This window comes from Pantherophis guttatus, chromosome 1 (assembly GCF_059756535.1).
Source record: "Pantherophis guttatus breed Tessera chromosome 1, ASM5975653v1, whole genome shotgun sequence".
In the NCBI taxonomy this organism is placed as follows: domain Eukaryota; kingdom Metazoa; phylum Chordata; class Lepidosauria; order Squamata; family Colubridae; genus Pantherophis; species Pantherophis guttatus.
The window spans coordinates 325,781,510-325,892,630 of record NC_142063.1 but is presented as its reverse complement, the minus strand read 5'-3'; the positions used below and the strand labels follow the sequence as shown (position 1 = coordinate 325,892,630).

Below are 111,121 nucleotides of genomic sequence, written 5' to 3'. Positions count from 1 at the left end.
CGCAATGGAGAGCAAAATCTGGCTGCTCCCTAAAGCGGAGCTGTTTACTGCTCCGAGTCCCAAGTGGCAGGAAACGAGGGCTGCCTTGCACCACAAATATACCAAGGTGAACTGATCTGGCTTATGATTGATCTTTATAATCAAACTATTCTCCGATTATGTTACCTAGTTTGGGTAATGAAACATCTGCAAGAAAATAACAAAGCTCAAGAACACCAATGAACCTTTAAGCTATTCTTTAATTGGACTTTGTCATGGGAATTACTGAGAACATATTCCCAATTGTTTCTTCATCTAGGTGAAATTTCTTTTCTTTTCTTTTTTTAAATTTTAAAAACAAACTTTATTCGTATTTAAAAAAAACATTTAAAACAAATATAAGAAAAACATACAAGTTTCTCTTAATCAAAAACACAAATTACATATACATATACAGTACATATACAGTACTCAACTTCATCTATTAACTACTTTCTATTATTATATATACATATATACATACGCACAGTGGCTTATTTCCTTTTGTATCTCTCTGACAGTGCAGTTGTTTATTTATACTGATTTCTTCTGAATTTCATCTTTAACCATTCCCCCTCCTCTGATTTATCCACTGGTACCAGCTATTCCATATTTTAAAGTATTTTGAGTCTTCCTTATCCTGTAACTCTAGAGTTAATTTGTCCATCTCTGCGCATATATAGATTTTTTGTATTAATTCCTGATCAGTTGGGTGAAATTTCAATTGAATTAATTTGAGGAAATTTTAAGGGAACTACCAGTAATTCCCGAATAGCCTGTATTTGAGACAGACCATTCATTGTAAGTGTTTATTCATGTGGGGCTATTGTAAATTCCCATGCCTGTAAGTTGACAGGAGGACAAACTGTAACTATTTTCATAAATCTCATTATGCTTTAATGGCTAATTCCATTAATTTTAAAGACACAAATCACATACATTTCCAAAAAGGGGTTGATTGAATTTTACAATGAGGAATAAGGTGGAGAAAGTACAAGGTGTGGTCAATCCATGTATCTTCCATATATCTGAAAGAATTATCTGCTTTTAGGCCCAGTAGTTTCTCCTTCATCTGAGAAAAAGAATGAGCAGCCGCTATTTATTTATTTAAACAATTTATAGTATAAGACATATGTTGCTTGTATAACTCTGAGTGGCTCACAATACATTAAAACTACACAATGTTGTTCCCTCAAAGTATAATAAAAGTCCACACTTCCATTCAAACAATGCCAGAGGGATATTTTCAAGTTTACATGACAAGGGAAAAAACCAAGAATTAGATATAAACTACTGCAAGACGCTAAGGAAAAAGAGGTTGAGATTTACCAGATTTGAAACTGTATTTTGATGCTTCTTGTTTGGTCTGGCTAAAAGAGTGGGTGAACCTCTGGAACAAGATGCCACTTGATTTAGAAGGTCATGAATTATGGCTTGGATGGCAAAGTGGTATGACAAAGTTAAAGTAAATGTTGATTTTAAGAACCATTTTGTTAGCAGTGCCATGCCAAGAGTTTGGAATAAATACAAAACAAGATTTTCTACGAAGATGCCTCCTTGGGTGTCCTCCCAGGAAGCCTTTTTCAGAAAAGAAATGGTGGCGAAGCCGGACCAGTGGACTTATGGTAAAATAATATATTTTAATTTTGGTGACCCCACCCTCAAGTCTAAGGAAGAGTTAGAATCAGAAGGTTGTGTCTGCCATTGGTTTACATACTTACAATTGAAAGAAATATTTACATTACATAAAAAGAGTTATGCATTTGACTTTGTTAAAAATGAATTGGAAACCTTACTGTTTGGTAGTGATGAACATATCATTGCTAAAATTTATAAAACGTTTGTCAAGTTTCCGAAAGATGCCCTAATTAATTCATGAGCCATGATCCAAACTTCAAAGGTTCAAACTGCAAAGCTTTCAAGTTGCCAACGTTATTGAAATTGAATTTGGAAAATGAACATGTAAAGTATGGTATGATTCAGTGGGCAAGGAATTTTGGATATAATGTGATGCTTGACTAATGAGAGAATATGTGGACAAAAGGTTTTAAATTTACATTAAAATATAATTTAAAAGAAAATTTCTAAAAGATGATGTATTGCTGGTATTTAACCAGCGATACATCATCCAAACAATTTATCCAGAATGTATAATAGTATTTCAAATGAATGTTGGAAATGTAAATGTAAAGAAGGGACTTTTACCGTTTATGGTGGGCATGTGATAAGGGTGGAAAAGAATGAAACTTTGATTTGGGGTTTTACTGTTTAGATAGATATCTTGTTATAGAAATAGCTAGCTTATACTATTATGAAAAAGTAAAAAGTTGAGGTTTGATGTTAATGCATTATTCTACTGCATCAGAGGGAGTTGTTTTTCTATACTTCTCTCTTCCCCTTTCCCTCCCTTTTGTTTCCTACTATTTGCTCCTTTTATTTTTGTATTTTTTATTATATCCTAATAAAAACTGCAATACAGAACAAAAGTCCACCCCTGTTATCATGCAATTATTCAACTCAGCTACTTAACATTGTGATTAAACATTTAAAAGAATGTCTAGGTCCTTATGTCACACATAATTCTTTACATCAATATTTGTTATCTATATTAAATATTTAAAGTATATACAGATGATATGCAGTGTCTCTTAGGATACCACATACAGGTATACCTGTGTTACAGGTATACATGTGTATGTTGCACCTTCCACCGCAAATTAAAAACATGGCTGTTCACGGCACCTAGCCTGGACTGAGGGGGCTTTCAATTATTTTAACGGGTTTTAATATTTGTTTATGTATGTATTTTATGTTTTTATTGGCTTGTTTAATTGTTGTGAGCCGCCCTGAGTCCTATGGAGATAGGGCGGCATATAAGTTATATTAAATAAATAAATAAATAAGTATACAGGTAGTCTCAACTTTTGACCAGTCTCTTAGACCCCAAAGCTCCTTATGACCCAAATCCAAAATTTCAACATCTGGTCCACCCCGAGGTCATGTTTTTGCTGGAAACTGGCATTTACTTTCAGCTTCTGGTACAAAAGCCCCATAGAGAACAATGACTTTGTTTAATGACCTCCGTGTTTGTGGCGGTCATTGCACTGCAAACAAGGTATAAAATCAGCTCTGGTCATGTGGGGATTTGCTTTATAACCATCACAACCTATAATCGTAATTGTGGGATTCAGTAACAGTTGTAACTCGAGGATCTGTATGATAGAGGAGACTTGAAGTAACTTTAATTAAATAACTTTAATCATACTTCAATACATTACCTCAGTGATGAGTAACCTTTTTGCCGTCGCGTGCCAAAAGCAGGGGGAGTGGGGGGGTTGCGGGTGCGTGTGCCCACGTCCAGAATTCAATGCGCCCCACCCTCCCGTGCATGCGCACGTGACACCCCCCACACTTCCCCCTGCTTTTGGCACGCGATGGCATGGTGGGCACGGTAGGCCCATTTTTCCCCCTCCCCAGGCTCCAGAGGCTTTCTAGGAGCCTGGGGAGGGCAAAAACAGCCTTCCCCATCCTCCCGATGGCCTTCCGGAGGCTGGAAACAGCCAGTTTCCCGACTTCCGGTGGGACCGGAAGGCTTGAAAATCAGTTGGCCGGTGCGTGCATGCACGTTGGAGCTGAGCTAGGGCAACACTCGCGTGCCCACCAATATGGCTCCGCGTGCCACCTGTGGCACCCGTGCCATAGGTTCGCCATCACGGCGTTACCTTAAAAGTTTACTTTTGAAGCAGGATGAACTAAGAACGCAGCCTCTAAATCATTCCACCCACATTTTATAATAAAATCAGAGCTTTCTGTGGTTTGTGATTTCCTATTACTGAGGTTTAAAATAGGATTATTTTTCTCCATATTACACAGAGGCTGAAGACCTCACAGTGAGTTCATGATAATATTGAGATATGAAGAACGGATTTCCTGATTTGTCAGAAAAGGGCTTCAGACTTACCCAAAAACTCCAAGAAAAATCAGATGACTCTGTTGTCCCTGTCCCCAAATATCCCAAAATCTGGTATTACAGCTGCAAGAATAAACACTTACCTGGCTTCAATGTCCTGGGAAGAGGTAGAGCTTTTTGGTCAAGGTGGTTCTCTCCTTTGAGGGCATATTACGTGGGTCGCTTGCAAAATGGTCCATCACCTGTAATATGGAAGGTACAGAATGCTCACTTTACTAATGAAACATTGTAGAAGAATCGGATTATACAGTAGCCCAGATCAGAAAGAATCTATTGACAACTTTTAAGACTAATGGTTTTATCTCAAGGCATAGCATATTATAGTTATTGATAGGTGTTTGTAATCTATACAACATAGAACCTTCATCTGCATAACCACCTTTCTTTGGCCTACATCTCATCCAATTTATTTAAATTCCACATCAATCAGTTGACTCCATGGGACCTGATAAAGTGAGTTGAAGTTCACAAAAGCTTATAGCTTAAAATAAAGTTTAGTTTTAAAAGGTCTTACAGGACTCTTACGATGGGATGCTTAATAGACCTTGAAACACAGAGGAAGCAGGAAGATCTTAAGGCAGGAAATGGGTCTGTTACAAAATACATTTTTGAATGGGAGGGAAGCATGAGAAACAGACTCAGAGTAACTCCATGTTGTGGCCCATCAGCAGCCTGTGCAGTTAGTAGCTGATTCCGACAGCGAGGAGGCTGGTGTGGTGCTGCGCCAGCAGCCTGTGCAGCTGGCGTTCGAGTCAGACAATGAGGAGGCTGGAGAAGATGTGGTGCCAGAGGCGGGGATTCAGCCAGGGCCCTCAGAACCTCCAGAAACTCCCATAAGTGAAGAGGAAGAAGAGGAGGAACCTCTTCTTGATGCATGAGCGCACAGAGTTGTTAAAAGGCAGGAGTGGCTCCTCAGGAGGTCTCCTTAAGAGTAAGGCTTGGGGCTAATTGGCCACTCCCCTAGCCTATTTAAGGAAGGATGACGACTGATGCAATTTGCAGGAAACAACTTCGTTCATATTCCTTCACGTCTTGATTCCAGAAACGTTTGATTCGGCTCTTGTTTCTCTCGTCAGTTTTCCTGCAAATTGCTTCTGGGCATTTTGCCAACCACAGTAAGATTACAGTTATCTGAAGTACTGTGCCTCAGAATTGAGTTATTATTCTTTGGATTCTTGTCGGCTGTTAATGAAGTTAAATTAACAGCCCTTGTTCAGAAAAGATTTAAACTGTACTTGTGTTCAAACAACAACTAAGAAAGCTCATTAGTAGTCCTTAATTAGTAAACTAAGGTTTGTACGGACTTTGTATGTGCTGCGTTCTTTGGGGTCCATAGCTGGGGCAGAACACTCCATCTAGTATGGAGTGTAGTATGGCTGTATCACTATTATCCTTGTTAACTGTTCCACTTCCTCATTATTGTGATTATTATTACAGGTAGTCCTTGACTTTAGTGACTATTCAAAGTGACAATGGAACTGAAAGTGACTCATGACCATTTTTCACACTTACATCCTTTGTAGCATCCCCATGATCATGTGATCAAAATTCAAAAGCTTGGCAACTGATTTAGTTATGACAGCTGCTGTGTCCGAAGGTCACGTGATCACCTTTCGCAACATTTTGACAAGAAAAATCAATGGGGAAAGTAGATTCACTTAACAACCGTGTTACTTACTTATCAACTGCAGTTCTTCACTTAACAACTGTGGCAAGAAAGGTCATAAAATAGGGCAAAATTCACTTAACAAATGTCTCCCTTAATAATAGGACTACCTATACTTTGTTATTATGATTATTATTACTTTGTTGTTTTGCATGTACACTGAGAGCTTCAGGGGTGATATTCACTTACCTTTGCTACCGGTTCGCAAATGTGAGCGCGCGCCTCCTCTACGAATGCGCAGAGCCTTCTGCGCATGTGCAGAGTGTCAAAAACAGGACATGATGATGTCCGGGCGGGTGGGCAAAGCCTCCCGCCACCAGCGCTACCAGATCGCGTGATCCGGATAGAACTGGTTGAATTTCACCACTGGTGAGCTTATGCACCAGAGACAAATTCCTTGTGTGTCTAATCACACTTGGCCAAATAAAGTATTCTATTCTTTCTCTTTCTCTTTCTCTCTATTCTGTTCTGTTCTGTTCTATTCCACACTAGATATAAATAAATTGTATAGGGAAAAACCTTTGTTAGGTTTTCACAATTCTGTTACATTATTCCACTAGCAAAAAAAGATCTTCCCAGAAATCCACATGGTTCTTGTTTCCTGAACTTGCTAACCATATGGGGTTTGACGGTGGGGAAATCAGACAGAGAAGCTATATAGCCAGGTTTACTATTATAATCCAAAGACTGTATATAGATAAAGAAGGGATGCAAAAGCTTGAAGGACAGTTCAGAATCACCAGAGAATTAAAGTACCTTGGACTTTATTCTCAAAGGATTATTTTTATTTGCACGGGGTAGCAATAAGCTTGATGTCTGGGTATTTCTAAAGTAGAATACGATGGATAATTTTGATCAGTTCTAATTATAAAATTGATGACATGATGGCAGCTCTTTGTTAGCTTTCCTCCAATTGGATGGCTTGCTGGCAAGAATTATGGGAGTTGAAATTTTTTCCAGATTTTTGAAGGTGGGGGATGAAGGGAGTTGATACAAAAAAAAAAAAAAAAGGCTCTTGTTCCTTTTTTGGCTACCAAAATTTTTTGCCCACCAATCAATTTTATTTTATTTTACCTTCATCATAATTACAAAAAGAAAATATTCAAACACAATCTACATGATAAATCTGTGCAATATTCTTGCAACAGGATTGTTAAATGATAGAAGTTTGCAGAATCTGCTTATGTTCTTCAATTCCGTTATGGACTCTTAAGTTTTTGAACATGAGATTTAATTACTAAAGCCGGAAAAAAGAAACGGGAAGTTAAAAAATACATGATTTAGGGCCGTTAACAGCAATAGCAGTTAGACTTACAGTATATACCACTTCATAGTGCTTTACAGCCTTTGCTAAGCGGTTTACAGAATTAGCATATTGGCCTCAACAATCAGGGTCCTCATTTTACTGACCTCTAAAGGATGGAAAGCTGAGTGAACCTTGAGCCAGTGAGAATCAAACTCTTGGCAGTGGGCAGAGTTAGCCTGCAATACTGCATTCTAATCACTGCGCCATCACGGCTCCTAATGCCATTCCAAAGTGGGTCTTTAACAAAAAAACTTCATTCCAAACATGACAGCCTTGTGTAGAAAGACCTGAGCAGACCTACCTTCCGGAAGATCTCTTCCAAATTGCAATTCCAGGCATGTTTCTTGATAGTATCTATTAGCTGGATGATGAAGAATGATCCCGTTTGAGTGTGTCTCCAGGATAAATTATCTAAACAGACAAGAATGATTAAGCAATAATGATTCTTCACGATGTCAGACTTCATGCTCTACCTAACAAACTTTAAACCTATACAAATTGTCTTCGACCTATCACAGTAATGGAGCCTGCCCATTTCCTTTGCAAGTGGTGATGGCCATTGAGGGAGATGGCCTCACTTAACAATCATCATCCTTGCTTTCCCTGATGCAGTCATATCAACATATGAATCGTTAAACTGAGAAGAGCTTCAGGGGTGGGGAAGGCCTTGAGAAATCTAATGCAGATCCCAGCCCACCTGCCTTCAGCTTTCCAAGACCTCCCCCGAATCCCTAAGAAACCTTACACTCCATTCCTGCTCCTTCTCATCCCTACATCCCTTGGGCCTATTTCCGCCCTCCACCAGGTACCCACAGATTTTCTCTCGGGTCCCTCACAGGGCTTGGCCTCCTGTGCTGAAAATGGCAGCTATTTCCCAGAGGCAGCCAAGCAGCCCAGCAAGGGACCCAGGAGAACAGGCCTGCCCTCCTTTCCCAATATGAGGTCTGGAGACCTTCAAAAGGGTACAATAGGTATGAGTAGGTGGCTAGCAGGCCCAAGGCCTATGGGGACTTAGCAGGGTGGGCTGGATAGCTTACGGTTCACTTACTAAACAACGAGCTTAGTTCATACACATAATCATCTTTGTTCGTGCTGATTAGATTTCTGGTAGCTTAACTTATTAGGGAGACTCAATCTCTTTGGGTGGGATTTGGTTCAATAAATTGACAAATCCCTGAATATATCTACCTCACAGGGTTGTTGTGGTGGTGGTGAAAAAGAAGAGGAGGAAGGAGTATTACTATGATCTTCATGAGTTACTTACAAAATAATAAAAGGCGGGATAAAAATCTTATAAATGAATGACTAGGCTTTTTGCAGTGAGCATGCCGGTGAATTTCTGATACTTAGCAAAGAGGTCCAGATCAGGTTTTCTTAACTGATTAGTTGCCAATCTTGGACAGACAGCTTTGTGAACTAAATGCCTGTATCGCTAAGGCAGCAGCTCTTTTCATTTCTGTCCTGCTTTGGACCCCTACTTAGCAATTTTCTTTTAACAGTCTCTTACTAGGGGTGGTGGAATATAGGCAGATGAAGTCACTCTCCACATGTACTCTCTGAATGGCATCAACTTGCCATTGCATGGGGTTGTGTGAATCAAGCTGGAGAGAGGCAGCAGCCGATGCAGCTGAGTCTTCCACGTTTTCCACCCTGTACCCTCGTTGCTCTGGAGAAACAAAATGGGGGAATCAACAATCATTAACAAAAGCCTCTGACAGATCAGAGGTTATTCATACAAGGCTTTATGATCATCATAAAAGTACAGCATAGCCTTTTGTTCCTAACAGGTTTCAAACTCCCAAGGTTTAAGACAAGGTTCAAAATTAATTTTTCCCTTCCCAACAATCTATTGCCATTTATGGAAAGTCATTATTCCAACACACCTGAAGACCACAGATCTTCTGGAGATAAATACAATCAGCAGTAAATATCTACAAATCAGTTTGCCAAGAGCAGAAGTAGAGAACTATGGCCCCTTTATGACTTGTGGACTTCAAGTCCCAGAATTCCTGAGGCAGCATCGATGACTCAGGAATTCTGGGAGCTAAAGTGCACAAGTCATAAAAGGGCCATAATTCCCGACCCCTGATCTAGAAGTTGCTTGATCTAGTTAAGACTATGTGCAAGAGACTATATGTTCCTGCTAAATACTCATCTGCCTTCTCCCCTCCCAGATCTCAACTTCAGCTACTTACCACCACGACCTGCTTGAATAATGACCACCTTGGGCTTTCCCCTCAAAGCTGGGCAATTTATGTTGTTGAAGATGGAGAAGACAGTTTTGATGGGGAAGATGTCAGAGTGTTGGTTTCCTGAATGGACTCCACAAAGGATGTCCTGAAAGCCATGAGACATCAGTACCACAAACATCCCATCTGAAGTCTTATGCTCTTCCCGAGCTGCAAACTTCTGCAAGCAAGTGTTTATATCCTGAAAGCAATGAAAAAGGAAGGTGGGTCAGGAGTGGAAATGGAGTTTCTAACTAACTCTGCACTCATCATTAGAGTTGAGAAGAATGGGGGTAGCCTTCTTGCAATTGCACTAGATTTCAATTATTATTCAAGCATAGCAAAAATTCAGTGCATAAACAATTAATAGCTTTTTCTCTCTAGATTTGAATGGGAGGGCTGTGCAGCAAATCTCCATATCTGAGATGTGTGAACACCATCACAAATCTCCAATATGGCGAGGGGTCTGTGTGACAAGGGGAGTATTATCTTCACAGCTGAATGGAAGGCTGACCTCATCATGCTCTCCAGAAGGAAAAAACCAAACATCCTGGCCAGTATAGTAGTATATTCTCTCTGGAAAGCTAGCCTCCCCAACTGTTTTTTTGGAGAAACAATTATGGGAGATGAAAAAGAAAGCAATATCCCAATAGTTGAAATTAAAAAGGATTAGACCAGGAGAGAAGTTCAATTACCATTTCAAGCACATTTTTCTTATACTAAAATTAGATATAAACAACTTGATAATCTACAGTTTTTTGGAATTGAGGTCCCATCAACTCCAATCAGCATGGCCATGAGCCAGGGCTTGCTGGATTTATAATTTAAAACATCCATATTTTCTACATTTGTGCTAAATATTATTGTATAGGTAGTTTAACAAGATTGCCACACTTTATTCAATTTTGAAGCTGCCTAGGTCCAACTAACTATGGGTGGCTAGAATTAATACATGTATTAAAGGGCAAAATCAAAACTTCCACACCCATTCCTTGAATGTTTAGGTTTCACTAGACTTTTTTCTTGAGTAACAAATTACTAAACTTTTTTTTACCTGTGAGCTTAAATTGGTCTTTGTTTCCACATTGTATCCCAGATCTTCTAGGAGAAGTGTCATCTGTTCCAAGTCTATCTCAACCCCGTATCTATAACCCAAGTAATCAAATTTGATATTGCAGATTATCAAGGCCAGGCGCGTACGAGTCTTGGGATCCTTGATAGGGTAGATCTGCATGGGGAAAGAAAAGTGGTTCTTATCCTGAACTATAATTATGCCAAGCACCCATCTAGTTTAGGGCTCTCCCAATTCTTATCAATCTTAGCCAGTGGTGGGGGATCCTGGAAACTAGTTCGGTAATATTTGAATGATTTTGATGGTGTTGCAAAATCTACAAACAAGGCTAACAGATAACTATGGTTTTGCTATTACTCAGAATTTAGTGTTCAGAGATTATTTGAATCTGAAGATTTGTTCCACTTAACCATAAAAATAAAATTGGTAAATCAGACCCAAAATAGTCTAACTTCCTGTTTGCCATAGTGGGTGGCTAGGCACTTGAGGAAACCCACAAGCCTGATTTGAAGGCAAGACTTCCTTTTCCTTCCCTTTCATGTAACCAGAAGCAAATATTAAGAGAGCATGGCAATTCTGTGAAAGCATAAAGTCCATGAGTTCAATCTCTCAGGGCCTCCAGGTATTTAAGTGTGCAGAGATTAACAGAGTTGGAAGGAACCTTGTAGGTCATCTAGTCCAACCCCCCATCCAAGCAGGAGACTCTACACCATTTCTGACAGATGGCAGTCCAGTTACATCTTGAAAGCTTCCAGTGATGAAGCTCCCACAACTTCTGAAGGCAAGCTGTTCCATTGGTTGTCTACTTTAAAGCCAATGAAGGTATTGTGGTCACATTATATTTAAACCTCCCTTAATTTCATGTTGTCTGTTTTATTTGTGTTAGATATGGAACAATAGAAGATCCCCAGGTTTTTTTTTTTTTGCTTTAGAAATAAAACAAGGTAATATTTCTAAAAGCCAAGTTGAGGAGAATTTAAGATATATTCAAAATTTCTGCTACAAAAGTTGAATTTTCAGTTCACATCTGTGGCTACCTTTACAGCAGCTGCTGCATGCAATAAAGTGCAGTATTTAAGCTCAAGTCTTGGATAGATCTAACTAGGTCTGCCAACTCACCTCGGTGCCTTCATTAGTCTGTATTTGCTGAAATATATTCTGAGGACAAAGCCTGATCCCGTTTTTAGATTCTAGGAACTGGACCTCTTCCTCTGAGATGTTACCTTTTATTGGCTGGCTAACTGGAGATGGAAGAAAGTTGAACACCATATTCAGCTTTTTTATCACAGTGAATTATTAAATATCACATGAGACAGTCGGACCTTTTAAATTGCTAAACTACAGTGCCTAGCAGCCCGTCAGAAGGGCATTGGGAATTGTAGCACATCACTGGGACACTTGTTTTCTTGTCAGCTCCAACAGAAACAAAAATCAGTTAGCAATTAGCAAGTCTGGGCCCTCAGAAAGAGCATGTCCTCCAGCTTATTGACTCCACTGCCATAGCAGATCTAAAAAACATGCAGAAAATTAAGCAACATGAACAGAGCTGCTGACAAAGGATAGCTTTGAAAACCTTAGCCTTTCCTCCACATTGCTGGTCTCCTAGAAAGCCTACAACATACTAACTAGAAACCTAGTTGATAGCCTACAAATCTTTCTGATTCTTGTGGCCTAACCTTCGACCTATCCCTTCAAATTATTTCTTCATTTAAGAAAATATATATGGCTGCCCTACTCAGTCTCAGTTGAAGTGAGCAATTGAGAAAAAAAAGCAGATGTTTTTAGTCCATACTACTGTCTAGTCTGGTGATAGCAAATTTATGACATGTGTCACAAGTGACACACCCCTGTCATTTTTGGTGACACGCCTAGGGGTCGCATGAGAATGTTATGTACTCTTGCACTACCTCTGGATCTTCTGGAAGTTGCTTGAGAGAGCCTGCTCTCATGCAATCTCTGGATCTCCCTGAAAATCATGTGGGAATGTTCTTGCCCAATTTTTGGAGGCTCCAGAGGCCTTGAAAGACTAAGACCCTCTCACATGACTTCCAGTGGGTTCAGAAGCTGAGGAAGAGGCCACCACAATCTCATGTGGCCTCTGCAGCCTCCAAAAGGCATGGATAGTTCTCACATGGTTTCTAGAGGCTCCAGACACCGCACAAGAATCTGATATGCTCTCACGCAGCCTCTGGAGCCTCAAAAAAGGGTGCAAGAATGGGACATGCTTTCCTGTTCTTTTCAGAGCAGGCCAAGCAAGAGCATTCTCCAAAGTTTTCAGGCCTCATACAACCTCAGATAGAGAAAAAGGCAAATCAGAAAACGTTTGCAATTTTGTTTTTATTTCGCTTATTACATTTATATGTGCCCATCTTACTCTCCCAAACAAGTTTTTGTTAAGAATTGTTTCTCCTTTGTCTGATGGGGATGGCGTGACACACCAGCAGTCAAGTTAGGCTTTTTCTGAATTTTTGACACGCCGAGCCCAAAAGGTTCGCCATCACTGTCCTAGTCCAAGAAAAAAAAAATAAGGGACAGTTTTTATAAGATACAATGAAGCTGATTAAAAACTGGAAGGCACCCAAATTTCATGTACCTATATCTTAGTATATAGAAACATTCTTTAGAATGTGCTCCTAAAAAAACAGGGGAATATCAATTTATGGTAAAGTTTCCTTTCAAAATGACTTATTACACCAATATGGCCAAATCTAACCAGCCCAAACAGTTTGGGGGCACAACACAAAGCTTTTGCATGATTCTGGGCCACAGTAACTAAATTAGGGAGAGAGATCAGTAATTTTGGCCCAAAGCTAGATGATATGCTGTAACATCAGAAGTACCAGCAGGAAAGGTTTGGAGATCCAGCTGTCCAGCTAAGTAAGCATTTCGGGCCAGGAGGAAGTCAATAAAGAGGCGGCTAGCTTCAGGCCCCTTTTTTCTCACATTATCGATCATAATTCTTGCTTGATCTTGCGTCTTATCGTACACATTCACTCCTTCCACCTCTTCATCATCCATGATATCCTTACTGAGCAGATCATCTAAGAGTTGCCTGATTATAGATTTGTTAACACGCTTTATAAACTCTGCACGCACTTCTTTCAACTTCTTGTCTGTAAGGAAAACAAGTGCATTTTTTTAAATTTATCACTCTGACTTGAACAATTACAATTTTACTGAGATACAGGTAGGCCTTGACTTAGTCAGTTCAAAGTTACAACAACCTTCTAAATTTATGACACTAATTTGAAGAATTACAATTTTACTGAGATACAGGTAGGCTTTGACTTATAATCTTTTCATGTCAGTTCAAAATAACAACAATCTAATCTAAATTTATCACACTGATTTGAAGAATTACAATTTTACTGAGATATACTGTAGATAGTCCTTGACTTATATTCTTTTCATGTCAGTTCAAAGTTACCATGTCCTTGGAACAAGTGGTTTATGACCTGCAGTTTAGGATTGTTGAACAACCTCTGCACTCATGCGATTGCAGTTTGGGCAATTGGCAACCTGCTTGTATTTACAATTAGTTGTAGCATCCTGCAGTCAAGTGGTAGTAATTTGGTACCATTTTCCCCCTAACTTCTGGCAAAGAAATGCCCATTGAGGAAGCTGGATTACTTAGCTCGTTTTTCTGCCCAGAGAATCCTTAAGTGGTTAAGTCTGACCAATGACTGGATTTTATTTATTATTAAATTAGCATAGGATTCTGCAGAAAGTGAAAAAAGTCTAATCACAATCCCTTATATACACACACATGCTCAGATATTGTTCCTACAACAATTAAATACCACCAGTAGCTGATTTGTGCCACATACTAAGCTTTTCTAACATTAATCTGAGTTTGCTTTTTTAGTTTAGGATGTAAAAGCTATACATTTTGGTTACTTTATGGTTTTTTTTACATAAGCAGAGAAAACGGATTAATTGAGGAACCCAATAAACATATTGTATGAAAAGGGCTCCATTTTTTCTTTCCCTACTGCATATCCAAATACTTTGATAGATATTACTGACAAAATATGGGAAAAATGACCCCAGGAAACTGAAATTTGTTTGCGGGAGAGAAGGGAAATGTAGATATCCGTTCCTTATCACTTAAAGATATTCAATGAAAGTGTAGAATAAGTCCCATCTTAATTTGAGTTGTCCTCTACATTTGGCTGCTACTGTAGGTCCTGAAAAAATAAGGAATATTTTCCCTTTATGGTCAATCAGACTTGGCTAATGTTGAAGTGGAAAGCCATGACTCAAGTGAGAGAGAATAGTGAGGTAAATGAACATCAGGTGTGGAGGGTAACCTCTTCCCTGAAAAGCAACAGGTAGGATCTGTATATGAAGTTACTTTATACTGAGTCAATTCATTTGTCCAATGTATTGCTCCAAACTACATTGTCTCTGCTAGGAATCCCCAATCTTTGGGTTGGAATGAACATTTGAAATCTTTAGAGCATGTTATAGAGCAGTGTTTCTCATCCTTGGCACCTTTAAGATTCTCAATCTTGGCAGCTTCAACTCCCAGAATCTCCAAGTCAGCAAGTTAGGGAAACACTGCTGTAGACACCAACAAATCATGGAGGAAGGTTTGCCCAATTGCAAATAGTTTACATTAATGGGCAATCACTACCACCGTTTATTTGAAGGCAAACTGGTGAATCCCTAAAATGTAGGCTCACTACCGGACCAAACACTGAGTTGCAGTCACCTCCACATTTTGATTTTCTAAGAACATGTACCAGGCCCGGAGTATCCGTCCATTAATTCATCCACCTATGCAGTCATTCATTCAAAAGAAGCAGAATAAAAAAAGCAGATGGAGCCAAGAGCCTTGTGAATGCCAAAACATTAAGTTAGCAGGCAAGTAAGTCTTGCAGGCCCTGCATTATTAATTTAAGATCTGTTCATTCTGAGATATCTCGTAGGTACTGTATGGGGATTCTTTTTTTCTAGTATACTAATACTAAAGGCAGTAGGAAAGGTCTTGACTTCCAATTACTGCATCACAAGTTTTTGTGATATTATACAGGACATATCATCCTGTTTGAATTTTGCTCTTAGATATTTTCCTTTTGGGCCTCTCATTCTTGGCCCTCATATCCTTGTCCTAAAATTCCTGGAAAGCTACAGAAATAGCCACATCAAGGAACTCATACCAGGCCAGCAATTGGTTCAGGGTTAATTCCCCTTGTTGCAGATAAATTAACTAGAAAGTTTTGAACCAAGAGTTATCAGTTAGGGACAGGATGATGAGAGCTGTAATATTATAGTAATGAACCCAACTTCTGGGAGGGCCATTTTCTACCAGGAGTTGTGAATAAAGATAATCCTTGAATTACAAGTTGGTTTAGTGACCTCTTGAAGTTACAACGGCACCAAGAAAAGTGACTTATGACCATTTTTCACACTTATGACCACTGCAGCTTCTTCATGATCACATGATTTAAATTCAGATGCTTGACAACTGGTTCATCTTTATGACGGTTGCAGTGTCCCAGGGTCATGTGATAATCTTTTGCAACCTTTTGACAAGCAAAGTCAATGGGGAAGTCCGATTCACTTAACAACCGGGTTACTAATTTAACAACTGCAGAGATTCACTTAACAAATGTGGCAAGAAAAGTTGTAAAATGGGACAAAATTCACTTAACTGTCTTGCTTAGCAACCGAAATATTGGGCTCAATTGTGATCATAAGTCGAGGACTATCTGTGCTTTGTTGATTGTTGAGTATTGCTTGCTAATGATTAGTGTCCCTTTGTTTTCTGAAAGGGTATAAAAACTATGCTAATTTGTGTATGTATCTCGATTTGTGATGTAATCCAGAGGGCACAATTCTTTGCGTTCCACTTGAATCGTGCAAGTGAATCCAACTGAATACCATGTAGAGGAAGAATTATATTATATATTTTATCTGAGGAAGCAATTTTGTTTGCCTACTCATACACTATTGATTGATTGATTGATTTGTATGACCTGTCAATTTAAGCAACTCTGGGAGGTTTACAACGGCAATAAAACCAGTAACTATGAAACAATCTCAAAACAATGAAACAAAACTCCTGCTCCTTAATCGATGCCTTGCAACCACTCCAGTTGCTCTCCTCCGGTACTTTCTATCTATAAACGATCCTTCCAGCGTCTTGATTTAAAATCCTGATCTTTTTTTCTTATAGACGGGAAGGCAGCCAAAGCAACCCGCTTTAGGAATAAAGTTATTTTTTTTTTGCACGTTGCAAGATCCAGAGTGGGTGGAAAAAGGAAGAGGCCCTCCTCGCATAGTACGTGTAAAAAATGCAGCGCAAACTGCCGCTCCCGCTCTTTCAGGTTTTAAGGTTTTAAGAAGAAAAAAAAAAGCTGGGGGGGGGTGTAGAGAGGTATCTATGATCTTACCTGCCATGCTCCCTCAGCTGATACTGGGCAGCGATGACGGGGAAGGGAAAAGCTGAAGACACAGCAGCAGTTCCAGCTTCGGAGGCAATTCTGAAAGTGAAAGAACTCACACCCATTGTTTCCTTTTCCCGCCCATGAATTGAACAGGCGGAAAAAGTTGGCCCCAACCGCCGTGGGAGTATCCTGGAAACCATTTGGCGGAAAAACTAATTTGCCTTTTTTCGTGAGCCCCTGACTCTTTACATTATATAAAGTTTTTGGTCTCAGTTGCTCTCCTTGTTATTTTCATCAAATAAGAGGGGAAGGACAAAACTGGATTAAAAGTTGCTCCAAATACAGGCAGAGGGCGCAATCGTGCCTTTCATATTCAGCCACGTCGACAGGCAAAGTATCTTTTGCCCTTCAGAATAATGGATTGCTTTGAAAGTTTATGTGCCATCAAAACGTTTTCCCACTCTTAACGAACACGTCGATAAGAATTTCTCCAAGATGAACGTTTATTAAAAATGGTTCAGTCTCCTGTTTTCTGCGTTTGAAATGTTCAGCTCAGTGCATTCCTTATTCGGTAGCATTTGTCCTGCCAAGTTGCAGGAAAGAAAAGCATTTGAGGCATTCCCGGGCACTGTTGAAAAATCTGGCTTGGTCCCCAGCGCTTTTCCGATTTCTGTGTCAGCTGACATCAGAAGAATCCCTTCCTCTCAGCCAGAACTGAAGGTGTGTGGTCTCCATCCCTTGTTTCCCCCCCCTCCTTTTATGCTCTTCTTTATTTAGGTTGCAAACCAATCAGGTAGATATAAAAATTTTCATACAAAACAACAGAACTGAAGTAGCTTCTTGGATGAAATACTAAACATCTTCAAGGAAAAACAAAGAAAGTCCAGTTGCCTTTTAAAAAAGCACCTTTGGGACAACCATGAGCTGGATGACTGAGAATCTCCACAGACATTCAAGCGAAAGAATACTCTCTCAACGTGGTGAACAAATTTTTTTTTTTAAATATACAATGAATAAAACTACATATCACAGAGAAAACAGCTAGGATATTAACAGTTCTTTATTTAATTGGTTACTCAACAAATCTGTACTCTGTTACACAATGATAAAAGGTTTGTTGCAGTGGGGCCAGATGGCCTTTGGGAACATTTTATTCCACAACTGCTACATCAAAATTGTAGGAAATTAGCACCCACCCCTTTCCTAGAAAAATGAAATATTTTGGGAAATATTAAAAAGGCAGAATATTATGTTTCCCTGGATGAGAAATGGAGAAGCATGTTTTAAAGACATCTTCCTGTCCCCACCCTTTGCCAATGGGCCAGAGGCAGAAACTCAATCTTTGTCAATGGACCATCATCTGCAACACAATAGGACCCATCTAGCAACAGAAACTCACCACATAGCAACTGGGAAGATTACATCAGCCAGCAAGGCTAGCTAAGACCCCCACCCCCTGGGAGTCTGACAACCAATCAGGATACTCTTCCTGAGCCCCAGGAAGTTCAAAACCCAGAGAGAGCATAAAAACCCAGGGACTCTCAGCATCTCGGCCCTTTTCTGTTCAGGAACTTAAACCATGTGATCCTGTCCACCATTAAGCCATCTTTCCAAGCAGTCTCCATGTTTCCAGTGTCTTTTTCCCCACTTGGAGCTGAACCCAGAAGGATATTTCTTCCTACAAAAATGAAAAATATTCTTTCCTGTATCCCTCCTCCTCCTCCTCCTCAGTTGAGTAACATAGGGTTCTGATCCCAAACTTTTTAGGCCTTTTAAAATACTTAAAAATACAATGACTTTTAAAATATTTGAGTTAAATTCAGAGCAGGGTAGCAATCAGGAAAAATTCTATTTCTAGTATTTTGATATGTTCTGTGGGACTGAACTCACAGCTTGAACAGCACATCTTGAAACCCCAGTCTGCTTTGAAATCTTTGCCTGGGAGAGATTTTGCTGATGTAGTAGAACTACTTTATGTCTTGTTCCTGTGCTCAATTTTGCCATTTGTATGACCTGTGACATGAAGCTATCTTCCACAAGCTCATCTTAGTAGCAGGGTTTGGCTGTTCCTCACCCAGTTTTAAGCCTCCTACACAGCTGTTTCTGGCTGTATTTCAACCTACGTATGAAATTGATGATCATTAGTAGCTGCTTGGTGTAATTAGTTAATCTGAATACTTGACTCTTAACTCTACAAAATCCCTTACTTTGTGCAAGTGTAAGAATTGATGCTGTTTGGAAGGCAAAGGCTGGTCAGACCAAATATTGTTTTGATTTAGACTTCTCTTCTGTTCGTGTACTTTCCATTTTGTTAATTGATACAAATAATAAACTGTTAATACTTCTATTTCTTAAAGCATCCTTAATTTACAGCACTTTTGCACAACTGCCTAACACTTTTGCACAGTACTGATATTTTTAGTTTGATCGTATTTCACTAAATATTTTTAAATTGCATTTCACACTTTTCCATAGTTTTTCTAAAATAACGTACAATTTTGAGTGGTTAATATTACTCTGAATATTTAACTTTCTTTCCAATTTAAAAGTCATGTTTGGCCTTAATTTATTTTGATCTGGTATACTCATATTTTTGACCAACGCCTTGGTTTTCTGTTTGTTGACCTTAAAAACCAGCTATTTTATTAAAAATCTTTAATTTATTAATTGTTCCTTACCATGGGGGTGGGGGAGAGGGGAGGACCCACTACAACTGAATTTTGACTCAGTTAAAATTTGACTCAGTTAATTTCTATTTTAAGCATCATAGTTAAACGTTTCTGCTGTGGGAAACAAATACTAATCACACTGAATATGATTTAGACAAAAATCACATAAAATTCCCAAAATGGGTTGATGGAATGAGGAATAAAGTGGAGAACAGACAACGTGTGGTTAATCCATGTTTCTTCTATATATCTGAAAATTGTCTGCTTTTGGGTCCAGTAGTTTCTCCTTCATCTGAGAAAAAGAAGAAAAAGAATGAGCAGCAGCTATTTATTTATTTAAAAATTTACAGTATATGGCTTATGCTGCTTGTATAACTGAGTGGCACACAATACATTAAAACTATACAATAATGCCCCCCAAAGTATAATAAAAGTCCACACTTCCATTCAAACAATCCCAGAGGGATATTTTCAAGTTTACATGACAAGGGAAAAAACCAAGAATTAGATATAAACTACTGCAAGACGCTAAGGAAAAAGAGGTTGAGATTTACCAGATTTGAAACTGTATTTTGATGCTTCTTGTTTGGTCTGGCTAAAAGAGTGGGTGAACCTCTGGAACAAGATGCCACTTGATTTAGAAGGTCATGAATTATGGCTTGGATGGCAAAGTGGTATGACAAAGTTAAAGTAAATGTTGATTTTAAGAACCATTTTGTTAGCAGTGCCATGCCAAGAGTTTGGAATAAATACAAAACAAGATTTTCTACGAAGATGCCTCTTTGGGTGTCCTCCCAGGAAGCCTTTTTTCAGAAAAGAAACAGTGGCGAAGCCGGAACCGTGGACTTATGGTAAAATAATATATTTTAATTTTGGTGACCCCACCCTCAAGTCTAAGGAAGAGTTGGAATCAGAAGGTCATGTCTGCCATTGGTTTACATACTTACAATTGAAAGAAAGATTTAAATTACATAAAAAGAGTTAAGGGTTTGACGGAAAAAGACTTGGGGAAAAATGTGGAACTTTGATGTTATATATTTTTTTTTTTTTATTGAAAAGGTTTTCAAATACAAATTTTTCCCCCTTTTTCCCCCCCTCCCCCCCTCCCTAACCCCCCCTCCCCACCCTTCCCCCCCTGTGACTTCTTCGTAACAAAAAAAAACCCTAATTCATAACAGATTACTTACTCCCTCCTCAAAATACTGACCTTTACTTACTAAGAGTATTATAAATCCCCCTTTATCCATACATTTCAGAAAAGAAGAAGAGAAAAAAAAAAACAAAAAAAAAACAAACACATTATACTATAACTATTATGAAATAACTCTAATTTAGCATAATGGTGTTTTATATCTATGCATTATTGCAACAATTCAAAACCACCTTCCACTTTAAAACTATACAATAAGTCCTACTTTAATAACATTTCAAAGCGGGCTCCCCATAAAATCTAATTTAACATTTATTCCACTCTATCCATTTCCTCCACTCCCCTAAATGTATCACTTAAAAATCCCTTTTCTTAAACTAATCAATCTGTAGCTAGCTTATTCACCCACTGTCTTACAAATTTACCATACACAACAATTCTTGATATCTTTAATTCACTGCCCACACTACTTAAAAATATATATATATATATATTCCATTATATCTAAATAAAAAAAGAAAAGACAATAACTTTAAATTTATAGTCCATATAATATCTTCTTGAAGTCTTTCCACTGGATTGTTAAAACCAACATCCATAATAGGGTGACATAGCTTGCGGATGCAACAGTTTATTCAAGATCTCCAATCATATCTGCCCCCATCAGTAGTAAACATCTTCTTATATATATAAAAGTAAAAACAACCACCCGAGTGACATTATAATTGTATTCCATATAATAATAATTGTGGGTTTCATCAGGATTATTAATTTCCATCATCGTATTGGGTAACAACCCGATCTTCTGCATGTCCCAATGTGATTCTCTTGCCTTATAATTCAAGATAATTATAATATATTTATCAACACAAAAAGAAGTTTCAAAATAGATAATTCAAAACCATCAATTTGAGGCTCTTTCCATGTCCCAAAATTACGGCAATGCAGAGATCTGCCACTATCCTCAGGATGATATTGACCAATATGTCGCCTCCTCTATGTTTTCACATAATCATTCATATTTTGAAATCACTGGCTTCACTGTTGCTTGGGTTAGAAATTTCTATTTTTGTACAACCTATTTCTTTTTTTGTTTTCTTTTTGTGGGTTTGACCTCCATCCTAATTTTTTGTGTCTCGCATTTCTTTTTTATCCCTTGTATATCCTCTAATTGGTTTCCATGCTTGTCCTTGCCTTGATAAGTCATCACATTAAAATCAGATGGCACTTCTCTCAAATTTGTAGATAATCCAACTGGGGTATCCGATAAATCCAAAGGCAATTTATCTGGTACAGTCTCTGTCTTTAGTTCCAGCTCCTTCTGCTTATCCTGTATTATATCTGAAGACGTTAAATTCATTTTCAACCTATTTTGATAAAATTCTTCCGCCCTTTCAACAGTATTTAACTGGTATCTTTCTCCTTGATATCTCAATATAATACCAACTGGGACGTCCCACCGGAATTGAATATTTCTCCTTTTTAACTCAGACACCAGAAAGCCAAATTTCTTCCTTTCCATTAGTATCTTAGGTGGGAGTTCCTTGTAAATCCAAATCTTTCTTCCATACAATTGCAAATTAGAATTGAAGGAATTTTGCACAATTTTATTCCTAATTTCTTTATCTGAAAAATAGATTACCACATCTCTAGGCAATTGCCTTTGCTTGGCAGTCCAGGAGTTTATTCGATAAGCTCTATCAATCCTACAAAACACTTCCTCAGGTTGAATCTTTAAAATCCCAGCTAGAAATTCAGAAGATATTTTCCTTAAGTCATCTCTGTTAACAGAGATGATGTTATATATTTTGATGGTAGCAAGATTATTTTATATGCACAACAATGGAAGGACATTTCGATTCCCACAATGTTACGAATGGCTGCAAAAGTTGATGGAGTCAGCAGACATGCCTAATTTGACAGTTTTGATCAAAGAAAAGAATTAGTACTTTTGTTTCTACTTGAAAACTGCTTCTGGACTTAGTGCTTAATGTTATTGAAATTGAATTTGGAAAATGAGCATGTAAAGTATGGTATGTCTCAGTGGGCAAGGAATTTTGGATATAATGTGATGCTTGACTAATGGGAAAATATGTGGACAAAAGGTTTTATAATTATAACATAAAAGAAAATTTCTGTAAGATGATGTATTGCTGGTATTTAACACCAGAGAAGTTATCCAGAATGTAGAGTGGTATTTCAAATGAATGTTGGAAATGTAAATGTAAAGAAGGGACTTTTACCGTTTGTGGTGGGCATGTGATAAAGCAAAGAAATACTGGAATAGGACTTTTACTGTATTACAGAAAATTATTAAAGTGAATATAAAGATAAAACCAGAAACTTTTCTTTTGGGCTTAATAGAAAAAAAAACTTGGAAAAAAACTTGGAACTTTGATGTTATATGTGTTGTTGGTAGCAAGATTACTTTATGCACAAAAATAGAAGGACATTTTGATTCCCACAATGGACGAATGGCTGCAAAAGTTGATGGAATTAGCAGACATGGCTAATTTGACTGTTTTGATCAAAGAAAAGAATAAATACTTTTATTTTGGAAACTGTTTTTTGACTTTGTGCTTGAGGTGGAAAAGAATGAAACTTTGATTTGGGGTTTTACTGTTTAGATAGATTTGTTGTTATACAAATAGCTAATTTATACTATTATGAAAAACTAAAAAATTGAGGTTTGATATTAATGCGTTATTCTTCTGCATCTGAGGGAGTTGGAAGTCAACATCTTTCTCCCCCTTCTTTTCTATACTTTTCTCTTCCCCTTTCCCTCCCTTTTGTTTCCTACTATTTGCTCCTTTTATTTTTGTATTTTTTATTATAAGCTAATAAAAACTGTAAAACAGAACAAAAGTCCACCCCTGTTATCACGCAATTATTCAACTCGGCTACTTAACATTGTGATTAAACACTTAAAAGAATGTCTAGGTCCTTATGTCATACATACTGTAATTCCTTACATCAATATTTGTTATCTATATTAAATACTAGCTTGTACCCGGCCACGCGTTGCTGTGACCCAGTCTGGTGCTTCCGCTGGGCTAAAAGAGCGAAGCTGAAGTTCCAAACTCTCCACGAACATTTGGTGGGCGTGGCCAACTCGACATCACTCACTTTCATCAGTCACATGACAGCCCCCGAGCCACGCCTACCCAGCTGGTGATTAGGGCAGAGAACCAGTTGCTAAAAAACAATGAGAACCACAAAATCCTCCCTCTGTTTCCCCCTCTCTCTTTGTATCCCTCTGTCTCTCAACTCCCCCCCCTGTATCTGTGTTTCTCTCTCCCCCCTCTCTCTGTATCTCTGTCTCTCTTCTTCCCTGTATCTCTCTATGTGTGTGTCTCTCTCCCCCTCTCTCTGTATGTCTCTCTCCCCCCCCTCTGTATCTCTCTATGTCTCTCTCTCTCCCCTCTCTGTATCTCTCTCTCCCACCCTCTCTCTCTGTATCTCTGTATGTGTCTCTCTCCCCCCCGTCTCTCTGTATTTCTCTATGTTTCTCTCTCCCTCTCTCTCTGTTTATCTCTGTCTCTGGCACGGCCTCTTCTGCATCCCCTGCCATCGCCCTTACCTTTTCAGGCCAGGCCTTCGTAGCTCTCCGCACCACAGCAGAAACTTGGGGGCCCTCTCCATCCTCCCTACACAGATGTTCTCTGAGGGCTCGATGGGGAGACACATAGCAGGGAAGGGAAGGGAGGGAGGGAGGGGGTACGGCAGGGATTCGAGGCTGGTTTGGGGCTTCCCGCCCGAAGGAAGAAAGCGGCAAAGCCAGGAGCCACGCATACCCCACTGGACCCCTGCTGCGCAGTTCTCCCCTGCCTGCCAAGGGCAGGGGAATGATTAAATCCCCTGCTCTTCCAGGCGAAATGAAGGAGGGCCGGCCATCCTCCCTCCTGCCCGTTTCCGCCCCCCAAAGCCTCCCCGGAGCCCCTTTTCTGCCAGAGGCCGAAATTTTCGTGTAGGCTCCGTGAACTGCCAGAGCGCCCACCTGGGAATCAAAGGCGGTGCTGGTCAAAGGCGACCCCAAGGCTCCAATTGCCTCCATCTCCCGCTCACTGACCAGATTCGCATAGCAACGGTTAGCAGCTGGTCTTTCTGACCTCGGGGCCCGTGGTAGCGCTGGGCCAGGTGCGATTCGGGCCAGGCGAGGGATGGAGGGTTGCCACTCGGCGGACCCAGGCAGCCTCATTGCCAGGTGTTCTTTGGAGGGAGCCCCGAGAGCGGCTGGCAGGGATGGGCAGCAGCGGTGGGTGAAGCTAGTTCGCGGGGGAGTGGGAATGGGAGGTCAGAGCCAGGCTCGGGTGGGCCCCGCCTAGCCCTAGAAGCGCTGGCTACGAGGGCTTCCTAGCGGGGAGCCGGCTGCCCACCCGCCGAGCCTGGTGGCAGGATATGGCTCTCGGGCGTCTCTGCCTTCCAAATGCGCAGTTTCTTGGAAGCAATATGGAGAGTCTAAATATACAGAGCAGAAATCTGTTGAGCGTAATCAGGGCTGGGAGGCTGCCATGTTGGTTTTACATCCAGCAGATGGCGCTGTTTTTCAATGTTTGTCAATGTCTCTCAATGTTTTCCAAAGTTTTCCATGTTTTTACCTGTCACAGGTGTGACATGTATATAATATAGGTATATAAAAACATGCCCGTAGTTGAATGCAACGTTGTGTCAAAATTTGAAAGCAATCGGTGAAGAACTTTCAGAGATGTGCGGTTATGTACAAATGGACATTTATATTTTTATTTATATAAATTTAAAGTATATATAGATGATATGCAGTGTCTGATAGTATACCACATACAAGTATACAGGTAGTCTCAACTTTTGACCGGTCTCTTGGACCCTGAAAAAGCTCTTTATGACCCAAATCCAAAATTTCAACATCTGGGCCACCCTGAGGTCATGTTGCCAGGCACTCAGCAACCAGCCCCTGGTTGCTGGGGAATAGGGGAATATTTACTTGGGGAATGGGAGAGCCTGCATGTGGCTTGTGATGTCCTATTACTGATGTTTAAAAAAGAATTATTTTTCTCCATATTACACAGAGGGAAAGAGGCTGAAGATCTCACAGTGAGTTCATGATAATATTGAGATATGAAGAAGGGATTTCCTGATTTGTCACTAAGGGGCTTCCGATTTACCCAAAAACTCCAAAAAAAATCAGCTGACTCTGTTGTCCCTCACTCTACTGCCCCCAAATATCCCAAAATCGGATATTACAGCTACAGGAAGAAACACTTACCTGGCTTCAATGTCCCGGGAAGAGGTAGAATTTTTTGGTCAAGGTGGTTCTGTCCTTTGAGGGCATCTGACATGGGTTGCTTGCAAAATGGTCCATCACCTGTAATATGGAAGGTACAGAAAGAAAAGCTGGTGAGTGCATGTCCAAGAAAGTCAAGTAGCCCCATCTAAAAATTAGTAATATTTTATCAGCTTATACATGCTCACTTTACTAACTAGACACTGTAGAACAGGGATGTCAAACTCAAGGCCCGTGGGCTGGATCCGGTCCACGGGATGCTTAGATCTGGCCCGCAGTGCCGCTCCGGCACGGGAGAAGGACCAGCCCGCTGTGCCTCTGCCAGTGAAAACATGCCAGCCATGTGTGGCCCTCCCAGGCTCCATTTTTAGCTGTGAGAGACTCCTGCAGCACTCTGCCAGTGAAAACGAAGCTCAGGGAGGCCGCATGCAGTCCGCCCAGACTCCGTTTTTGGCCACGACAGCGTCCTGCAGCCCTCTGCCAGCAATAACAGAGCTCGAGGAGACTGTGCAAGCCGGCCATGCCCGCCTGGCTAAACACAACCCTGATGCAGCCCTCAATGAAATAGTTTGACACCCCTGTTGTAGAAGAATCAGATTAGACTACAATAACCAATTTTGTTGTATAAATGATGTACAATGACAATAAAGGCTATACTATACTAGTAGGCAAAATCAGAAAGAATCAATTGACAACTTTTAAAACTAATGATTGTATCTTATGGCATAGCATATTAGTTATTAGTTGATAGGTGTTTGACATGTAATCTTCATCTGCATAACCACCTTTCTTTTGCCCTCATCTCATCCCAATCTATTTAAATGCCACATCAATCAGGTGACTCCATGGTCCTGATGTAATGAGTTCCAGTTCACAAAAGCTTATCGCTTAAAATAAAGTTTAGTCTTAAAAGGTCTTACAGGACTCTTATGATGGAATGCTTAATAGACCTTGAAACACAGAGGAAGCAGGAAGATCTTAAAGTAGGAAATGGGTCTGTTACAAAACACATTTTTGAATGAGAGGGAAGCATGAGAAACAGACTCAGAGTAACTCCATCTTAAGTATGTCTAAGTATATTGAATCATGTAGTATGGCTGTATTGCTATTATCCTTCTCATCTGTTCCACTACCTCATTACTGTGATTATTATTACAGGTAGTCCTTGACTTACAACAGTTTGTTTAGTGACTATTCAAAGTGACAATGGCACTGAAAAAAGTAACCCATGACTATTTTTCACACTTACACCCATTGTAGCATCCCCATGATCATGTGATCAAAATTCAGATGCTTGGCAACTGATTTACTTATGACCTTTGCTGTGTCCCAAGGTCACGTGATCACCTTTTGTAACATTTTGACAGGCAAAATCAATGGGGAAGTCAGATTCACTTAATAACCGTGTTACCTACTTATCAACTGCAGTTATTCACTTAACAAGTGTGGCAAGAAAGGTCATAAACTAGTGAAAAATTCACTTAGAATGTCTCACTTAACAACAGGACTACCTAAACTTTGTTATTATGATTATTATTACTTTGCTGTTTTGCATGTACACTGAGAGCTTATACACCGGACACAAATTCCTTGTGTGTCTAATCACACTTGGCCAATAAAACTCTTCTCTTCTCTTCTCTTCTCTTCTCTTCTCTTCTCTTCTCTTCTCTTCCCTTTCTCTTTCTCTTTCTCTTTCTCTTTCTCTTCTCCCCTCCCCTCCCCTTCCACTCCACTCCATTCCACTCTAGATTTAAATATATTGTACAGGGAAAAATACTTTGTTAGGTTTTCACGATTCTGTTACATTATTCCACTAGCAAAAAAAGGTATATACACAACAAGTATATACCGCTTCATAGTGCTTTACAGCCCTTGCTAAGCAGTTTACAGAATCAACATATTGTACCCAACAATCTGGGTCCTCATTTTACTGACCTCTAAAGGATGGAAAGCTGAGTGAACCTTGAGCCTGTAAGGTTCGAACTCCTGGCAGTGGGCAGAGTTAGCCTGCAATACTGCATTCTAATCACTGCGCCATCACGGCTCCTAATGCCATTCCAAAGTGGGTCTTTAACAAAAGAACTTCATTCCAAAGATGCCGGCCTTGTGTAGAAAGACCTGAGGAGACCTACCTTCCGGAAGACCTCTTCCAAATTGCAATTCCAGGCATGTTTCTTGATAGTATCTATTAGCTGGATGATGAAGAATGATCCAGTTTTAGGGTGTCTCCAGGATACATGATCTAAACAGACAACAATGATTAAGCAATAATGATTCTTAACAATATCAGACTTCATTCTCTACCTAACAAACTTTAAACCTATACAGATAGTCTTTGACCTATGACAGTAATGGAGCCTGCCCATTTCCTTTGCAAGTGGTGATGGCCGTTGAGCGAGATGGCCTCACGTAACAACCATCATCCCCTGCTCTCCCTGATGCAGTCATATCAACATGTGGATCGTTAAACAGAGAAGAGCTTCAGGGGTGGGGAAGGCCCTCCTGTCTTTGGCCTTCCAAGACCTCCCCCATCCCTAAGAACCCTTATGCTCCATTCCTGCTCCTTGTCATCCCTACAGCCCTTGGGCCTACTTTCCCTCCTCCACCAAGGACCCACAGGTTTTCTCTCGGGTCCCTCACAGGGCTTGGCCTCCTCCCAATCTCCCATTATCCACTTACCTTTTAAAGATCTCTAAAGGTTTTCTCAGCACTGTGCAGACAATATTAGGGAAGCAGAATGGAGTGCTCCATCTGCAGAAGTGGCCACAATTTCGGTATGACTTCAAGAAATTGTGGGTGTGCCAAAAATGGCAACTATTTCCCGGAGGCAGCCAAGTGGCCCAGGGATGAGTGGCCTGCCCTCCTTCTCCAATATGAGGTCTGGAGACCTTCAAAAGTTAAGGGTACAATAGATATGAGTAGGTGGGAAGCAGGCCCAAGGCCTAAGGGGATTTAGCAGGTGGACTGGATAGCTTATGGTTCAGTTACTATACAACGAGGTTAGTTCATACTACATACTCATCTTTGTTCATGCTGATCAGATTTCTGATAATTTAACTTATTGGAGAGACGCAACCTCTTTGGGTGGGATGTGGTTCAAAATATTGTCAAATCCGCGAATCTATCTACCTCACAGGGTTGTTGTGAAAAAGAAGAGGAGGAAGGAGTATTACTATGTTCTTTGTGAGTTACTTACAAAATAATAAAGGTGAGATAAAAATCTTATAAATGAATGACTGAATGACTAGGCTTTTTGCAGTGAGCATGCCAGAGAATTTCTGATACTTAGCAAAGAGGTCCAGATCAGGTTTTCTAAGTTGATTAGTTGCCAATCTTGGACAGACAGCTTTGTGAACTAAATGCCTGTATTTCTGTCCTGCTTTGGACCCCTACTTAGCAATTTTCTTTTAACAGTCTCTTACCAGGGGTGGTGGAATATAGGCAGATCAAGTCACTCTCCACATGTACTCTCTGAACGGCATCAGCTTGCAATTGCATGGTGATGTGTGAATCAGACTGGAGAGAGGCAGCAGCAGATGCAGCTGAGTCTTCCACGTTTTCCACCTTGTACCCTCGTTGGTCTGGAGAAACAAAATGGGGGAATCAACAATCATTATCAAAACAGAAGAGAGGTTACTCGGACAAGGCTTTATGATCATCATTAAAGTACAGCGTAGCTTTTGGTTCCTGAGAGGTTTCAATGAGGTGAACTGCAAAGGTTTACGATAAGGTTCAAAATTAGCTTTTGCCATTTGTGGAAAATCATTATTCCAACACACATGAAGATCACAAGTCTTGTGGAGATAAATACAATCAGCAAATCTACAAATCAGGTTGCTGAAAGAAAATGTTGGTCTAGAGTAGAAGTAGAGAACTATGGCCCCTTTATGACTTGTGGACTTCAACTCCCAGAATTCCTGAGGCAGCATTGGTGACTCAGGAATTCTGGGAGCTGAAATCCACAAGTCATAAAAGGGCCATAGTTCCCCACCCCTGATCTAGAAGTTGCTTGGTCTAGTTAAGACTACGTGCAAGAGACTATATGTTCCTGCCAAACACTTGTCTGCCTTCTCTCCTCCCAGATCTCAACTTCAGCTACTTACCACCACGACATGCTTGAATAATGACCACCTTGGGCTTTCCCCTCAAAGCTGGGCAATTCATGTTGTTGAAGGTGGAGAAGATAGTTTTGATGGAGAAGATGTCAACATCTTTGTCTTCTGAGTGGACTCCACAAAGGCTGTCCTGATAGCCATGAGACATCAGTACCACAAACATCCCATCTGAAGCCTTGTGCTCTCTCCGTGCTGCAAAATTCTTCAAGCAAGTGGTTATACCCTGAAAGCAATGAAAAAGGAAGGTGGTCAGGAGTGGAAATGGAGTTTCTAACTAACTCTGTACTCATTAGAATTGAGAAGGCTATTCTTGCAATTGCAAGAATAGCCTTCTTGCAATTGCACTAGATTTAAATTATTATTTAAGCTTAGCAAAAATTCAGTGCATAAACAATTACTAGCTTTTTCTCTCTAGATTGAATGGGAGGGCTGTGCAGCAAATCTCCATATCTGAGAACTGTGAACACTGACACAAATCTTCAATATGGTGATGGGTCCTATCTTCACAGCTGAATGGAAGGCTGACCTCATTATGTTCTACTGAAGGAAAAAAAAACCTCCTGGCCAGTATAGTAGTATATTCTCTCTGGAAAGCTAGCCTCCCCAACTGTTTTTTTGGAGAAACAATTATGGGAGATGAAAAAGAAGCAACATGCTGGCAGTTGAAATAAAAAAAAATTAATCCAGGAGAGAAGTTCAATTATCAATTCAGGCACATTTTTCCTTATACTAAACTAGGTATAAACAACTTGATAACCTACAGTTCTTTGGAATTGAGGTCCCATCAACTCCAATCAGCATGGCCATGAGCCAGGGCTTGCTGGCTTTATAATTTAAAACATCCACATTTTCTACATCTATGCTAAATATTATTGTATAGGTAGTTTAACAAGATTGCCACACTTTATTCAATTTTGAAGCTGTCAACTAACTATGGGCGGCTAGAATTAATACACATATTAACGGGCAAAATCAAAACCTCCACACCCATTCCTTCAATGTTTAGGTTTCACTAGAATTTTTCCTTGAGTAACAAATTGAATTTTACTCTGTGAAATAAGCTTTTTTTTTTTTTTTAACCTGTGAGCTTAAATTGGTCTCTGTTTCCACATTGTATCCCAGATCTTCTAGGAGAAGCTTCATCTCTTCCAAGTCGACTTCAGCCCCCTTTCTATAACCCAAGCAATCAAATTTGATATTGCAGATTATCAAGGCCAGGCGCGTACGAGTCTTGGGATCCTTGATAGGGTAGATCTGCATGGGGAAAGAAAAGTGGTTCTTATCCTGAACTATAGTTATGCCAAGCATCCATCTAGTTTAGGGCTCTCCCAATTCTTATCAATTTTAGCCAGTGGTGGGGGATCCTAGAAACTAGTTCGATAACATTTGAATGATCTTGTTGGTGTTGCAAAATCTACAAACAAGGCTAACAGATAACTACTCAGAATTTAGTGTTCAGAGATTATTTGAATCTGAAGATTTGTTCCACTTAACTATAAAAATAAAATTGCTAAATCAGACCCTGTTTGCATAGTGGGTGGCTAGGCACTTGAGGAAACCCACAAGCCTGATTTGAAGGCAAGACTTCCCTTTCCTTCCCCTTCATGTAACCAGCAGCAAATATTCAGAGGGCATGGCAATTCTGTGAAGCCACAAAGTCCATGAGTTCAATCTCTCAGGACCTCCAGATATTTAAGTGTACAGACATAACAGATTAACAAAGTTGGAAGGAACCTTGTAGGTCATCTAGTCCAACCCCCCATCCAAGCACGAGACCTTACACCATTTCTGACAGATGGCAGTCTGGTTACATCTTGAAAGCTTCCAGTGATGAAGCTCCCACAACTTCTGAAGGCAAGCTACTCCATTGGTTGTCTACTTTAAAGCCAATGAAGGTATTGTGGTCACATTATATTTAAACCTTCCTTAATTTCATGTTATCTGTTTTATTTGTGTTAGATATGGAACAATAGAAGATTCCCAGGTCTTTTTTGTTTTGTTTTGTTTTGCTTTAGAAATAAAACAAGGTAATATTTCTAAAAGCCAAGTTGAGGAGAATTTAAGATATATTCAAAATTTCTGCTACAAAAGATGAATTTTCAGTTCACATCTGTGGCTACCTTTATAGCAACTGCTGCATGCAATAAAGTGCAGTATTTAAGCTCAAGTCTTGGATAGATCTAACTAGGTCTGCCAACTCACCTCTTTGCCTTCATTAGTCTGTATTTGCTGAAATACATTCTGAGGACAAAGCCTGATCCCGTTTTTAGATTCTAGGAACTGGACCTCTTCCTCTGAGATGTTACCTTTTATTGGCTGGCTAACTGGAGATGGAAGAAAGTTGAACACCATATTCAGCTTTTTTACCACAGTGAATTATTAAATATCACATGAGCCAGAGTAGAACCTTTTAAATTGCTAAACTACAGTCCCTAGCAGCCTGTCCAAAGGGCATTGGGAATTGGGTCCAGAAGTGGCATAAGAGCACACCACAATCTACTGTGGCCTCTGTAGCCTCCAAAAAGCATGGGAAGTTCTCACATGGTTTCCAGAGGCTCCAGACACCGCACAAGAATGTGGTATGTTCTCACATGGCCTCTGGAAATTGTGCAGCTCTGCTCTCACCCAGCTTCTGGAGCCTCAAAAAAGGGTGCAAAAATGGGACATGCTTTCCTGTTCTTTACAGAGAAGGCAAAGAGCATTCTCCAAAGTATTCAGGCCTCATGCAACCTCAGATAGGCAAAGACAAATCAGAAAATATTTGCAATTATGTGAGTTTTTATTTAGTTTATTACATTTATATGCTGCCCATCTCACTATCCCAAAGAACACTTTGTTAAGAATTGATTCTCCTTTGTCTGATGGGGAGGACGTGACACACCAGCAGAGTCAAGTTAGGCTTTTTCTGAATTTTTGACACACCGAGACCAAAAGGTTCGCCATCACTGTCCTAGTCCAAAAAAAAAAAAAAAAAAGGGGGGGGGGAGAGTTTTTATAAAATATGATGAAGCTAATTAAAAATAGGAAGGCACCCAAATTTCATGTACCTATATCTTAGTATATAGAAATATTCTTAAGAATGTGCTTCTAAAAAACAGGGGAATATCATCTTATGGTAAAGTTTCCTTTCAAAATATCTTATTACACCAATATGGCCAAATCTAACCAGCCCAAACTGTTTGGGGCACAACACAAAGCTTTTGCATGATTCTGGGCCACAGTAACTAAATTAGGGAGAGGCCAGTAATTTTGGCCCAAAGCTAGATGATATACTGTAAGATCACAAGTACCAGAAGGAAAGGTTTGGAGATCCAGTTGTTCAGCTAAGCAAGGATTTCGGGCCAGGAGGAAGTCAATAAAGAGGCGGCTAGCCTTAGGCCCCTTTTTTCTCACATTATCGATCAAAATTCTTGCTTGGTCCTGTGTCTTATCTTTCGCATTCACTCCTTCCACCTCTTCATCATCCATGATATCCTCACTGAGCAGATCATCCAAGAGTTGGCTGATGATAGATTTGTTAACACGCTGTATAAACTCTGTACGCACTTCTCCCAACTTCTTGTCTGTAAGGAAAACAAGTGCATTTTTCTAAATTTATCACTCTGACTTGAAGAATTACAACTTTACTGAGATACAGATTGTCCTTGACTTAAGTCAGTTCAAAGTCACAATATCCTTAACAGGAACAATTGGTTTATCACCTTCATGCACATTTAGGATTGTTGAACAACCTCTGCACTCATGTGATTGCAGTTCGGGCAATTGGCAACCTGCTTGTATTTACAATTGGTTTATTTTATTTATTTATTTTATAAAATTTGTGGGTTGTAGCATCCTGCAGTCAAGTGATAGTAATTTGCTACCTTTTTTTTTTTTTTGCTAACTTCTGGCAAAAAACTGCCCCCTGGGGAAGCTAGATTACTTAGCTCGTTTTTCTGCCCAGAGAACCCTTAAGTGGTTAAGCCTGACCAATGACTGGATTTTATTTATTATTAAATTAGCATAGGATTCTGCAGAAAGTGAAAAAAGTGATGCTGGACTCTATCTAATCACAATCCCTTATATACACACACATGCTCAGATATTGTTCCTATAACAGTTAAATACCACCAGTAGCTGATTTGTGCGATATGCTAAGCTTGTCTAATGTCAATGCGAGTTTGCTTTTTTAGTTTAGGATGTAATAGCTGTACATTTTGGTTAATTTATTATTCTTTAGTTAAGCACAGAAAACAGGTTAATTCAGGAACTCAGTAAACATGTTATATGAAAAGGGCTCGATTTTTTCTTTCCCTACTGTATAGCCAAATACTTTGATCGATATTACTAACAAAAGATAGGAATAAATGACTGCAGGAAAACTGAAATTTGTTTGCAGGAGAGAAAGGAAATGTAGATATCCATTCCTTATCACTTAAAGATATTCAGTGAAAGTGTAGAATAAGTCCCATCTTAATTTGAGTTGTCCTCTGCATTTGGCTGCTACTGTAGGTCCTGAAAAAATAAGGAATATTTTCCCTTTATGGTCAATCAGACTTGACTAATGTTGAAGTGGAAAGCCATGGCTCAAGTGAGAGAGAATAGTGAGGTAAATGAACATCAGGTGTGGAGGGTAACCTCTTCCCTGAAGAGCAACAGGTAGGATCTGTGTATGAAGTTACTTTATACTGAGTCAATTCATTGGTCCAATGTATTGCTCCAAACTACACTGTCTCTGCTAGGAATCCCCAATCTTTGGGTTGGAATGAACATTTGAAATCTTTAGAGCATGTTATAGAGCAGTGTTTCTCAGCCTTGCCACCTTTCAGATTCTCAACCTTGACAGCTTCAACTCCCAGAATCTCCCAGTCAGCAAGCTAGAGAAACACTGCTGTAGACGCCAACAAATCATGGAGGAAGGTTTGCCCAATTGCAAATAGTTTACATTAATGGGCAATCACTACCACCGTTTATTTGAAGGCAAACTGGTGAATCCTTAACATGCAGGCTCACTACCGGACCAAACACTGAGTTGCAGTCACCTCCACATTTTGATTTTCTAAGAACATGTACTAGGCCCAGAGCCTAGTGTCCATCCATCCACCTACCCATCCAGTCATTCATTCAAAAGAAGCAGAATAAAAAAAGCAGGTGGAGCCAAGAGCCTTGTGAATGCCAAAACATGAAGTTAGCAGGCAAGTTGGTTCTTGCAGGCCCTGCATGATTAATTTCAGATCTGTTCATTCTGAGACATCTCATAAATACTGTATGGGGATTCCTTTTTTCTAGTATACTAATACTAGAGCAGGAGTATCAAACTCGCTTCATCACGGCAGCATCACATGAGGTATCAGGACTTTCCCCCCCTTTGCTAAACTGGGCGGGAGCGTGGCCAGTACATGATGCATCTGGCCAGGTCGTGAGTTTGACACTCCTGTACTAGAGGCAGCAGGAAAGGTCTTGACTTCCAATTACTGCATCATAAGTCATTGTGATGTTATACAGGACATAGTATCCTGTTTGAATTTTGCTCTTAGATGTTTTCATTTTGGGCCTCTCATTCTTGGCCGTCACACAAGCAGACCCTGCACTTGGCTAGGAAGCAGAATATGCTAGGAAGAAGAAGATTCTTGGCTCTCACAACGGTTGTCCTAAAATTCCTGGAAAGCTACATAAATAGCCACATCAAGGAACTCATACCAAGCCAGCAGTTGGTTCAGGGTTAATTCTCCTTGTTGCAGATAAATTAACTATAAAGTTTTGACTGATTAGTTATCAGTTAGGGACAGAAGGATGAGAGTTGTAATATTATAGTAATGAACCCAACTTCTGGGAGGGCCATCTTCTACCAGGAGTTGTGAATAAAGAAAATCCTTGACGTACAACAATTGGTTTAGTGACTGTTTGAAGTTACAATGACACAAAAAAAGTGACTTATGACCATTTTTCACACTTATGACCATTGCAGCTTCCCCATGATCACGTCATTTACATTCAGATGCTTGACAACTGGTTCCTCTTTATGACAGTTGCAGTGTCCCAGGGTCATGTGATAATCTTTTGCAACCTTTTGACAAGCAAAGTCAATGGGGAAGTCCGATTCACTTAACAACCGGGTTACTAATTTAACAACTGCAGAGATTCACTTAACAAATGTGGCAAGAAAAGTTGTAAAATGGGACAAAATTCACTTAACTGTCTTGCTTAGCAACTGAAATATTGGGCCCAATTGTGATCATAAGTCGAGGACTACCTGTGCTTTGTTGCTTGTTGCCTACTGCTTGCTAATGATTAGTGTCCCTTTGTTTTCTGAAAGCGTATAAAAACTATGCTAATTTGTGTATGTATCTCGATGTGTGATGTAATTCAGAGAGCATAGTTCTTTGCGCTCCACTTGAATCATGCAAATGAACTCAGCTGAATACCATGTAGAGAAAGAATTATATTAATCATATCTGAGGAAGCAATTGTGTTTGCCTACTCATACACTATTGATTGATTGATTGATTGATTTGTATGACCGGTCAACTTAAGCAACTCTGGGAGGCTTACAATGACAATAAAACCAGTAACTATGAAATAATCTCAAAACAATGAAACAAAACTCCTGCTCCTTAATCGATGCCTTGCAACCAGCTCCAGTTGCTCTCCTCCGGTACTTTCTATCTATATACGATCCTTCCAGCGTCTTGATTTAAAATCCTGATCTTTTTTTCTTATAGACGGGAAGGCAGCCAAAGAAACCCGCTTTAGGAATAAAGTTATTTTTTTTTGCCCGTTGCAAGATCCAGAGTGGGTGGAAAAAGGAAGAGGCCCTCCTCGCATAGTACATGTAAAAAATGCAGCGCAAGAGAGAGAAAAGGAAATAGTCAAACTGCCGCTCCCGCTCTTTCAGGATTTAAGGTTTTAAGAAGAAAAAAAAAGCTGGGAGGGGTGTAGAGAGGTATCTATGATCTTACCTGCCATGATCCCTCAGCTGATACTGGGAAAAGCTGAAGACACAGCAGCAGTTCCAGCTTCGGAGGCAATTCTGAAAGTGAAAGAACTCACACCCATTGTTTCCTTTTCCCGCCCATGAATTGAACAGCAGGAAAAAGCTGGCCCCAACCGCCGTGGGAGTATCCTGGAAACACAACCATTTCGCGGAAAGCCACTGGATGCAACGAGCTCTTTACATTTCATAAAGTTTTTGGTCTCGGCTGCTTGTTATTTTCACCAAATAAGAGGGGAAGGACGTTGCAAAACTGTATTAAATAGAGGCAGAGGGCGCGATTGCCTCTTTCATATGCAGCCACGTCGACAGGCAAAGTATCTTTTGCCCTTCAGAATTCTGGATTGCTTTGAATGTTTATGTGCCATCAAAACGTTTTCCCACTCTTAATGAACACATCGATAAGATTTTCTCCAAGTTGAACATTTATTAAAAATGGTTCAGTCTCCTGTTTTCTGTGTTTGAAATGTTCAGCTCAGTGCATTCCTTATTCGGTAGCATTTCTCCTGCCAAGTTGCAGGAAAGGAAAGCTGAGGCATTCCCAGGCACTGCTGAAAAATCTGGCTTGTTCCTCAGTGCTTTTCTGATTTCTGTGTCAGCAGACATAAGAAGAATCCCTTCCTCCCGGCCAGAACCGGAGGTTTGTGGTCTCCATCCCTTGTTTCCCCCCCTCCTTTTATGCTCTTCTTTTTTTAGGTTGCAAACCAATCAGGTAGATATAAAAATCTTCAAACAAAAGAACAGAACTGAAGTAGCATCTTGGATGGGAAATTAAACTAAATTCAAAGAAAAACGAAGGGACAACCATGAGCTGAATGTCTGAGAATCTCCACATATATTCAAATAAAAGAATACTCTCTCATATACACACACACACACACACACACACACACACACACACACACACAATGAATAAAACTACATATCATAGAGAAAACAGCTAGGATATTAACAGTTGATTATTTAATTGGTTTCTCAAAGAATACTGTACTTTGTTACAACATGACAAGGACAGGAGACATCAGGAGTCATATTGTAACAATAACAATTCATAAATATCACAAATACTGTCACGTTATCAAATATTGTCAGTATCACAAAGACTGAGTATGCAAAATGCTCACAGCCTCCTTGCCATGGATTAATTTAGATATCTCCTTTTAAAATTGCTTAACGCATTGTAAGCCGCCCTGAGTCTCTGGAGAAAGGCGGCATATAAATTAAAGCCAAAAAAAAAAAATGGTATTCAATTACAAGTACAAAAATAGGCCTTAAGTAAATAATTCGTATTAAAAGCCTGCTAAATAATCCAAACAATAGCAAAAAATATATAGCTGAAACTTATCCGTTTTCTTTCTTTCACTTCAAGGACCAGCAGCAACCTAAAGAGTTGATTATGACTTGGTTGTTATTACCTTGGATCAATCAATGGGTTCGAATCTCGCCAAGGCTCAAGGTTGACTCAGCCTTCCATCCTTTCTAAGGTAGGTGAAATGAGGACCCAGTTTGTGGGGGCAATAAGCTGACTTTGTATAAATATACAAAAGGATGAAGGCTATTGCTGAGCACATTGTAAGCCGCCCTGAGTCTTCGGAGAAGGGCGGCATATAAATCAAATTTAAAAAAAAAAAAAATCACTTTTAAAGAAGAACAAGACAACCTGTGATCCCACTGGGTCATCCTTTCATCAGAGATGTTGCCATTGCAAATTCATTACGTCTTCAACAATGACAAAGCTTCTAATATTCTGTCTTCCCTGGAAAGGTTGGGATACTTTCAGAGATGTATCTGCCTTGCGAATAGTCCACATTGAACTCTATACCATGGTCAAACATCAGCACAGGAAATGTTTTATGACACATTACAGGTAGTCCTCGATGTACGTCCACAATTGAGCACAAAATTTATGTTGCTAAGCGAGATAGTTGAGCTTTGCCCCATTTTGCGACCTTTCTGGCCACAGTTGTTAAATGAACCACTGCAGTTGTTAAGTTAGTAACACGCCTGTAAAGTAAATCTGACTTCCCCATTGGCTTTACTTGTCAGAAGGTCGCAAAAGGTAATCACATGACCCCAAGACACTGCAATTGACGTAAATATGAATCAGTTGCCAAGCGTCTGAATTTTGATTGTGTGACCATGGGAATGCTGCAACGGTTGTAAGTGTGAAAAACAGTTATATAAGTCATTTTTTTCAGTGATATTGTAACTACATGGCTCAGGGCCAGGTTATCTTCGAGACCGCCTTCTACCACATAGCTCCCAGGGATCGGTAAGATCCCACAGAGTTGGTCTCCTCTGGGTCCTGTCAGCTAAACAATGCCAGCTGGCGGGCCCACGGGGGAGGGCCTTCTCTGTGGCTGCCCCAGCTCTCTGGAACCAGTTACCTCCTGAGGTCTGGACCACCCCCACCCTATTGGCCTTCCGAGAAGCGGTGAAGACCTGGCTTTTCCGGCAGGCTTGGGGCCGTTGATCTCACTGTTGCGATCTTGTGAGATCCGGCCATGAATGGTGTGAATGGGTTTTAATGTTTTAATTTTTAAATGTTTTTATAATGGTTTTTTAAAAAATGCATTGTAAGCCGCCCTGAGTCTCCGGAGAAAGGCGGCATATAAATTGAATTAATAAATAATAAATAAATAAATAACTGAACAGTTCCTAAATGGTTGTAAGTAGAGAACTACCAGCATGTTCTGAACTGGTCGATCTTTTTCCATTGTGGGTGGGTGGGTAGGTTGGTTGTTGCCAGTGTCTGGGAAATGCAGTGTACAATGATCAATGTCATCAGAGAAGCAGATAGGACTGCCTTGGGGCGGGGGGGGGCAGGTATTTGGAGTGATTATCTTAAGTTGTGCAAAACTTATGAAAAGATTTCACACAGATGCTTTATTTCCTTTTCTTCAAAAGAATGCTCTGTTCACTTTCAGAAATTTGTCAAATACATTACTTGGGGAATAGGGGAGCCTGCATGTGGCTTGTGATTTCCTATTACTGAGGTTTAAAAAAGGATTATTTTTCTCCATGTTACACAGAGGGAAAGAGGGAGAGGCTGAAGACTTCACGGTGAGTTCATGATAATGTTGAGATATGAAGAAGGGATTTCCTGATTTGTCAGAAAAGGGCTTCAGATTACTCAAAAACTCCATGAAAAATCAGTTGACTCTGTTGTCCCTCACTCTACTGCCCCAAACATTCCAAAATCTGGTATTACAGCTTTTTTACCACAGTGAATTATTAAATATCACATGAGTCAGAGTCGGACCTTTTAAATTGCTAAATTACAGTTCCTAGCAGCCTGTCAGAAGGGCATTGGGAATTATAGCACATCACAGGGACACAGCTCACTTGTTTTCTTGTCAGCTCCAACAGGAACAAAAATCAGTTAACAATTAGCAATTCTGGGCCCTGAGAAAAAACATGTCCTCCTGTTTATTGACTCCACTGCTGTCGGAGATCTAAAAAACATGCTGGCAAAGGATAGCTGTTAAGACCTTGGCCTTTCCTCCACATTGCTGGTCTCCTAGAAAGCCTACAAGATACTAACTAGAAACCTAGCGGATAGCTTAACATCCAGACTGAAGCCTACCAATCTTTCTGATTCTTGTAGCCTAACTTGTGACCTATCCCTTCAAATTATTTTTTCATTTAAGAAAATGTATATGGCTGCCCAATCCAGTCTCAGTTGAAATGAGCAATTGAGAAAAAAAAGCAGCAGACCTGTTTCTTGTCCATACTACTGTCTAGTCTGGTGATAGCGAACCTATGACAAGTGTCACAAGTGACACACCCTGTCATTTTTTGTGACATGCTTAGGGGCCGCATGAGAATATTGTGTACTTTCGCACTACCTCTGGATCTAGTGGGAGTTGTTTGATAGGGCCCTGCTCTCGTGCAAACTCTGGAGTCCCTGAAAATCATGTGAGAATGTCTAGTATGATTTTTGGAGGTTCCAGAGGCCCTGTAAGATTAGGACTCTCTCACTTGACTTCCAGTGGGTGCAGAAGCTACGTAAGAGCCCACCACAATTTCAGGTGGACTCTGCAGCCTCCAAAAAGCATGGGAAGTTCTCATATGGTTTCCAGAGGCTCCAGATACCACACAAGAATGTGGTATGTTCTCACATGGCCTCTGGAAATCGTGCAGCTTTGCTCTCACCCAGCTTCTGGAGCCTCAAAAAAAGCTGCAAGAATGGGACATGCTTTCCTGTTCTTTACAGAGAAGGCCAAGCAAGAGCATTCTCCAAATTTTCATGGAACCTCAGATAGAGAGACAAAGACAAATGGAAAAATATTTGCAATTATGTGAGTTTTTATTTAGTTTATTACATTTATACGCTGCCCATCTCACTATCCCACACAACACTTTGTTAAGAATTGTTTCTCCTTTATCCGATGGAGAGGGTGTGACACACCAGCAGATTCAAGTTAGGGTTTTTCTGAATTTTTGACACGCCGAGTCCAAAAGGTTCGCCATCACTGTCTTAGTCTGAAAAAAAATTAAAGGAGAGTTTTTTATAAGATACGATGAAGCTAATTAAAAACTGGAAAGCACCCAAATTTCATGTACCTATATATCTTAGGATATAGAAACATTCTTAAGAATGTGCTCCTAAAAAACAGGGGAATATCATCTTATGGTAAAGTTTTCTTTCAAAATAACTTATTACACCAATATGGCCAAATCTAACCAGCCCAAACAGTTTGGGGCATAACAGAAAGCTTTTGCATGATTCTGGGCCACAGTAACTAAATTAAGGAGAAAGGCCAGTAATTTTGGCCCAAAGCTAGATAGAATGTAAGATCAGAAGTACCAGCAGGAAAGTTTTGGAGACCCAGTTGTTCAGCTAAGAAAGTATTTCGGGCCACAAGGATGTAAATAAAATGCTGGCTAGCATCAGGCCCCTTTTTTCTCACATTATCGATCAAAATTCTTGCTTGGTCCTGTGTCTTATCTTTTGCATTCACTTCTTCCACCTCTTCATCATCTATGATTCTCTTATGGAGCAGAACATCCAAGAGTTGGTTGATGATAGATTTGTTAACACGCTTTATAAACTCTGCACGCACTTCTTCCAACTTCTTGTCTATAAAAAAAACAAGTGCATTTTCTTAAATTTATCACTCTGACTTAAAGAATTACAACATTTTTTGAGAAAAATGGGCCCGTTTTTCGCATAAACGGAGCGCGCAGAGGGTTTGGTAGGCCTGCAGAGTGCTCCTGGGGGCTGGGGAGGGCAAAACCTTTTTCTTTCTTGCTTACCTCTTCGAAATCGTATACACCGGTGCGGTGTGTCTTATAGTCTGAAAAATATGGTAATTACTTTCCTTTGTGAGCTACAGATAAGCTAGCAAAAAGCATAAAAGGAAGTGTAAAGGCCCTTTAGAAGGATCATAGCTATAAGTAGTAAGGAAAAAAGCTGAACGCTCATTGTTTCAGCTCCCAGGAGTAATTAAGCAGACAAAAGTTTTAAAACTGCCTAAAATGGGGAATGCAGGAATGACAGACTTGCAAGGAATGGATGGTGGAGATACTTCTACCCTTCTCGGATGTCTATACCAGAATTTTTTAACAGCCAGCGGGGAAAAAAGACAAGTCTTGTTAAAATTTTGTAAGCATATCTAGCCATAATTAAAACTCCCAAAGAATTACTTGTGGCCTTCTAAATGCACCTTTGAAAAACCAGTTAGTTATACTTGCTCTTATGACTGAATTATGGGAGTCTGGAAAATTTGAAGAACAGTAGTATGCTCAGCTGTTTTTAAATGTCAGTAGTAACATAGAGTTATTGAGCTAATGCCAGCATGTTCAGTAAAGTGGACCCCAACAAAGGACATTCTTTTCAAATGAAGTCATCTTTGAGAACATCTGCACCACATTTAAACGACTCGAGTATTTTACCAGATGCTCCCTTGGAATTTCTCCCACCATTGTATAGCCCTCCAAATGGGGCAGCCCCAATTCAAATTCAAATTGACCCACAACAGGAGGTCCCTAGATTGGGGCAGGGACCCCCGGACCACCCAGTTGTGGCCTCAAGTGTTTTAGATTCTCCACCAAACAGTGGCTCTCAAGAATACCCACATCTTGCTCATTTCCTTGAAATGGATCGAGCCACCCCTTAACTGCCTTATCAGTTTCGAAGGTGAGGGAACTCAAGGCTTTTGCCTTTGTGGGAGCAAATTGTTGTGTCACCTGCAGGTGCCCCCCAAAGGATGTTACTATATACGCCTTTTTCCACCAGTATTTTATATAATTGGAAAAATAATATTCCAGCATATAGTGAAAAATCCTACAAAAATGGCTGAATTGTTTAGAAGTATTGTTCCTACTCATAATCCTACATGGAATGACTTACAAACTATGTTTAATGTTTTTCTGACTGAGGAGGAAAAATGGATGGCTGTGGAGAAAGGTAGTTTAGAGATACCAGAGAATGTTAGAGATGCTTTGTTTCCCTTCAAGAGCCTATGTGGGATCCAAGCATCCCAGCAGATTTGAGAACTAACAGAGTAGTTGCAGCTTTACTGATTGCTATTCCAAAGAAGAAAAATTTAGGGAAAATTTATGAAACTAGACAACTTCCTAATGAGACTCCCAAGTTCATTTCTAAGTCGTTTATGTGATAATATGAGGCTGTTGGAGGAAACATCCTTCTAGGTTCTGCTCCAAGTGGGGAAACAGACACTGGAAACATGGAGACTGCTTGGAAAGATGGTTTAATGGTGGACAGGATCACATGGCTTGAGTTCCTGAACAGAAAAGGGGAGATACAGTAAATCCTCGGGTTTTTATGCTCTCTCTGGCTCTGCATTTCTTGGGGCCCCGAAAGAGTATCCTGATTGGTTGTCAGACTCCCAGGGGGTGGGGGCCTTGCTGGCTGATGGTCACATGTGCTTCCCAGGTCACATGTGGTGAGTTTCTGCTGCTATTGTGTAGAGGGCTAATCCTATCTTTGACAATTCCTACTATGGCTCTGCCTGAAGGAGGCAGATCTTTGTTATGTAGAGTAGACTGGCCCAGGCCTTAATGGCCCATTGACAAAGGGTGGGGGGCAGGAAGGTGGGAGCTGCTTTGTCTGTAAAATATGCTTCTCATATTTCTGCCTTTTTCATATTTCCTAAAATATTTCACTCTTCCAGGAAAGGGGTGGGTGCTAACTTCCTACAAGGCAATATTCTGATTTGGATCCCGATGCCCCAGAGAATCAGAGGATGTTAAACATATTGTTCATGGGAAGGTATTAGAAGAAAGTTACAGAAGTTAGAGGGACCAGTGGCTCTTCTAGTCAGCCAGCTTGTGGAAAGTGCTTATAAAGTGTTTGTGAATAGGGATAAAGAGAAAGAGAAGCAGGAAAATGTACATGCAAGAAAGAATGGTATATTCTTGGCACAGGCTTTGCAAAGCAGTGGTAGGAATAGTAATTCTCCTGGAAGAGGGGCCCAAGGAAGGACAGGAAGAGAGGATTAGGAAGACAAAGATATAATGTATTTCCAGGACAAGGAAACAGAGCACCTCTTAAGAAAAATTAATACGCTCTTTGCAGGAAAATAGAACATTGGCAGGTTGCATGCCCATTAAATGCAAAACATAAATTTGTTCCATCTGGGGATAACCAGCATGCATCTACCAGTCAAAAACTTCTTATGATGGAAGAACAAGAATGAGGCAGCTATATAGATATATAGGACTGTGTTAATCCAAGGATTTAAAAATAGTCCAACTATTTTTGGGGAAGCTCTTGGGTCTAACTTACTTAGATGGACCCCCCTATCAGGAATGAATAGCAGTGTTGCAATATATGTATGGTTTATTACTGGGAGCTCCTTTTAAGGTAGAATCTGCATTCAATGCATTCCAAGGCACGAGCCTGAAAAAGCCATATTTGACCTTCAATATAGCCATAGGATAGAAAATTTTCCTACATTGCAATCTAATAGTTTTATAAAACCTTATCAACATTTTAAAAGAGAGAAAAGTAAGTCAAATCAAAATATAAAGTAATTATGTTTAAAACACAAAGTAAAATATAGAATAACTTATTAACTAACAAATTACAAAATCCATGTCATTTGCCCCTCAATTTACAATGGCAATAAAACCAATAACTATAAAACAGTCTCAAAACAATAAAACAAACCTCCTGCTCCTTAATCATCCCCTTGCAATGCCTAGCAACAAGCTTCTGTACTTTCTATCTATGCAATCCTGTCGCCAGCGCTTTGATAAAATCCTGGTCTTTTTTGCTATAAACTAGAAGGCAGCCAAAGCAACCAACATTGCAAGACCCAGATTGGGTGCAAAAAGGAAAAAAAATGCAGTGCAAGAGAGTGAAAAGAAAACAGTAACGCTGCCACTCCAGCTCTTTCAGGATTTCAGGTTTTAAGGGGGGGGGGGAAGGGAGGGAGCGGTGGAGGAGGAGAAGCACCCTATGATCTTACCTGCCATGAGACCTCAAGATTCAGCCGATACTTGGCAGCGATGATGGGGAACAAAAAAGCTCACGACCAACAGCAGTTCCAGCTTTGGCCAACTGTGAAAGTGGCTGAGTAAGAGCACACCGCACTCTCATGTGGCCTCTGCAGCCCCCCAAAAGTATAGGAAGTTCTCACGTGGTTTCCAGGGGCTTCAGACACCAGACAAAGAATGTGGTATGCTCTCACATGGCCTCTGGACCCTCTGGAAATCATGCAAAATGGCTCTGCTTTCACAGAGCCTCTGGCACCTCAAAAAAGACTGCAAGAATGGGACATGCTTTCCTGTTCTTTACAGAGAAGGCAAAGAGCATTCTCCAAAGTATTCAGGCCTCATGCAACCTCAGATAGGCAAAGACAAATCAGAAAATATTTGCAATTATGTGAGTTTTTATTTAGTTTATTACATTTATATGCTGCCCATCTCACTATCCCAAAGAACACTTTGTTAAGAATTGATTCTCCTTTGTCTGATGGGGAGGACATGACACACCAGCAGAGTCAAGTTAGGCTTTTTCTGAATTTTTGACACGCCGAGACCAAAAGGTTCGCCATCACTGTCCTAGTCCAAAAAAAAAAAAAAAAGGGAGAGTTTTTATAAGATATGATGAAGCTAATGTAAGGTCCCAAAATACACTTGAGTCACCAGGATGCCAAAGAGAGAGACTCAAGACGAGGCTTGCAAAAAAGCAGATTTATTTATGGCCAAAAACAAAATACTGGGTGGAACTATATCCAGAACATACAGATACAATTCATGTGAGGAGATAGCCACACCTTGGGAAAGGTATGGCGTCCTTTTATACCCTCAGAGACGTCAGCTTTGTACCCAATTCTGGCCTCCTAATTTAGGTTTGTGTATTCCTTGTTTATTTATTTATTTATTTATTTATTTATTTATTTATTTATCATATTTGTATACCGCCCTACTCCCGGAGGACTCAGGGCGGTGAACAGCCAAGATAAAAATACAAGAACAAACAAAAGTTAAAAACTATTAAAAATAAATTAAATAATTTGGGCTCAAAAAACCAATTTAAGACATCCAATTTATCTAAAAACATTTAAAACCCAATTTAAAAGGGAGAGTTAGGCCAGACCAGCCTGTTGGAATAGAAACGTTTTTAGGGCGCGGCAGAAGATGCGTAGGTCTTGGATCCTCCGTATCTCCGGGGGGAGCTCGTTCCAGATGGCAGGTGCCCCCACAGAGAAGGCTCTCCCCCTGGGGGCCACCAGTCGACATTGTTTGGCCGACGGCACCCTGAGGAGCCCCTCTCTATGGGAGCGAACTGGTCGGTGAGAGGCTACTGGTGGCAGAAGTAAGTACCCTGGTCCTGAGCCATGGAGCGCTCTAAAGGTGGTAACCAAAACCTTGAAGTGCACCCGGAAGATCACTGGAAGCCAGTGCAGCTCGCGCAGGAGGGGAGTCACATGGGAGCACCACATCGCTCCCGTTACCATCCGCGCGGCCGCATTCTGGACCAGTTGGAGCCTCCGGGTGCTCCTCAAGGGGAGCCCCATGTAGAGAGCATTGCAATAGTCCAGGCGTGAGGTGACAAGGGTGTGAGTGACCGTGCATAACGAGTCCCGATCCAGAAAGGGACGCAACTGGCGAATCAGGCGAACCTGATAAAAAGTCCTCCTGGCCACGGCCGCCATATGCTCTTCTAAAGACAGCCGTGAATCCAGGAGGACGCCCAAGTTGCGAACCCCATCTGTGGGGGCCAACGACTCGCCCCCAATAGTCAGTGATGGCGCCAACTGACTATATCGGGACGTCGGAAACCACAGCCACTCGGTCTTGGATGGGTTTGAGTCTGAGTCTGTTCCACCCCATCCAGATCCGTACGGCCTCCAGGCACCGGGACATCACCTCGAGGGCATCATTGGGGTGGTCTGGGGTGGAGATGTACAGCTGGGTGTCATCAGCGTACTGATGGCACTTCACCCCAAAACCACAGATGATCTCACCCAGCGGCTTCACATAAATGTTGAACAGAAGGGGCGAGAGGACCGATCCTTGCGGCACCCCACAAACAAGGTGCCTCAAGGTCGACCTCTGCCCCCCTGTCAACACAGATTGCGACCGGTCGGAGAGAAAGGAGGAGAACCACTGTAAAACAGTGCCCCCCACCCCCAACCCTTCCAACCGGTGCAGCATGATACCATGGTCGATGGTATCAAAAGCTGCTGAGAGGTCTAATAGGACCAGGACAGAGGAGCAACCCCTGTCCCGAGCCCTCCAGAGATCATCAACCAATGCGACCAATGCCGTTTCCGTGCTGTACCCGGGCCTGAAGCCCGACTGGAACGGATCTAGATAAGTCAATTCATCCAGGTACTGAGGCAGCTGTCGTGCAACCACACTCTCAACAACCTTCGCAACAAAGCGAAGGTTGGAGACAGGACGATAATTTGCTAACACAGCCGGGTCCAGGGAGGGCTTCTTGAGCAGGGGCCTCACCACCGCTTCTTTCAGGGCAGCGGGAAAGACACCCTCACTCAAAGAAGCATTTATAATCCCCTGGAGCCAGCCTCGTGTAACCTCCCGGGAGGCCAGCACCAGCCAGGAGGGACACGGGTCCAATAAACATGTGGCCGCACTCAGTCTGCTCAGTATCCTGTCCACGCTTTTGGAAGTCACAGGATCAAACTCTTCCCATATAATATTCTCAGGACCAGCCCCTGTCATCTCCCCTGGATTTACCCAGTCAGAGTCCAGCTGTTCCCGAATCTGAGCAATTTTGTCATACAGATATTGTACAAAATCCTCAGCTCTACCCTCCAAGGGGTCCTCCCGCGCCCCCTGGTGGAGCAGGGAGCGGGTCACCCTAAACAGGGCGGCTGGGCGATTATCTGATGACACAATAAGAGCAGAAAAGTAGTTACTCTTCTCTACTCTTATCGCCACTAGGTAATTCTTAATATGAGATCTTACCAGTGTCCGGTCGGATTCAGAACGACTAGCCCTCCAACTGCTCTCTAGGCGTCTTTTCCGGCGCTTCATCTCCCTCAGCTCCTTAGTGTACCAAGGAGCCAGGTGAGACCGGCGCCGGGTCAGAGGCCGCAAAGGCACGACTCGGTCCAAAGCCCCAGCAACCGCCCTATCCCAGGCAGCTACTAAGTCCTCAGCCGAGTCGTGTGCCACAACCTCAGGAAATGGCCCAAGCTCCATCTGGAACCTATCAGGATCCATCAGGCGCCTGGGGCGGAACCACCTGGTCGGTTCTGCCTCCCTGTGGCGGGGTGTGGCAGTTCGAAGGTCCAGGCGAAGGAGGGAGTGATCTGACCATGACAAGGGTTCAATCGGTATATCCCCTATCTCAAGATCACTCAACCATTGTCCAGAGACAAAAACCAGGTCCAGTGTGTGTCCCCCCATGTGAGTAGGGCCATAAATTAACTGGGTCAAGTCCATGGCCGTCATGGAAGCCATGAACTCCCGAGCCACCTCACCGACTGTTGCCCTGCAAGGGGGAATAGAAACTTCCCAATTAGTCATCCTTAAGCATTTCTTTGTTTACTCAATTGGCCACTTTGGCCCCCTGGCTCTGGAAAGCAGGAGTTTATCCAGATCAAACATAAATTAGGGCTGAGGTGTAAATTATCCAGTGGTGGGATTCAATTTTTTTAACAACTGGTTCTGTGGGCGTGGCTTAGTTGGGGATGTGGCTTGGTGGTCATGTGACTGGATGGGCGTGGCTAGCTGGTCATGTGACTGGGTGGGCGTGGCTATCTGCATAGGGACTACAGAGGGCTGAAAAAAGTCATTTCTGACTGGTCCTCGCACTTTTGACCGGTCCTCGCACTTATAATCATCCTCACATTTATGCCCGTTGCGGCATTCTTAACAACCGTGTCACTCATTTCACAACTGCTTCTCTTCATCATGGTGACAAGATAGGGCAAAAAGGTAAAATGTGAGGATAGTCATAAGTTCAAGGACTGGTCAAAAGTGCGAGGACCAGTCAAAAATAACTTTTTCAGCCCTCTGAGTAGTCCATATGCACAAAAGGATACAGCAATAGAGAGGGATGAAGGAAGGGAAGGGAAATTAGAGTAGGAGTGAGAGGAAGAGAGGGAAGAAGAGAGGAGGAGAAGGAGAAAGGAAGAGGGAGGAGAAGAAGAGGGGGAGGAAGAGAAAGTAAGAAGGAAAGAAAAGAGAGAGGTGGTAGGTTTGAGGAGAAAGATTGCTGTACAATAAAAAAGATGAAAGAGAAGAAACAAATATAAAGATATTAAGATAAAGAATGAATTGTCAAATTTTAAAGAATAAAAGAGAACAAATATGAATAAATAACAATAATTAAAAACACACATACAAACATACAATGTATTTTCTTTGAACAGAGTATTTGGCCGGTTCACAAATTTAAACAGTGTTTAGTCATTTCAATTAAATTTACAATTTCTATATTTCCTTTTTGCCATATTTATTCTTCATCTATTTTTGTAAAAAACCAATATTACCCTTCATCCTCATCTCTAATCTTAATCAAATTCAATTTTTCCCTTCTATTCTATATTATACCCCTTCCCATTGTCATCTATTTTTATATCCATCCTCACATTGGTTAATTATATAATATTACAGTTGTTTAATATAAATTCAACATTTTAATATAAATCAATTAGTTATATAACTACCTTTTTTGTATATTAATCAATATGAACATGAATATTCAAATTATTTCCATGCAATCCAATTTCTTACAAATCAATTAATTATATTTACCAATAATAATAAACCAAATAATTTCCCCCATATATTCCTCCAAACCACAACTTAACCATTTCTGCTTTCAACACAATACACAATTAATAGTATCTCAATTATTACAATTCCCTAGTTAAATAGAGCTTTTTTTCTTTTGTGTTTTAAAATCTTGAACTCTCTTCTTCTTCCCTAAATTTCCCATTGTTTGCACCTACCTTTTTTGGTGAGGAAAAAGAAAAGAAATCTGCCTGCCTAATTTTCCAACATTGCAGCAACAGCAAAGCCAACAACCTGCTTTACTTTCAGTTTCATTTTTCAGCATAGCTAGGGGAAAAAAAATCTGCTTCAGCAAGCAGCAGAGCCCTGAGCAAAACAGCTGAGAGCAAATCAGCTGAGAGTCGGGAGCCGATCTAATCAAGGGCTAATTAGCCTATGCTGAAGCTCCGCGGGCCAATAAAATTACAAAAAAACACCGAACCGTTTGTTAAATTGCTGGCTCGCCCGCCCCTCGCCCACCGCTATTTATTGGCAATAAATAGTGGTGCGGAGGGGCGGGGCAAGGGGCGGGGCGAGCCAGCAATTTAACAAACGGTTCGGCCGAACCCCCTAGAACTGGCAGAATCCCACCACTGAAATTATCCCTTGGAGATAAGTACCATGCTCTTAGATAGCACAAGGAAAAACACAGAGAAGATTGATATGGGTTCAGGTCAAATGGCAGGGACATATGTTTGACAAATACCAGATACATTACAGAGGCCTAATAACAGAATATGTTTGTTACAGGAGATACAAATATAAAGACATAATATGTGTGATACAAATACAAAGGCATATATGTATTACAGGAACCTAATGGTTACAGAATCTAGTATACCAATATATCATATTCTAGTATTATTTATTATATCCTTATTATTGTTTCCCTTTCACTAATTAAAAAATGGAAGACACCCAAATTCCATGTACCTATATCTCAATATAGAAACATTCTTAAGAATGTGCTCCTAAAAAACAGGGGAATATCATCTTATGGTAAAATTTCCTTTCAAAATGACTTATTATACCAATATGGCCAAATCTAACAAGCCCAAAGAGTTTGGGGCACAACACAAAGCTTTTGCATGATTCTGGGCCACATAACTAAATTAGGGAGGGAGGCCAGTAATTTTGGCCCAAAGCTAGATGATATGCTATAAGATCAGAGGTACCAGCAGGAAAGTTTTGGAGATCCAGTTGTTCAGCTAAGTAAGCATTTCGGGCCAGGAGGAAGTCAATAAAGAGGCAGCTAGCTTCAGCCCCCCCCCTTTTTTAAAAAAATTGATTTATATGCCGCCCTTCTCCGGAGACTCAGGGCGGCTTACAATAGCCTTCATCCTTTTGTATATTTATACAAGATCAGCTTATTGCCCCCACAACTGGGTCCTCAATTTACCTACCTTAGAAAGGATGGAAGGCTGAGTCAACCTTGAGCCTTGGCGAGATTCGAACCTGCAGTAATTGCAGGCAGCTGGTCTTAATAACCAGCTTAATAACAGGGTGCCTTAGACCACTGTACTACCAACTCTTTTTTCTCACACTATCAATCAAAATTCTTGCTTGTTCCTGCGTCTTATTGCTCTCATTCACTCTTTCCACCTCTTCATCATCCATGATTTCCTCACGGTGCAGATCATCCAAGAGTTGGCTGATGATAGGTTTGTTAACACGCTTTATAAACACGCGCACTTCTCCCAACCTCTGATCTGTAAGGAAAACAAATGCATTTTTCACATTTAGGATTGTTGAACAACTTCTGCACTCATGTGATTGCAGTTCAGACAATTGGCAACCTGCTTGTATTTACAATTGGTTGTAGCATCCTGCAGTCAAGTGATAGTAATTTGTTACCTTTCCCCCCCTCCCTAACTTCTAGCAAAAAAAATGCCCATTAGGATTCTGCAGAAAGAGAAAAAAGTGATGCTGGACTCTTTATCTAATCACAACCCCTTATATACATACACATGTACATGCACAGATATTGTTCCTACAACAGTTAAATGCCACCAGTAGCTGATTTGTGCCACATGCTAAACTTGTCTAATGTTAATCTGAGTTTGCTTTTTTAGTTTAGGATCTAAACGCTGTGCATTTTGGTTAATTTATGATTAGGACAGATGGTATGCTTGGCTGAAAAAAAAAGAAATCTTAAGAAGAATAAAAATATTAACCTTAATGTGAACGTGAGTAAATATTTATAGGAGCATTGCATGACAGTTGAGAATTTTTTCTCCTGGATAAACTTTTCTTTCTTCTTTCTTTCTTTTGATGAGTTGGCTTAAAGGAGGTTTGTACTTTCTCTAGGCGAAAATTGACTTCCAACTACTGCATCACAAATCATTGTGATGTTATTCAGGACATAGCATTCTGTTTGAATTTTGCTCTTAGATGTTTTCCTTTTGGGTCTCTCATTCTTGGCCCTCACTTCCTTGTCCTAAAATTCTTGGAAAGCTACATAAATAGCTATATCAAGGAACTCATACCAGGCCAGCAGTTGATTCAGCATTGATTTCCTTTGTTGCAGAAAAATTAGCTACAAAGTTTTGACTGATTAGTTATCAGTTAGGCACAGAAGGGTGACATCTGTAATATTTTAGTAATGAACCCAACTTCTGGGAGGGCCATCTTCTACCAGGAATGTGAATAAAGATAATCCTTGATTTACAACAGTTGGTTTAGTGACTGTTTGAAGTTAAACATCACCAAAAAAAGTGACTTATGACCACTTTTCACACTTATGACCATTGCAGCTTCTCCATGATCACATGATTTACATTCAGATCCTTGACAACTGGTTCATATCTATGATGGTTGCAGTGTCCCGGGCGGTGGTGAAATCCAAATTGTTTTACTATCAGTTCTGTGGGCGTGGCTTGGTGGGTGTGGCTTGGTGGGCGTGGCAGGGAAAGGATACCGCAAAATCCCCATTCCCTCCCCACTCTGGGACCAGCCAGAGGTGGTATTTGCCGGTTCTCCAAACTACTCAAAATTTCTGCTACTGGTTCTCTGAACTGCTCAAAATTTCCACTACCGGTTCTCCAGAACCTGTCAGAACCTGCTGGATTTCATCCCTGGTCCCAGGGTCATGTGATCATCTTTTGCTATCTTCTGACAAGCTAAGTCAATGTGGAAGTCAGATGCACTTAACAACCATGTTACTAATTTAACAACTGCAGAGATTTGCTTAACAAACGTGGCAAGAAAAGTTGTAAAATGGGACAAAACTCACTTAACAAACATCTTGCTTAGCAACCGAAATGTTGGGCTCAATTGTGATCATAAGTCGAGGACTACCTGTGCTTTGTTGCTTGTTGCCTACTGCTTGCTAATGATCAGTGTCCGTTTTCTGAAAGGGTATAAAAACTATGTTAATTTGTGTATGTATCTCAATTTGTGACTAGTCCAGAGAGAACCCTTCTTTGTGCTCCACTTGAATTGTACAAGTGAACCCAACTTAATGCCATGTAGGGAGAGAATTACTGGTGTATAATCTATATCTGAGGAAGCAATTGTGTTTGCCTACTCACACAATATTGATTGATTAAGTTGATTGGTCAGCCTAAGCAACTCTTGGAGCCTTACAACGGCAATAAAACCAGTAACTATAAAACAATCTCAAAACAATAAAAAAAATACTCCTGCTCCTTAATCACCCACTTGTGATGCCTCGCAACCAGCTCGAGTTGCTCTCCTCTGGTACTTTCTATCTATATATGATCCTGCTAGAGTCTTGATTTAAAATCCTGATCTTTGTATATAGGAAGGCAGCCAAAGCAACCCGCTTTAGGAATAAAGTTCATGTTTGCACGTTGCAAGATCCAGAGTGGCTGTAAAAAGGAAGAGCCCTCCTTGCATAGTACATATAAAAAATGCAGTGTAAGAGAGCGAAAAGGAAACAGTAAACCTGCCACTCCCCCCCCTTTCAGGATTTAAGGTTTTAAAAAGAAAAAGGTCTGTGTGTGTGGGGGGGGGGGTGAGTAGAGAAGTATCTATGATCTTACCTGCCATGCTCCCTCAGCTGATACTGGGCAGCGATGACAGGGAAGGAAAAAGCTCAAGACACAGCAGCAGTTCCAGCTTCACCAAATAAGAGGGGAGGGACTTTGCAAAAATGTATTTCCGCCAAATACAGGCAGAGGGCGCGATCGCCTCTTTCAAGATATATGCAGCCACCTCGACAGGCAAACTATCTTTTGCCCTTCACAATTCTGGATTGCTTTGAATGTTTATGTGCCATCAAAATGTTTTCCCACTCTTAATGAACACATCGATAAGATTTTCTCCAAGCTGAACATTTATTAAAAATGGTCCAGTCTCCTGTTTTCTGTGTTTGAAATGTTCAGCTCAGTGCATTCCTTATTTGGTAGCTTTTGTTCTGCCAAGCTGCAGGAAAGGAAAGCTGAGGCATTCCCAGGCACTGCTGAAAAATCTGGCTTGGTTCCCAGCGCTTTTCCGATTTCTATGTCAGCAGACATCAGAAGAATCCCTTCCTCCCGGCCAGAACTGGATGTTTGTGGTCTCCTTCCCTTGTTTCACCCCCTCCTTTTATGCTCTTCTTTTTTTAGGTTGCAAACCAATCAGGTAGATTTAAAAATCTCCAAACAAAAGAACAGAACTGAAGAAGCTCCTTGGATGAGAGACAAAACGTCTTCAAGGAAAAACAAAGAAAGTCCAATTGCCTTTTGAAAAAGCACCTTTGGGGCAACCATGAGCTGGATGACTGAGAATCTCCACAGACATTCAAACAAAAGAATACTCTCTCAAAGTGGTGAACAAATCTTTTTTTAAAAAAAAAAATACAATGAATAAAACTACATATCGCAGAGAAAACAGCTAGGATATTAACAGTTGTTTATTTAATTGGTTGCTCAACAAATCTGTACTCTGTTACACAATGATAAAAGGTTTGTTCCAGTAGGGCCAGATGGCCTTTCGGAACATTTTATTCCACAACTGCTACATCAAAATGAAAAATATTCTTTCCTGGATCCCTCCTCCTCCTCCTTCTCTTCACTTGGGTAACATAGAGTTCTGATCCCAAACTCTTTAGGCTTTTTAAAATACTTAAAAATACAATGACTTTTAAAATATTTGAGTTACATTCAGAGCAGGGTAGCAATCAGGAAAAATTCTATTTCTAGTATTTTGATATGTCCTGTGGGACTGAACTCATCAAGTACTTCTTCAAAGAGAGTGATACTGCCTAAATAAGATGTTTATTTGTTCACCCTCTTCCCTCAAATGGAATAGGACTTTGCTTTCTTCTTGCTGAGGTCTAAAGAGATGCAAAGAATTGTGGGATTCACTTCACCAGGCAGAGGTTTTGCACCATGCCAGATTGGTGTAGGTAGTGTTGAAGGTGCTGGACTAGAAACCAGGAGATTGTGGGTCCTAAACTTCCCTTAGGCATTGAAAGCAACTGGGTGACTTTGGGTTGGTCACACTCGTCAGCCCAAGCCACCTCACAGGGTTCTTGGGGAAAATAGGTGGCAGGTATACTGTATAGGTAATCCTTGATTTATGACCATAATTGAACCCATAACTTCAGTTGTAAGTCATGGCTGCACCCAATTTTATGATCTTTTTTGAGGCAGCCATTAAGTGAATGTGGGAGTCATTAAGCAAACCCATTCTTCATTATAGTTTTTTGTTGGAAACTTGATGTAATGCAGGCTTGTGGGGAAAACATAAATTGCAGTCATGCAACCATGGAACGCTGCCAATAGTTGTAAATGCAGGCCAGCTGCCAAGTGCCCAAAATATGGTCATGTGACTGCAGGGGGCATGTCAGAATTTCAAAACCAGTTTCCATTTTTAGGGTCTCTTGTAAGTTTGAATGGTCACTAATCTAAGGCCATAAATTGAGGAGTACTTGTATTATCTACATTTGCCACGTTGAATTATATATAAAAAAGGCAGGAAAAAAATCTAGCGATAATAACATTAGTAATAATTCTGCAAAATGGATGAAACCATTTAAAGGCAGTCTTGCTGGTTGCCAAGACTGAGAAGGGAAACATTTTTTAACCTTACATTGGTTAAAATTCTACTAAAAAGGTTAGGCAATTTGCAAATTGCTGGAAAAGACTATAGAAGATGGGTACAATTGAGGACAGGAGACATCAGGAATTGTGTTGTAACAGAATACCAATTCATAAATATCACAAATACTGTCACATTATCAAATATTGTCAGTATCACAATTACTGAGTATGCAAAATGCTCAAAACCTCCTTGCCATGGATTCCTTTTAAAAGTGGTATTCAATTATAACAAGCAGAAAAATAGGCCTTAAGTAAATAACTCATATTTAAAAGCCTGCTAAATAATAAGCATAAGCATAATAGAAAAACACTGCCAAATTCTTTCTTTAAAATGACAGAGGAAATAAATTTGAAAGATATATGGAGAGTTAGAAATGGGAAGAATAGACAATACACTTTCTACTCAAACAGGCACTCATCTTGATCCAGGTTAAATATGATATGGACAACAATGGACTTGATTCCGAAAACTGAACAGGTGGAAATAGACATTAATTTATGGGCTGACCATAATCCAGTGATAGTAGCTTGGAAAGGTCAAAAAAGGAAAGCTAGATGGACTTTGAATAATACAATTTTAAAAGAAAAAGAATTTGTACAGAAAATGCAAAGAGAGCTGGAGTTTTTCTTTAAGGAGAATAAAAAGAAAGATACATTGATACAAAACCGTTGGGATACAATGAAGGCCTACGCTAGAGGTATAATAATAGATTATATAAAGAAAAGGAATGTGAAAAAAAGACAAACTTTTACAATATTAAAGAATGAATATAAGAGATTTGAAAAGAAACTCCAGAAAGATCCACATAAGAAAGATGTAAAAATAAAAATGGATATGCTAAAACATAAAATGGGTTTCCTGGAGAAAGAAGAGCTAGCCCAAAAAATAAGAAGTGCTAAACAGAATTATTTTGAAAATGCAAATAAACCAGGAAGGTGGCTAGCATATAAATTGAAAAAAGAAAGGGAATAAAAAAAAATGCAACTGATTGACGACCAAGGACAAAGTAAATTTGGAAACAAAGAGATGGGAAAAATAATACAAGAATATTATAGGCAACTTTATAAAAGAGAGCAGGTTGAAGAGGGGAAAGTTAAAAAATACCTACAGAACGCAAAACTACCTTTGATCCCCAAGGACACTGAAGAAATGCTAAATGGGCATATAACAATGATGGAACTAACAGAAGCAATTAAGAAACAAAAAAATGGAAAGACACCAGGACCAGATGGTTTGCCTGTTGAATATTATAAGACATTACAAGAATCCTTATGCCTCCCACTTTTGGACGTTATGAATGAAGTAATGATAAATAAAACAATACCCCAATCATGGATTGAGGCTTATATCACACTGATTCATAAAGAAGACACAGACCCACAGCAAGTTAAAAACTATAGGCCTATATCCCTGCTAAATTCGGACTATAAAATCTTTGCTTCAATACTGGCAGAAAGACTTAAAAGATACTTGAATAACTTTATACATCCAGATCAAAATGGATTTCTTCCAAAAAGACAAATTAGAGACAATATAAGAATAATTTTGAATACACTAGAATATTATGAAGTGCACCCTGAAAAACAAATGGCCTTGGTATTTTTAGACGCACAAAAAGCATTTGACAATGTGAATTGGCAATTTATGATGTTACAAATGGAAGAGATGGGCTTTGGAAAGAAATTTATTCAGGGAATTGAAGTTATATATACGAAGCAGACGGCAAAGGTAATGATTAATGGAGAATTGACTGATGCTATTGAAATAGAAAAAGGTACTCGACAAAGATGTCCCTTATCCCCATTGCTATTTATATTGACGTTGGAAGTGCTGAATAGAAATGTTAGAGAAGAAAAAGAGATAAAAGGAATGAAAATTAGAAAGGAAGAATATAAATTACAAGCTTTTGCTGATGACCTGGTTTTTATTATTGAAGAACCATTAACATCAATAAATAAATTGATAGAAAAAATAGGTGAATTTGGGGAGGTTGCTGGTTTGAAAATTAATAAAGAGAAGACGAAGATAATGACCAAAAATATGTTTAAAAAAAAAAGAACTGAGGGCGATCTCTAAGATGCAGGTCACAAATAAGGTAAAATACTTGGGGATTCAGTTAACAGCAAGATGTAGTTCTCTTAAAGAAAATAATTATAATAAGCTCAAGCAACAGATAGGACAGGATCTGGTGAAATCGGGAAACTTGCAGCTATCTTTGATTGGTAGAATTGCAACTATTAAGATGAATATTTTACTAGAATCTTGTATCTTTTTCAGACGATTCCTGTAAAGCTGGGTAAGGAATTTTTTGCAGACTTAAATAAAATGGTTTTGAAATGTTTGGCAGGGAAAGAAGGCAAGGATAAAAGTCAAACTGTTATAAGATGCTAAAATGAAGGGTGGTTTTGGATTACCGAATTTTGAATTATACTATCAAGCTGTTTGTTTAATGTGGATTAAAGAATGGGTAACATTGAAAAACACTAGATTATTAAATTTGGAGGGACATGATTTGCTGATGGGATGGCATGCTTTCTTATGGTATAAAGGAACTAAAATTCAGGGGTATTTTAGAAGACATCAGTTACATGAAGCTTTATTTTTGACATGGGAGAAGATTAAAAAATATCATTACTTGAAGATTCCAGTCTGGGTATCTACAATTAAAGCCTTTTCTTATCCAGTGGTATTTAGAGGGGAGCAAATTGTTAGATATAATGAACTATTGGATGAAAAGGGTGAACTTAAATTGAAACAAAACTTAGATCAGGGAATTAAAATAGATTGGTTTTTATACATGCAAATACTTTCTGGATATCGAGAAGATTTTAAACAAGAAGGTATTTATAGTATTTCGACTGGTTTAGACAAGATATTAATGGGTTCAGATGACCATGTAATTAAAAAGTTATATGGATATTTATTTGAAGTAAAATTAGAAGAACAAGTCAAAGAATCAATGATAGGATGGGGGGAAAAATTTGGTTATAGTATTGATTTATAGAAATGGCAAAAATTGTGGTTACATAATTACAAAATGACAATGTCAAGAGCATATAAAGAGAATTTATATAAGATATTTTACAGATGGCATTTACCCCCGACGAGAATAGCCAAGATGTTTAAGAATAAATCGGAGAAATGTTGGAAGTGTCATCAAACTCCAGGATCGTACTACCATATGTGGTGGACAGGCGTGGAAGCAAGGAGATTTTGAACTAAAATACATACGTGGTTAGAAAAAATGACAAAGAGACATATTGACTTTAAACCAGAAATATTTTTATTAGGAATTTTACCAGAGACATTTAATAAAGAATTACAATACTTAACTGTGTACATTTTAACAGCAGCCAGAATTGTATTTGCCAAAAACTGGAAAGGAGAGAAGATAATTACTGATGAAGAAATTATGAAAATGTTGGATTGTCCTAAAATGAGTAGATTGACATTTGAAATAAGAGAACATGAAGATAAACAATATTATTTGATATGGGAGATATTTTATCAATGGTTTGACAAAAAAGTATGGAGACGAGATAGCATATATGAAATGCTTAAATATTTATCTTCAGTTTAAGTAAAGAATAATTGTTATATGATGAGATCTGGAAAATTGTAAGCACGAAATGATTTTAACCGATTGAGACGCTGTCTATAATTGTTTGTAAGGATGATATTTTTATGTTGTTTTTATTTATTTATTTTTTATTTTAATCTAAAATAAAACTTTTTTCAAAAAAAAAAAAAAAGAATTTCAAAACCAGTTTCCATTTTTAGGGTCTCTTGTAAGTTTGAATGGTCACTAATCTAAGGCCATAAATTGAGGAGTACCTGTATTATCTACATTTGCCACGTTGAATTATATATAAAAAAGGCAGGAAAAAGATCTAGTGATAATAACATTAGTAATAATTCTGCAAAATGCATGAAGCCATTTAAAGGCAGTCTTGCTGGTTGCCAAGACTGAGAAGAGAAACATTTTTTAACCTTACATTGGTTAAAATTCTACTAAAAAAGTTGGGCAATTTGCAAATTGCTGGAAAAGACTATAGAAGATGGGTACAATTGAGGACAGGAGACATCAGGAATTGTGTTGTAACAGAATACCAATTCATAAATATCACAAATACTGTCACATTATCAAGTATTGTCAGTATCACAATTACTGAGTATGCAAAATGCTCAAAACCTCCTTGCCATGGATTCCTTTTAAATGTGGTATTCAATTACAACAAGCACAAAAATAGGCCTTAAGTAAATAACTCATATTTAAAAGCCTGCTAAATAATCCAAACAATAGCAAAAAATATATAGCTGAAACTTATCCGTTTTCTTTCTTTTATCTTCAAGGACCAGGAGCAACCTAAAGAGTTGATTATGACTGGGTTGTTATTACCTTGGATCAATCACTTTTAAAGAAGTACAAGACAACCTCTGATCCCACTGGGTCATCCTTTCATCAGAGATGTTGCCATTGCAAATTCATTACGTCTTCAACAATGACAAAGCTTCTAATATTCTGTCTTCCCTGGAAAGGTTGGGATACTTTCAGAGATGTATCTGCCTTGTGAATAGTCCACATTGAACTCTATACCATGGTCAAACATCAGCATAGGAAATGTTTTATGACATATTGTATTACAGGTAGTCCTCGACGTACATCCACAATTGAGCCCAAAATTTCTGTTGCTAAGCGAGACAGTTGAGCTTTGCCCCATTTTGCAGCCTTTCTGGCCAGAATTGTTAAATGAACCACTGCAGTTGTTAAGTTAGTAACACGCTTGTAAAGTAAATCTGACTTCCCCATTGGCTTTACTTGTCAGAAGGTTGCAAAAGGTAATCACATGACCCCGAGACACTGCAATTGATGTAAATATGAATCAGTTGCCAAGTGTCTGAATTTTGATTGTGTGACCATGGGAATGCTGCAACGGTTGTAAGTGTGAAAAACAGTTATATAAGTCACTTTTTTCAGTGGTATTGTAACTTTGAACCATCACTAAATGGTTGTAAGTAAAGGACTACCTGTATGTTCTGAACTGATTTATGATAATGTTATATTATAAATTGTTTTATAAAATTTACCACGTTTCAATTCCATGGATGTCACAGATCCTGGATTTTGGATTAAGTCTGCAAGTTAGCCCATTTCGGTTTCTTGGTTCAAAAACAGCTGCTATATGATGCATTGTTTTGCCCAGTTAAAAGCTACAGGAACGAAAGTTTTATTACTATATAGATTGTCTAAGGAAGCATGTGTCCTTGATTATATGTCTAGTGTTATCAAGAATTATGGATTGGGGGCTAGCTGAATAATTAAGAAACACTGGAGGGTGAAATCTATTTCTCATCTGGAGCAATGAATTTGTCAGCGTGGTGTTCGCCTTTTTTTAAAAGGGTCATTAAATAAATAAATAAACATATATACATACATAGACTAGAGTTACCTGTTAACCACAAGTAGATTATCTTATTTATCACATGCTATCTAGTTGAATAAATGGGTAAGATTCTGAGTGTCTCAATATCTATGTGCTCATTTAGGTCAGAAGTGGGAAACCTGAGGGCATATTCCATTAAGTGTACCTACTTGGAGTCTGCATTGAATGACTGGCAGAACTGGAACAAACGGTTAATTGAGCCAGAGCCAAAATTGAATAAGACTCCTCAGTTTTGTTTTCTGACGCTCCTTTTTTCTAACATCTCTCTTTTCTCTCATTCTCCAACTCCCACTTCTAACTCTTTCAAGCAGCAGATCACCAGGGAAAGGACTGACAATTTGACTGAAACTTTGAATGGATCACTTGCACAGAGCTTTTGAAATGAGACCATCAGCAATATACAACACTAAGTCCAAGGAGAAAACTTCCAATCTTGATAGGATAGTTTGTGTGGATCTGTTCAGAAATCCTAGAGTGGATGGAGTGCAATGAAGTCGCAAATGGTAGTGATGAATTCTTGGGGTTGATCTGCATGAACCCAGTGCCCTGCATCAGGAATATGCTGGATTTCAGCATCAGGAAAGAGCCGTTTGATCTCAGGGTAGTTATTGGAACTGCAGAAAAGTAGATACAGAAATGGGAAGAAAATAGGAAAAATTGCAAGAAGAACTTTGTGGAGTATATAAATTATATCAATCAATATAATAATAAAACAACTTGTTTGTACTACTGGTGTGTAAAATAAAGATAACTAGTTGTTTGTGAAGGAGTGAAATTAAAAGGAAGTAAAAAAAAAAAAACTCAGTGAAAAAGGACCTGATGATTTCAACTGACCCTGAAAAGCAAGGTGAAATGGTAGACCATTCTGGAAACCAAAGTTAAACAGCAAGACTATTGTAGAAACATCCACCAGATCTAAACTTCCAAATACATTTGATTTAGCTGTGCAAAATACAATTCAGATTAAATGATGCCTATGTTCAAAAACATCATCTGCAGACACTCAGCAAGACAAATTTACCGTTTGGGAGATGTAGATTACAGTCTACTGTTTACTGGAAAGTGTTTGATATGCAACGTAAAAAGACTTCAGGCTGCAACCCTGCAGATATTATTTTAAATGATGCTCCAAGTCTCTTACCTAATATAGCCAGATTTGGAACCCCCAAGAAAGAGAGTAGGCCCTAGATAAGATGTCTGGAAGACAGGAAAACTCATGAGGTCATTCAGATGCTGTGAAATGGCCTCTAGATTCACACGCCATACAAATTGGTCCTCCGCATTCATTAGGTTGGTAAGTAGAAAATAGAGGATGGTTGGCTCCTACACACACAAAAAGGTAAAAGTACTGGGATGATGACTTAAATGTGAAACATAATCCTTGCACATGTAATTGTGTGTGAGTACATCCACATAAAGCTGAATTTGGTAAACTGATTTACATTTTGTCCCTTTAGTATTTATTTTATTTTATTTTAAATTTATATACCGCCCTTCTCCCTGAGGACTCAGGGCGGTGTACAGCCAGAATTAAAAAACATGGAATACAAATATTAAAAACAATTAATATATATATAAATTTGGCCCAAAATTAAAAATACAAACCAATTAAAACATTTAAAATTTCTTCTTAAGCCAGCCCGGCTTGCTGGAAAAAGTGGGTTTTAAGGGCACGGCGGAAGGCGCTAAGGTCTTGGATTCTCCTTATCTCTGGGGGCAACTGATTCCAGAGGGTAGGTGCACCCACAGAGAAGGCCCTCCCCCTGGGGGTCACCAGCCTGCACTGATTGGCTGATGGCACCCTGAGGAGGCCCTCTCTGTGGGAGCGCACAGGACGATGGGAGGTCGTTGGTAGCAGCAGGCGGTCTCGAAGATAGCTAGGCCCGATGCCATGGAGCACTTTAAAGGTGATAACCAGCACCTTGAAGCGCACCCGGAAGACCACTGGGAGCCAGTGCAGCTCGCGCAGGAGCGGTGTTACATGGGAGCGCCATGCTGCTCCCATCACTACCCGCGCTGCTGCATTCTGGACCAGCTGGAGCCTCCGGGTGCTCTTCAAGGGGAGCCCCATGTAGAAAGCGTTGCAGTAGTCAAGGCGAGAGGTGACGAGGGCATGAGTGACTGTGCACAGGGAATCCCGATCAAGAAAGGGCCGCAACTGGTGAATCAGGCGAACCTGACAAAAGGTCCCCCTGGTTACAGCTGTCAGATGTTCCTCCAAGGACAGCTGCCTATCCAGGAGGACTCCCAGATTGCGAGCCCCCTCTGTGGGGGCCAAAGACTCTCCCCCAATAGTCAGTGATGGAGTCAACTGACTATATCGGGATGCCGGGAGCCACAGCCACTCAGTCTTGGAAGGGTTGAGCTTGAGCCTGTTCCTCCCCATGAGTATGATCAGACTGCAATACATGCCCAGCTCTGAAGAATGATATATTCTGTTTTTAAAAAATGCCACACACGCCTCACTTAGAGAGGTGAAGTAGTTTGGATCTGAAATATGTAATGTGTGCTCTTTGACAAAAACGCTTTACCTGAATAGTAGGGCGCAGTTGTTCTTCGGCCATACGGCGTGCAGTGGAACGAGGAATACCTTTAGGGATATCCACTGCTTTCATGGCAGCGATGAACTTCTGAAAGCCACTGACATCTTTTGTTTGGCTAGGACTGATGTCAACACACACTAAGCGCTCTACCACTTCCGGCTGCAAAGGAACAAATTTTTTTGGGGGGGAGGGGGAGATCATAGGAATCATTGGCTGAAAGAGCTATCACACCAGTCCCTAGCCTAGACTCTAATAAGAATTCTAAGCCAGGGGCAGATTCAGTGTATCAGACAAGAATTTTTATTCTGTTTCAGTTTCCATCACAGACATTGTAAGAAGACGACAATTGTGTTTCAGAAAAAAAGAGATTTAAAACTTTACGTTTGACTATAATCTATGTCCCCTATCCCCTCTTCCAGAGGAGAATGGGTCAACTGTGACTAACAGTTGCTGCACCTATTCTGCACTGTGTTCTTCAAACTGAGTATAGGGACTAAAAGAGTAAATGTGAAATTATACTTAAAAATTGTAAAATTGGCTACAAGTCTGTTGAGTTCACAATTGTTTCAAATTTTATATTACTGTTAACTTTACCATCCCAGAAAATTACATGTTGGCTGTCCTTGTTAATTTGAAATACAGTATGTACGTTTTGAGATACTTCAGTTCTTGTCTGTTTGTGTGTTCTGAACTTGTACAACTGTTTAAACCTGGGATTTTGTAGCTAATTTAAAAAAAAAGAATAGAGGAAATGTTTTTAAAGCACACCCACACACACACAAACACCCTGAATTGTAAAACCATAAATTATGCAAAATGAGATCATTTGATATCATTTGTCTCCAAACTGCCCCCCCAGGTTTTCCAATGGTTTCCAATGTCCCTTTCATTTTCCCTTTCTTCTCACCTTTCTCAGTATTATAGACTTGTCTAGAGAGCTAGGTCTTCAAATAGTGTTCCAAATATGATAATTTGAGCCTGCAGATTTGTGCTTTAAGTGGCAACTCCGGATCAATTTGTTCTATCATTGATTTGTTTTTATATTAGCTATCCATAGAAATTACAAATTGTTCTATTGTTGTTCACAATATTGTATTATAGGATTCCCTGACGCATCCATCCATCATCTGTTTATGATATCTATTATGTACAAATCTTTTAATTGCAATGGATGCAAACTTCCATGTTCCCCCTTCATCCCTATAAACAAATTTCTGGTAATAAAATATTTCTACGTCCTAAGCACCTACTTTTCCTCCTCTCTCAATAATCAACTCCCCTTTTGTCTAAAAGGCCTATTACTCCAATATCAACAGTAAAATACCAGAAGAAACTAGTCAGAGGTGCTTACCCATTGTAGCGCGAATACCATAGCTGTCTTGCCGCCCATGCTATGGCCAATTAAGACACACCTACTGAGATGCAGTTGGTTCAGAAAGAGATGGATGTCAGCACTCATTGCTTCGTAGGTCATGACGGGGCTGTGGGAGCTATCCCCATGGTTGCGGGCATCTACTGTTAGCACCTATCTGGGCAAGAGAAGAAGGAAGCCAGCAGGTTGGCAAAGATAAGGCCTTACTTACTTAAGAATCTCCAGAACTATATTTCAAACATAATTTCAATGAAATTATGATGATCCACCAAGGAACAGTCTAGCTGTTGAATTTTCCAGTAACCTTCTGGAGATTCTTCCAAGGTAGCCTCATTTAGTGCACAGTTGTGCAGTCTAGTAGTTTAAACATAATGTCACAATTGCACAAATGATTATTACCAGGTCTGACCACCTCAGAAATTGTTGCAATACATACATTTGAGGAAGTTGCAGAAAAGCTTAATTACTATTTCCATCCCATAGAGATTCAGGAACAGCTCTGGGTCAAAGAAGTTCTTCAAAGCTGCAAACCAGGCCTTGTAGGGGGAATTTAGCTCCTTTTAATAGGTTGATTCTCCTAGTTTGCTTTTGTTTCTCTTGCATAGTTTTTATATATTTATATTAAATACTTAATATAACTACCTGGGGCTGCCCTTGAAGACCACTCGGAAGCTTTAGCTGGTGCAGAATGCGGCTGTGCGGGTTGTAATGGGAGGATCACGATACTCCCATGTTACACCTCTCCTGCGCGACTTGCATTGGTTGCCGGTTGCCCTCCGGGTGAGATTCAAGGTGCTGGTGTTAACCTATAAAGCCCTTCATGGCTTAGGCCCAGGATATCTGTCGGACCACCTGCAACCAGCATCGACTTCCCATCGCCCGGTGTGTTCCCACAGAGAGGGCCTACTCAGAGTGCTGTTGGCTAGACAATGTCGGCTGGCGACCCCCAGGGGTAGAGCCTTCTCTGTGGCTGCGCCCACCACCCTTTGGAATCAACTTCCTGTGGGTCTTCGGCTGGCCCCCGACCTTCGTACCTTCCACCGTGAGCTTAAGACCCAACAGTTTAAACGCCCTAGCCAGGACTGATGGGGTCTACTGTTTTAAATTGGTTTTTAGTCTGTTTTAATCTGTATTTATTGGGATTGTTTCATTGATGTGAGCCGCCCTGAGTCCTTTGGAGAGAGGGCGGCATATAAATCCAATAAATAATAATAAATAATAATAACTATAATCTATAATTAATACATTTATATTAAAACTATGCAAGAGAGAGAGACAAAAACCAACTAAGATTTAAAAGAAGCGATTAATTTAGAGCTTTGGGCTTTAATTCCAGCCCAATCTGGACTCATTATGAATCATGGGAAAAGATATATCTTAGCTAAGCTTGCAGACTTCCAAAAAAAAAAGCATTGCATAAGATTTGTATTAAGGTCACCAAGTTATAAAAATCAGCAGAATAACCTGCAGATTCAGTGTTGTAAAAAGCAGAACAAATTATTTGAGAATTTTTAAAAAGTTGCATTTCTTCTGTTTTATTCATTTTTATTTATTTATTAAATATATATGCTACCCATCTTGTTATCCAGAACGATTCATTTTGATGCATTATGCACTATTGTAATCTTTCCAATATTATCTAGAAAGCTCATATTTTTGTACTTATTGTCTCAGAGCATGAAATCTAATGAGAGAAATCTAGAGGACTCTTAGTTCAGATCAGTTCAATTTTACTTTCTCATTTAGCTAATGTCTACACCTGCTTTGTGGTTCAACACCTTGTTTTTGATTAATGTTCTCCTTCTCTTATATACATGTACTTCGCTTGTTCTTGTTTGCAACACTATCTTAATCCCGTCTGAATGTTTTGAGGTTGTTTATGAGACAGTAGACAAGATGAAGCTGCAGCAAGAGACATTAGAAAGAACAAAGACTCTCCGTTGTATTGAATTTAGAGCTGCATTAAAAAACCATAAAAAAATATGGCTCACCTGAGACAGACTGAAAAATATTTTAGAATGTTTTGTTCAAGTTATACAAAATCCTGCAAAAGAACTTCTGAGTACAGTATAAACATAAAACATAAACATTAACATAAAAATGGCTAGTTTTTGGCAGCAACTGACTTGCAAACCAGTCGGAACCCTTCTCTGGATGACCATACATCTTTTACCCACCTTGCGACCAGTTTGGAGCACTAACTTTTTTGCGAGGGATGAAAAATTGGATTTGCTTCCAAACAGCCCATGCAGGAAAACAAGTGGAGGATCTGATGAGGGTCCATCAAAAATGGCATAGGATAGAGGCACTGGCCTATAAATAAAACAAAATTCATGATCAAGTTGACGGTTAGGCTAGCAGACTCGGACTGCAATTATGTGGATGACCACAAAGTGGCAGATAGTAACCGAGATATGTAGAAACCCTCCTTGCTGCCATCCCATGGCCTTAATTTTTTCAGCTAAGACTAGTAGCAAGGTTTACAAGGTTTATAAAGACAAATGAATGTAAGGACAGATTTATGAATGACTATTAGCTAAAAAGAATCTCCAGGAAGGTTCTTTAGGAAGTCACCTTCTATTGTAAAAAAAAAAAGTCATTTTACTTGTGCCCTGCTTGTGGGTTTCTTTGAAAAATCTGAAGGCTTCTATAAGGACCAGTAAGGTAGAATAAGCAAACCATAAACAAGATTTTGGTTATTGATGCTCCATCTTTCCCCTTAGGAGTCTCTGAGGCAGCTTACTATCAACATAAATTCATTTCAAAGGAATCAATAAATAGCATTTTAAAAACAGAATCGACTGAAAATATTCTGCATCTGTATGCTGCCATCTACTGGTAGTAATCTTATGGGCTTTTACAACCAAATTGGTAACTATTATGCAGGAATTTCGGACAAGAATTGCACAAATTCCAGGTGAAAGGCCACCAAATTTCATTTTAAGGAACAATCTCTAAAAGCCTCCCTAAAAATATAAGAAGACTCTAGGATGAAACAAAATCAGTTATGAAAGATGCATAACTTTCCCCGTTGACACAGATCAGACATCAACATATTGAACTTCAAACTATTATAGGTAAGAACAATAGGAGAGAATAACTGTAACTAAACACCAACCTATGTAATAACAGCAATATGGCATTGTTGGTAAATTTTAAAAACGTCGTTTAAGGAATAGATTTATGACTATTTATATTCATTTATCCACTTCCATGTCTGTAACTTTTCCTTGAGATGCCATTTGAAGCTGGCCTGCTTTAAATTTTAGGTTGATACGGAACATTATTCTTTTACAGCTGGAAACGAAAATATGCTTGACTTGTTAACTGGTGGTGGCGGCGGTGGCTTAGTTTACAGGGCACCAAAAAGTCACCCTTACAAATCACCTAACTAGGTAGCTTGGTGGCTAAGACACTCAGCTTGTCGATCAGAAAAGTCGGCAATTCGGCGGTTCGAATCCCTAGTATAGGTCTCCTACGTAAGCAGGGGGGGTTGGACTAGATGACCTCCAGGATCCCTTCCACAACTCTGTTACTGTTACATTATCCAGAAGGGGACCAGGATATGAGGGGACATGGCAACAATATGGGGTGCTCTGTTCCCCTGCAATAGGTCAGGTTTGGTCTGACTTTCATGGAGACCATTTCTGCCGCCCCATCGCAGCTGACCGCCAAAAAGGGGGAGGCTGTTGGGACGCCATCATTTTAATGTCTATCTACAGCCTGTCCTTTCCATCTCTATGATGACTACATCCGGTCCATGATCTTGACACAACCGGAAACATGGAGGCTTCATGCACCTGCCAAGCCTTTGCAGGAGGTTCGCTCTCCCCTTTCCAAGTTCTACTCCCTTCCCGAGCTCTTACATCGTGGCACGACCGGCGAAACCCCTTCTTTCCCGGGCTGTGATACTGAGGCGGCATCGGAGCGTCTGGGCTCGCGGCCAGCGAAACGGAGAAGGCGGAAAGCCAAGAGCGCGAAGCATCATTGGCCGGGCGTAGCGGTCACCAAGGTGACAAAGAGACTAAAATTAATGAAGGGACGTAGGTACAGATCTACTTCCGGGTCGGTTGCTAAGGTGTCCGATATCATCGAATGGGGTCGATTCTCGTGCTGGTTGAGGAATTCTGGGAGTTGGAGTCCACAAGTCATAAAAGGGCCGTACCGTTCCTCACCTCTGCCATAGAAGAAAGTAATACGAACGTCTTGTCCCTTCCGGCTTTGTGGGACACGCCCACTGGCGTTTCTCTGTCACCAGAGGGAGCCACGAATTCCCTTATTCGTGTTTGGTTGCTAATACTGTAAAGCCAAGTTTCGGAATTGCATAAAACACTTTTTTTTTCAACTAATACTTGTAAAATACATATAAAACATCCAGGAAAACGTTATGATGGGTAGGATTCTTAGAAGAAAAAAAAAGATTCTCCGCAAGTCAGATAGTCTGTCGGAAACTGAACTCCATCCATGCCTGTTGATTGCAGGCAAATATAGTGCTCAAAAAAATAAAGGGAACACAAGCAGAAGACATCCGAGATCTGAATGAATGAAATAGCCTGATTAAATACTTTGTTCGTTACATACAGTAGTTTATACACTGCTCAAACAACTAAAGGGAACACAAAACTACTGTCAGGGCCGGATTTTCCTATAGGCTAACTAGGCTTCAGCCTAGGGCCTCAAGATCAAGAGGGGCCTACATTCAAATTGTTAGCAAAATTAAAATTACACTTTCACTATAGGTGAAAGGGCCTCATAAGTGGAATAGCCTAGGGCCTCTTTTCATCTAAATCCGGCCCTGACTACTGTATGTAACGAACAAAGTGTTTAATAAGGCTATTTCATTCATTCAGATCTCGGATGTCTTCTGTTTGTGTTCCCTTTATTTTTTTGAGCAGTGTATATCCGCGGTGCTGAAGTGCGATGCCATTGCTCTGTTCCGCAAGATACACAACTTCCCAATCTCATGTTTATCCCCAGTATTCCTCGGAAGTCTCTCATCTGAGAAGTCACCTTTTTGAGATTAGTTTAGTTCAATCCAATCCAATCAGGAAGGCGTTCCCGAGATGTGGCCTGGGTATGCCTGGATGTCTCTGTGACCACTTTTCTTTTTTTTTAAATCAAGTTTTTTATTTTTATAAGTGTAACAAATCAATGCGTGAACAGTGTGACATCTGGGTGTCATACATTCTAATACAAATAAAACTATCAAAGTTAATCATAATTATTACATTCAATCAACTTATATATTTCTGGTAAATAATATGCATTTGTCTTAGATTGCAATCTATCATTGTTCAGTTATTCCACGTTTTCTCTTGTTATTGCTTTCATTATATAAAAATGTATACATTTATATTCCCTTTCTCTTATTTCTATCACCTATTCTAGCTTTTAATCGTATCATCCTTTATTAAAATACTTTTGCTTTCTTTCCTTTCTAACTTCTAATTATGTCATCTACCTAAAAAAAAGAGAGAAAAGAAAAGAGAGAGAGAGAGAAAGGGAGGAGCAATTCCTAGCAACAACATAAAAGAAAAGAAACCATCCATACATCGTCTCTTGCCCGCTTCGATACTTTTAATTGCTATGCTTTAAGCGAAAGAGAGGGAGAAGAAAAGGCAAATCAAAACGATTAAAATAATAATAATCATCATCTATCCATCGTCTCTTGCCTGCTTCAATGCGTTAATTGATATGCTTTTTTTTTTGACTTGCCTTCCATGCTCCTCTCTTAGATCTTGATCTTGATCTCTGTCTACATTTGTTTCTTGGATGGTTTGTGACCACTTTTCAAGTGGTCCATGAAGTCAAATAAATATTGTAAAAAAATTTAGTTTTAATTTCTAACTCAGTAAATATCAATAGGTATAATCCACATAAACCAAAGCTTTTTAGAGTCCTCAACCATTTTTAAGAATATAAAGGGTCCTGATGTCGCCTAGAAACTCAGGCAAATAGTTTATGTGGAGCTGAAGAACTATTTCCTGAATTTGAGAGAGAAAAACATGTTTACCTCTGCTAAGGTTTGTTGTTGTTTTTTGGCCACGAAAATACAAATCACCAAATAATTCAGGCAAAAAATAAAAGTATCTATGGAGGGGGGGGGTTATCTATACCTTTTTATAGGGTATAGAAACAAATGTTAACATTTGTTATGGGTGATGCGCCAGAAAGCAACAAATCAAACAGGAAGGCATTTCTTAAACATGAGAATTAAACAGTAGAAAACATTGATCCTAGAAAATATTCCTCAAATGGCAAATTTATGGGTTTTGTCATCTTCTTCCAGTCCAATTGGTATCTTTCATAATATAACATGTATTCAGTTAGTTCTCACTTAACGTTTGATGAATGCATATTGGGCGGATCAGTTTTATGACTGCTTGCGGCATGGTCATGTGAACACAATTTGTGCTGGTTTTTTTGTCAGTTTCCTGCAAAATATGCCCATTTAGATGAACTGGGTCACTTAACAACCAGCATGTTTGTTTAACAATTGCAATGTTTGCTTAATGACCACCACGTTTCCTCAACAACTGCTGCAAAAAAGTCTGGAAAATTACTTCCGGTCATGTTGACTTACAACCATAGTGACTTAACAATCTTATTCCTGGGCTGAATTACAGTTGTAAATCGAGGAGTGTCTGTATTCAAGGATCTCCAGAATATTGTTTAGTTGCTGAAAAGGTTGGTTCTTGCTATCAAAAGAAGAAATGACTTCAATTAAAAAGAAACATGTTTTCCTGAACTTCAAAAAGAAATATGGATGCCATGTTAAAATGCTAATAACACCCTTATTAAAAGGCTAATAATGAAGTCTAAAATTCCATTTAATGCTAGCACTAAGACCAAAATGTTTGAGAACCATTGTTCTAGGGAAATACCAAAAAAAAAAAAAATTAATAATAATCAAATGTGATTGTTCAAAGCTCTTCCCTTTGCCCTTTCATTCTCCATTATCTCTAAAAAAGATGTTCTAGTAAAGGAAATAATTTGAATATTGACTGTTTTATTCAGCATTGCAAGACCAATCCATATCATAAAAATGAATGTAGGCTTTACGCTGTCTGTGATGCTATTTACTGTGTGTTTATTTAATATACATAAAATATAAAAATGTTTTTACTAACTTTTAGTTCACCCAGAGGATTTTAGTTATTGACTGGATTAGTAGTATAATAAATATTAATAGCTTTCAGGCAAGCAAGAGGCCACTTTATTTTAATTATTGCCATTTCCTGCATGAGGAAAAGAATAGAAAATTCTTCCTGCTTCTGCCTTTCTATACATGAAGCTGTTGACAGTAAAATATGGAATTAAACTGACTTTCTTTCTCAAAGAAAAAAATAGCTAATAGATAGTAGCTAATGCCACTTATTTCACAAATAAAATATATTGTCAAAGAAGCAGGATTCTCTGTGTTACCATTTTTATGTAGCACTTACAGTACAAACTAGAGGTACAATCTTATACTGTTTGAGGGTGTCGTAATCCTAATTTTCATTTCTAATTCCCGCTTTTTAATTCAGAAGGGAGTTACAAACTAGATATAATAAGAGCTTGTCTCAGCAGGTGGCAGCACACATCCAATTATTGCCTGAGCTAAGCAAGATGGGGCTTGATTAGTATAAGAATTTGAGGTCACCAGAACATCTTAGACTGGGAAATCAATCTTAGAACAAGAAAAATGGAAAACTGCTTCAAAAAATGTAAAAATCATATGGATTTGTCCATCAGGAGCTGAACCTGACTTGGAATGGAACTATCTGTGCAGTGAGAATGTATTTGGAATGGTCCTGAATCATGATCATTTACAAGTTTATTGGAAGGATTTGGCTGGCTTATATACATTGTAAGGGTGGCATTAAAGTGGATAGAGGTCTGTCTAATCCAGGTATGGAGTTACCTTCCTCAGTAGTCTGAAGCTTATAAATCACATGCAGGCACCTTGGGGTTTGTTTGTTTTTTTTGCTTTATGACCTCCCATGATTGCAGCAATCAGCCATCAAAATTCAATGGTACAGATTGAACTAAACTTCTATTGCAGTGGTTCTCAACCTTCCTAATGCCGTGACCCTTTAATACAGTTCCTCATTTTGTGGTGACCCCCAACCATAAAATTATTCCTAAAACCATTGAAAATATGTGTTTTCTGATGGACTTAGGCGACCCCTGTGAAAGGGTCGTTCGACCCCCAAAGGGGTCCCGACCCACAGGTTGAGAACCACTGTTCTATTGGGTTTAATACCACTTTTTTATTTATAGGTATAGTAGAATGTCTTCTGCATTCTTCGAAGGCTGAAAATGTGAGAAAGAATAAACACGCATTTCTGTCCTATAGAATTATTATTTGCTCATTTTCATAAATCAGCTGTTTTGCTGTGCATTAAATTTTCACACATTTTACTGGCCCAATTTATATTGTGGAACTGTGGAAGCTGATTGATAGACCATGTAATACTTTTTAGTCTCTCTGTAACTTACCAGCTCCTTCCACAGCAAAACTTTAAAATTTCCTCCCTAAAACATCCTTCTGTGGAAGTCTGCCTGGTTCATACAACCTGCTAAACTAGGTTAACATTAAATTAGATAATTTAGAGTTCAGTGTTTTGTGGAAATTCAGCCACTGCCTCAGCATGTTATGTTAGCCAAGCAATCCTGCTGAACCATAATTTGTTTGCATCATGTGCCATGTGAATGCAGCACTTACGGTTTGTTAACCTGATTTTTGTGTGTGGTGTGAACCCAATTAGATAATAGTGATAATGCAGTTGCCTCTGAATATGTGAATGTGACTTCTGAAACCACATCTATTCTGTACAAGCAAGAGATTCCACAATAGTGTACATGTTTTCCCCACTTGATACACCCATTTTATTTTTACCACAGAACTTTGACATTAACAAATAATAATTGATCATAGATATCTGGAACTCCAACAACTACTATACATGATTACAGAACTATTAATCATTAATCTTCAGGCTCATTCTGTTCTTGTTTAGTTGCTATCTGATTCACAGGTCAAAAAAGAAAAGCCTCCACAACCTGGAAAATACCGGTAGCGCTTTGCTCTTTGGTATGATTAAGATCCTGTCACAAACTTCAGCAGAATATAGTGAAGAAAACATGGAAGATGGGGACCTTCCTCACCCAAGAGATCCAGAGACCTGTGTCCCTTTCCAGTCCTCACACACCATTGTTCCCTATTAGAACTGCTGCCTTTGAAGACTGGTGAAGAGTTAAACTACAGCCAGGCAGCAAGTTGGCTTGGGGCCAAGTATCTTCCATCTGTCCTGGTATCGGTCATGTGCTCCGAATGTGGCAATCACAAAACCTATCCTTTCTGCCGAAGTGAGTTGTATAGAACAGTCCTTCGTTGTCCTGGTGAGGACAGACTCCACCACTTCTAGAGTGCTTATTAAATTGCGTCTAGCTGGTTGCCTCCTTTTCTCCCATATACTCTCTCAAGTGCAATTAGCAACTGAACAGAGTTACGTGCCCCAGAACAGGTTCCTCCTGGCTCAACTGATAGCTGATCCTCCCATGTGTTGGATCTTGATAACCAGCATTTTTCACCCCCTGAAAAGCAATAAATTGGGCAACAGTGAACAGTATTAGGAATTTCGTAGGTTGTAATCCGAACGTATCTGGAAAGCATTAGGTTGGGAAAAAAGCGTTAAAGCCTCAGAGCACGTGCTACATGCTACATCTAAGCAGAAAGCGAACTCCCAAAATTACCCATCTAGTTTGTGGTGTTTTTTGAAACCACATTTTCAAAAACATTTCATGGAAAATTACCTTCTGAGAAAATTCAGCAGAGGTTAATTTACTTTACTTTTATTTGATTTATATACCGCCCTACTCCCGAAGGACTCAGGGCGGTGAACAGCCAACAATAAAAGGGGCCAATTCACGGACCCTCAGACTGTTGGGGGGCCAGGAAGGTGTGACTAGGTGGTCATGTGACTGGGTGGACATGGCCAATTTAGCAGTCCATTAAACTTCAATTTGTTATGCTCCTGGGGGTGGTAAGCAGGTTAGTGAAGGGATATGACTGCCTTGGGGTGTGTGTAAGGGACTTCTGTTTGTGTGTGTGTGTGTCTTTCTCTCCCTCTCTCCGTCTCTCTCTCTGGAGGCTGAGGAGGCCAAAACAGTTCCATTTTTGGCTTCCTTGGCCACCGTGCATCCCATTTTTGGTCTCCTCGGCCTCTAGAACCACTCTGCCACCCAAAAACGGGCCCGTTTTTGGCCTCCTGAAGCCTCTGTGCATCTCATTTTTGGCCTCCTCGGCCTTCAAAAGGCGGGTGGGGGCTGGTGGGTAGGTTGGGCAATGTGGGTGGGGCAGCCTCGTGGTCCCGCGTGGGTCGGATTAATGGCTTTGGTGGGCCATATTGGGCCCGCGGGCTGTAGTTTAAGGACCCCTGCTGTAGGTAGTCTGCAGACAGGGACAGGAGGAGGCATATTTCACAGAATATTCCCCAGGGAGCCTGGAAAATTGTATTTTTAGGGAAATTCTCAGAAAATAATTTTTGGAGGGAGGTCATCTCATTGGTATCCTAATCACAAAGTTAAATATAGCCACACTATATTTGCATGCCTCATTAAATGGGACGCAAGGTGCCAGAAACCATAGCAGGGCTCTGCTCATCCTTGCTGTTTCTTTGACATCATTTTCTCTTTTTCTGATGCATCCTCCTACCCACCCACCCCCCACCTCCCTTGGTTCCAGAAGACTCGAGAGCCAGCATTGTACCCAGGGCATTTATGCTGTGTTTCTACACATGGAAAGGTTGGGAGTTTTTGTTTTTGCTTTGTTTTGGCTCTTTAAGGAAACTCTTCGGTTGGAACCACAATTGCTGCCTTTTTTTATTGGCTTTTAATTGCTGATGTTACATGTAGATAAAACATTTTATGACGAAGGTGGGGCCTTTTAGAATGCAGGTTACAATGTTTGATATGAGGGGAAATGTAAAGTTTTATAGTAAGCAGAAGAATTTCCCCAACATTTCTCTTCCCTTTTCTGCAATTCTTGCGACCTGCCAAAGCGTTTGAAACTTTGGAAGGATGCAGATTTGGGAATCTCTTACAAACAAGGAACATCAGTATTAAATAAACCTTTGATTTGATTCTTCTGTAAAGATATTAAAAATGTAGCCAGGTTCTAGAGGTGATTCCTGGCTCTATAGTGGTAACTGTGAGAAGGGATCTTGGAATCCTAGTGGACAATCACTTAAATATGAGCCAGCAGTGTGCTGCAGCTGCCAAAAAAACCAAGGACTGCATTAACAGAGGGATAGAATCAAGATCATGTGAAGTGTTAATACCACTTTATAATGCCTTGGTAAGGCCACACTTGGAATATTGCATTCAGTTTTGGTCGCCATGATGTAAGAAAGATGTTGAGACTCTAGAAAGAGTGCAGAGAAGAGCAACAAAGATGATTCGGGAATGGAGGCTAAAACATATGAAGAACGGTTGCAGGAACTGGGTATGTCTAGTTTAATGAAGAGAAGGACTAGGGGAGACATCATAGCAGTGTACCAATATTTCAGGGGTTGCCACAAAGAAGAGGGAGTCAAGCTATTCTCCAAAGCACCTGAGGGTAGAACAAGAAGCAATGGGTGGAAACTAATCAAGGAAAGAAGCAATCTAGAACTAAGGAAAAATTTCCTGACAGAACAATTAATCAGTGGAACAACTTGCCTCCAGAACATGTGAATGCTCCAACACTGAAGGTTTTTAAGAAGAGATTGGTCAACTATTTGTCTGAAATGGTATAGGGTTTCCTGCCAGAGTAGGGGGTTGGACTAGAAGACCTCCAAGGTCCCTTCCAACTCTCTTATTCTGTATTGCTTAAAACATTCACACAGAATACACATATTAGACACAATGCTATAATCCTGTGCACAACAGAGGATAAAAGAACCAGTCAAGGAAGTCTAAAAATGAAGTGGGAATGTTCAGATGCAAATGAGCTGAGTACATGCCAAGCTCTGCTTCAAAAATTACATTAAATCAATTCTTTATGTAGTGCTAAGCATTTATTTATCATGTTTGCTGGTTGCTATCCACGAAATGGTAGATAATAAAGTGTTTAAAGTTTGGTTTAGTGCCAAAGGAAATATTGGAAGCATTTAATTAAAAGGGTGGGGGGGGGAAGACACTGCTAAAATGGTGACTGGGAATCTCAGTCCCAATACATCTGGACTGGAGCAACTGGATTTGGGAATGCTATTCCAAGATAATGGGGACAAAACAATTCCACCAATTGTGTTGGGATAAGAAAGACGTTTTGTTCTGCTTCCTTTCCTGTTGTAATCCTGCCCTCTGAAACTTCTCTATTTCTTCCCCAGCCTCTGCAGTTTGCAGTGTTTGTTTCATTCCTCATCTACAGTCGGTTAAACCAAGCCAAGCAGAAGGGTGTGGATCGTTTGTTACTCTCTCTAAACCAGGAACAAGAGAAAATAAACAGAAGCTTGCTCAATCCAATCCTGCCTGAGAAAATGCAAGTGAGAAGTGGCCGGAGATCCAAACCGTTCTCATGAGGGAATGAAAGAAAATAGGTTCGAGCCACTCTCTGCAGCTTAAGGAGAAGCCAAAGCCATGTTCACACCTGAGTTGAAAACACTGGCCGCTTGCTCTTGAGAGCGTTCTCAGCATAGGAAATGGCACATATAAAGTAACTATACATTGAAGAACGCTTTTGAACATGCAAAGGTTATAAAAAAACCACGTCTCTCCTACAGGTAGTCCTCGACTTATGATAGTTCGTGAAATGACCGTTTGAAGTTACAACGGCACTGAAAACGGTGACCTATGACCGTTTTTCACACTTATGACCTCTGCAGCATCCCCATGGTCAGGTGATCAGAATTTGAATGCTTGGCAACTGACTCATATTTATGACGGTTGCAGCGTCCCAGGGTCACGTGACCACCTTTTGCAACTTTCTGACAAGCAAAGTCAATGGGGAAACCAGATTCACTTAACAAGCGTGTAATTAACTTAACAACTGCAGTGATTCACTTAACAAACATGGCAAGAAAAGTCGTAAAAAGGGGCAAAACTCACTTAACGAATTTTTCACTTAGCAACATAAATTCTGGGCTCAATCGTGGTCATAAGCTGAGGACTACCTGTATTACATCCACCTGGTTTACCAGGATGGGGAGGCAATGTATGTTATGGGTCCCATTGATTAGGGATGTACTGTATATCTAGTGGGACAGAAAGGCCTTCTTGGTGGTGACCCCTTCTCTGTGGAACATCATCCCCTACCCCAAGGCATGATTAGCCTCCACCCTGTTTCTTTGCCAAAAGGCCCCTGAAAACATAGATTTGTTAGGAAGTTTGGGGACCACAAATGGAGAAGGAGCTGATCCAGGACTGATTTGATTATGTTCTTGCTCCCAGGTGAGGTGGGGTGAGATTTTTTTTTAATCAGTTTTTATTATGTGGTGGATTTTTAAAAAATTGTAAATCGCCCAGTGTGAAATGGGCAGTGATATAAATTTATTTAATTAATAAATAAACAACGCAAGCATCTTATAAATTGCGAGAGAAGAGATAGGTTTCCAATCCAAACATAAGAACAATTCTTATGCCTTGGAACCTTTTCTTATAAGCAATAAAGTACTTTATAGTACTGGTATCTCATAAGGTACTGTAGTTTGGATTTGTTCTGGGTTTTTTTAAATATAGTATAAGAAAGTCCTGGAATGAATACGATGTAAAACAGTGGTTCTTAAACTGGGGAATAATTATCCTGGGGGTGGGGAGGGGGTAATTCAAGCATATCCTGAGGGTAATGGAGCACTTTGTAATTGCTTATATTTGTGAGTTGAGGATCCAGTTTGTGACTGCTGCTGCAGAGATACTTGTGTAAAACAATCTGTTGAGGTTTTTTTTGAGGTCAATGATGTTGTTTGAGACCAAAAAAGGGGTAATTGGGTCAAATGGTTGAAGAGCCACTGCCTTAGAAAGGAAGGGTTATGCGTTTCTGCCCCATGTAGGTAGAACAGAAGTTCTCATTCAGAGATATCCAAACTATCAGCCCAGTGACTGTGTGTGTCTCTCTCTCTTTCTCTCTCTCGGTATGTGTGTGTGTGTGCCTGCCTGCCTACCTGTTATATTTGTCTCCCATTTTGCTTCCCTGCCTAATGTAGCCAGTTTTCCTGCTTGCTTCTGATCATGCTTCAGTAACATGGTTTGAACTGGGGTGGGGGATTCTTGTGACTCCGGTCATCCCATTGGGTGCAAAGGCCAAAGGGAGGGGTGGTGTTTCTTTGACTTGGAACTCAGATATTTGTGTGTTAAGGTCAAAGAGCTTATACACATTGTAAGAGAATAACATGAGCTGAAGCTTGTGATAAATCCAAGTGCCTTCTCCATCTACGGGCATATTAGTCTACATCAGGGGTGTCCAACCTTAGCAACTTTAAGACTTGTGGACTTCACCTCCCAGAATTTCCCACCCAACCATAATTGAACACTCCTGATCAACATTTAGGCTTCGTCAACCAAGACAACTTTAAGATAGGTGGACATCAACCCCCAGAATCCCAGGTATGCTGGCTGGGGAATTCTGGGAGTTGAAGTCTACTTTTCTTAAAATTACCAAGATTAAGAAATGCTGATCTAATTTAATATATCATTTCTGAATCTCATTAAATAACTGCTTTTAGAAGAATATATTTGGGCTGATTAGACAAAACTGGTCCCATCTAATTAAGTGTATTTAAGCACCAGAGGGCAGGACAAGAAACAATGGTTGGGAACTAATCAAAGAGAGAAGCAACCTGGAATTAAGGAGAAACTTCCTAGCAGTGAGGACAATTAATCAGTGGAGCAGCTTGCCTGCAGAAATTGTGGGCGCTCCATCACTGGAGGTTTTTAAGAAGAGTCAAGACAATCACTTATCTAAATTGGTATAGGTTCTCTTGCTTAAGCAGGGGCTGGACTAGAAGACCTCCAAGGTCCCATCCAGCTCATTCTATTCTAAATGTACTTGTGAGCTGCGCCATTATGGCTTCTTTTATTGGTGTCTGCTTCTACTGTTTTAGATAGCCAGAAGCAGTTTGCTCTGTACCTGGATTTAACCTGCAAGGACAGTGCTCACTTTTCATTCTCCATGCTTTATCAAGCCTTTGTTAAAGTCATCTTGCTGGCCATCGCTGTATCTTGTGGCAGTGGGTTCTGCAGATGAATTTACATTTTTCATGTGAAACAGACTTTCCTTGTCACTTACTGACTGAACTTAATTAACTGGCATATTAATATAATCTTATATCCAACGTTTGCACTCTATTTCTACACAACTTTTTGAAATAGGAGAAGCAAATCCCCTATGGCTGTTCTAATCCATCATCTTTACTACTTAATCTCCCCATTTTACCTTATTCATCAGTCTCTTGTGGTGTACTTTCAGTCTGGTACAAACTGATGTTATGAAAATCCATATCCAGCCGTTTGTGCAGAGACTGTACACAGATTTTTTCTCCCCACTCCAGAATGTTCAGGACCGTTGCTGTTGGCCACGTTCAGAGTTGAGCTCATATTTTTAAACAAAAACTTGGCTTCTCTCAAGCCCCCAATGGTCTCTTGACTCTTGGCAGGGTCGTGAGCATAAAACAAGCAAAGCCTTGTTTATGTTGCCGGGGTGAGTGGGGGGGGGGCAGAGAACCTTGGAGAAAAGATAATAATGACAAAACTAACTTGTGGAGCAAAGGGAACAAAATGTTCACCAGCAGAGAAAGATGGATCTCTTTGGGACTCGCTAGTACAGCTCACTTGTTCCCAGGAGAATGGAATTTGCCAACTCCCAAATAATTAAGTATGCAAGGTTTGGTTGATTTCTCAAACAGTTTTATTAGGGGGAACAAAGAAGGAAACACACTGCAACTTATTATATATACAGAATAAAAGAGGGAATCATGCTTACCCTCAACTATGTATAATAAAATCCCATCTGCCCACCCCTATAGCCCATTTCCAGCAAGTGCCCTCTCTGTATCATCTTGGAAAGGAAGATGGGGAAATGATTTCTAAGGACACAAGTGTCTAGAGATGAAACTTTATTTGGCTAGAGGGGCCACTGGCAGTTCTTTACCTCTCTCCCTTCCACCAGTTGCTGTCAACATGCAGTTCAAGGAGCAGTACCTTCATGCCTGGCTGGTTCTTTATGATGGGAAGAACAGACCTTGCTCTCATTCTAAAAAACTCAGAATGAGAAGAGGAAGAGTATAAGCCTTCTTGATTCCTCATCCACACAAATTCCCATGCTCAGATGCTCAAACGTGGCTGACAAATTTCCTCGGACAGCTGTTCCCCCCATCTCAAATACAGGACTTGTTGTTCAATGTAGGAAAGGCTTGTCGGTCGTGTCCTCCCAACACATTCACTTGAGTACTGAATTAAACCATTTCTCCAGACTCAAATATGCATCGAATCATAAATTAAGCAATTGGGTTGGGTTTCTGCAACACAATAGCCTTCCAAACTAACCATGATTCAAGCTAAGCACTCTTAGTATATTGTGTAAATGAAGATAAAACTTTAGGGAAAAAACACTCTCTGCCACTTGCCACCCATGTCTCAGGAATATTCAACAACTGTCCAGCCACCCCAAGTGCTGACGTTGTCCTCATCCCCAAGTCCAACAAATGTTCATATTTCTTCCCCCGTTGCTTGAAGGGTCCCCTTTCAGAAACCACAAGTGGTTAGAAAACACAGGTGTCCAAAGTTGGGAGTTGAGTGGCGGGGTGCGGGGTGGATGGGAATCCAACAGCAGAGAAACCATCATTCAAAGAAGCAATCCACTTGATCCTTCCAGGTTTATACTAACCGTCTGCAGTCATTTTGACCCCTGAAGGGAAGGCTGAAGGCTAAGCTTGAGCAATAGGGATGGGGTCTCACCAGCCACGTGTTCGATGAAAGTCTAAGAATGTTTTATGTCAGAGTCAAACAAAGACAAATGGGGCCAGGCAAGTTCCTTCCCCTTCTTGGGAACTCCATGAGAAGGGAGTCCTACAGACCATCGCTGTACAAATTCTCACGGAACATGAGAATAAATCTTGATGGAAGTTTTTTCTGCGTGAGCAAGCAACAGTACAAGCAAAGTAACCCATCCTTGTAGGCATGCAACACTTACAACCATGGGGATGTTCTGTCACTTCATACATAGTTCTTCTTGTCGTAGCTCATAGCAGTAGACCTGGGTGCAGAGTAGACCATGGGTGTGGGTCTGTACTTCTCCTCCTTGGGGGGGCAGGAACAGCAGAGCAAGCTTCCTCCAAAAAGAAAAAGGGCCGCTGCTGCCCAACCAATGTAGAGTGAAGGCCCTATTTCGCGTTTCAGGGGGGCTGGGACTGCTATACTGTAGAAATCGCGGACAATTTTATTGGCAGACCAGCAGACGGGGATGAGAATCAGGATGCCTGTCAGCAGGAAGATGACCCCAGAAGTGATGGTGATCTTGGCCTTCGTAGATTCATCTTCAATGCAGCGAGTGCACTGTGCTCCCATCAGGAAAATGAATATCCCCATCACCGCAAGGACAATGGCAATGATGATTAAGGCCCGAGCAGCCTGTAGGTCCGGTGCCAATGCCAGCATGGAATCGTAGACCTTGCATTGCATCTGGCCAGTACTCTGGGTCACACAGTCCATCCATAGCCCTTCCCCGGTGAACTGCGCAGTGACGATGTTGTAGCCGATGAAAGCAGTCACTTTCCACATAGGCAACCCGCAACACAAGATGGTGCCTATCAAGCCCAGGATAGATAGGGTTACACCACCAATCTCCAAACCCATCGACATGTTGGCGCCGACAAATCAGCCACTGCCTTCCCAATTGCAATGCGATCTGCTGCTTTCTAGTCGTGAGGTTCTCAGCAAAGCAGGTGAAGCACCCAAAGCTTTCAGCTGATTTATAAACTGTCCTGTCACCTGGGCGGGCTCTTTAGCTCAAGCATGGGTGGGGCGTCACCAACGGACTCTCAACCTGCCCTACCCTTGTACCATCCTCTCTTTTTTTTTCTTTGTTTGAGATGGCATTTATGAGAAATGGAAGTTTGCTGTAGAGGGCAAACGGGAAATTACCCTTGAACTGAATTCCAGCTGGTTGTTTGGCGTGACACTTGGTTTCAGAGCAGACTGGCAGGCAAAAATTGGTAGCAAAAAAGCAAAACTCCTTGTAAGGAGGCTCTTGATTCACCCGGGCTTCCTTTGTTGCATTTCAACTTTGGGTTGGGTCTCCCAAGTCCAAATCAAGCATGTCTGCTGATATTCAACAAACTGCCTTTATATCATAAACCTCAGGTGTACATCAGAATTTCTTGATATTTCATCACTTTTTGCTGATTTATTGAAGATATGCATAGTTTCGGCTAACATATAATAAGCACAGGGTGCACTTAATTAGCTAAGCTCTCCACTTCTGGGTTTTTAACAGGATCATGTTGAACCTTTTACCTCCAAACCATTTTGTGACGTTCTTTCCCACAGTTTAAGCGAAGCTATCTGAGGGACCATCTCTTGCCGGTCACATCTACCCGACCCACTAGAGTGGGGAGGCAAGGAATATTGTGGGTCCTGTGCCCTAAAGAGATATATCTGGCATGAGGGACCCAGAAGAAGGGACTTCTCCATGGTGGCTCCCTCCCTCTGGAACATCTTCCCTCTGGAAATTAGACTGGCCCCCACTCTGACACTCTTTCAGAAGCCCTGAAGATCAGGGGTGGTATTCACTTACCTTCGATACCAGTTCGCAAATGTGAGCGCGTAGAGGTCCTTCCACGCATGCACAGAGCATCAAAAACGGGACGTGATGACGTCTGGGCAGGTGGGCGGAGCCTCCCCCAGCCGCCGCTGCCGGGTTGCCCGAACCGGATAGAACTGGCTGAATACCACCACTGCTGAAGATGTGGTTTTGTCAGTGAGCCTGGGGAACCCAGGGCCGGATGGAGTCCATTAAATGGCTTTTATGAGTGTGTGTTGTCACCAGGGTGGGTGGGGGGGTATTATTTTTATTTCTTTTATATTGTGTTTTTATTTCCTGTAAGCCACCTTGAGATGCTGTGAGCGAGTAGGTGGCAATATAAATTTTCCAAATAAATAAAGTGCCATGTTATCTTTCTTTTTTTCAATAATAGGTCCACTAGTAAAATTCTTCAGCACAGTTATAAAGCCACAATCAGTCAGCTAAACTAACATTTTACACAACTAAAGCATTTATGGTCAGCCTCTTTAGCTTCTTCTGATAAGTGTCAAAGTAGGTGTTAGCAGTTATATCGATATATTTATAACTGATTCTAACATTGTTTGCATCGAGCATAAGATGGACAAATTGATTAAGATGGATTAGATCTAGCTGAAACTAATTTATGGCTCACTTGCAAAAGTCCCTTAATAGTTTGCTAATAAATTAATAGACCAGACTCTCAGGCCCTCAGGGATTCTGGGAAAATATTTAAGACTTCTAATATAGTCTCATTCTCCAGACCTAGTTAGGCAGAAGAAATGACCAGCCATTAAGATTGGTAGTTGAACTGTCTAGATCAGCATTTCTCAACTTTGACAACTTAATTGGGGAATTCAGGGAGCTGAATTCCATACATCTTCAAGTTGCCACAGTTGAGAAATTTTCCCCACAACAACAACCTTGTAAGGTGAGCTGGGCTAAGAGACAAAGTGATTGACTCAAAGTCATCCAGCTGGCTTTCATGCCTAAAGTGGGACTAGAACTCACAGTCTCCTGGCTTCTTAGACCCAATATCCCCTGAAATCCCTAGGAGCTGCTACCAGCAAAATACTTGGTTAGATGGGTACAGCCGACTCAGGGTAGAGCCACATTTCCAGTTCACTTCAGCATCTCCTGAGAGGACAACATTGGATGATGTCATTCAGAAACCAGCTCCAGCCAGCAACTAACAACACCTTGCCTGTATTTTCTGACTGTGCATCACAAATAGCTCTGACTCAAGCCATTCTCCCTGACTTCGGTGCTGCATCTTAATTCCTTGGAAACAAACCCCTCCCTCCTCTCGTTGGTATCACATCTACTCCAGCAATCAGCTCTCTTTCTCTCTCTCTCTTTCCCCCCCTCTTCCTCCCTCCCACTCCCTCTCTCCCTCCCCCTCTCTCTCCCCCCCTCCTTCTCCCTCTCTCCCTCCCTCCCTCCCTCCCTCTCTCTCTCTGTCTCTTTTACAGGTCCAGCAGTAACATGGTGAAAAACTGGGCTTTTTTCCTTTTTAAACTTCAGAGATAGAATAGTGAAACAATGTTTTTCAGATTTTAAATAAGTAGAAAGGAATCCTCCAAGGCTGATCTGTCTTTGGTTTGTCTGAGTGAAATTGACAGGAATTCTGTGACTTTCCCTTTTAGCCCCAGTGAAAGGAAAAAATAGTATTTTTTTTCTTTTCTCTTTTTCCACTCATAAAGGGATATCTCAGGCCACTATCCTTTCTAGTTGGTTTACACACGGCAAACAAGCAGCCAATAATACTGTTTAGTAAAGCCATCAATCTACAAAGTAGTTTTGCACTAAAGTTGTCTGACAATATTGGAGGCAGCAAGTTGAACCAGATAACTTTTAGCTGAATCCTTTGAGCAGTCCTCGACAAATCTCTTTTTTCTGCTTTCTGTTCCGGAGTTTATTTAAGACTTAGTGACCTTTGAGCCAAGCTTGTTGAATAAACTATCTTAAGGAAAGTCAGTTTATTTGAACTTGCATTTATCCCACCCTTGAGTACACACTCCCAAACAGCTCCTGATCCACAATCTAATTAGCACACAGTCCTTCCCAACTTGCTTATCTCTAAATATAACAAAATGCCCAAAATGGCAGATTAGTGGCTAGGTTGAAAATCTACCTTATTCTCTGTCACAGCACAGCTAGCAAGCCAAGAAACAATCTTGCCATCTCCTGAAAAAGGAATTATGGCCAAGAATTATGCGCATTGGTGCCAAAAAATCTGTTACTGTATGCATAGAACTAATCAGAGCTTTCCTGATGAGGAAAGAGATCCTGAAGGAACAGTAAACAGTTCAATTAAGGTGTAAATGCTGTGTGCAACCATTGTAAAAAAAGACCAACAGCTTGTTAGGGATAATAAGAAATGGAATTGAAAAAAGAGATGCCAGTTTCATAATCTCTTATATAAATCAATGGTATGACCACACCTGGAATATTGTGTGCAATTCTGGTCACTGAAAAAGGGGACCTAGAGAAGTTCAGAAGAAGGCAGCTCAGACCATCAAGGGACTGGAGCTGCTTCTCTAGGAGAAAAGATTGTGACATTTGGGGCTTTTTTAATCTACAAAGCATGCAAATGAGAAAGGACATGACGAGATGTACAAAATATTGCATAGTTTGGACAAAAAGAAGCTCTTTTTCCTTTCCCAAAATTAATATCAGAGGTTGCTTAACGAAATTGAATCATGGAAGAATCTGGACAGACAGAAGGAAATAGTTTTGTACACAACATATAATTCAACTTTGGAATTCATTTCCCCGGAGAAGTAGCTTCCAAAAAAGGGTTGGACCAATTCATGGAAGTCATGGAGATCAATGGCCATTAGCCTTGATGGTAGTGGAGCTGCTTTTGAAAGCCAGTTGCTGGAAAATTAGGGAATTTTCTTTTGAGGTTGGCCACTGTGAAAACAGACAGTTAGACTAGACTAGCCAAGATCCTGACCCGCGGGGGTGAGGGCAGGGGTGAAATGCTCCCAGTTCAGACTGGATTGCCCGATCCAGTAGCAATGGCGGCAGGTGGTTTGGAGAACCGGTAGCAAAAATCCCTGCCCCCCCCCATGCCCAACTGCGCCGTGCAATCATCAGAGGCTTTTTAAAAAAAATTTAAAAGCATTTTTTCTACAACCTTTGGCCAAAAAAATGCTTTTAAAAGTAAAAAAAAAAAGCCTCTGACGATCATGCAGCTCAGCTGGGATCATCAGAGGCTTTTAAAAGCATTTTTTTAAAACAAACTCTTCAATTGAAGAGGTGGTAGAAAAAATGGTTTTAAAAGTAAAAAAAAAAAAAAGTTGGCCACACCGACTCAGTCACATTACCCCCCCAAGCCACGCCCACAGAACCGGTAGTAACAAATTTTACATTTCACCACTGGGTGAGGGCATAACTTATCTTCTTATGCTTATGTTCTTATATTAAATTTATAGAATGCCAACTGGGGCATGATGAAAAACACCTACATATACCTTACAAAAAAAATCTTTTCAGCTTCCCAGCACCACTAGAACCAAAAGATCTGGACCACTGTTAAATGACAGTAACGTGATACAGAAAATTAAACCTTTGTCTGGAGTTTTTCAGCCTGGACTTGGTAGTCTAATCATCAGTCCCAAACATCTTTGCTGCCTGACAGTCTAGTCAAGATACCTTTCCTTCCATGGCCAAAACCTAATCATGTTGTTGTGGCCTGTGGGCTGTCAGCCCCTCCAGCAGCTGAATCATGAGGAGGAGGCGTGGGAGTCAGGATCAGCATCAAGGTAACCTGAGAGCTCAGACAGGAAGGAGGGAATGGAGCTGTCAGAGAGAGAGAGAGAGAGAGAGACAGAGGTGGAGCCTGGGACGTCTGACAGCCCTCAGATGGAGAGTCAACAGCCCCCAGGTCTGGAGGAGGCTGATGAGGATGAGGAACAGCTGGGTCCAGTACTTGACGAGCGGATGCGCAGAAAGCAGAGGAGAAGAGAGCAATGGAAATCTGTGGGCCGGTCCTCAGGATGGAAGAGCCAGTGCTGCTAGTGAAGCCCCACTCTAGCTCTGGGGATAAAAGGCAGGGGGCAGAGATGAATAGGTGTGGAAGATAACTATTCATCTCCCTGCCGGACAGACTTGTTAGCCTGCTGTGCGAGAGAGAGACTTTTTGCCGGGGCTGCTGGCACTCCTAATAAAGGAAGTGTTGATTGATTACAGAAGGTTTGACATGTTGGGGGAGCTGGGTCAGAACACATGTTTTCAGCACAATCTAATTTTAACATTAGTAAAGGATCAGCACCCTCCAGAACAGATGGAGACAATTAAAAGGAGCAGGACTCTCTTCCCAATAGCTTGCCACCAGCCCTTTCCCTCCGCATCTGCTGCATTAATTGATGCCCAAAGACAGGACCAGCCCTTTGTGCAAATTCTTCTTTCTTTGAAGATTTGGTTTTCATTTAGAACAGGAGTGGATAAATGCTTTGGCAGTTAGGGCTGTACTTTTTCCCTTTCCCTTTTCTTTTCTTTACCCCAGGAGTCAAGATATGTACTGGATTGGGTGGTGAGATAATGATGACACTATAGAGATGGGATTTATGATTTCCCACATTTCTGTTTTTGTTTTGAATACTTTTCTTTGTATGTAAACTGTATCTAATGCTTATTACTCATTGAAAATCAGTGAGCAACTTTGCTGGTATTTAATGACACAATTTGGATAAGTGTTCACAGGGGGATGGCCAAAACAGGTGAGACGGGGTTAATAGGCAAACTTTTCCTTTTTATAAGTGCATTGTACGAATGTACCAAAGAGGCGGAAGTTGCACCGTGATTCCCCATCCACCTTCTTGCTGCTTTGACCGCATCCCCTCTGGATCTGGCAGGATCCAGCTGTCTCCTGGAGGAATTAGAATCATGTAGTTCCTGAATTAACCCATAGTCTGGATTTGCACAATAAATTGAATCATCAACTCATCAAATGAGCTGGGCTTAACCACAGACACAAAAACATCATCCAGTTAGTATGTTTACGAATGCATCTGCTTGTCTTCCTTGACCTGGCTTTGCGTGCTGTATGAACACTGCCAGTATATTACTTTATTTTCTTTCTTTTATGGTATTCTAAACTGGGCTTGGACTAAGATGGTTGTGCTGTTGGAGTCTGGCCACATCTGATATCTCACTCTGCCCTGTTGATATATGGTTTCACTTTGTTGTTTTTCAGTCTGAGTTATTGAGAAATCTCTATCTCTCCTTTTGTTTATGTCTCTCCTGTTTCCTCATATTTGAGACATGACTTCAGAAATGTATGATTCTTGCTTTCTGGGTTTCAGGTTTCCTACAAACTTTGTGGGGATCTACAAATATAAATACTGTGTTTGCTATGTTTTCATCAAGATGTTAATTTCTTGGAACTGAAGCTTGGAACTATGATGAAGCTGTGGTAGAAAGTGTGTGTGTGTGTGTGTGTGTGTGTGTGTGTGTGTAAGAAAGACAGACAAACAGAGAGAATGGTACAGTGATATATGTTATAAACTTTGGGACAGGCAATTTAATACTATTTCTTAACACCCAAGCCTTTTTATGCTCCCTCTCAAGCACTCTGAAGTGTATGTATTAGGTGGGGCAGTAATTAATACAGTTTCCCACCAAGCTGAGCCCACGAAAACTATATTGTAAGCCTTAAAATAGGCTTATTTTTTTTTTAAAAAAAACAGAAAATTCCATCCCTGCTTGCAATGTGCTTCCATCCGTTCGATTCCTGCCCTGCTCATTGCAGCCCAGCCCCTCCTCACAGTAAGAGCACCAAAGAATTGCTTACCTACTCTACAATGCCAACCTAGCTGCTTCGTGTATGGATTTGTTCTCTGACTAATCATATTGTCACCAGGAATATATTCTGTAAAATCAAGGTTATCCTCAGGAAGCCATTTAAAAAAAAAATGAAGCGAAGGCTTGATTGCACTATCATGACTGCCATCTCAACTTTTTTGATCATATCCAATTGGGAATTTTGTATGAGGTCTAGGCCCGTGATGGCGAATCTATGGCATGCGTGCCAGAGGTGGCACGCAGCACCCTCTCTGATGGCACCCGAGCCGTCGTCCCAGTTCAGTTCTGCTGTGCATGTGTTGCTCCCGCCAGCCAGCTGGTCTTAGGGTCTCTGCTGCACATCCGTGGGGGCCGTGGTGCATGCATGTGCGGGGCAAGTGCAAGGGGCATGTGCATGCGTGGGGGGCAGGGCACATGCAGGGGGTCATGCACACATGCGTGGGGTGCATGCATGGGGGCCATGCACATTGCATTTTGGGGGTTCGGACACACATGTGCGCGTGCACTTTGGGCACTCGATCTGGAAAAGTTTAGCCATCACTGGTCTAGGCAAACAAGTGTGTGGTCTTGGCCGTAGGGAAACCATGCATCAAAAAAGAGCTGTATCAAGCTATGCCTGGAAGGCAGCGGGTACATATGCTTGTGCATCTGGTATGGTTCAACTAAGGAAACTATCTCCCTTTAGTACAGTGGCTCTCAACTTTGACCACCTGAAGATGTATGGACTTCAGTTCCTAGAATTCACCAGCCAGCATGGTGGCCAACATTGAGAAACACTGCTTTAGTACATAGCATCCTGTTACTTAGAACCAGTAGTGGGTTGCCCCTGGTTCGGACCGGTTTGCAAGAACCGGTAGTAAAACTGGCGGGAGGCTCCACCCACTGACCCGGATGTCATCAGGAAGCAGAAGCGCACGAGTGAGCAAATCGAGCACGTGCGTGCGGTCCCGTTGCAAACCGGTAGTAAAAGTAAGTAGAACCCACCCCTGCTTAGAACCATTGCAGGAGTATTATTATTAGTAACCATTGCTGATTAGGTGGCTCAGTGGCTAAGACACTGAGCTTGTCGATTAGAAAGGTCGGCATTTTGGCGGTTCGAATCCCTAGCACAGGTCTCCTGCATGAGCAGGGGGTTGGACTAGATGACCTCCAAGGTCCCTTCCAACTCTGTTACTGTTACAAAGAGGGCAAGCATTCCTCCTGTTGTGGCTCCGTTGCCTGAGCCTGGGCTATCGACAGATGCAGACTCTGAGAGTGAGGGAGAGGAGTTGGCAAGGCCTCCCTCTCCAGGACCCTCCTCTCTGGCAATGCCTCCGGAGGACACCGAAGGCCAAACGATAGGCTCAGAGCCAAGCACGTCCCCGCAGCCACAGGTGGACAGCGATGAAGAAGATAAGTGCTGGCTGGACCCTTGGCAGAGGTGTAGGGAGAAGCGTGCGCAGCAGAGGGGAAGGCGTGCCAGAGATTAGCTGAGTCACTGGACCACACCCCACAGGGTATAAATGTGGGTGTGGTAGCTGGTTCAGTTTGTGACAAGCAAAAACTGGAAATAATCCATGATCTCTGCGTTACTGGACTTTGCCTGCTTTATCGGACTGCATTTGGATTAATCCTTGTATTGTTGAAACTCTGCCTGTTTTATCGGAATGCTTGCAGTCTAATCTTTGTTTTGTGTGAGTAAAGTCTGAATTGGCAGCTAGCCACTGGGTTGCTGCCAGCTTTATCTTCAAAGAGTTTTGTCGTGTGGCTTATTAACTCCGGGCCGTCTGTGGGGGTGCGTGTGTGGTACGGGGACAGAACACCTCCCAGGTGCAAGGATGTCAGGCAAGGCATAGGTTTTGACTGCCTTCTCAGGGCTACTGCATGCTCTGTGTCAGGTGGAAGAACCATTAAATATGAGAATGCTCAACATTCTCTAGAGTGTCATTCTAGACCAGGGCTGTCAAAAGTCACGGTGTCGTCATGTGACATATCACAACTTTTTCCCCCTTTGCATGATGCATCTGGCCTGTGGGCCGTGAGTTGGACACCCCTGTTCTAGACCTTTCCCCACTGCTGAATTGAAGTCTTAGAACACAGACCGACAGCCATGTTAAGATGCTTCTCTCCAAGCTGTAGCCCAGCATCAACTATACTGACATGCTGAACGCTTGTGTTATCACTGAATAACAAGCCAAGCAAGCAGGAGTGACCTTGCCCTTTTCACCAGGGACAAGGAAAGGAAAGTGATGGGTATTCCCCAGTCTCCGTTTCTCCTCCCACTGAGTGAAAGCAATACAATCACTCTCCCTAATCAATGGGAGTATATGTGATAGGTTTGATTGGCAGGTTTACTCACTCGACTGACTAAGAGGCCACAGGTGTAACGCTTGGGAAAACATGCCAAATACGTATTGAGAAATTGGCCGGGCAGACAAATCTGCAGCATCATCTACTCTAAACAAAACCAACCTGGCCCGATTGATTTGATTCAACACTGAAACAGTTTCCTGATTGAGATCAGGATGCTGATATTCAGGGTTGATATTGAATATCATGATACTGATATTGATATTCGGCCTTTCCCTGATTTTTATCAACTTCTGTTTTTATTGTTTGCATTTTTATGTTTGGAGGTTGATTGTTTCTATTATTTGTTAGGGGTTTTATACCATGGATGTTCAGTCACTTATATTCTATGTGAGCCTCCAACACTCTTTTCAATCCATCCATCAGAATAGAGCTCGAAGGGACCTTTGAGGTCTTCTAGTCCAACCTCCTGCTCAAGCAGGAGACTCTATACCAGTGATGGCTAACCTTTTTGCCATCGTGTGCCAGGAAGGGGGGCGGGCGGGGGAGGTTCGCGTGCATGTGTGCCCACACCCATAATTCTATGTGCCCCACCCCGCACATGCGTACATGACCCCCGCTCCTGGCACGCAATGGCCCAGTAGGCCCGTTTTTCTTTCTCACCTGGCTCCAGATCCTCTCTATGCATCTGGGGAGGGCGAAAGCAGCCTTCCCCACCTCCTTGGAGGTCCTCCGGAGGCCCGAAAGGGCCCGTTTTCCAACTTTTGGTTAGACAGGAAGTGACTTTTTTGCTGTCCCCAGCCTCCAGAGTCTCCTAGAGAGGCTGACAGCTGAGCCGGCATGCCAGGCGACATGGTTCCGCATGCCACCTGTGGCACGCATGCCATAGGTTTGCCATCACGGCTCTATACCATTTCAGGCAAATGGCTGTCCAGTCTCTTCTTAAAAACCTCCAGTGATGAAGCACCCACAAATTCTGAAGGCAAGCTGTTCCACTGGTTAATTGTCTTCACTGTTAGGAAGTTTCTCCTTAATTCCAGGTTGCTTCTCTCCTTGATCAGTTTCGATCCATTGCATCTTGCCTTCTGGTGCTTTGGAAAATAAGTTGACCTCCTCTTCTTTGTGGCACTGCAAATTTTGATTGCAGTGGGGTAGAAATGGGCACAAATGAATTGCAGATGCAGAGGAAGTGCAGAGGAATGGGGTGAATTGGGAGAGAACTAGGGGTGGGCTTCAAAAATTTTAGCAAGCGGTTCTCTGCCCAGTTGCTGGGTGGGTGTGGCCCAGTGGTGGGTTGCCCCCGGTTCACACCGGTTCTATAGAACCGGTAGTAAAATCGGCGGGAGGCTCCGCCCACTGACCCTGATGCCCAGAAGAGCATATGCGTGCGCGAACGAAGCAAGCTCACGCGTGCGGCCCCATTGCGAACCGGTAGTAAAGGTAAGTAGAACCCACCCCTGCTGTGGCCATGGTGGGCGTGGCCTAGTCAGCCTCCTGCACCACAGTGAGGGGGGGCATTTTTGCCCTCCCCGGGCTCTGGAGGCTTTCCTCAAGCCTTTGGGAGGGTGAAAATGGCCTCCCCAGGCTCTGGAGGCTCTCTGGAGGCTGGAAACAAGCCCATTTTTGGCCTTCCCGAACTTCTGGTAGGCCCATTTTTCACCCTCCTCGAGCTTCAGCGCACTCCCTGCACTTACCTGCATCCAAAACGGGCCACTTGGAGACACCTGGGAGGGGAGGGGCAGGGTGGGTGGTGCCAGCCAGGAGTAGGATTTGGGGGTTCTCTGAACTGCACAGAATCTTAGCTAGAGGTTCTCCTGAACCCCTGCGAACTCCCAGCATTCCACTCCTGGAGAGAACCTCCCTGTCAGCATATCGGGAGAGTTCCCTCCTACTTCATCCCCTGGCCCTTCTCTGGTTTGGGGACCTCTCAGCTAGGCTAATGGAAGGGTGTGTGGGGCAGTGAAGCGGGAAGGAAGAATCAATAATGAGCAAGCACTGTTTTCAACTGTTTCTCCAAGGGCATGTCAGGGCTGGTTGGGAGAGGTTGTGGCCAGTGGCTCCTGGAATCGATTTCCACAACATTTCCACAAATAATAAAAACAGAAAACAAAGACACCCCCCTACACACACACCTTTTCCAACAGAAACATAATGTTGTCATCATCTGTACCACATCAAATTAGTAACACAGAGAGGTGTCTCTCTTTCAGGGATGTCTGTGGGAAGCGGGGGTCAAAAAAGTCAAAAGGGCAGCCAAAACTATGCAATCAAAACCTTGTCCTTTTTTTTTTTTTTACATGTGTTGACAAGTAAGCATATGTTGTTTAGTAAAAATCCCTTGGGCTGCCAGATTCTTTCTGATTATTTGCTACCACAGAGCAGTGTTTTTCAAACTTGGCAATTTAATATGTGTGAACTTCAACCCCCAGAATTCCCTGCTTTTATGACCGTAATTGAGCCTGGAATTATTGCCTTGAGTCAAGCCAGTCATTAAGAAGGTCACCACGTTGCCACACCCGATTTTACAACTTTTTAAGGCAGTCATTAAGCAAACACTGTGGTCGTTAAGCAAACCCATTGTACCCAATGGCTATTTTTTTTAAAAAAAATACCAGTTTCAGACAAAAAAAAGTAACAAATCAGTTGTGTGACCATGGGGCAGTTCAAATAGCCATAAATGTCGGCCATTTGCCAAGTATCCAAAATGTGATTATGGGATTGTGGTGGTGGGTCATTGGAACTTTGAAATCGGGTTGTCAGTGGCTAGGGTTGCCAGGTATCCACTATTTGAGTGGACAGTCCACTTTTTTCACATTATGTTCACTATTTTTTTTCACAAAATAGTGGACATTTTTTTTATTCAAAAGCTTTATGATGAAATGTTATGTAAGTTTTGCGAGTCAGAATTCCATGAAGTTTTGCGCCATGTTGAACGAATTTTCAGCGTCATGGGAAATTTGTGGACTGACAAACGTAACCGACTGCTTGTACCATCAGTTCAAAGTGAACTTTGTATATTTTTTAATATTTCTCAACGTTGTACTGAAATTAAAGAATTATTCCTTAAACACAAAGAATTGATCAAAGCTGCGCAGTCAAATAAAAAATACACACGACAGCAAAGTAAAATGTAATTTAATATTTTACATATTATTACAATATATTTGATGTTTTGAATTTTAAGTAAAGTTTTGAAGTGATTATTTTAATACGTGTTAAAATGTTTGTAAGAAAATATATAATTTAATCGTAAATTTTTTTAAAATTTTTTTTACTACTTAACCCTCCCCCCACCCCCGCTTGTCCGCTATTTTTGGGAAGCAGACCTGGCAACCCTATCAGTGGCTGTGGGGAGTTATGTCATAACTTCAAACGGTCATTAAATGACTAACTGTAATTTGAGGACTACCTGCAAAAGGGTCCTTTATAATGCTTGCTGATTGAAAGGGGCGTCCTGTGGGCAATGGAGGACTGTTCTCTCTCAAAGAGGGCTAAACTTTTTCATGTGAGTCACCCATCTAGGACAAGGGGAAGCACCTCAAAAAACTCTTGCAGAGGTTTGTTGTCCACTTTTTCTTATAGCTCAAAACAAAGCCCAGTAAACAATAACCCAGAATGAGCCATGGATTTGCAGCAGCCCAAAGTGACCCATAAGAGCTGAACAAACCTCAGACCATGTCATCAGTCACACTGTGGATGAAATACAATAATTTAATTTCATGTATTAGATTTATGTAGCTGCTCCCTTCATAAGACTGTATGAAAATATCACCGGGGAATTCACGGTGCTCCCTGAGCTTGGTTGTTTGCTTGCAGACTTTTCTTTACCTAACTATATAACATCACCAGTATGACAGTGTTGCGCTGATGATGTTACCCAATCAGGTAATGGAATGTCTGCAAGCAGCAACCAATCTCAGAGAGCATCAAGAATCCCACAGTTCCTTCCTGAGCTACAGTTATTTTCTTCTATTGGACACCACAAAGGACCCACCAATACATCATTGAACACATTAACTCCAAACCTGGGAACAAAGCCAGGGATTAAGAGCTTTCTGAAATTCCAGAAATATGAGTGCCCTCCATACCTCGGGGGTGGGAGGGGGGAATGCTGTTCCAGAGAGCAGGGATCTTAGCAGAGAGGGAATTTTCTTTGATTCCACAAGATGCTAGTATATAATTGAAGGGATTTGGAGTGCACCCATTCTGCCCAAATGTACTGGGCAAACAGAAATAATTGGAGAATAGTATCAGAAGAACAGGTAATTGCTACTTTAAAAATAGATTAATGAGTCGGTCACCAAGACCAGATTTGATCTTATAATGTTATCCTGGGACATGTATTTTTGCCTTCATTCGTAGTAAAGTTGGCTTTAAGCTGCCTTAGCTGTGGGTTGCCTATGAGACTCAATAAGGGTGAGTTATCAAGACTTATTATATTATCTGAAATCGAGAATTCATTCAATAGAAAATTAAACCAGAGTGAAATTCACTGTCCTCATTGCTGGTCTCAATCCTGCCTGTATTACTCCTGTTCCAAATCACTGCACTTCTCCAAGGTGACAGAGCCTAACTGATTTTATAACGGATTTGTGCTCAAAAGAGGGGGGAAACTATAGCAGATGAAGGTAACAACGTGCGCAGGGATTTGGTGTAAAAAACAGGTTGCCGGGTTAGGCTTGTGTCATGATTAGATGCACGTGTAAATCCTGTTTAGCTTTGGAATCAGGCAAAATTGGCTAGGTGCTGCCATTACCCAGGATAATTTATCTGATAAGAGGGATCAAAGAAAAGATTATATCATTGGTTATTAACCTTTATGTATAGGGCCAGTCTATTTCTGATGATAGTAAGAGGCTGGAGGGGAAATGATAGAGAGCAGTAATTACTTTCTGATCCAGTTGCGGAGGTTGCAAACCCGATGATAAAACTTGCATTCCACTTTCAGTGAATCTTGGTTTTTAATGCAGATTAGGAAGGAAAAACAACAAGAGGAACAGTGGTGTAATTTATACAGAATTCAGTTTTGTTTGCTAGCAAAGGAAAGGTATCTCAGGATTGCTGCCAGGTACAAGGTACTTGGAGATCAGTGTTGTGATGGCAGAAATGTCTACGTATGCCAGAATGGGCACACCACAATATTAACCATTGCAGTGCTGGTTAATCAAAGGAGGAGAATCAAAGGAGGAGATTATTTTTATTCATTTATTTATTTATTTTATTTGTTTCCATTTCTATACCGCCCTTCTCCAAATAGGACTCAGGGCGGTGAACAGCCAAAGTAGAAAAACAGAACATACAAAATCTAAAAACAGTTTAAAATAATTAAATATTTTGGCCGTAAATTAAAACAACCCAATTTAAAATCAATTTAAAATTTAACTCAAGCCAGCCCAGCTAGTTGAAATAAATAGGTTTTCAGGGCCCGACGAAAAATCCGGAGGTCTGTTATTGTGCGTATCTCTGGGGGGAGGTTGTTCCAGAGGGTGGGCGCCGCCACAGAGAAGGCTCTCCCCCTGGGGGTCGCCAGCCAACATTGTCTGGCAGACGGCACCCTGAGGAGGCCCACTCTGTGCGAGCGTACTGGCCGGTGGGAGGCAATTGGTGGCAGAAGGCGGTCTCGTAAGTACCCCGGCCCTAAGTCATGGAGCGCTTTAAAGGTGGTCACCAACACCTTGAAGCGCACCCGGAAGACCACTGGGAGCCAGTGCAGCTCGCGCAGGAGAGGTGTCACATGGGAGTGCCTCGTCGCCCCCATAATCCCCCACGCGGCCGCATTCTGGACCAGCTGGAGCCTCCGGGTGCACCCCAGGGGGAGCCCCATGTAGAGAGCATTGCAGTAGTCCAGGCGGGAAGTGACGAGTGCCTGAGTGTCTGTGCGTAGAGAGTCCCGATCTAGAAAGGGGCGCAACTGGCGTATCAGGCGAACCTGATAAAAAGCCCCCCTGGCCACGGCCGTCAAATGGTCTTCTAAAGACAGCCGTGCGTCCAGGAGGACGCCCAAGTTACGAGCCCTCTCTGCGGGGGCGAGTGATTCGCCCCCAATAGCCAGCGATGGCGTCAGCTGGCTATATCGGGACGCTGGAAGCCACAGCCACTCGGTCTTGGAGGGGTTGAGTCGGAGCCTGTTTCTCCCCATCCAGGCCCGCACGGCCTCCAGGCACTGGGACATCACTTCAAGGGCATCGTTGGGGTGGCCTGGGGTGGAGATGTACAGTTGGGTGTCATCAGCATACTGATGGAACTCCACCCCGAAGCCACGGATGATCTCACCCAGCAGCTTTACATAAATGTTGAACAGAAGGGGCGAGAGGACCGACCCTTGTGGCACCCCACAAGCAAGGTGCCTCGGGGTTGACCGCTGCCCCCCTGTCAACACAGATTGTGACCGGTCAGAGAGGTAGGAGGAGAACCACCGCAGAACGGTGCCCCCAACCCCCAACCCCGCCAACCGGTGCAACATGATACCATGGTCAATGGTATCAAAAGCCACTGAGAGGTCTAACAGGACCAGGATAGAGGAGCAACCCCTATCCCGAGCCCTCCAGAGATCATCCACCAATGCGACCAATGCCGTTTCCGTGCTGTGCCCAGGCCGGAAGCCGGACTGGAGTGGGTCTAGATAGACAGCTTCATCCAGGTACCGGGGAAGCTGTTGCGCTACCACACTCTCAACAACCTTCGCAATGAAGCGAAGGTTGGAGACTGGACGATAGTTAGCCAAAACAGCCAGATCCAGAGAGGGCTTCTTGAGGAGGGGCCTCACAACCGCTTCTTTCAAAGCGGCCGGCAGGACCCCCTCACTCAAAGAAGCGTTAACAATCTTCTAGAGCCAGCCTCGTGTCACCTCCTGGGAAGCCAGTACCAACCAGGAGGGACACGGGTCCAATAAACATGTGGTCGCATTCAGCCGTCCCAGGACCCTGTCCATGTCCTCGGGAGCCACAGGATTGAACTCCCCCCAGATAACGCTCTCAAGACCTGCCTCAGTCATCCCGTCCGGACATACCCAGTCAGAGGCCAGCCCTTCCCGAATCTGAGCGATTTTGTAATACAGATACTGCACAAAGTCCTCAGCTCGGCCCTGCAAGGGGTCATCCCGCACCTCCAGGTGGAGGAGGGACCGGGTCACCCTAAACAGGACGGCCAGGCGATTATCTGATGACGCGATAAGAGCGGCAAAATAGCTAGATTTCGCTGCTTTTATCACCACTAGGTAGGTCTTAATATGAGATCTCACCAGTGTTCGGTCGGATTCGGAGCGGCTGGTCCTCCAACTACTCTCCAGGCATCTTTTCCGGCGCTTCATCTCCCTAAGCTCCTCGGAGAACCAAGGAGCTAGGTGAGTTCGGTGCCGGGTCAGAGGCCGCAAAGGCACGATACGGTCCAAGGCCCTGGCAGCTGCACTATCCCAGGCGGCCACCAGGTCCTCAGCCGAGTCATGAGCCAGAGTCTCAGGAAATGGCCCAAGCTCCATCTGGAACCTATCAGGGTCCATCAGGCGCCTGGGGCGGAACCACCTGGTCGGTCCCGCCTCCCTGCGGCGGGGTGCAGCGGTTAGAAAGTCCAGTCGAAGGAGCGAGTGGTCAGACCATGACAAGGGTTCGATGACTATATCCCCTGTATCAAGGCCACTCGACCACTGACCAGAGACAAAAACTAAGTCCAGAGTGTGTCCACCCGTGTGAGTAGGGTCATGAATTAACTGAGTAAGGTCCATGGCCGTCATGGAAGCCATGAACTCTCGAGCCACCTCAGACGTTTCGCCGACAGATGGCAGGTTGAAATCCATGGACAATTTTTAATTGTCCATGTAGCTGAATGCACAAGCATTACCTCTTACAGATTCGGTGGTCCTACCATATCTAACTAGACCCCAAACCCCCTTCTAACATCCTTTTTCTTCCATGTCTGTCTTATACACCTGGCCTTGATCTCTGCAGCTTTCCACAATATCTTCCCCGCCTCCCCTGGCCACCTGCCTGGCCCAGCCTTCCCTCTCAAGGAACTTGTCCTGTGACTTTAATTGATGCACAGGGACCCCTGACAACTCACCCTTCCTTCTTCCTTCGGTCTGCCATCTCCTTGGATGGCTCAATTGCTCGCTGGCAGGCGCACAAGTTCTGCAGGTGAGTGAGTCTCCCCTTTCTTTGCCCCCACCTCCCCAGCTAAGCAGAGGCCGGCTGAACATTCCAGATGTTCACCAGATAAACTCCCCTCTTTGGGGCCAATTAAGCTGCTCCAAATTTCAGCAGTGGGAGCGTGTCTCAGAGTCCCTTGCGGGTCAAATGCAGTTCCCAAGAAGTAGGCTGGGATCCCACTTGTAAGGAACATATACATGCCTTTAGTGATTTATTCCCAGTTCCCCCAGTTCAATATTTCCCTGCCGGGGTTTTTTTTTTTTTTTTTTTTTTGCCCTTTAAGTTTGCCAGACCTGAGCTGCACCGTAAATCCATTTTCTTGGCTGTTGTTGGATTTTTCACAAAGCTGCCAAACTGAAGCAGCTTTCTTTATAAGGAGTTATATATTAGTGGAATTCTTTGATTGCTTGCAAAGAGTATTGTGGAATGGATTCTTCTGAGTGGCAGCTGATTAGCAGCCGAGGTCTAAAGGTTTGCCCCTTTCAGAATACAGAATACGTTCTTTATATATATTCAACCGATGTATTCTGTGAAAGTGGATTCTTCTAATTCACTGTATGTGTACAAAATGGAGGAATTGGCTGACTTGGGAGAATGCCAAAGATTAAGAAATATTCTAGATGGGAGATTGAGGCAAGGACTGAGCAGGCTCACGGGCCCCAGAATATTTATTGGCTATTTAAGAAAGAGAGATAAATGTACGATTGTGTGTGTATGTGTGTGTGAGAGAGAGGGGGGAGGGAGGGAGGGGGATGCATTTTAGAAAAGAGCACACCTTAGAACACCGAGTAGTGAATTTATATCCATACTCCTAAAAGATGGTTATGGAAAACCAGTTTAGAATATTAATATATTTGTAGGGAAACCCAGAGCTTTCAAAAGCCGGTCAATGGGTGGGTGGAATAATCCAGTGCTATCATCTTTTAAGAGACAATAATCATCACCAACATTAGAACAATTTTATGAGAACTGAGTATGCTCAGAGAACGAGCAAGGGACTATTATTGGAAAAGATGGACCATTTAACAAACGATTTTGTGCGATGTTTTGTCGCAAACCCCATTTCTTCAACAGAATACTTTATACTCTTAAGCAGGAGACCACTTTCACTTCTAGTAGAGAAATAGTAACACACTCTTGTACATACGGAGTTGTTCCAGGCCGCCACTAGAATTTGCCATTGTCCAAATTCAATCTCAGAAGTATTAAATCAGTGAATTTCCCTTATACGCCCACCTATTCTGTTGTGTGTGAACCACCCAATTGTATGAAAATGGGTGAGATGTTCCTGGCTGCTACCTTGAAATCCTCCTCCTTTTGCATGTGAGAAAGCACTTTATGTCTCTTGCGGCAGGACTATGATCCTCTTGTTATGCTGATTAATTCTGTGACAAAGATGGTGCGGCACACATTTCAGCAGAAACTCAGAGCATTTCTCATTGCCAGCTCACGTTGCATATGGGTTTGAAGTTTGAACTTCACTGCAGGTGAAGTATCTTAACACCCAGTGAAACTCTTAAATGAATGAGTCAACAAGTGAGTCAGACGGTGATTATCTCCTGGCTGTACTTTTTGAATCTATCCCTATCTAAATTTGGTATGGGAGTACAGTACACATGATACTCTGAATGTAAACATGATACTTTACAGTTCCTGTACAAATACTATATATGATTTATATAGGATACAGGAACACCATAAGTGCCAGGGATCCAAGTAACACCCCCAACAAAATCAAAACTCCAAGGCTGCCATTTTCCTCGAAACTTGAATTTATTAGAGGTGTCATATTGGCACATCTGGGAAAACCCGAAGCTGAAGCCCCGCCCCACCCAAAGTAAAGTCAAAGTTCCCTCCCCTGCATCCACATGGGCATCACATGGTCCAATCAGGTCGCTGTCCCAACTGTAGTTGACTCCCAATCACGCCTCTCCAGGTACAGGCTGAACGTCCTTGACTCCCATGGAAAATATATTGTTATGGCTATACACCCCACACTGTTTCCACCATCCCCTTCCCTTTCCCACAGCTTGCCCATCCACCGCTGTGGCAGCTGTGAAGCTCCAAGTAAAGATGGCTCCAGGACTGACAACAAGCTTAGCTTAGTTTTTAACTAATAATGGTAGATTAACATTGTCTGAGCAGAATTATACCTTACAAGTAGTCTATAATTTACGATCATTCGTTTAATGACTTCTTGAAGTTACAACAGTGCTGGAAAAAGCAATTTATGATCAGTCCTCACTCTTATGAATCGTTGCAGTGTTCCTACAGTCAGATGTTCCAAATTTGAGCACTTGGCAACTGGCATGAATTTACCATGGTTGCAGTGATGAGCATTTTTAACCTGCCTGGTGGGATTCTGATACGCAAAATCAATAGGGGAAGCAGGATTCACTTAATGACCATGGCAAAAAAAGGTCATAAAATCAGTCCCAACCCCAATTTAACAACGGCATGATGGAAGTTGAAATCCCAATTGTGGTTGTAAGTCTAGGATTACCTGCTTTAGCTCTTAGATGGGAAATTTGTAAGAAAGATTGTTGGGCCAAAAGGAAAACACTTCCATACCATTGCCCGGAAATTAAATTAATGTGTGCGTGCAGCTCAATTTGACATTTTTTAAAAAAATGTTTATATTTCTTTTGTGAATAACAGAATTACAGGGTTGGAAGGGACCTTAGAGATCTTCTAGACCAACCCCCTGCTTAGGCAGGAAACCCTATATCAGTGATGGCTAACCCTTTTGCCATTGCGTGCGAAAAGTGGGAGGAGTGCGGGGCGGGGGTTACTCGTGCACATGCCCACACCCATAATTCTATGCCCCCCACCCCCTGTGCATGTGCGCACGATCCCCCCACGCTCCCCCCACTTTTGGCATGTGATGGCAAGGTAGGCCCATTTTTTGCTCTCCCCAGGCTCCAGAGCCTTTCTAGGAGCCTGGGGAGGGCAAAAACGGCCTTCCCTCCCATCAGAGGCCCTCTGGAGGCCAGAAACGGCCCATTTGCCAACTTCCGGTCCCACTGGAAGGCCTGTTTTTCACTCTCCCGAGACGCCAGAGCCTTTCTAGGAGGCTGAGGAGGGCAAAAAAGGCCTTCCCCACTCTCCCGGAGGCCCTCCGGAGGTCGGAAACAGCCTTTTTCCTGACTTCCAGTAGGCCCAAAAGGCCCAAATATCAGCTGGCCGGCGCGCACATGCACACTGGAGCTAAGCTCATGTGCCCACCAATATGGCTCCACATGCCACTTGTGGCACGTGTACCATAGGTTCGCCATCCCGGCCCTATACCATTTCAGACAAATGGTTGTCCATTGAGTCTCGATGGAACCTGAAATGCTTTGCTGTGACCTGTTCAGGATCCTTTAAATACTAACTATACAAGTAGGTGGAAATATAAAATTATTATTATTTATAGAGCACCCATTAACCTAAAAGGTACACCATAGAATAATGTATGATCTGAGGAAAATACAATGACAGGTGGAAATAAACATAAAAATAAAAGGGATAAAATTAAATAAAAACAAACCATTGAAGGCAAGAGTAGGAAGTGTTTTGGGGTTAGAGGGTCATTTAGTGATTTGAAAACTTTACCAGAGGGAAAACTAGTGTAGTAATAACGTATTAGAAGGTTTACTCAATCAGTTTTTAAAAATCATGTAGAACTTAGAAACCTGCAATACTTGGCAACCCTAAACAAAACTCCTTCTTTTGCAATGCAGCTTGTTCTTCATTTTATGTGTAAGCACAAGGTGTTTCAAATTGCCAGGCACATGGCAAAACTTCATGATATTGGTAAGACCCTTATTTTTTTCACTGTGTGGTGTAAAAACTTTTCTGTGCCAAAAAGAAGTTTTGAAACACATACAGTATCAGATGTTCTCAACAGAAAGCAAAAAGTAATTAACTCATTTGGGTTTTCCCTTATTTAGAGAACCAGAAGAGTCATACCGTTCCAATAATATGGAAAGCTAATTTACTTGCTCTCTGTGCCTTTGATAAGCTATGACCAATGTGTTGTGACTTCTCTTTTCCCAGCCAGAGCTCCTCCCTCAAAAGATGACAGCCTCTACTTCCTTACCTTGATGATTGTGAAACTATTATTCAATAGTCTGTACTCCTTAGGTTATGATGTAATGTGAGGGAACCTATATGAGAACTGTGTTGCCCTTACCTAGAATCATAAAGTTAGAAGCAACCTAAGAGATTCAATTGCAAACAGATCACATGATTCACTGATGACTATCCAGCCCAGGGATGGTGAACTATGACACACGTGTCAAAGGTGACGCATCACAAAATTTTGGGTGATACACCAGCATTCACCAACCCCCGAGGACAACTGGTGTTGTCCAGTTGAAGAGCCCTGGTAGCGCAGCAGACTAAAGCACTGTTATTAACATCAGCTGCCTGCAATTACTGCAAGTTCAAATCTCACCAGGCTCAAGGTTGACTCAGCCTTCCATCCTTTTTAAGGTAGGTAAATTGAGGACCCAGTTTGTGGGGGCAATAAGCTGACTTTGTATAAATATACAAAAGTATGAAGGCTATTGCTTAACGCATTGTAAGCTGCCCTGAGTCTCCGGAGAAGGGCGGCATATAAATCAACCCCCCCCCCAAAAAACCTATTCTCAAAAGCGTGCCATGATCTTGTGCAATTTTTAGACACTGCGTAGTGAGAATGTGGTGTGCCCTCACATGGCCTCCAGTAGTTGCACGAGAGAGCCGTGTTCTCGTGTGGCCTCTGGAGCTTCCAAAAATCGTGCAAGAATGGGTGTGTGTGTTTTTGTGCGACTTTTGTAGACTGCAGAGGCTGCAGAAGAGTCCTTGCAGAGATGGCAATGTCTGCAAATATACATTGCTTTCTTTTCAGACTTAGCAGCTAAACCATTTTTGTTTAACCAGGTTTTGAATACTGTAAACCAAATATGGCATACAATGCTCTAAGCCAGGGGTGTCAAACTCGATTTCATTGAGGGCCGCATCAGGGTTGTGTTTGACCTTGGAGGGTTGAGGTGGATGTGGCCAGGGTGGGCGTGGCCAGCTTGACATAACTCGTGTCGGGGGTGCCTGTGGTGGCTTGAGTGCTCTGCCAGCAAAAAGGGGCTCCCAAGCTCCGTTTTGGGCTGCAACAGCCCCCTGCAATCGTCTGCCTGCAAAAATGGAGTTTGGGAGAGCCACCCTCAGCCCTCACAAGCTCCGTTTTCAACTGTGATGGCCTCCTGCAACCCTCTGCCAGCCAAAATGGAGCTCAGGCGGGCCACACACACCCTCCCGAGCTCTGTTTCCACTGGCAGAGGCACCATGGGCCGGTCCTTCACTGTTTCCAGGGCAGCCCTGTGGGCCAAATTTAAGCGCCCCGTGGGCCAGATCTGGCCCCCGAGCCTTGAGTTTTACACCCCTGCTCTAACCTAACCAACTGGCAGCCTACAAACCATATACAAGCTTCATGAACTCTAAGGTAACATTTTTCAAGCTTGGCAATTCTTAGATGTGTATACACTTCAACTCCCAAAATACTGGCTGGGGAATTCTGGGAGTTGACGTTCACACATTGTCAAATTGCCAAACTTGAAAAACACCAATCTAAGGCCCTTGTTGTTCCCCAGGAATGAACAGGGCTAAAATATTCAGAACTGTGTTTATTTTGTTTAACAGGGTTGCAATGGTCATTTTTTGAGGGATCAATAATATTATTGCAGATGCCATCTTGACTTTTTTTTACACCACCAGACACTCCTCAACAAAGCGTTGGCCTGTCTGTGCTCACTGCACAAAACTTGTTTCAGTCCTTGAACTCTTGGATCGAAGTTGTAATTATTATTTAGAAGCCTACCATGCCTTTCTGTCTGACAAGGATGCTCAAGGCAGTTAGCACCAAAAGAGCGCTCAAACTAGTGCAATTAAAGTAATTATACAAATACAAAGTAAATAAAGTCCATTATTAAATGTTGTAAGTTTTGTTCTGTTTTTCCTATGATGTTTTATGCAGGCACGCAGCTTGCTAATTGGGACTTTCTAGAATGAATGATAAAACACGCCCTATGTTAGGACATCAGCGAGAGGACAAGGGTAGATTTTTTTTCAGGTTAAAACAAATCTACGTGGCTATGGTAGCATAAAAGGAAGAAAAGTGGAGTGGTGAAAACAAGGGTGGGAAAGTACAACCAATCAGTTTCAGAGAAGCCCATTAACTATCATACACTGCTTAGAACAGAGGTCTCCAAACTTGGCAACTTAAGACTTGTGGACTTCAGTTTCCAAATTCCTCAGCCAGCATGTTTTAGAAGTGGGGCCCTGATTGGCAATGGCCTCTGCCAATCTTTTCTGGCATTTTTGTCAAAGATAAAGGACAAAGAGGAACTGGTCTTTTTCTGCCTTTCCCTGCTTGGGAGGTTGGGCGAGTCACCTGCTTGCACTTCACATTCATATCCTGAAGTCTAATACTTATCATGCCAGAAACAACTTCAACTCAACATTCCTGAAATGAATGCAGCATATTTGCTATTTCAGATAAGGGTCCCAAACATGCATTTGGTTTTGTCCGGTTTCTATTAAGCTAAAATGCTCATCTTATTTTGGCTCATGGTAGGTCCATGGTTGATAGCTTAACTTGGGACTCCTATGCTTTGTCTTTTCACTTTGTCTAATGATCTCAGATCAGACTTTCTCAACCTTGGCAACTTTAAGAAATGGGGGCAGCTGGATTCACTTAATGACTGAGGCAAACAAAGGTAATAAAATCAGATCCAACTCACATAATGAGCACATTGCTTAGCAACAGAAGATTTGGTCCCAATTAGATATTAGATTTTTAATTGTTTAATGGGTTTTAGTCGTAAGGTTCTTAAATTTTTGGCCAAAGGGTATAATTATTTTAAATTTTTAAATTTTGTATTGGATGTTTTTTACTTGGCTGTGCACCGCCCTGAGTCCATTAGGAGAAGGGCGGTATACAAATTTAAATAAATAAATAAATAAATAAATAAATAAATAAATAATAATAATAATAATAATAATAATAATAATAATAATTATTATAGTCATTAAGTCAAGGACTACCTGTATGTTCACCAGCTCTTTCGGTCATTGATTCCACTCTCAAATTGCTCTTGCCATTAGAACGGAATGGAATGAATAACAGAATAGAACGGAAAGGAACGGAACAGAACAGAACAGAACAAAACAGAACAGAAAAGAAAAGAACAGAATTACAGAATTACAGAATTGGAAGAGGACCTTGGAGGTCTTCTAGTTTAACCTTCTGCTTAGGCAGGAAACTCTATACCAGGGATGGCGAACCTTTTCAGTAGCAAGTGCTGAAAAGAGAGTGCCCGTGTGCCCGTGCGGGTGGCACCGAGTGCCGAAAAGGGAGCACTTTGCGCTCGTCTAGGCTGCAACCAGGAAGAGGAGTTGCCTAGGGGCCATGCGGGCGCTGAAAAATTTACTTCCAGTTTCCAGCAAGTCTTCCAGTTACTGCTGCACATGCGCCGATCAGCTGGCCAGCGCGCATGCTAACAGAACAGCTCTTCCAGTTTCTGGCACTGCTGCACGCGCAAAGGCCAGCTGATCACCGCATGTGCATGCACACCAGAAACCCAGAAGAGGAACGGCTGATGCCATGCATGCCAGGCGACATAGTTCCATGTGCCACTTCAGGCATGTGTGCCATAGGTTCGCCATCACGGCCCTATACCATTTCAGACAAATGGTTATTCAACCTCTTCTTAAAAACTTCCAGATTTTTCTAGGGTTGAGAAGTGCTTTGATTTCCAAATTTCCTGATACCCAAATCTGGGGACTCTTGCCCTGTACAGGAAACTTGCCTAAAATACCTCTATAGTCCCTTTCAAGCCTATGCTTGAACCTATGATAAAAGCTTTGGATCTGTTTTAAAAGAAGAATGTGATCTTCCAGCTTCCTGTTCGGTTTAGTAATCCTTGGGGTCAAAGATAAGGGATGATTTTCTTTTCTAGCAACAACATATTGGTGTGTTTTGATTCTGAACAAGCAGATGAAAGATAATGATTGCCTAAGATCAGCTCAATTCTACATGATGGCCATACAGTTTTCTTGGCAACGTGCACACAAGTGGAGCATATGCAAGTTTCCAAATGTTGCGGAATTATAACCCCAGGCAACCTGGTTTATGGTAAGGATGTCAGTTGGAGAGAAACTTCTGAAGGGATACAACATGGCTTATTAGTTTTACAGAGCTGGAATGGCTCAGCCATAAATTTTCCAGGAAATCAATCTGGGCTTTCTAATTAGTTGCTAAGCAGAGCTGCACCTGCAGCAGCCTTGGCTAAGCTTAAGCTTTGTTTGGCCTCTCTGATGTGCAGATAGGGGGAAGGTTGGATAATAAGGGAGCTGAGAGAACAGTTAGCCTTTTTCTACCACAGATAACCATAGCCTTCTCATAGTTGCAGATTTGGCTTGCTGCAGATCCCATCAGCCAGAGTGCCAGCTGGCAGGGTCTAGAAGACAGGCCTCTTCTGTCCCTGCTCTGTGGAATATCCTGCCGTAGATTAGAATGGCCCCAACCTTGATGGCATTTCTCAAGGCTTTAAAATCTTGGCTATGTACTTGAGCTTGGGATGCTGAATATGTTAAGGGCCCCTGTTTCTTGGCTTTACTGTTAACTAGCTAACTATCTGGCTGCATGTACTGTATTTATTTTGGTTTTTTAATTGTTTTTGTTTTGTTTTGATGTTTTGAAACTGGCCAGAATCATTGATTGAGATGAGTGGCTGTAGAAATTGAATAAATATTCAATTTATTTTATTTATTTATTTATTTATTGGTTCGATTTATATGCCGCCCTTCTCCGGAGACTCAGGGCGGCTTACAATTCATTTAGCAATAAATAATTATTGCATTGATATAGAACACTAATTTTTAAGCTTGGCAGCTTTAAGATATATGGACTTAACACCTAGAATTCCCCAGCCAGGATATTCACTTATAGCACCCCTGCAAACTCGTGAGTTGAACTTATACTGGCAACTCCTCCATTCCCTAGTCTGCGCTATTAACTGCTACCTCATATCATGCATAAGGAATTAAATTTCCGTCCTAGTTGTCCCTCAACGCTTGGGCTATTCTGAATGGTTGCATTTGGCAAAGAACAATGAAGAGGACTCAAACCATTGTGGTCCTCTATTATTTACAACTGAGAACATTATGGTCCAAGAGTCAAACTCTTCTCACTGTTGTTAAGGATGCTCAATTATCTAGATCAGCGTTTCTCAACCTCAGCAACTTTAGCACTTTGGACTTCAACTCCCAGAATTTTTCAGCTGGCACGTTGGGAAATTCTGGGAACTGAAATCCACATACTTTAAGCTGCTGAGGTTGAGACACGCTGGCCTAGATCCTTGGTAGAACCTACGATGGTCAAGCTCATCACATAAATGATGCCAAGATGCATTTGACCTTAGTCATCCTCTGCTCATCCTTACCTGTAAAAGGTCATGTTTATTTGGGACTCCAGGCTATAAAGTTGAAAGAATGTTTTAAGTTGGAGTAGGCAGTTTTCTTGAATAGGAAGACACACTTCAAATTTTGACAGCAGTTGCACACTGCTTTGTAAAAGCTGAGAGGGTGACTGAGAGGCTTGCTTGGTTACAAGAATAACATCCATTAAGGGGGAAACAGTCACTAGGGAAGTTACAAACTCTCAGTCAGCAACATGTTTAACCTAGTTGTGGCATAATCCACGAAGATGGGTTCAGGTACTGAATTTTAAATTTATCAAATGGGCTGACCTTACAAAACATGCTAACCATGCACACAGAAAAAGTTAATGCCAACCAAGCTTTGTATGTTGCAGGAATTCAGCCACTAGTCTTTAGTCTACCCGATTAAGTATGTTGTGTGAATATGGCCTTCAACTTTTTCCTGCATTGGTGAGCACATTTTTGAGCAATGCTCTGGGTTACAGCTACTACCCAACCATTTTTATTTTCTTGGAATGCTTAGTGGGTTATATGAGGCCTAGAGGTATTCTTTGAAATAAACACATTATTAGACATCAGCAAATTTTCCTGATGTCTCATTTAATTGTAATTAAATAATAAGCTATATTTTGCTTCTTTGAACTAGAGGGCAGCAAATCTGGCAGCAGATTTTGTTCATGGGCATCTTGTCAGGTACTCTTGGTTTAAAGTTACTTTCACCCCATTAGTTTGATAACACAAAAGATGTTGGTATATTACTTCCTGCTCTTTTGGCTAAAGTCAAAGATTTGTAGAAAGAAAGATTGGAAAAGAGCATGAAGTTCATCCCTGATTGCAGGAGGAGACTGGATGCTGAGGATCAAAATACAAGTTATGTCTGGGAAGAAACTTCTGCTGATTTCCTGATGTTATAACTCATCAACAATATTAAATGCAGCCTCAAAATCTGACTGGGATACCAATCTTGGTGCACGGCAGTGGTGGGATTCAAATTTTTTTACTACCGGTTCTGTGGGCGTGGCTTGGTGGGCATGGCTTGGTGGGCGTGGCAGGGGAAGGATACTGTAAAATCTCCATTGGACTTGGGAGGCTGAGAATAGATAGGGGCGGGGCCAGTCAGAGGTGGTATTTACTGGTTGTCCGGACTACCCAAAATTTCTGCTACCAGTTCTTCAGAACTGGTCAGAACCTTCTGAATACCGCCTCTTGTGCACAGGATAGTCAATATCTGCTCTT

General features: G+C 41.3%; 5 protein-coding genes and 2 long non-coding RNA genes across 10 annotated transcripts; 1 reads left to right on the top strand and 6 right to left on the bottom strand.

Moving 5' to 3' along the window:
* Positions 1–221: 221 nt before the first annotated feature.
* Positions 222–17,391, bottom strand: LOC117667559 (caspase-1-like). The gene is made up of 9 exons (XM_034421011.3): positions 16,659–17,391; positions 13,101–13,373; positions 11,380–11,501; positions 10,243–10,416; positions 9,156–9,390; positions 8,468–8,626; positions 7,262–7,371; positions 4,072–4,170; positions 222–1,090 (listed from the first exon to the last, which is right to left on the bottom strand). The coding sequence occupies exons 1-8, from the start codon at positions 16,663–16,665 to the stop codon at positions 4,078–4,080; spliced, it is 1,173 nt and encodes a 390-aa protein (XP_034276902.1). The 5' UTR covers positions 16,666–17,391; the 3' UTR covers positions 222–1,090; positions 4,072–4,077.
* Positions 17,392–17,630: 239 nt separating this feature from the next.
* Positions 17,631–54,140, bottom strand: LOC117667558 (caspase-1-like). Of its 3 annotated transcripts, none has more exons than XM_034421009.3 (9): positions 54,045–54,140; positions 33,137–33,409; positions 32,049–32,170; positions 30,927–31,100; positions 29,835–30,069; positions 29,154–29,312; positions 27,864–27,973; positions 25,714–25,812; positions 17,631–19,613 (listed from the first exon to the last, which is right to left on the bottom strand). In XM_034421009.3, the coding sequence occupies exons 1-8, from the start codon at positions 54,049–54,051 to the stop codon at positions 25,720–25,722; spliced, it is 1,173 nt and encodes a 390-aa protein (XP_034276900.1). In that variant the 5' UTR covers positions 54,052–54,140; the 3' UTR covers positions 17,631–19,613; positions 25,714–25,719. The 3 variants fall into 3 exon arrangements, with proteins under 3 accessions (XP_034276900.1, XP_034276901.1, XP_087744994.1); XM_034421010.3 differs by lacking the exon at positions 54,045–54,140 and adding an exon at positions 36,785–37,649; XM_087888868.1 differs by lacking the exons at positions 17,631–19,613; positions 54,045–54,140 and adding exons at positions 21,988–22,382; positions 36,785–37,470.
* On the bottom strand, positions 41,105–45,594 carry CARD16 (caspase recruitment domain family member 16). Its single transcript, XM_034421014.3, has 3 exons — positions 45,255–45,594; positions 41,627–41,899; positions 41,105–41,301 (listed from the first exon to the last, which is right to left on the bottom strand). Exons 1-3 carry the CDS (start codon positions 45,259–45,261, stop codon positions 41,297–41,299), a joined length of 285 nt encoding a protein of 94 aa, XP_034276905.1. The 5' UTR covers positions 45,262–45,594; the 3' UTR covers positions 41,105–41,296.
* ABHD11 (abhydrolase domain containing 11) lies at positions 45,658–69,601 on the bottom strand. 2 transcript variants are annotated; one of them, XR_004592066.3, is made up of 8 exons: positions 69,314–69,601; positions 67,625–67,760; positions 65,427–65,600; positions 64,064–64,234; positions 62,674–62,855; positions 61,177–62,146; positions 51,643–51,749; positions 45,658–45,849 (listed from the first exon to the last, which is right to left on the bottom strand). XR_004592066.3 is itself a non-coding variant. In XM_034421012.3 (6 exons), exons 1-6 carry the CDS (start codon positions 69,433–69,435, stop codon positions 62,002–62,004), a joined length of 930 nt encoding a protein of 309 aa, XP_034276903.1. In that variant the 5' UTR covers positions 69,436–69,601; the 3' UTR covers positions 59,349–62,001. The 2 variants fall into 2 exon arrangements, 1 of the variants encoding a protein (XP_034276903.1); XM_034421012.3 differs by lacking the exons at positions 45,658–45,849; positions 51,643–51,749 and having other exon boundaries at positions 59,349–62,146.
* On the top strand, positions 69,225–79,106 carry LOC132712275 (uncharacterized). The gene is made up of 2 exons (XR_015732935.1): positions 69,225–69,459; positions 77,804–79,106. It is a non-coding gene; the product is annotated as an uncharacterized LOC132712275 (long non-coding RNA).
* Positions 74,308–80,984, bottom strand: LOC117667562 (uncharacterized). Its single transcript, XR_004592069.3, has 2 exons — positions 80,845–80,984; positions 74,308–75,029 (listed from the first exon to the last, which is right to left on the bottom strand). It is a non-coding gene; the product is annotated as an uncharacterized LOC117667562 (long non-coding RNA).
* A 308-nt stretch (positions 80,985–81,292) lies between these two features.
* On the bottom strand, positions 81,293–83,368 carry LOC117667563 (claudin-3-like). The gene has a single exon (XM_034421016.2). It carries the CDS (start codon positions 83,265–83,267, stop codon positions 82,623–82,625), a length of 645 nt encoding a protein of 214 aa, XP_034276907.1. The 5' UTR covers positions 83,268–83,368; the 3' UTR covers positions 81,293–82,622.
* Positions 83,369–111,121: the final 27,753 nt, after the last annotated feature.

Bases quoted from the DNA above. Each gene is read 5' to 3' on its own strand.
- LOC117667563 (XM_034421016.2), bottom strand. From the start codon at position 83,267: ATGTCGATGGGTTTGGAGATTGGTGGTGTAACCCTATCTATCCTGGGC.
- ABHD11 (XM_034421012.3), bottom strand. From the start codon at position 69,435: ATGATGCTTCGCGCTCTTGGCTTTCCGCCTTCTCCGTTTCGCTGGCCG. The intron at 65,601-67,624 runs GTGGGTAAAAGA...TTGCCCAGATAG, and splicing joins TGCTCCAAACTGGTCGCAAG to GTGCTAACAGTAGATGCCCG. The intron at 62,856-64,063 runs GTAAAGCGTTTT...TTGTGTGTGTAG, and splicing joins AACTGCGCCCTACTATTCAG to GAGCCAACCATCCTCTATTT.
- LOC117667558 (XM_034421009.3), bottom strand. The intron at 31,101-32,048 runs GTGAGTTGGCAG...TTCCCCATGCAG, and splicing joins AGACTAATGAAGGCAAAGAG to ATCTACCCTATCAAGGATCC. The intron at 30,070-30,926 runs GTTAAAAAAAAA...CATTGCTTTCAG, and splicing joins AGACCAATTTAAGCTCACAG to GGTATAACCACTTGCTTGAA.
- LOC117667559 (XM_034421011.3), bottom strand. The intron at 11,502-13,100 runs GTACTTCTGATG...TTCCATCTCCAG, and splicing joins TCTCCAAACCTTTCCTGCTG to TTAGCCAGCCAATAAAAGGT. The intron at 9,391-10,242 runs GTAAAAAAAAGT...CATTGCTTTCAG, and splicing joins AGACCAATTTAAGCTCACAG to GATATAAACACTTGCTTGCA.